Raw genomic sequence first — 116,834 nt, 5'->3', positions numbered from 1 at the left:
GAAGAGCAACAGGTTGGTGGTGCAAGTGTGGCAAAATGTTAACAACTGGTGAATCTGGATAAAGGATATATTGGAGTTCACTTGTAACTTTTTTATGAGTTTGAAGTTGTTTAGAAGTAAGAAAAATAAAAAACAATGCAGGGTAGTAGATCAAAGATCAGAATGAAGGTAGGAAATGAAAACCCTGCTAAAGCCCTGGCTCTGAATTATAGATAGAAATTTGGAATGAAACGATTTTTGTTCAGGTTGGCAAAGGTTATGACTATAGTAATTTTTCACATATTCAACATGTACTGGGAGAAAGAACAGAACTTCAATGAATGTAAGTGACTAAATTAGGTTCCTTGTTGGCGAAGACTAACGTTTAAGAAGTGAAAAATTGAATTTGTTTTTGATATTAATGCAACTAAGGTGCATCCTTAGATAGAATTCAATGGTGCAAATGTATTATTAGAATGCAACCACTTTAGGCAGGCATTTTTGGTATTTGTTTAAACATGATCTGTGCCATATGTCCCAACATACTGTATCTATAGCCAATGCCCAAACACAGCAGCTGATTCCCTTTCTTCTGGACAAATGGAGTAGTTTCCTTAGCCCAGGAAAATACTTACAAACTCAACATTCATTGAATTCTCTTTCCTCAGGACTCCTTCCCCCACCTCCTCACACACTCTTGGTAATCCTGATATCCTTTTACTGTTAGCAGAATCTTATTTCACTTTGGCAATTTGCACATTTGTAAAACTGGACACCTGGGGTTTTAATTTTCAAAGCATTGCTCAACGGGTGTGTCCCAGCTTCTTGGCTTCTTTGAATATGCATGTGCATCTAGTGTGCGCATGCTTATGTGCGTGCGTGGCAGTTTGCTCCTTGATAAACTGGCCCTCTAGTACTCTCTTGGAATTCAAATAGAGTTCTTGATGTATGGGTACAAACGTATCAACTGTTGTCATGTTTCAGAGGCCAAACTCTCAGAAGGAAGCGAGGTGTCATATAGGATTGCTTAATAGGTATTTTGTGATGACCAAGGATTCTTCTGAATACTTTTATGGCCCCAATATCCAATTATACTTCACAAGTATGAGCTAATGATGGCAGAAAACAAATTCTAACAAAGGATAATAAAAGATACTTTATTTTTGTTTACCTTAGAAGTATATGAACTTATCTTAAAATAATAACCATAGAAGCTTACCTTAAATCAGGGACTTCTCTAAGAGTTTGTAAAGCTAAACTTTGGCACAGATGTGTTCATGCTTCATTTTAATCTCTATTTTAAGAGTTGCACATGTCAAATTGAGGAGTAAAGGCACATGATATATTATGATGTATGCAACCTAATCTTAAATATGTATTTGGAAAGAGCAAGCTATTGATGACACAAACGTGGCTGAATGTTAGCAACTGGTGAATCTGGATAAAGGATATTTTGGAGTTATTTCCCCACCAAGAGAATCAAGGCCTCCTTGCAGTCTGATAAGTGGCCATTAATTATTTCAATTTGAACTAAATTTCTCTTGCTGAGATTGAGCACCTATCTGTTCATATATTCTGGTTGCTTATTCTTTTGTGAACAGCTTATTTTTTCATTTTTTTAAATTGAGTTAATCTTTACCTTTTTAATTTGTAAGAATATTTAAATATTAAGGATATTAACTGTACATCTGCTATACATTTTGCAAATATTCTTCTGTTGCTTTTAATATGTTGTTTAGCTTTATTTATAGTGTTTTGCATACACAGCATACTATTGTGTAGTTAAATCAGTTTCTATTCACACTTACAGTTTCTGACTTATTACTGTACTTAAAAGTCCTCCGTGTCCTCAAATTGCATATATATTCTCCAAATGTTCTCTTGAACTTTTTATAGCTGTATTTTACTGTGAAGCTTTTAATTTACAGGTAATTTTAATTAATGCGTGATGTGAAGTAGATAGCAGATATAATCCAAAATTTTGGTGAATTTATTTTTTGTTGAATTAAAATTAACTTAGTTTTGTAAATTTAGAAATATTTCTTGTAACCTTACAATGGAAGGATCAGACTATGTATGCTTAAAATATATTTGTAATTTAAAAAGTTTAAAAATAACATAATTGGAAAACAAAAAATATGCCTTGTTTCTGCTTCGTTCTAATCTACATTGTGGGACAAATGCATGGCCATCTAGGTGAAAGACATTCTATGCATTCTAAGCGTTACTGGGGTGTAAGTGCAATGTTTTCTCCCTAAAGCAGAATTCTCAACCTTGAATGTACTTTGGAATCACCTGTTTTTTAAAACGCTGATGCCAGTCCCCAGAGATTCTGACTTCATTGGTCTGGGCCTACTTATAGGGATTTTAAAATCTCCCCAGGTGATAACACAATGCACAGTTGAGGTTCAGACCACTGCATTAGAGCTTCTTAGTGATTTCTGATATTATTTGCTAAAAGCTTAGCTATCATTCAGAGAAAGTTGTGTCTCTAAATTTTAGTTCTAAAACCCTCCCATCTCTGGGCTCTAATCATAGAGCCCAGAAAACCACCAGGACTTTGGCATTGAGTTGGATATAATCTTTAACCTCCTTCTGGGTGCATTGTGTTGACAATGGATTTAAGAGATTTGAAGAAGTGATGTGTCTGAAAAGTCTTCAGAATAATTTCCTGTGAGAAAACAAATTTACCTTGGCATTTGCCTTAGAAGTATATCAATTTACCTTAAAATAATAACTACAGAGGCTTACCTTAGAAGCATAATGTTATACTATGATTTCTTCAAAGATTGAAAATCAGGGACTTCTATAAGAGCTTTGTAAAGCACAACTTTGGCTCAGATGTGTTCACGTTTCATTTTCCTTTTTACATAAAGTAACATAACCTAAACATTTTGGATTTTAGAGGATTTTTTGTGTGTCAGGAATTTTTTTACAATGAATGGATATTACTTTTATCATCAGAAAACGTTTTTTAAAATAAAATTTATATTTATGTGCTATGATCACAACTCTAAAGAATATGCAGAAAGAAATACATTTTGTATTAGTTGTTGCCTCCAGATAGCTGGGACTATGAGCAATTCATTTTTTCCCTCTTGCTATGTTTTTCTATTTTCCATTTTTCTGGCATAATCATGTATTACCTCTATAAAGGAAAAATATGTATTTAAACTAAAAATTTATAATGGGCTCATTTAAATCACCCAAGAACTCTCAATAACTTTTAGTCTGTAAAACGAACTCAACATTTAAGTAGTATTCTGTTAAAGACGGATTTTATATTTTTTATTTGATTTAAATTCTTCACAATTTAAATTGTTCCATTCACAAGGGGAGAAATTGTTTTTCTTTTTCTTTTAATAAAGATTTTATTTTTTAATTTAATTTAAATTCTTCACAATTTAATTTTCATTCTCAAGTAGAGAAATTTTTTCTTTCTTTTTTTAATAAAGATTTTATTTACTTATTTATTTGAGAGAGAGCATGAATGGTGAAAAGGAGCAGAAGGAGAGGGAGAAGCAGACTCACTACTGAGCAGGGAGACTGATGCAGGGCTGGATCCCAGGATCCCAAGATCATGACCTGATTGGAAGGCAGATGCTTAACTAACTGAGCCACCCAGGTGCCCTGGAATTTTGTTTTTCCATCTCAATATTTTCATGTAAGGAGGTATTACCATGAGCCCTTTTAGTACTTTTTCTCCTTCCCCTTCCCTCCTTCTTCAAGCTTCTTTTTCAAAGGGGGGCGGTTAGGGTGAAAGTCAAGTGTCACCTGGGTCCTAGTCAGAGGCAGCAGCCTCATACACCTGAGCCTGCCCCGTCCTACACTGTCTGCCTCATGGGCATGTCAGGACCAAATGTTTTCCATGGTGTCTGATCTTGTGTGATATGCACACCTAGGCTAGGAAGGAGACAGACCCACTTGCCTACTCTGTGCTTGCCAGGGTGGCTGTCAAGGCAGTTTGAGGTCCTCTATTCTCTTAGTTCTTTGTCCATCTAGCTCTTCATCCCAATGGCTTCCGAGGGAGAAGGGAGGAAGCATGAAACCTCATTTTGGTCTAAGCCCAAACCATATTTGCTAATCCATCTTCACCAAGGTGTCCTGTAGGCTGTGATTTACTGTGCCTCCAGTACTGTCACTGTTATCTTCATGTATGTAGCAATGGTCTGTGTTTATGGGCTATTGGAGCAAAATCTAGAAGGGGAGTAGAAAGGGAATAGAGGAAGAGTAAATTGTTGGTACCCCACTTCTTCATATATTCTCCTAGAAGCATCTCATGGGTGACATCCAGAAAATATTTATGGGGTGTCTGGCATGGGTAAAACACTTTGGAGTGGACAAAGTCCTCTAAGAGTTCACGATCTAAATGTGCATAGTGCCTATGGGGTTGAGCATGTTTGACTCTATGTGTATGTTCAAACCTGTACTCAACTAATTATAGTGCAATGTAGTGAGTGGTAGAAGAAATATTAGCAAAGAGCAATGAGAACAGAGAGAAGGAGGCATTTGACTCCTCCACTTCTCAGTTTATGTCAGACTTCCATTTCCAGTAGGAGATTTGACAAGTGTGCTTGATGGCCTGTTGTATGTGACAACAGATCAAGAGATTTGGGTCTCAGTTTGTTCTGCCACTAACTGAGATACCGTTTGTCTATGGGCCTCATTTTCCCTATTCTGGTTAAAAAGAATGTTGGGAATTGGCTTTCCATGATTCCTTATAAAATACTGTAATTCATTCCTTTCAGGAAATGAACAACGAGCTGTAATTGGCAATTCACGGCCAATCACAGCACTTACTATCTTTGAGTCAAAAGATACCTTAGAAGCCATCTGGTACAGCCCTCTGAATTCAGAGAAGGAAACCAGAACCCAGAAGGATGAGTATTTTGTCCAAAGTCAGAGCCATTCTTGGTCCCCAGGTTTCCTTGTGTTAGTGCAGCTGAATTACTCAGACTAGGAGGGGAACAGAATTCAGTTAAGAGTTGCTGGACTAGGAGGCACCTGGGTGATGCAGTCAGTTGAGCATCCGACTCTTGGTTTCAGTTCAAGTTGTGATCTCAGGGTGGTAAGATCGAGCCCCGCATTAGGCCCTGCCCTTGGTGAGAAGTTTGTTGAGACACTCTCCCCCTCTGCCCATCCACCCTGTGTGCTTTATGTCTCTAAACTAAATAAATAAATCTTAAAAAAAAAAAAAAAAAAGAGTTGTTGGACTGAATGCCTAATAGAATTTGACCGAACATGATCAGTATAAAACAAATGCATACAATCCAAGGGATTTTAGGTGAGATACATTCCCTTGAGCAATCAACTGGACATTCTTGGCAGGAGGTAGTAAATGTGATTGGGGAAATATCTGTGAATACCATTCTTTCTGCTCCAGAAATGTCACCCTTCTCAGGAATGTGATTAACTGGGTGTTTAGAAACATAAAAAATGCATGTGAAATAGAGAGCTAAGATACTGAAAATTTTCCTCTATTCATTATAAAACAAATAGCATGTTTACAGCAGATTAAGTAAAAGGCATACTATTGGGTTTTGGTGAGCTTGGTGTTCTCTCTTGATTTGTTTCTTGATTTTATCAGCAACTTCCAGGTGAATGTGAAGTACAGAGTCAGTAAGTACGAATTGCTCCAAGCAGTGTGTAATGCTGGAAAAAATAAAGGAACAGAGCCATCAAACAAAGTTCTGGTTTAAAACAGATTAAGTCTAGCAAAGATCAATTTATTTAAATATTAAGTGAGTCCAAGCACTAAATTCACTCCTGAGCCCTCCAACTTTGCTCTCAGTTGGCCTCCTTCTTGTGTCCCCATCCAAGAACAGCATGGACAGCTGTGGTAGAAAACAGGGTGTGTCTCTCGCTATGGGGCTCAAATGCCACACACGAGATTCTCTCATCATGGCATTTGAGGTTGAGAGCCACACATTGGCTTTGTTCCCTAGGCAGCTGGGAGGTTGTGTGGGGTCACAGGGCTTCTCACATGGGTGCTTGGGTTCACCTTCCCAGTGGCCTCATTTCCTCCTTGGGTAGAAGTGATGCATTTACATTCCCCTTTAGGATTCCTCAGAATTTTCCAAATGATGAGTTGGGATTTTACCTAGAGTTGATGTCATTTTGGGGGAATGACTTCTGTGGGGGAAAGAACTTTATGTAACTATCCTTCACAGAGGATTTTTCTGTTATTGGGTTTTGGGAAACTATTTGCCTGTGGGTAGATTTTTGAGTCTCCATATTAGCATGTGTGCATGAATACACATACAAATGCACACATGCATACCAAAGATATTTTCCTCTGCTTCTTTTTCACTTTCCACTCGCTAGTCATTCATTTCTTCACTTGACAAAGAGATACTGAGTGTCCTCTCTGTGCCAGGCACTGTCTCTTTATTGATAAGATGTGTGCTTGGTCATGAGACTTAGCAATATGGTAGGAGTATTTCCCTCTAAGATAATTAACTTTAAATAAAAACAAGCCAGTCATCCATATGAAAAGATGTTCCGTTTCACTCACCATCAGAGAAATACACATCAAAACTACAATGAGATACCATCTCAAACCTGTCAGGATGGCTAAAACCAACAACACAAGAAACAGCAGGTGTTGGTGAGGATATGGAGAAAGGGGCAACTTCTTGCACTGTGGTGGGAATGAAAACCGGTGCAGCCACTGTGGAAGACCATGTGGTCCTCAAAAAGTTAAAAACAGATTTACCTTATGATCCAGCCAATTGCACTACAAGGTATTTACCCTAAGAATACAAAAACACTAATTCAAAGGGATACATGCACCCCAGTGTTTATAGCAGCATTACCTACAGTAGCTAAATTGTCTATCAATTGATAAATAGATAAAGATGTGGTATATACACACATGTGTGTGTATATATGTATACATGCATATGAAGATATATGTATATATATTATATATAAAAAATATATATATAATGGAATATTACTCAGCCATAAAGTACTGTATGTGGTAGATAGGTGTATATACACATGTGTATGTATATATATTATATACAACGGAACATTACTCAGCCATAAAAATGAATGAAATCTTGCCATTTGCAATGATGTGGATGGAGCTAGAGAGTATAATGCGAAGTCAAATAAGTCAGAGAAAGGCAGATACCACATGATTTCACTCATGTGGATTTTTTTTTGATTTTATTTCGAGAGAGCGAGAGACAGAGAAAGACAGTGAGTGCACAGGGGAACAGATTCCACACTGGTCACAGAGCCCAAAGTGGGGCTTAATCTCAGGACCCTGAGATCATGACCTTAGCTGAAACCAAGAGTCAGACACTTAACCTAATGAGCCACCTAGGTGCTCCTCCCTCATGTGGAATTTAAGAAACAAAACAAATGAGCACAGGACTAAAAAAAAAAAAAAAAAAAAAGAGAGAGAGAGAGAGAGGTAAATCAAGAAACAGATGCTTAACTACAGAGAACAAATCAATGGTTACCAGAGGGGAGGTGGGTGGTGGTGGGTGAAATAGGTGGTGGGGATTAAGGAGGGCACTTGAGATGAGCACCGGGTATTGTATGGAAGTGAATCACTAAATTATACATCTGAAACTAATATACAACATACACTATATGTTCACTAAGTGGAATTTAAATAAAAATTAAAAAAAAATAAGCCAGTCACCAAAGAATAAAAATTTTAGAGTCCCATAATTTTCCATAAAATGGGAAATTTATAATATCCAGGAATTATACTCAGCATCAGTTTTCTTAGTTATGTGGTCATGAGTTAATTAATGTAGTTGATCTTTTCCTCAGAGTGAAGGAGTTTTTTTGGTTTCAGAAGTAGAACGTGATTCCTGTGGTGCTGCAAGACTGATTCAAACTACACCAATCCTTTCAGATAAATGCCTAACCTATAATAAATATTTTTCAAATCCAGAAGACCTTGTAATTTAATGCACGAATTATCACTGATATATTAAAAAATGGTAAAAAATTATAGTTTCCCCCATAAATGTAAAAGTCTTCAATTTACAGACACAATTTCTACCTTTGTCTTTTAATCCCTGGGCCAATATAATCCAGATCTGACTACCTTCCTGGGGGCTATATTTTCTACTTTAGGCACTGATTTTTTTTTTTTCTCAAAGAATGGTGAATCATGAGACCAAATGTTCTTGTTGAAGACTAGGATGTGGATAAAGATTATTATGTATCTAATATTTGCTACACAGAAAACATTCCACATGGAAATTTGTCTTAAAGCCCTATAGTTGTATTACATTACTAGCTCAACACTTAATTGAGCAGAGAGAAATGTTTAAAACTATTAAGACGACAAGCTTGATAGGAAGTGATGGAAAAGTCTCATCTTGAAGAGACACATTGGTGGGCCAACTCCAAATGTTCTCTAAAGGAATTTTAAAGGAAATGCTTTAGTAAATCTGTATGTATACATAAAAAATGGACTGAAAAGAAACTAATAAAACAATACTAAGTGCATGTTTCCACCCACACAGGCCTAATTTCAAGAATTATGTCAAGTAAATATCTACTTATTGATTTTCAGGGAGATACTATCCTGTCAAGACTTCTGGGGTGCCTGGGTGGCTCAGTGGGTTAAAGCCTCTGCCTTTGGCTCAGGTCATGATCCCAGGGTCTTGGGATCGAGCCCCGCATCGGGCTCTCTGCTCAGCGGGGAGCCTGCTTCCTCCTCTCTCTCTCTCTCTGCCTACTTGTGATCTCTGTCTGTCAAATAAATAAATAAAATTACAAAAAGAAAAAAAAAGAATCTATAAACAGCAGCAGCTGGGGAAGACATTATTCCCGATCTATTTAAAAAAAAAAAAAGACAAAAAAAAAAGACTTCTTATGTTTCTCTTCCTGTACTGGAACATGTAATACGTTGGATAAAAATTAATTTGCTAACAATGGGCAAGACAGAGATCTGAAATATTAAACCAAGCATCCTTTGGAGAATCGTTTTATCTTATGGCCCAGTTTCTGAATAGAATGTGTTGTTTTGGACTCCTGAATGTTCTTGACATGAGCTACTGAGGCTGATACAGAATCCTTACCTATGAGGTCTTGAATCCCAGATGGAATTTTGAGTAAAGTGTGGCTCAGCCAGAGGCAAGGGAACATTCTAAGGGAATTACATTCTAAATGTAATTTTCCTTTTAATAAGCAAGGCTGTCTGAAGGGCAGCACTATTAGAGGCAGCACACCTGAGGGCAGGGTTTTTAAGGTTATAAGAGAACTGAATGTAATGCTCTTCATCTGAAGGTCAGTAGATATCTTACTAAATCTCTTTCAAAAGGACAACTGTAGGCCTTAGAGATTGGGACCGGCTGGGATTGCAGAAGATCAACATGCCTTTGCCTACAGATTTACTACACCAACCTTAGGAAAGGAAAAAAATAAAAACAAAAAGAAATGGCTAGTTCAAAGCCCAGAGTCCTATTTTATGGATGTAAGATGTTCAGGTTGCTACAAGATTCCCACGGTTTTCAGCCAGGCTCAGATGGTGGTTCAACAGTGTTGTGCCAGCCAACAGGAGGAAAGGGCAGACTCACAGAAGGATGTTCATTTAGAATAAAGCAGCACTAATGATCTACACCACCTCTTGAATTTGTGTTATACTGCAGAAAGCCTTATCAGTTCAGTAATTTGATTACTCTACCAAGATAATATAACTACGTTTAATTTTTTAAGGTATACAACAGTGATCTCCTATCTTGGTGTTGGTGTTTCAATAAAGTTTTGGTTATGGGCAAAAAATAAATAAATATAATAAAATTACAACTTTAAGAACCAAATCTTAATTTAAAAATGAGGGGAAACCCATAATCTCACTGCCTATTCAAATAAATTATTATCAATTTTTATGTGTCTCTTATCTGTTTTACAAAAATAATAAATACTATAATTATAGGACAGGTAAGAGTTTGTATATTTTTCTATTAATATTGTGGAAAACACATTCTTTTTAATGAGTATGTCATATTCTCATTATAATTACTTAACTATTTCTATTATTGTAAATGAAAACTCTTTCTAATTTTTGCTACCATGAATAACATCACAATACCTTTTTGTATGATTATAACTTCTTTTTTTAGTAGAGAGATTATTCCTTTAGTGAGAAATTGCCAAGAGTGAGATTATATGGTCAACGCCTATGAATATTTTTATGGCTCTGAAATGTGTTGCCAAATTGCTTGCTAAAAGGGTTGTACCAAATGCAAGTTGGCTTTTAAAGGTCAGACTTATTTTGATACAAGATCAACATATGTGCTATATTAAACTAACCACTCATCAACTAGTGAAAAACAAAACATATCATTTCCTAATTCATAGAATAAGAATATAATCCAGGAATCGTGCCAGAGTCTGCCATATTGTGAATGCGCCAGGCAATCACAAACCTCAGTTCTGTTCACTTTGGTCATAATTCTAAAGTGGATCCCTTCTGAAAGTTACATTTTAGAAAAGCTGTGGCCTGAAGCCCAGAGAAGATAAATTCAATGCTTCTTTTCTGCCTCAGTACACATAGTAGGAGGACCCAGCCTTTACTTTGTAAATATGCATAGTGAGCTCAGTTTCATTTTGTAATCTTCACTTGAGAGGATTAAGAAATGACAATTATACCTAGTGCCCAAACTCCCTGGAAACAAGGTAATTTTCCTTTTAAGAAACCAGGCAGTCAGATTCTGATGCATAGTTTAAAGATACCAGACACAAGCAGTTCTATCTGCACAATGACACAGTTGTATTATTTGTTATTCTTGGTTTAGGAGATACATTTAATGAAAGGGCTAAAATGAACATATGAATGGATCCAGGGAAACCGGAGCCACAGGTGACCTATAAGAGAATGAATCCTTTCCATGGCATAGATTTAATTCAGGTGAATGATCACAGGATCCGAGGTTCGGTGTTTTAACAACTGCCCCAGGATGTCTTGGTCTCAGCGAAAGTGGCTAAATCCCTTCCTCTCTTCTTTCTCTAATATACATAAAGTCTTTGTGTAGGGTTTGGAATAACATCATTTAGTTGTTATTCCATAAATGCCTGCATTCATTCTTCAGGTTGTTTTCTTATATTCTCATTTGACTTCCCTCTCTGGAGTACTGAATTAAACTTCCTTGATAATCAGGATATCTGTTTATTTAATGTAATGGCTGCCTCTTTTTTTTTTTTTTTTTTTTTTAATTATCTCCAGGCACATCTTTATGGATCACTGAAAAAGAAGACTTCGTTTCTCAAACAACACAACCAGCAGCCAGAGGGACCTTATCAGGTGGAATTCTCAATGCAGGGGAGACACCAAGAAGTTGGCAAAAGGGAACAGAAGGATGGATATGGTAACCAAAATTTTCTGTTGGTGCCCTGGTCTTGGGACCTGGCACAGAGAATAGGGGTGATGGGTGCCCATCTTAGCAGCATTAGCAAAATAAAGAAGTCCTAGAGACTAGATGTTTATGCACAAGTTCTAGAGTCAGACAGACTTGGGGTATATGTCTCTCAATCACTTCATAGCATCTCCATTACTCAATAGCTCTGAGACTTTGGGCAGGATCCCGAACTTCTCCAATCACAAATTCACCTTCCATAAAATAGAATTAATGTCTACTTTTCATAGGGCCAGATAGAGGTTTTCTTTTCTAGTCTTTTTCCTGATGGTGGCTACTGACTGACTACAAGCAAAGGTAGCTGATATTTGAGAAAGAAACCATGACTTTTAATTTTACTTTTAATCTGACTTGTGTACCGTGAGTGAAACATTAGGCTTTGGACTCATTGAGGAAACTCCTTATATAATGAATTATTTAGCAAGGTTGTGGGATACAAAGTTGATATATGAAACTCAATTTTATTTCTATAAAAGAGCCACAAACAAGTGGAAAATGAAATTGAAAAATTATTCATTTACAGGAACATTTAAAAACATAAAATACAAATAAATTTTTAACAAAAGATATATAAAGTTCTACACTGAAATGTGAAAAACACTGATGAGAGAAATTTAAGAAGACTTAAATGGAGAAATATATAATGTTCATAGACTGGATGACGTAATATCATTAAAATCTCAGTTCTTCTGAAATCGAACTATATATTCACTGAATATATATGTGGAGAAAAATAAATTTCTACTCCAACCTCACGTAATATACAAAAATTAACAAAGATGAATCACAAATCCCAACATAAATGCTAAAACTCTAAAAGTGTCTAGAAAAAAAATCAGGAGAATATATTGAGCCTGGAATAGGTGATAACTTATTAGAGAGAACACACACAAAAAATGTAAGCATAAAGAAAAAAATGAGTAACTTGGACTTCATCAGAATTAAAATCTTTTGCTCATCAACGAAACCATTAAGAAAATGAATGAACAGGGGCGCCTGGTGGCTCAGTGGGTTAAAGCCTCTGCCTTCGGCTCAGATCATGATCTCAGGGTCCTGGGATCGAGCCCCACATCGGGCGCTCTGCTCAGCAGGCTCCCTGCTTCCTGTCTCTCTCTGCCTCCCTAATAAATAAATAAATAAATAAAATCTTAAAAAAAAAAAAGAAAATGAATGAACAAGCCACAAACTAGGAGAAAATATTGTAATACGCAGATACGAACTTAGATCCAGAAAATATAAAAAGAACTATTAATCAATAAAACAAGTAAACGAAAAAACCAATGAAGTCGGCAAAAGATATGAATACACAGCTCACAAAAGACACATGATCAATTAACATAAGAAAAAATAGTCAACACCATTATTCATCAGGGAAAGGCGTATTAAAATTGTAATGCAATATTAAGTTACGCTTATTATAATATTTAAAATTTCAAAGATGGACAATACCAGATGTAGGCGAGGACATGAGACAACCAGAACTGACATGCACTACTGATGAGAGTATAAAATCAAGCGGCCCCTTCAGAAAAATGTTTGGCAGCTTCTTATGAAGTTAAACATATACTTAACCTATGAACCAGCAATTAGGTATTAACAGAACAGAAATAAAAACACTCACTGTTTTTATTTTTATCACACCTAAAAACAATCCAAATGTCCATCGACAGGAGAATGGATCAACAAATTGCGATATATTCATACTAAAGAATTCTCCCTACAATAAAAAAGAAAGAAGTACCAATACATGCAAGATGGATGAATGTCAAAAACCCACTGAACAAAAGAAGTCAGATACAAAAGCAAAACTACTATATGTCTGCATTCATATCAAGTTCAAGAACAGACAAAACTAACCTATGATAGATGTCAGAACCATGTGTGCCTGTGGATGTGGGTGGGATTGACTGAAGGGCGCACAGAGGACAGTTTGGTGGTTTTGGAAACATTTTTCATCTTGGTCACTGTGTTGGTTTAATGTGTCTATACATTTACCAAAGCTCTTCAGATTTTATACATAAGATCTGTTCTCTATACATAAATTTTATTTTAATAAAAATACAAAATGAATGCATCTCAATTGTGAGTCAAGCTGGAAAACCAAATGAAAGCAACTTAATTTTGTTTCTCTGGTATTTAAAATTTTTAAGACATATCATTTACTCAAGTATCTCCACCATCTACTCTGTATATCCTTCCAATTTTAGGTGGTAAACTATGATTATTTTCCCCCAAGTAGTTTCTGTCCTTGGAGGTAGAAGAAAGGAAAGAACTATTTCAGTTTTATAAATAGTATAAGAACAAAGAAAGAACTGCAAACTATGGTTTCCATTTTCATTAGTTTACAGCAAGTAGTTTTTAAAATTTTTATTTTAGAGAGAGAGGAGAGAGACAGCATGAGCGGGGGCCAGGAAAGGGGAGAGGGAGCGAGAACCTCCAGCTAACTCTGTGCTAAGCTGGGAGCCCACTGCGGGGCTCAATCCCACAACCCTGAGATGCCTGAGATCATGACCTGAGCCAAAACCAAGAGCGAGAGGCTTAACCGACTGAGACATCCAGGCACTCCAAGCAAGTAGTTTTAATTACATGAAGTTTATAGGATCTAAAAAAAAAAAAAAAAGATTTGAGAGAGAGGAGAGCGAGAACAGGAGCGGAGAGGAGGTAGCGAGGGGCTGAGGGAGAGGGGGAAGCCGACTCTTTTTTTTTTTTTAAGATTTTATTTATTTATTTTACAGACAGAGATCACAAGTAGGCAGAGAGAGAGAGAGAGAGAGGAGGAAGCAGGCTCCCTGATGAGCAGAGAGCCCGATGCGGGACTCGATCCCAGGACTCTGGGATCTCGACCTGAGACGAAGGCAGAGGGAAGCTGACTCTTTCCTCATCCCGGAGCCCAGCGTGGGGCTGGATTCCACGACTCTGGGATCAGGACCTGAGCCGAAGGCCAACGCTTAACTGACGGAGCCACACAGGGACTTCTCGTCCATACTTCATGAACTATGCTTCCTATAGATTCAGTGGAACTGAAAGTCGGGGAAAGAGTGAATTACGGATGATTAAAAAAAAAAAAAGCCAGAGTCCTTTCCCTAACCCTTAACATTTTTATAAGTTAAAAATACCTCAGAGAACGGTGAAGAAGTCATACTCGGAGGAGGTAACCCGGATGATTTGAGGCCGGATGATCCGCTAGATGGACCAGGCAGTGGGAGGCTCCTCACCTCCAATCCTGGGCTTGGAAGGTACGTTCCGCTCATTGTTCCTGTAGCCGGAGCCATTTCAAGGATGCAAACTTGAGAGAGCAATGTGTTACGAGGCTCTGAGGGATGTGTGTGATTGAACCCTGTTAAGGCTTCTATATAAACTTTAAAGATTCTGGGCAGTGAGTGCAGAGACCCGCTTGTCTTGCAACCTCCTACGACGAGCCTCCTACGTAAGTCCCCTTGCTTATTAAAACTGCCACCTCCCCAGCTTATCCTAAAATGTGTGTAAAATGCAGGTGCTTTAAGTTAAAATTGTGTAGTGCATGCTCTGTGCGGAATTCAGAGGAAAACCCAGTTTCAGTGATTAACAATCACCAAAAAAAAAAAAAAAAAAGCAAGTAATTAGCCATTGTTCAAGGAAAGCAGTGGTGCTGTTTCTCTTTTGTGGCCGTTTAGACTTTTGTTGCCCCCAAATTCCATTTTATTGGAAACCTACTTTCCACCTGGTCTTTGATTTGTTTGTTTGTTTTTCCTTAGAGGGAGAGAATGGGGGGAGGTGCAGAGGGAGTGGGAGAGAGAATCTTTAAGTAGGTTCCACACCCAGCGCAGAGCACCTCCCCCCCACCCCTCGCCAGGGGTCAAGCCCCCAGTCCTGAGATCAGGACCTGAGCGGTAATGAATCAGCACCCATCCACTGGGTCATTCTTGACCGGGTTTTTGTTAGTTTTGTTTTTCCTATTTTAAACAGTTTCTAAATAAAATTCTGTATTTCAGAAATAAAACAAAACCTAAAAAACTGCCACTTACAAAAACAACAACAACAACAACAGCAACAACAAACCTGCCACTTACCAATCTGGAGCGCCCTGTCCCTTTCTCTGGTCTCTCCCCGCCCTTCCAGTGCAGGGCCAGTTTCAGATTTCACCCAAGAAACTCCTCAGGTTGCAACAAGCAGACAGGCTGAGATTCTGTAAATAAATGCAGTGCAGTCTAAAATGAGCTTTTCTTTTTATTTTAAATTTTGCTGCTACTTCATAGAATTATATATTATGGATTTTTTTTTAAAGATTTTTATTTATTTATTTATTTGACAGACAGAAATTTCAAGTAGGCAGAGAGGCAGGCAGAGAGAGAGGAGGAAGCAGGCTCCCTGCTGAGCAGAGAACCCGATGCGGGGCTTGATCCCAGGACCCTGGGATCATGACCTGAGCTGAAGGCAGAGGCTTTAACCCACTGAGCCACCCAGACGCCCCTATATTATGGATTTTTATGCTCTTTTTTATCTGTCCGGTTTCTGGAGTCTTGTTTCTTCTTCTTGGTCAGAGGAACCTTTCTAGGTGACTGGGGTAGGAATTAGATGAAAAATGGAGCATGGGCAGGATTCCTCTTTTATTCTTGTTTACCAAGAGATTTTTATTTTTTTATTTTTTATTTTTATTTTTTTAAAAGATTTAATTTTTTATTTGACAGACAGAGATCACAAGCAGGCAGAGAGGCAGAGAGAGAGGAGGAAGAATGCCCTCCGCTGAGCAGAGAGCCTGATGTGGGGCTCGATCCCAGGACCCTGGGATCATGACCCAAGCTGAAGGCAGAGGCTTTAACCCACTGAGCCACTCAGGCACCCCTACCAAGAGCTTTTTAAAATCTGACTTCATTTGGTAGAAGCATGGCATTACTTAATCTGTGCATAGCATTGCTTAACTGGATGGTGGATAGTGACTCCCTTCCTTTTCTTAAAAAAATAGACCGTTTTCATTAAAGCAGTTTTAGGCTTACAGAAAAACTGCAGAAAGTTCAGAGAATTCCCATAGTCCCCCCTCTTTCCCCTCTTATTGAATACCTTGCATTGGTGTTCTACATTTCTTACAATTGATGAGCCAGTATTGATGCATATTGTTATTAACTAAAGTCCGTTGTTTACAGTTCACTCTTGTTGTACATTGTATGTGTTTTGATAAATATATAAGTGCATAATGGCATGTATCCACCATTGTTGTATCCTACAGAATAGTTTTAGTGCCCTAAAATCTTTTGTGCTCCCCCAGTTGACCTCTCCTCACCCTAACCCCCGACCACCTGTGATCTTTTTTACTGTCTCCATAGTTTTGCTTTTTCCAGGATGTTATAAAATTCAATTCATGCAGTATGGAGCTTTTAAAATCGGCTTCTTTCACTTAGCAACATGCATTTATGATTCCTTCAGGTCTTTAATGGCTTGACGGTTCAGTTTATTCCTGCGTGATATTCTCTTATATGGATATACCACAGTTTATTTATCCGTTCTTCTCTTGAAGGACATCTTGGTCTCTTCCAATCTTAGGCGATTATGAATAAAGCTGCTATAAATATTTTCTTAACAAAACCGCTGTTAACAAAGAGACAATAATGACTTTAGAGTCCGTACCCTCCATAAATGGGTGTGATACTGGGAAAATTTCTCAGACTTTCTGATCTTTGGTGTCCTCATTTGTGAATGGCGAGGTGGTGGGGAAGATTGGAGGTGATGTGAATAAAGCATGACCTATGCCTGGCTCCTTGGGAACAGTCTGTTGGTGGTGTGGTGATGGTGATGACAACAGCAGCTGGGCATACAGCAAATCTGTAGTCCAGGAGAATTAGGTGCTTTGTGCTTCAATAGGAAAATTTTATCTGCAGAGTAAGAATGGTGACCAGCACGTATAACCATGTCTCCCGATAGCCTCCCTTCTTGCACTGATGTCCACTTACGCTTAAAAACATTCAGAGCTGGGGCACCTGGGTGGCTCTTTGGGTTAAGCCGCTGCCTTCGGCTCAGGTCTTGATCTCAGGGTCCTGGGATCGAGTCCCGCATCGGTCTCTCTGCTCAGCAGCGAGCCTGCTTCTCTCTCTCTCTCTGCCTGCCTCTCTGTCTACTTGTGATCTCTCTCTGTCAAATAAATAAATAAAATTAAAAAAAAAAAAACATTCGGAGCTGTCTCCTTGCCATTAATACCCCGTTCTCTTACTAACCTGCCAGCAGGGTTTCCTCCCATCCATCTCTGTCCCCTCAGGATCTAAGGACCTCATAAATAAGCATTTATTTTTCTTTGTCCATTCCCGTTCCACGGCCTATGGTCAGCCTGGCTTTCCTCCTCTCCACGCTGATCTGAGACTTCCTATTTATCTCCCGAAGCTTCACTGCATGCTCCAGTCCGCAGTTCGCGACAGTTGCCCCTTCTTTCCTGACACCTCCAGAATAATTGGTGACTGGCCTTTCATTAGCTCATACTCACAACTACTTCCTGTTGTTGTTAATCCACCTAAGCAAGCTCTTGAACTTAGGGGGCCATGACTTCTATTTTGTGTACAGGGCTCTATCACACATAGATGTTTAATTAATCAATGAATTAGTTAATTTGACTCAATCCCAGAAACTAAAATGGGTATTTGGCCCATAAAACTGATTTCTGGGCACCTTTAAAACACGGGCAGTGTTCATTTGCCCAGACGAGGTTCAGGTTTATCTAGGAGTAAGAATATGGAGTAATATCTCTGCAAGTCCTTTCTGCATGGGTAGTTCTGGTTTAAGATTTTGCTATCTTGGCAACCCTGGTTTTCTGTGGATGAGCTGAGCTTGATCTTTTACATCAGTCCCCAGTCTTGACTTCCACTGTAGCCATGCTGACTCCATCATCTACGAAGGGGCTTATGCTCAACATTAATGACCCTGTTAGCCCAGGTGACATGTAATTAGGAAAGTGAGCCTTTTTACGACCAAAAAATAAGAAGAGATTCCACATCCAAATAGAATATAGTTTTGGATTACTTCATATCTGTGCTCATATCATTCCTCCTCTCTCCACTAGTTCAGCCCAGTGCTTGACTGTCCTTCTAGTCCTCGTCTCCTGTAACACTGGCAATGCATTCTGCTGTAGGGGAAGCTTAACAAGGTTAGTAACTTAGTGCAGGTTATTGGAGGACATTCATTCTGAGTTTCGAGTCCAAGTGAGTCCAGAAAGCAATGGAATATTCCATATATTCCCCCATGTGACTTCTGCTGCCTGCCAGGGTCTGCTTCTCTTGTGAGAAATCAGAGCTGTCTGGCTGAGGCCGGCTAAAATCAGAGAAATCCTGACTTTAGCCACTTCAGAAAGTGACCCAGTATCAGAGGAATGATGAGGACCTAATTAAATATGAGTGAAAGGCTTGGAGTTCTTCCCGTTCTCTCCCAGAATGGGTGCTCACACATTTGACTGTTGTGACTATCGCTTTATCTACATTTTGACTAGCACTTGGAACACTACCTCTGGGCAACTTAAATGAAAACTTGTTTTCCAGGCTGAAGTAAACGGGAAGAAAATTCCATTGTTCATCAAATCTGGTATAAACGGTTTGCCTGAGCTGCCTATTTCTGGGTGCATTCCTGACAAAACAACTGAGGGGGCAATAATGGGTACTTCAAGCTTTTCTTTTCTACCCCTGATATGTGAAAAGATAGCCTAAGTTGTCTGGGAAGGGACAGCAGTCAACTGTGCTGGATTTCCAGTGCTTCCCAGATTCTGCACTATTAGCTTATTTTTTCCAACGTGGCTCTGTAATAACAACCCACTCCTTTCCCTGCACTCCTGGCCCCTTCTGATGTTTTGTTATGCTCATGCTGAAAGAAAAGGTGTCTGTGCATACGCTATCTCTTCATTTGGCTTCAGGGATTTCCCTTTGATTTGGAAAGAATAATCGTTCAAATTCCGCTATAAAATATACAGGAGAAAGAAAAAAAGATAAAGCTCCAGGAATGTGTGCTGGTGTTGACATTTTGTTCTAATACGGCTCATGTGAATGCTCAATTACTCCAAGTCTTAATTATCCGCACTGTCGTTCACCACTGATTTGTATGGCACGGTTTAGCTTTGTGGCCATCCTTCCAGGTATTAAAACAGCCACTCTCCCACAGGTACCTCCTAGACACCAGGAGCAACTCCGCAGCCCCCTAATTGCTCTCTCCCTGGTTCTGCCCGGAATATTTATGGTGAGTCGCCAGTTATCTCCTCCCTGGCAGCCGTCCCTGCTTTCCTGCAGTGAGCAATTGCCCACACTCACATTTGCAAACAGAGGCTCACTCAAGTGTCACTAAAGGAGACAGGAGGTGGAGCCAAAAGGGCTTTAAAAAGGAAAGGGAGTCATTCTACTTTGCAAAAAGAGAAACTGTGTTTGGGGAGGAATCCTATCACTGTTCTTCTTTTTCAGCCTCAGCAAGGGTCGGTCGGAACTTTCCATCACTTTCCTTTTTCTCCTCTCTCTCTCACCGTGGCCTACACTGCTCTGCCTGTCACAGCGAAGTCAGCGGCCGTGAAACTGTGAAATTTGTCGTACGGGTGTCAGGTATTTTCTTACCGACTTCCCAAGAACTTTGATAAAGAAATCTTTCCCAAGGGTCCCTGACAGGCTGCAGGCCACTGTCTTGAGTTGAAGAAGGAAGAGCTGGAGGACTACAGCAAAGGAGCAGAGCGAAAGATGCCCCAGGGCTGCAGGCCAACCCAGGGGGACACGGTTGGGGTCAGACGTACCCACTCTGCCCGGGCTATGCTCAAGCAAAATCAAGTGATTTTCTGTTGAAAGATCAAGCCCATCAAGATTATGCTGCTCGTCCTAGTCATTCTGTTGCCGGTAGTTTTTAAATGTAGTTTTGCTAGTCTCTCAGTCCTGGAACACTGGAACTGCCCTGAAGCCTCTCCCCCAGGAAAGGGAAATTCTACTTGTGTAGGTAAGTCATCTCATTAAAAGGAATTCACATCCTCCCAGAAACTGCCTTCATATACCTGTCCATTTTTGTATACTTGGGTGTTTTTTTCTGATTTGTCTTTGGGTGGGTATATTTGGGTAATTTTTGTTCTCTCATGCACGTACATTTCCTTCTGGTTGTTAGAGGTAATCTGCTACCAGCTATAAAAATTCATGGCTCTCAAACTGTTCTTGCGTGTTTGAGTGAATATGTTTCATTTGTAAGTAACTGAACATTTCTTTTCATGTAAACTGCTGTATTTATTCTGACATGAGGAATATATACTGACTTGGCTGGTCAGCTTTATATTGGAAGCTGGGAAAACAGATGGATTTTTTTGTGCAAACTGTTTCTATATAAGCCATAAAGTTTAAAAAAATCCTTCTTTCTGATAAATTTGTAGAAGAACTCAGAAGTTGCTAAAACACTCGTGAAAAATGGGAAGGGAATAGGGAACAGATGTGATTCTGTCATTTTGAAAGCCAAGTTTCAAGTTCAACCTCCTCTCCTCTCTCCCCTCTCCTGCTGTTTCTGAGCTCTGAGGGCAACTTCAGTTTTTTACTAACAGGTGCATTGAAACTTTGAGCACTGCTAAGAAATGACCAGTATGCCACACACCCCCTCCTATATTAAATGGGTTTTTCATCAAGGAGAAATGGAACTTTTACCAGACGCAAAGAATCATCATGCTTGAGAACTTTGTCTGAAAAACATCTCTCTCTCTACCCACTCCTGCGTCCCTTTCCCCTTTTTCTCTTCTCTCCCCTTCCCCTCTCCCCTTCTCTCCGCCTTCCTCTTTCTCTCTCTCCTTGTCTTACTGTTGATTTGGTTTATTTATTCCTTGGGTGGGTCTCCAACCTGTTGCTCCAACCAGGCAGCCATTTCCAATCACTAGAGGGCATAAACTCCCCTGCCATACCTTTTCTGTCGCCCTGACCTTCTGAAAAGTGATATGGCTCCCAAAAAGAGGTAGAGGGAAGAAAACACAGTAAAGTTTCCAGAAGAGAAGCCTCTGGAGACAGCACAAATTAATGGGAATAAGAGAACAATTCTGAGTCAAGCTGCTGACTTTGGGCTCCTGCCCTGGCTCTCCCATGAAGGAAGTTGCAAATGAGGAGATCAGGTGTTCTTGCTCTGAATCTTAGGACTCTGTCTCTAGGCAGTGCTCATGCTAACAAGTGAGCAGAATCCTGCTGGAAGGGTATTGGAAGGAAGGACTGAGATCTAGTGATCTAGTGATTTCTGCTTTCATAATATGTTCTCTATAAATTCTTCCCAAATGAATGAGAAGTCTCCCCGAGCTGCTAATCACATCGTCCTACAGAATAGCTATGAAAAGGGTGACAAAAGGCAAAAGGGCCCCCGTGAACCTGTTCCTCAGCTGTTGGAGCAGAAGTAAAAACTATTGGACAGTTATGTCAAGTGGATTGGAAACTCTCTGGGGCAGGAGAATTTTCTGAGACTAGTTGGCCAGTGCCCCGAGACAGGCTCTGCCTTCTGCATGGGATGTGAGGGGAGATGGTAGGAGCCAGTCAAGAAGCAGAATCTGAGAGAGCAAAAAAATTTAGAGAAATGAACTGCTGCACATACCTTTAGAGGCTCAGGGAACAAACGATTGATTCCTGCTTGCAAAGGAGCCTCTGCCTTGAGCTCCTCGCTTCCCCTGCAGGTGTCTCAGAGCTGCCATCACTAAGGCTGGTTGCACCAAGTAAACCTAAAGGCCAGGCTAGAGACAGTGAGTCAAGCGGGGCTGTGTCAGAGTGGAAGGCTTTAGAAGCAAACATACCTCCTTTCAAATCCATTCTACCTATTGAATACTTGAGCAAGACTAAGATTGTTGCTGGGAACTAAGTATACCCCCGTTTCGGGATTGTTACGGGGATGGCGTGAGAAGACACATAAAATGCACCCAGCATGGAGGTTGCAGGTGGTGCTCAATAATGTCCCTTGGCCCTTCCATGCTTGACTAAAGCCCTTTGATCAAGTCATACCAGGAGGTGCCTTATTTGAACAGTCCTATGACATGGCACAGACCCCAGAGAGTGTAGAATGTCTGGATGCCACTTGGTGATTCTGCCTCTGCTCCCTCCTTCCTTGCAAGTCACTGGTTTAAATCCCCCTGCTTTACACTCCATATCTCAATGTTAGCCGATAACTGCCTGGGTCACACCCAGTGCCCCCTGCATTTCAGAGGATAGTATTCCTCCCCTCTAAATAGATACAGTGCTTTCTGTTTTTCTGCCAATTAAATTCTACTGGCCTTTTTACTTGCCTTTGGCATCAAGCCAGACCACCTCTGGCCAGCAGGAAGAACGCTTTGTGGTTTGACAAAGTTCAAGTTACTTTATGCAAGGTTGTCATTCATGTGACTGCTAGCCGGGTAAGCCTCTTGATAACACGGAATTGGGTTTTTTCATTCTCTCTCCACCATCCTTCCTGCCTTTTTTTTTTTTAATTGAATGAGTATTTTATTAGCCTGTATTTGAGCTAGAGTAGGTGAGAAGAGCAATAAAGAAAACTGCGGGCAAGTGGCTTCTGAACTTTCAAGCCTCTTTGCCCTGGAGGAGAAGAATCAGTTGAAAAAAGGAACTTTTCCTGTTTGCCATGTGTACCTGTATTATTTATCTGAGCTTTCTTAGTAAATAAAGGGTGAGGAAGAAGTACAGGCCAACCGTGAGACAGCTGGCTGCAGGAGGGATCCGGGGGTACTAAGTTAGCCAACTGGGAAGATCACTCTTAGCCGCAAACAGTGAGATCCTTGATTTCAGCACTGGCTAAGCCTTGGTTAGTTTCCCAGTCCTGTGCAAAGCAGAGTAATTCCAAGATCAGAATCTTGTTTGTTTTTTCAGCCAAGGTTATGCAAAAGTTTTTTTTTTTTTTTTAATCTAACTGCAAAGAAATTATAGAAATGATCTTCTACACATACCATGTGAGTGAAACCACCCCCTCAAGTACTCAGTGGTTTGGGGCTTTTGAGGGGCCATCAAGCTTAGTGGTAAAAAAGCTTAAGTTTTGGAGACAGATGGGGGTTCAGACCCCAGTTCTTCTGCTTGTGAATGGAGTCTCATTTTCCTTAGTGCAAAGCAGAGATTTTTTCCTTTGTGCAAAACACCCTCAAAATGGTTGTTGTCAGGATTATGCTAATATATTTGTTTTCAATGCCGACCACACATTATAGTCACCAGTGTCTAGGTTACCACCCGGGGCCATCTGGGTCAGAGTCTCTTCTGGGGGTGAAATCCAGGCCCCATTTTCTTTTTTATTCTTCTTTGGCAATTTCAACAGGCATAATGAGCTGCTTCAGTCCAAGACCACTAAATTAATACGTAAGAAGAGCTTGAAAAAAAAAAGTGCATAAAAAAGAGCCTGGCATATAATTAGCTCTCAGTAAGTCTTAACTGCTATCAATATTTTTATCATTGTTAGCATTATTTTTATTGGTGGCAATAGTAGTAATATTTTCTAAATGTGGCTTGGTTTCTTCTACAATAATTGAATTTTCTTTTTTTTTACACACAGGAAAAAAATGATGCATTGAAACACTTGATGATAGTTTTACCACATTAAAAAAGTAGTCACAATAATTTCAACATTTATAACTTGTATTTTTGTAATCAGAAGAAATGTTTATTAAAAATACAAAAACACATCAAACTGACTTTAGTCAGTGTCCATGTGGAACTGCAATTCTAGTGTTTGTCTTTCTGTGATATCAACTGATAAAAATTGCGCTAAGCACCAGTTAAATCTGCTTGCTAGATTTCTTACCAGTAATAATTTTATTGTAATACCAATAACAAAAACAAGCCCCTTGAAGATGATTATTTAAATTTCTTGCATATTTTTTCTTGTATTTAGAACCAGTTTCTTTAAGATTTTTAAAGCTGTTGAGGGCTTATAAAGAAATAATAAAATAATTTTTTAAATGAATTTACATTTTGAACAAGTTGTGGTTGTCCAAATATTTGACATTTCAGTTTAGAAGTTGGAAGGTGGGAATTTTTTGCTTTTGTTCAGAATTGAACAGCTAATTATTTTCCATTAAAAGTAAATGGACTGGGGCGCCTGGGTGGCTCAGTGGGTTAAGCTGCTGCCTTCGGCTCGGGTCATGGTCTCAGGGTCCTGGGATCGAGCCCCGCATCGGGCTCTCTGCTCAGCAGGAAGCCTGCTTCCTCCTTTCTCTCTCTGCCTGCCTCTCTGCCTACTTGTGATCTCTCTCTGTGTGTCAAATAAATGAATGGAATCTTAAAAAAAAAAAAAAAGTAAATGGACTAGTAATTTGGCTCACATAAATTCGGAATCTTCTATGTTTTGGACTAGTTTAAGAAGAATAGATATTAACTCTTTAAATGTTTGGTAGAATTCAGCCATGAAGCTATCTGGTTCTGGACTTTTGTTTGTTGGGAGTTTTTTAATTACTGCTTCAATTTTATTGCTGGTAATCCATCCATTCAAATTTTCCATTTCTTCCTGATTCAATTTTGAGGGTTATGTTTCTAGTAATTTATTGATTTCTTCCAGGTTGCCCAATTTTTTAGCATATAATTTTTCATAATATTCTCTTATAACTCCTCTAATTCTGTGCTGTTGGTTGTTATTTCTCCTCTTTCATTTCTAATTTTATTTGAGTCCCCTCTCTCCCCCTCTCTCTCTCTTTAATGAGTCTGGCTAGAGGCTTATCAATTTTATTGCTCTTTTCAAAGATCTAGCTCCTGGTTTCATTGATCTATTATTTTTTTTAAGTCTGTTTTATTTATTTTTGTTCTAATCTTCATTATTTCCTTCTTTCTGGTTTTGGGTTTTGTTTGCTCTTTTTCTAACTCCTTTAAGTATAAGGTTAGGTTGTTTGTTTGAAATTTTTCTTGCTTCTTGAGGTAGGTCTGTATTGCCATAATCTTCTCTCTTGGAGCAGCTTTTACTGCATTCCAAAGATTTTTTTAAAAGATTTATTTATTTATTTTGAAAGAGAGAGAGAGCATGTATACATGAGAGCACATGAGCAGGGAAGGGGGCAGAGGGAGAGCCAGAGGGAGAGAATCTCAAGCAGACTCCCTACTGAGTACAGAGTGGGATGTGGGCTTGGTCTCACAGCCCTGAGATCATGACCTGAACCTGAATCGAGTCAGACATTTAGCTGACTAAGCCATCCAGGTGCCCCTGGATCCCAAAGATTTTGGACCATTGTGTTTTTATTTTTATTTGTTCCATGTATTTTTTGATTGCTTTCTTTTAGTGTGGGCAGACTGGATCCAAGAACCCAGCAGGGGTCCCACAGGACCAGCCAAGAGGGTCCTTGGGTATATGCAAAGCAAAAATCAAACACAAGCTTTGAGGGAGTGAGAGCAGAGTTATTGAAGATATAGAGAAAGTACAGGTACTGGCAGAGGCTGGGAGACTCAAAAAGGAAAAGAAGAATCTCATATTTTCTTGGGGTCTGGGGTTTTTACTGAGGATTGTGGTCTGGTATACGTTACCTCCCAGACATCCAGGAACTGGTCAGATCAAGGTCAAAGGCCTGGGTGTCCTCCATAAGTCACTTGGAGCTAGCGGGTCTTGGCGCCTAGATGTCTTACCCCAGTGGTCTGGAATATGGACAAGATGGCCTCACCGAGTCATTCTTGCCCAGTCCTTCCTTGGATGTTATCTACTGTGCTGGAAGACTCTAAAGAAATCATTAACTCCTTGCCCCTTACAAAGAAGACATACATTATTGGTACTATGAGGTATGTGTAAAAAAAAATACTATGAGGTCCTAGCAAGAATAGAAGCAGGAAGAGGAGCAAAAAGCAGATTTTTATGGAGCCCTTTAGTTTTCCTCTCTCACTTTGATGCGGGAATTTAGTTAATGTATGAAAACTTCAGTTGTTTCAGCCAAATACTAGGCAGAAACTTGTGCTCTCATCACCCCTTGACCTTCCTCCTAAGCCTGAAGTTTGAATTGGTGTGTGCGTCTGTTTTCACTTTATGACCTTGGTTTTCTGATTCTCCCAGGCCTGGATTAACCATGCTAATGTCTCTCAGTGTCTGGGTTTCCCAAGGATTTCCCAGGATACTTAGTACCCTGGAATTTGTGTGAGTGTGAAGGCATTTGAGAGCCAGCAGACCCCTGTGACAATGACTCGTGGTAATCGTTGATTTATTTGCAAGCCCCTCCCAGTGACAGGAGAGAAAAGTGGGCTCAGAAAAAAGCACTACCTTCTTTCCTCCCTTCGGAACAGCCTATCAGTGTGCCATCGATCAGCTTTGTATATGTAAGTGGATTTCATTCACAGTGTGGTTCTTTCTGTGGATAGTGGTTGCTAGGATACAGGGAGTCCCAACAACATCATGGCAGCTGCCTAGTTCTTCTGCACATGGTGTGACAGTTGAGAAATATTGTATTTTATTTATTTCAATACTTTTCTGCTTAAAATTTCAAAAGCTTGAAGAAGGATCTTTTTTCTCCTGTAGATTCAATCCTGTATAAACAGATCAATGATAAAGGATCAATCAAAGTTGATACTATGTAGCTGCTGACACCAATCCTATGTATTACAGGCCCTTCCCTTATGAGGTTTAAAAACAGGCACAGAGGGGCACCTGGATGGCTCAGTCGTTAAGCGTCTGCCTTCAGCTCGGGTCATGATCCTGGGGTCCTGGGCTCGAGCCCCACATTGGGCTTCCTGCTTGGCGGGAGGCCTGCTTCTCCCTCTCCCACTCCTCCTGCTGTGTTCCCTCTCTTGCTCTGTCTCTCTCTGTCATAAATAAATACAATCTTTAAAAAACAAAACAAAACAAAACAAAAAACCCAAAACAGGCACAGAGGCAAAAGCTTACCAGGAATCTTCTGGTGTTTTTCTCCCTCCCTCTGAAGTATATAGTTATTCTGTTTACTGTAGAATTTGCAACAGAAAGGAATTTAACCTCTCCTTGGTCTGCAGGGAGACTGCAAAGGCTATTGTCTTTAACATTAATTTGTCCAGTATGTGGAAATGTACATCTTTTAGATTCAAGCAACATTGTTGAGATTTTTAAAAGCTCTAAGTGGCTCCAAAAGTTTATTGTATTTTGGAAAGCAAATTTGGAAAAAACTGAAACTTTGATATATCCTGGTTATCCTAATGAATCATGGCAGCAATTTCATCTAAGAAGAAAAAAAAGGTATATGAAGAAAAATTTTCATCTAAAATTTCAATGCATTTTAAAAGCACCCAGTAGGGAACCTGGGTTGCTCAGTGGGTTAAAGCCTCTGGCTTTGGCTCAGGTCATGGTTCCAGGGTCCTGGGATCGAGCCCTGCATCGGGCTCTCTGCTCAGCAGGGAGCCTGCTTCCCTCTCTCTCTCTGCCTGCCTCTCTGCCTACTTGTGATCTCTCTCTGTCAAATAAATAAATTTTAAAAATCTAAAAAAAAAGTTATTTAAAAAGCACCCAATAATGCCCAAGAAAAGATGATATAGGTGACTGTCTTTCTTTTTTTACTTGTTTTTTACTTTTTTATTTTTTGAAAGTTTTATCTATTTATTTGACAGAGACAGAGCGCAAGTAGGGGGAGCTGTAGGCAGAGGGAGAGGGAGAAGCAGGCTCCCCGCTGAGCAGAGAGCCCAACATGGGGCTCTATCCCAGGACCCTGGGATCATGATCTGAGCCAAACACAGATGCTTAACCAACTGAGCCACCTAGTCACCCTCTTTCTCCCTTTCTTCCTCACTTTTTCTTTCTTTATTTTTTTTTCTTTCGTTCATTCTTTCTTTCAGATTTTATTTATTTGAGAAAGGGAGAAAGAATGAGAGAGAGAGAGAGAGCACGCACAAATGGGGGAGGGGCAGAGGGAGAGGGAGAAGCAGGCTCCCCACTGAGCGGGGAGCCTGATGTGGGGCTCAATCCCAGGACCTTGGGATCATGACTGGAGCTGAAGTCACATGCTTAACTGACTGAGCCATCCAAGTACCCATACTGTCTTTCAATATTGTTATATTATCTTCTGGAAAGAAAGCCAAAAAGAAGCACATTGTGCATGAATATCCCTCTTTAACGTAAACCAGGTCGATGCACATGAAATGACCAGATTTTATCACTTCCGACAGAGAAGATGAAATGTCATTTTTGAAACCAAGGACACTTTTTAAGCAGAGTGAATTGTGGTTGGTGCATTACCCAAGTGAATTGATCTTGTCACCAAAAAAGGGGGGCAGTTGCAGACAGGTGATTCTGGTGTCACTTTGCTTGTTGTCTTATTTTGCATGAAAGCCTCCCCTACCCTCTGTCCATGTGCTGTGCCTGGCAGGTTGTGTTAGGTCTCACTCAGCTTTTTAAATGGATAAGGTTCCGTTATGTAGCTGATAATGAGCTGCCAATGCTTACCTCATAGGATTTTATGAAGACTCAGTTAATTAATTCATGTAAGATGCTTACAATCTTGCCTGATTTAGTGAGTTTCCACGAGATACTAGCTGTTACTTTCTTTTTTTTTTTTTAATATTTTTTATTTATTTGACAGAGAGAAATCACAACTAGGCAGAGAGGCAGGCAGAGAGAGAGGAGGAAGCAGGCTCCCTGCAGAGCAGAGAGCCCAGTGCGGGTCTCGATCCCAGGACCCTGCGATCATGACCTGAGCCAAAGGCAGAGGCTTAACCCACTGAGCCACCCAGGCGCCCCTAGCTGTTACTTTCTACCAAAGACCATAAGCTGCGACATTAGGAACACCTTTGCTTTGTGAAAATTTTCTAATACCATTTCTTCAAATTTGTAATGGTGCTTAAAGAAATCTGAAATTAGTGTCTTGGGATGAACAAGCCTCACCATCATCTTACCCACTCTTCTCTGTGATTTGTCATTATCCTTGATGATCAAGTGTGGCACAAAATCCCCAATTCATTATTTTTTCCTAAGTAATTATTCTATTTGTCATATTTGCCTTCAACATTCTGAAGAAATTATATGAAGCATTTTTTTTTTCTCTATTTCTATAGCTATGCATGCAGCTGGGACCTAGGACTAAGTGCTGGCCAGGGTGGAATTAATAAGAACAATGAATTTGGACTCAGGAAACATCTAGAGATCGATACTTCTTAATTTTCTTTTGTTTTTGTCTATTTGTTTAGGGATGCTCAGAACGTAGTATCCATAGGCAATGTTTCGCTTTGCAATTTGGGAAACATTCTTTTAAAGGCAGTTAAAGAAGATAATTGTGTTAGTTATAGATGAGACCCACACCACATTTTGTACCTCTAATAATTTTTTTCCAGATGTAGTCAGTTGATGAATTTTCTAGACTTCCTCCAGAGGGTTGAGCATACGTCACGGCAGGGGTGGGCGTTGTTTGTTTCAGGTTAAGGTTTTATTTCCTTTTGTAGAGCTCATAGTGACACATTATTAACTTGATGTTTCAAGTTGAGAGAAGCAGAAAGAAGAAAACATTTCACAGAAAATAGGAGTTAAGGTGAATAACATCTATTTATGAATTTACCACAAGCTTAGGCTTCTTTACAAATTGTTCCAGACAAGGAAACTGTTGAATTCTGTAAGACCAGCGGGATAGGAATTGAATTGTTAATGTTAGATTAGAAAGACCTAGAAGATCATGTACCCAGAGGCCTCCTGTTACTGCTGAGAAGCTGAGATCCAGAGGGGCGAAGTAATTCACTAGGATTCTGTAATACTTTGAACTCAGGACCCTGGACTCATAAAATTTACCATGTATGTGCCACCTCCCATGACTGATGGTTGAAAGCCCACCAGTGTAATGATTAGTTCTTCCTACCAAAAAGTATTAATAATATTAGGTTGGTTTAGGTTAAGTCTCTTAATATGTCTAGTTGTTTATATTTAAAGCACCTTGAAAGTAGGACTAAGGTTTCCTTTTATATAAATTATACCAATAAGTTAATTCAAATCAATTTAACAAATGTCTATTCAACATCAATTATGTGTTTAGACTGACAGTGTTAATATCACTGATCCAAATGCCCAGAGTCTCCTGAGGGGACAGTGGGGTTCCCAGCTCAGAGAGCCGGATATGGAATGGGCTGCAGTTTACCCATGACTTATGGCCATATTAGTTGGATTTACCAAAACTAACTTGACAAAATCCGACAAGTGGCTTAAAAACCTTCCTGCAAAGGAACTGAAGATTGCAGACAATGCTACTAATTCAAGCTCAAGAGAATAATCAGGGAAGGACAGAAGGACACTTTTCTTTTTCCTAGAATAAGCTCTTTCTTGGTTGCATAAGAGACAAAAACAATGTAAGTCTCTTTAGACTTGACAAAAAATAGGAAAAAAAAATTAATAAGAAGATAGTCTGAAAACTGGATTTATGTTTATTAATATTAGCGATGAACCACACAAGTGTAAAATTTGCCTTGAAATGTTAGCTAATGGTAATATGAAGCCTTCAGGACAAGCAAGATGTTTTAAAATGAGTATCCAGGAATGCAAAATGACTTTTTCTGATTTTTACAGCTGTGTTCAAAGTTTGGATATATAGGACTCTATTTACTAAGCTTAATGACAAAAATTTAGAAGGCGCCCAAGATTTCTGACATTATAGCAAAAATAGAAAAGCCTCTTACTATTAGTGAAATACATATTTCTCCTGCTTCCTGCTGTGGTAGAACACAGCTAAAATAATACATGGAAAACCACATAACAACAGATTAAAATGTGTTCTTTTGTCAGCAAACACTGTTGAAAACTTCACAGAAAGCATTACCAAAATTTTGAAGAGAAAGTATTATAAAAATTATGGAGTTGAGTAAAAGTAAAGGTGTTTCTAATATAGCTTGGCTTATGGCATTTTCCAGAAAGTAATAGTCAACACTTAAATGACTACTCATTATATGTGAGGAAAAATTCTAAGCATCTGGCATGAAATAATTTGTTTAGTTTTCATAATAATTCTGTGAGATAAGTACTATTATCATCTCCATTTAAAGATGACGAAACCAATACGCAGAGAGGTTAAGTAATGAGCTAAACGTCAGACAGCTAATAATTAGTGGTGCTGGGAAACAATCAACAGGGGCTTTCTGTCTCCAGTGCTAGTGATCTTAGCCACTCTTGCATTCGTCTTTGTTTCAACAATGAAATGCACAAAGAACAAATACTTTTCCATTAACCAATAAAGGAAAAATGCATCAGAGAAGAAATTTTCCCCTTAGTCAATGACTTCTTTATCTATTGACAAATGTGTTATGAAAAAAGTAGTAGAAGGGTACCCAGTGCCAATGGAACCATGAATTCACTGGCATATCAGCAAAAAAGATTCTTCGGTAAGATCACAGCGGGCCCTATACCACAGTCCTTGGCAGTCTCCCAGGGCAGCAGTGTTGTCAACAAATTGAAACTAGAACTGCACAAAGTGCGGTGGGATATCACTGATGATTTGACTTCTCTAAAACAAGACTAAACTGGATTCTTTGTGATAGTTTGTATTGGATTGGGGGGGATGGTAACCATGAACCTATTCTTTCCACAGGCTTGCCATAGAGCATCCTCAAGCAAAGCACACAAGAGAGCTAGTGTTATATAATTTTCTTTTCCTTTTTTATTTCTTTGAGATTTTGTTCATTTATTTGACAGACAGCAAGAAGAGTGGAGAGGAAGAAACAGGGTTCCTGCCAAGCAGGGAGCCGGATGTGGGGCTTGATCCCAGGACCCCGGGATCATGACCTGAGCCAAAGGCAGACGCTTAACCAACTGAGCCACCCAGGACCCCATAGTTTTCCTTTTAAAAAAGAATAAGTGTTTCAGTGTGTTTTTATTATTGTTGTTTTACCTTTTCTGGGATGACAAATAGATGTTACTAGTATGCTACTCAAAAAAATAAAATCAGACATTTTTCCCCTTCAAACTGAAGGTGATGTTCTAACAATGAGGAAGTAACTGCTGATTGTAAGAAACTTGTGTATGAAGAGAGCACATGAAAACAGGTGTTTAGAAAAATCTCTATTATTCTGTGATTAGGTTGTTGAACAACCTAATGTCAGTATGCCACCTATTAAAAAGTCTTTTTTTTTTTTAAATATTTTATTTATTTATTTGACAGACAGAGATCACAAGTAGGCAGAGAGGCAGGCAGAGAGAGAGAGGAGGAAGCAGGCTCCCCGCTGAGCAGAGAGCCCGATGTGGGGCTCGATCCCAGGACCCTGAGATCATGACCTGAGTCGAAGGCAGAGGCTTAACCCACTGAGCCACCCAGGCGCCCCCCCCACCTATTAAAAAGTCTTATGTCTGCTTTCTTATAAAACAACAATAGCCTTGTGAACAGTTTTTGGAACTTTAAAAAAACTTCTAAATAATTTTTGTTCTTTTTAATTGGTAAAAATAGAAAATATGAAACATTCTGGTTAGTTTTCATTTACTGGTTGAAATCTAGGAAGATGAGATTTGCTAGCCTAATTCAATAAAATCTGTGAATGATGTATTTTGTGACTTTGTGTATACAGCCAGTGAAGGCAGATCTTCCATTTGACATAAATATAATTGTGAAATATATTTGTCTCTGACAGCTATCAAAGTATCAAAACATTGAACTTTAAGCCAAATTTTTTAATTCTTATGTTACATTCAATCTTTTTAGTAAACATAAACTAATCAGAAGGTATTGCATAATCTCAATTTTTCACATGCACAGGGACTTTTGGGGCTGTGGGATATCACCAGCTGGAAATGTTCAGCAGAGAGTAGGAAATATAGTAGAAAAACACAGAAAACAGATCAAAATAGGCATTTCTGAGTCTTATCATGTGTGCGTTTGTGGGTATGTGTGAACATCTGGAAAAACTTTTCTAATGCTTTAATGTTGGTGAAAGCAGTTTAGTCTGGTAGCAGCAGTCTTTAAATGAAATTGAGCATAATTTATGCCAACAGGATGAGAGATATTTAAACATGCTTATTTGAGACAAGGGATTACCTACAGCACAGGAACCTTATAACAGGATTCACTGTTCCATAAAACTGCATTTTTATGAATTTTTAAAAAGTTATACTGAGCTGTGGTATTAATCAGGAGATAGATGCATAGATCCATAAATTAATGGAATGGACTAGAATGTCCAGAAATGGACTTGAGGTAATATGGTCATTTGATCTTTGACAAAAGTGCAAAAGCAATTCAGTGGAGAAAGGATAGTCTTTTCAACAAATGATGTTGGACCAAGTAGGTACCTATGAGCAAAATACTAAACCTCAACCTGAACCACCTGCCATTGCAAAGATGAACTCAAAATGGATCATAGATCTGAATTTAAGATGTAAATTTTAGATATAAAATTTTTTAAAAATAAAATTTTTAGGAAAAAAAGAAATCTTTGTCTTGGGGTTAACGGTTCTTAGAAATGACACCAAAAGCATGATAAACAGAAGAGAAAAAAAAGTTGATAAATTGTACCTCACCAAAATGAAAACTTTTGCTCCGCTAAAGGCAGTGTCAAGAGGATGAAGAGACATGCCGCCTGCTGGAAGAAAACATTTGCAATTCAGGTATCCGACAAAGCACTTGTATCCAAAGTGTATTTTATAAAAAATCTTTCAAATGAGGGGCACCTGGGTGGCTCAGTGGGTTAAGCCTCTTGCCTTCTGCTCAGGTCATGATCCCAGGGTCCTGGGATCGAGCCCCACATCAGGCGCTCTGCTCAGCGGGGAGTCTGCTTGCTTCCCTTCCTCTCTCTCTGCCTGCTTCTCTGCCTACTTGTGACCTCTGTCTGTCAAATAAATAAATAAAATCTTTTAAAAAAAATCTTTCCAATGAGACAATAAGAAAACAAATAACATAGCTAAAACTAGGCAAAGGATTTAAGCAGTTTCTTCACCAAAGAGAATATAAAAATGCTAATTAAGTCCATGTAAAGATGCTCAACATTATTAATTGTTATAGACTGAATGCAACTTATGTTTATGTTTTAATTTCTGGAACTTGTAAATGTTACCTTATATGGCAAAAGGGACTCTACAAATGTGATCCTGCGATGGAGTGGATATCCTGGACTATTTAGGTGGATCCTAAAGGTAATCATCAGTGTCCTTATAATAGGGAGGCAAGAACATGCAAGGGGGAAGAAGACAGTGTAAGTGGAGAGAGATTTGAAGAGTCTGCACCACTGGCTTTAAAAATGGGGAAGGGGCCCTATAGCTCAGGGATTAGAGCACTGGTCTTGTAAAAATGGGGAAGGAATACATTAGATATGGGGAATACATATATATGGGGTGCAATATATTATAAAATTAGAGATGCAGTTATCCAGATGATGTAATTGTAGGAATTCACTTAAAGGGACCCACTTTAAAAACTCATTATTATTATTATTGTTATTATTATTATTATGTAAGTTTCAGGTGTATAGCTTTATAATATGACATCTGCATATAATGAAGTCATCACCACCAGAAGTCTAGTTACCATCCATCCCAAATGGTTCACCCCCTTCCCCTCTAGTAACCACTAGTCTGTTCTCTGCATTTATGTTTGTTTTATTTTATGCCTCCCTCCTGCCCGCCTTCCTTTTTCTTTCCTCCTTTTCTTTTCTTCTCTTTTGTTTTCTTTCTTTTCTTTTCTTTCTTTTTCCTTCTCTTCTCTTCCCTTCTCTTCTTCCTTTTCTTTCCTTCCTTCCTCATTCCAGGTAGGAGTAGAATTTCTCTGTCTGACTTTTTGCTTACCATAATACCCTCTAGGTCCATCTATGTAAATAGCAAGATTTTACTTTTTGTGGCTGAGTAATATTCCATTCTGTACACCTATGTACCATATCTTTATTCATTCATGTATTGATGGACACTCCATTTGTTTTCTTACAGTGGTGATTGTAAATAATGCTATAGTAAACATAGAAGTGCATATATCTTTTGAACTAACATTTTTGTGTTATTTTGATAAATATCCAGAAATGGAATACCTGGCTCCTATGGTAGTTCTACTCTTAATTTTTTGAGGAATCTGCCTACTGGTTTTTGTAGCGACTGTACCAATTTACAGTCCCACCAGTGTATGAAGTTTCCTTTTTCCTCACATCCTCACCAACATTTGTTACACTTGCTATTCATTGTCTTTTTGATAATAGCTATTCTGACCGGTGTGAGGTGTTATCTCATGGTTTCCATTTGCATTTCCCTAGTATAATTAGTGATGTTGAGTATATTTTCATGTGTCTTTTGGCCATCTTTAGGTCTCCTTTGGAGAAAGGTTGACTCAGATTCTCTCCCTACTTTTAAATAGGGTTGGTTTTTTGTTGTTGAGTTGTAGTTCTCTGTACATTTTGCATATTATCAGATACCTGGTTTGCAAATATCTTCTTCCATTCAGTAGGTCGCCTTATCAGTTGATGGTGCTTTCCTGTGGTGTTCAGAGCTTTTATTTGATGTAGTCCTCTTTGCTTATTTTTGCTTTTGTTACTCTTGCCTTTGGAGTCTGATCCACAAAGATGGCACTTAGACTAACATGAAGAAGCTTAGCTCTTATGTTTTCTTCTAGGAATTTTATGGTTTCAGGTCTTGCATCCAAGTCTTTAATCTATTTGGAATTAATTTTTGTGTATGGTATAAACAGTTGCATAGTTTCATTCTTTTGCACGTGGCTGTACGAGTTTTCCCAGCACCATTTATTAAAGAGACTGTCCTTTCTCACTGTAGGTTCTAGGCTCCTTTATTTAAGGGATCTTTCTAATCAGTTCCTGGAACGTGAATGCAGAGAATCTGGCCTTGGGGTGAACATGCCTAGAGCAGTGTTTCCTAGAATGGGTTTCTTGACACAGTTGAACTATGAGTCAGTGCCCGGTAAGAGTTCCTGTTAAATTCAATTGGAAATAAACAGTACATGATGTTTAAAAGCTAGACTCTGTGACGAGAAAGACATGACTATATTATTTATAAATAATACAAATCTGTTATTTATTAGCCACGTGACTATGGCAAATTAACTGCTCTAAATTTCAGTTTCTTCTTCTATACAGTGAAAATGCTGAGAGCCCCTACTTCCCAGGATTACCCAATTAAATGAAATAATATATCCAAGGAGCTACCCTAGTGATAATACCCAAGATGTCGGCTATTCTTATTCTGGTGATATTCACCACCTACCTTCTTGGAGCATCAGAAAGTGTCATGGCACATTAAAAACTGAGAAGTCCTATTGAAAAGAAACAAAACAATTTTTTAGACCCTTCTAGTCTCAGTATCCTGAGAAGCTGGAAATGGACCTCTTAAGCTTGATGATACGAATCGGGCTGAGGGTTAGGTAGGGGCTGCTTTCTGCTTTAGATGACACCCGTCCGCCACCGCTGTGGGACTAGGTGGCAAACTTCACTCACATATTCCAGGAAGCAAAGTTGAGCCCCAGAGCTTGTCTTATAGAATTAGGATTTAAATTCACCTCTCTGGCTCCCCTTCCCGGATGTATTATTTCTGGGTCGCTTGGTGTCTCTCTCACCTACATTGAATGCTGACAATAATGAATACGCGGAGAAGAAAGCTATGATTTCTCTCCAGTTAAATATGTGCCCTTCCAAGTATGGTAGTTAAAAAAAAAAACAAACGAACAAAGCGCCAAGAGATGGAGATGGACTTTTAGAGTGAAATAAAACTTCCTGCCTTCTTAAAACCCAAGTTACCGCTCAAGTCAGCCCCTTGAGAGGCAGTAATAAATGACTTTTATCAGGAGTTTATGGCAGGAGCAGTGAGAGAAAGTGTGAAGCTTTCTTCCATCAGGTCTATCAGCTTATTTATTTATTTTTTAAGATTTTATTTATTTGACGGAGAGAGCACAAGTTGGGCGAAGAGCAGAGGGAGCAGGAGAAGCAGGGATGGCACTTGATCCCAGGACCCTGGGATTATGACCTCAGCTAAAGGCAGACACTTAAACGACTGAGCCACCCAGGTGCCCCAGGTCTGTCCTTTTAAATCTACATTCTTTTTCCATGGTGGTGTTGAATCCTGAAGGTCCAGAGCTCCCTTTACACGGTCTGTCCTGTGAACTTTCAGTCTGTCTCCGGATTTAGAGCTGGATACCAGAGGTGGGGAGAGTAGGGTACCATGTTGGCTTGAGGGACAACAAGGATTTGCTGTTAATCGGGTTGCAGGATGTTTCTGTGTTATCTAGGTCCTGTGAGTCTTTGCCCCCAGGATGCAGAGGACCTTCGCTTTCTCTTCTCATTGACCAGTTCTGAGCCTCTGATGAGGTGCCTCTTTGAAATACTGTTTCTGCTGCCCACTTCAATCAAAACCTGCTTGTCCTAACTGACCTCTGAACCAGTTCTTGGAGTCACTAATAAGTCATCAGTGTCCTCCAAACATTCTCTCCTCCTTCCTAATTTCTGCAGATCCCTTACGAATCTCCAGGGTTGGGTAGTCAGAGGTTCTGATTGGTTTGCTGTAATCTGTTCACTGTCTTTGGGTTTGTATTCCTTAGAAATGATGTTTGATTTTCTATGCACTTCCCTTTTGCTGAATGGCACCCAAAATAAATGGCACAGATTTTGACATGGGCAAGTTTAGCTGTTCAAACATGCACACCCTGCTGACATTCAAATCCATGGATTGTACCATACACTGCTGTGTACAGAGTCACTGACAGGTCTGAGAAACCATAACAGATTTATCATTTCTAGTGATAGTATAGAATGACTATTCCATCAACCCTGATTCTCAAAGTCTTTCATTTTTTAAAAAACTGTATTACATTTCAGGTCTACAAACACTTACCCAGGCCCTGGGCTGACAAAATGATGCCAACAGTGTAGGAAAATAAATGAACAGTGTTTTGAGGGAAGTGGAATTAAAATCAGTTACATGGGGTGCCTGGGTGGCTCAGTCAGTTAAGCATCTGCCTTTGGCTCTGATCATGATCCTGGGTCCTGGGATCGAGTCCCACATAGGGCTCCCTACTCAGAGGGGAGTCTGCTTCTCTTTCTCCCTCTGTTCCTCCACCCCCTCCCCGCTCCTCTGCTTGTGCTCTCTCACTCACTCTCCATCTCAAATAAATAAACAATTAAATAAAATTAAATAAACTCTTTTAAAAATAAAATTAAATAAAATCTTTTAAAAAATTAAAATAAAATAAAATCAGTTACATAAGTAAAATGAAGATTGTAACTCAGACCAAGGCAGGAGAAAGGGCAATATTCGGCTGCTAATTTCAACTCAACCACCAACCAGTGATGGGTCCTTGGGAAACATCACTGAATTTCCTCATCTGAACTAGATCTATGATTTCCAATTCACCAAGTATAAGAATCATCTGGAGTGTCTATTAAAAACACCGATTGCTAGCCCTCAGCCTAGCCCTACTGAATTGGAATCTCAAGGGAGGGGATCTGCAAAAGACACACACACTCACAGCACCCTGTGTGATTCCTTTGAACAATTTTGGGGAACACTGAATTAGGTAATATTTAGGATCCTTTCAGTTCTGAGAGACTATGATAAACCCTGGATGCCATGATTCACCAGTGAATGGGAAAAATCTGAAGAGAATATTCATTAGTTAATTGATACTTAGTAATTTAATAAATATTTTCTATTTATTTTTTGAAAAGTTACTAAAGTTAATGTTATGGTTTGTGTTTTAGGGATCTAGATATTCTTCAGATTTTTCTCATTTTTTAAAAAAGATGTTGTCTATTTATTTGACAGAGAGAGATCATCACATGTAGGCAGAGAGACAGGCAGAGAGAGTGGGGGAAGCAGGCTCCCCACTGAGCAGGGAGCCTGACACGAGGCTCGATCCCAGGACCCTGAGATCATGACCTGAGCTGAAGGCAGAGGCCTAACCCACTGAGCCACCCATGCACCCCAGATTTTTCTTTTCTTTTTGATTTATTCGTTGTAATATCTGGCCTATCTAGTCCATGGTGTTCTGTTAAGCATAAATGAGATCAGGATGTGAACATTTGTTGCTGTCATTATTATTATTATTACTGCTATTAGAAAATAACTATTGTAGGATTGACTCTGCTTTTATGAATCTGTAGTATCTGCTGGTGTCTTCAGCTTTGTTCTTACGGTTGAAGCCAGACAAATGAGCAAAACACATTTATTTATTTATTAAAAAATTTTGAGTATCGATTATGTACAAAGCATTATGTTACATTCTGTCTAAAATGTTTAGAGTGCCTTTTCTTTCTCTCTCTTTTTTTTTTTAAAGCTGGAAACCTCCCATTTAGTAATACTTTTATTTATTTTTTAAAAAGTTGTATTTAATTCTTTTGTAATTCCTACACCCAAGGTGAGGCTCAAACTCATGACTCCGAGATGAAGAGTCACATGATCTTCTGATGAAGTCAGCCAGGTGTCCCCATTTTGTAATACTTTCATTTTTTAAAAAAGATTTTATTTATTTATTTGACACAGAGAGCGAGAGAGAGACAGGGAGAGAGGGAGTATAAGCAGGGGGAGTGGGAGAGGGCGAAGGGGGCTTCCACTGAGCAGGGAGCCTGATGTGGGGCTCGATCCCAGGACCCTGGATCATGATCTGAGTTGAAGAAAGACGCTTAATGACTAAACCACCCAGGTGCTCCCCCCCATTTAAAAAATATTTTTAATGAATAAAAAGTTTTATTGGTCTTATCAGTGTATCAGTGCACTATAAAATTAATAATATGGGCACATTTATTCAGTTTATAGAGAATGTATGATACACATTTCAAAGAAATGAGTCCTAATGATAAATCTACAGGCTGACAGATCAGTAGCTCTCAGTTTAGGGTGTCTTTTGTATGCCTTCCTCTCCTCTAGGACACATTGCTTTGGGAGAAATGAGTTACACCAACGTTTTCATCCCAGGGTTCAAATCTGAACAGTGGCACAAGACTGTGTAGTGAGACCTCGGTTTTAGGAATCAACAATGGAAATTTATACTTATGTAGTGCTCCACAATTAATAAAATACTTTCTCAACTAAAATTTTATTTCTGGGACCCCTGGGTGGCTCAGTCAGTTAGGCATCTGCCTTTGGTTCAGGTCATGATTCCAGGATCCTGGGATCAAGTCTCACTTTGGGCTCCTTGCTCAGTTCCTCCCCCTCATTCATGCTCTCTCTCTCTCTCAAAATAAATAAATTCTTAAAAAAACACAAAATTTTAGGGGTGCCTGGGTGGCTCAGTGGGTTAAAGCCTCTGCCTTCGGCTCAGATCATGATCCCAGGGTCCTGGGATTGAGCCCCACATGGGGCTCTCTGCTCAGCAGGGAGCCTGCTTCCTCCCTTTCTCTGCCTGCCTCTCTGCCTACTTGTGATCTGTCTTTCAAATAAATAAAATCTTTAAAAAAATAATAGTAAATTTTATTTCTTCCCCAGTAATCCTCTGACGTGGGCAGGGAGGTCTTGTGAGATGTGGAGGGAAGCTGTGGTGCCAGTACTAGAAACAAGGCCTCTCAGCTTTCAGTTCAGTGCCCTTCCCATTTCTTCTATGGTACCTCTGGTTCCACAGCTGGAGTGGCAATAGAAAATGGGCTTCCCTTGGGGTGCCTGGGTGGCTCAGTGGGTTAAGCCTCTGCCTTCAGCTCAGGTCATGATCTCAGGGTCCCGGGATGGAGCCCTGCATCAGGCTCTCTGCTCAGCAGGGAGCCTGCTTCCCTTCCTCTCTCTCTGTCTGCCTCTCTGCTTACTTACTTTTCATCTCTCTCTGTCAAATAAACAAATGAAATCTTTAAAAAAAAGAAAATGGGCTGTCCTCCATATCCACGCAGGGATCTTCTATCACGGGAAAGATACAGGAAGAGTGATGGAGCTAATTCGCTTGGACACTCATGCTGGCATCTGTTTCAAACTCTCAGGATCTTGCACTTCTTCCTTCCTCTGGTATCTATTCCGATATCCTCTAAAGTGGAGTTAATGTCTTCTGACTATAGAACATAATCCCTGAGTAAGAGGAGGTTAATCCATCATTTCATTTAATCCTTAGAACAATGAACACATTTACTATGTCACATTAAGGTATTAAAAGCTAATGTGAAAACAGAATAATGTAAACCTAGTGGGGAAGCTAGACTATGTTAGCATTCATCTCCAGTGCCCCACTCATCCCAGAGGTTCCAGAGTTTTCTAAAGGCACAGTGGAAGGAGCTTTGTCACCCTCAGGCGGAAGAGACCAAGGCAATTAACCGGGCTGCAGGAGACAACGCTCTTCTCTGGCGTTCTCCTGAAGCATCAAAGGCAAGCTCTGTGCAGAGTCAGCTAATCACTGGTGCCTCGGTTTCCAAAGAGAAGTATCGCATTCCCCAGCAGGTGTTGACTGCTCGGGAGTCCAGGTGGGAAGGTGGCCATCGCCTGAACAGGAGACGATAGGGTTAGAGTTCAGGGTTCGGTCCTGCAGGAATCAAAAATCCAGGGAGATCCACCACCCCAATTTAGAAATAAAAATATAGAGCAACTAGTTAAATTTGAATTGCAGGTAAATAGTGAAATAATTGCTTAAGACCTCTTGTTTTCGGGCACCTGGGTGGCTCAGTCAGTTGGATGTCTGACTTCATGATCTCTTTATGATCTCTGGGTCCTGGGATCGAGTCCTTCATTGAGCTCCCTGCTCCCTCTACCCTTCTCTCCTGCTCATGATCTCACTATCTCTCAAATAAATAAAATCCTAAAAAATAAAAAGGCCCCTTGTTTCCCCTATCTTCTCTGTTGTTACCCTGAAGTTCTGTTCATAAGGTAAGAAGAGGAGGTGGGTTCCATTTCCAAAATGATAGTATCTGTAATATTATTTCCATTTTGCATAATTAAAATTTACATTCATCCAGAGCTTATCGAAAACAGAGTTTAGGAGGTGGCTTCTTTTTTCATATAAAATGGCATTTTACAGGTGAGAGTAGAACATGGATTTCTCTTCAAATAGTTCTTTTTCCCTGAACATTTCCTTGACAATGTTCATTTCTTACAATCCATTTTGAAGATGATTTGTGAAATTAATGGTGAACATCCACAGGAACATGTTCTTTATATAATCTTCTTTATTGAAAATACAAAACCAGGAATTAAAAATTAAACCTACTTGTATTGGTTGCCATGGGGAATTATTTAGTCTAAATCAGATGAAATATTGAAAATATACAGTTTGGTTTCTCTCTTCCCACCCAGGTCCTGCACCCTTCTTAATTTTCTCCCATGGAAACAGTATCTTTAGGATTGACCTGGAAGGAACTAATCATGAGCAATTGGTGGCAGATGCTGGTGTATCAGTGATCATGGATTTTCACTACAATAAGGGAAGAATCTATTGGGTAGATCTAGAAAGAAAACTTTTGCAAAGAGTTTTTCTGAATGGGACAAGGCAAGAGGTAAAGTACAACCCTAAAGTATTTAAGGGATTTTTGTATAGGTTGACAAACATGGTATCATTAATTTGTAATGAACAGATGAATGAAAATTACATTTCAATTGAAATATTTCTGACATTTGTAGATATGTGTTTAATTTGTATCTGTAGCGTGTTACTGAACAAACTCATCAATGTGGCACTGATACTCAGAAGACCCCAGAAGGAGTCAGGATGTCAATGGAATTTTGAAACTATATAAATTTATTAAGTCAGGTCACCACTTCATGGTTAAAAGAGATTACTTGCATGATTACTTTTGGCTCCAGTGGTTCTCAGCTCAGGACAATTTTGCTCCTCCAGGTACATTTGGGAAAGTCTGGGAAGATTGTGGGTCATCACACCTGTGCTGGCAAGGAAAGAGAATGTGCTATTAGCTTCTGGTGGGCAGAGCCCAGGGATGCTACTAACTATCCTAAAATATAGAGGATGGCCCCAACAACAAAGAATTATCTGGCCTCAAATGTCAGTTGTGCTGAGTTTGGGAACCTGATTTGTTGAATGTCCTGGGTTTTAGCACTGATATTTAGGAAGAAAACATTTTTGATTCTTTTTTTTTTTTTTTAAGATTTTATATATTCATTATCCATTTGAGAGAGAGCACAAGTGGAGGGGAGAGGCAAAGGGAGAGGGAGAAGCAGACTCCCCTCTGAGCAGGGAGCCCGACTCTGGGCTCAATCCCAGGACTTCCGGATCATGACCTGAACCAAAGGCAGACGCCCAACCATCTGAGCCCCGCAGGCGCTCCACCTTTTTTGATTCTTAAGGTGTTTGCACTCTGGGGGAAAAAATAATGAAGCAGGAGTCAGATATAAAGTATTTTGCTTCAAGTTCATACAAAAGATCTTTGATCTTTCTCTGTGACTGGTGGAACCCTTAGAGTCCCAGGAGGAATGCTCTCTAGATTCCTGAGAGATGGATTACAGAGACGCGTGACTGGAGAAACCTTAAGCATTTATTCCCAGCACAAAGTGCCCACTGTTTTGTTTGTTTTTCTTCAACTCTTTCTCCTTCAGTTATTCTTAAAAGCTTCACTTAAGTGCCAATTTCTTTTATCACATTCTGGGACTTACTAATGTCACCTTTAACAAGGATGGCTATTCATTATTCTCCAGCCATCTGTAGAATAGTTTCAAAACTCTTGAGTCTCAAAATCTGGAGAGTTTCCTGTCACAGACTAGGGAAAAAATTTAAATACTTGTGAATTTGTGTCAAATCATTAGGAGAGGATTGACCTGGTGCCTAAAATCCACCATTGTAGCCCCCTCTTTTGGGTTAAAACACTGTTTACAAAAAAACACCTGTTAAAATACAATTCACCTGGGTGAGCTAATATATTAATATGTTGGCAGCTGGTTCAATGGCTTGGCTAGATAACTTTGCATGAGGTATAGGAATAGTGGAAGCTTGTGAGACTAATCTCTGCAAAATCTGAGTTCAGTGATGTCATGTCAGTGGCTAGAAATCAGCTGTGGTGGGAATATTAACAAACCAAGGAAATCTGCAACCACACAAATCAGGGTTTCTCCCTACCTCCCACCCTGTACCCCCCAAGAAGACTGACCGGTTTACCTGCACATGTTGGAATTAGGAGGTAAAAGAGGTTTTTGTTTGGTCATTTTATCACTACAGAGCAGGAAACTGTACCCAAGGGGCATAAGGAGAAGCTCTGTTCTTTGGGCCATAGGGACACAATGTGAGGGCACGGAAGACTTGTAGAAAAAGTGGGGCCTGATGGAAGAGAAGGGGCCAGGAAAGTGGGGCTCTAATGAGAAACTGATTTATTTTAGAAGTCTGTGCACAAAGGTCAAGGGCATCTTGCCAGATTTTGGCAAAGCTTAGAATTGAGTTCAGCTGAGAATGTGGAAAATTCCATTAGTAAATGGATAAACTGTCTTTAAGATAGCATGGAAATCTCTCTTATAGTTGAATTTGTTAATGCATTATGGTTGATTGCCTAATTTCAATAAGCATAGGATAATTTTCTACTTTAAAACCCAGAAATATTCATGAGGGAGGGTTAAGATTGCTCCATCAAAACAATGGCACCGTATCTGTGACTATTTCATGATTTAAATAGTTTTATGAATGCACAAAAAAATGACTAAGTACTTAAAAGAATAGACTTTTATACATAAAGATAAAACAATGTTGATGTGAATGAGAAAATAGTAATATTTTGAAATTTGATTTTACAGAGAGTATGCAATATAGAGAAAAATGTTTCAGGAATGGCAATAAATTGGATAAATGAAGAACTTATTTGGTCAAATCAACAGGAAGGAATGATTACAATAACAGATATGAAAGGAAACAATTCCCGAGTTCTCTTAAGCGCCTTAAACTATCCTGCAAATGTAGCAATTGATCCAGTAGAAAGGTAACTGCTGTTTTCAGACACTGAAACATATATCAAAATTGGATGATAATTCATAGAATCATAACATTTTGAACTCAGAAGAACCTCTTCCCAGAGAAGGTTGTCTGGATTTGAACCAAGGCAGGCTTCCTTCTACAAGTGGGGCTCTTGACTACCATGATTTCCTACTAGAGAAGCCTAATTCCTTTTTTAACTTGAAATTACATGGAATTTCCATAGCAGGGCAATAAATATTGGTTGAATTGGAATTTCATTCAGAATAGTCCAACTCATCCTGAGTGGCTATCCAGGGACCGCTATAACACTGAGAGTTGGTGATTTAAGTGACCTTACCTTCAATTACATGCCTATATATTGTGTTTGCTCTCAGGGTTATATTTTGGTCTTCAGAGGTGGCTGGCAGCCTTCACAGAGCAGACCTGACTGGCCTGGAAGAGAAGATTCTGTTAGAGACGTCAGGAAGAGTAACAGCTGTGTCCGTGGATGTGCTTGATAAACGGCTTTTTTGGATTCAGTACAACAGAGAGGGAAGCAATTCGTATATTTGTTCCTGTAATTATGACGGAGGTTCTGTCCATTTTAGCAAACACCTTACACGGTAAGTTTGGGTTTTAGTGTAAATTAAAGCAATTGCCACTTAAAGTTTGTCCAGCTGAACTGGTAGAATGGCTTAGCGCCGATTTGGAAGTCCAAAAGGCTTGGTGAGTACAAGTCCTAGATTTATCATTTATTGGACAAGTGACTTTGGGAAGATTACATGATTTTTCCTCAGTTTCCTTTTTTGGTGTGTGTGTGTTTAAAGATTTTATTTATTTATTTGAGAGAGAGAAACCACAAATTGGGGGCCGGAGGGAAGTGGGAGAGGGAGAAGCAGACTTCTTACCGAGCGGGCTGCCTGATGCGGGGCTCAATCCCAGGACCCTAAGATCCTGACCTGAGCTGAAGGCAGACGCTTAACCATCCGAGTCATCCAGGCGCCCCTCCTCAGTTTCCTTTAATATGGGGATAATAGTAGTAACTATTTCTTAGGGTTAATGTGAAAATTAAGTAAAGAAATGCAAATAAAAACAACAGTTTTGGCATCTAATAAGTTCTCACATGTTGGTTATAGGTTATAGTTGATCTTTTTGGAATTACTATGTCCTATATTTGTGAAGCAATTATGTTTCATTTGATATGCTATCTTGCCTGTAACTGACTCACCAGCTTGTGATAAGAGGCAGAAACTAGTGAAGTGTGAAATGGATACAACCAGAATCCACTCTTAGAGTATTTATATTTTCTTCCCTATTTCTACTTTAATCACACTTAAATGCTGATTAGCAAAAGCTGGGTCAATGAATCTGAAGCTAGAAATTATACCCCATTAATTCAGATTATAAATAAATAAAATTTCAGATGTAATATCTGCTTCTAAACCTAAATGGGATATAATTGAAAAGGTAGGTAATTAAAATTCAGCCAATAAATTGAAATGAAGTGAAATGTTAATAAGCCTGGGAGCAAATGTTCTGCCATTCTTTATAGTTTTTCTGTTTTATTTTTTAGGCACAATTTGTTTGCAATGTCCCTTTTTGGTGATCGGATCTTCTATTCAACCTGGAAAAAGAAGACAATTTGGATAGCCAACAAACACACCGGGAAAGATATGGTTAGAATCAACCTCAACCTGTCATTTGTACCACCTGGTAGAATCAAAGTAGTGCATCCACTCTTACAGCCCAAGGCAGAGAGTGATGGTCGGGCACCTGGTGAGTCATCTTTGACCTCAAACGGAGTCTGGTATTTTGTCCCACCCATCTACCTGCTCAAGCCAGACAGTTAGGGGCCATCCTTGGTGTCTTCCACTGCCCCAATTTTCAATCTACTGCCAAATCCTTTCCATTCCACCTTCTAAATACATCTCTAATATCCACTTCTCTCCTCTACAGTCCAACAACCAGCATTTCTTGCCTGGCCTGTTGTAGTAGCCCCTCAACTAATCTTTCTGTTTTTCACTCTAGTTAATCTGATCCATTAACTCCCCTGCTAAATATCCTTCAAAAGCTTTCCTCTATATTTAGATTGAAATGTAACATTTTACCAGGCCTATCAATATCTGATGAAACTGATCTAACACTTCTCCCCTCGCTAGAATCTGACTCAAGTCTTTCCACAGTTGCTCAAATATGCTGTCCCTTTCACGCCTTCAGGCTTTTGCTGTCGCTCCTTTCTCAGCCTAGACTTTGTCTTCAGTTCTAGCTTAAGTATCATGTCCTCAGATTAGCCTTCTCTGGTCATCCAGTCAAGAGGAGATGAAGAGGCCTACCTGTCATCTCTGATTTTTTTTTTTTCAGTACACTCTTCACTGAACTCATCCCAAGATGTAATTACATATTATTTTGCTTTCTTTTTGATTTTATCTCCCACTTGATTATAAATATTGTGCAGGCAGGGACCATGCCTATAATTCATTTGTTTGTTTGTTTATTGTTTAAACCTCCCTGATACATTTATAAATGAAGAATTTTAGATAACATTAGTAAAATGGCTGGTTTGACTGAATCTAGTCCCAGTCCCAAATTTCTACTTCTAAATGTAGTCTCTGAATTCTTTAGCATGCACTTTTTTAAAAGTAGGCTTCTCAATATGGTTTATATACCACACAAATGATGTACTAACATTTTCTATATGTAAAAGCTTAATTTCAAGCAGGCTCTGACATATATTTACTCTTATCCCCAATTAGCTGGGAGAGGGTCTGAGATGGAATTCTTTGTTTTCTATCTGTTGGGTGCCACTAGGGTTTGGCAGTAGTGTGGGAAATGGTAGGGACTGTGGGTCCCTGCTGCAGTTCCTAGATGAATGTGTCTTTTCCCGCCCTAGACACATGTCCTGAAGAGAGCTGTGGAGACTGAACAGAAGGACAGGCACGAGATTGCTGAAGGGAGGCTGGAATCTAGGGGAACTGACATTACTATTTCTTATACCCTCAAAGAGCTAACTAATAGTATGAGGACTTTTTTTTTTTTTTAAGATTTTATTTATTTATTTGGCAGATGGAGATCACAAGTAGGCAGAGAGGCAGGCAGAGAAAGAGAGGGGAGGAAGCAGGCTCCTCTTGGAGCAGAGAGCCTGATGCGGGGCTCGATCCCAGGACTCTGGGATCATGACCCGAGCTGAAGGCAGAGGCTTTAACCCACTGAGCCACCCAGGCGCCTCCTGTGAGGACATTTTAACTGATTTCTTTAAAAACTTAGGTAGAAACCATAATTTAATTTGGGTAACAACTCTGCTTTCAATGCAAGTGATGAGGAACTTCCAAGGATGAAATAAATTCCAAGAGATGAAGTGTTTATTTAGATAAATTATTTTTTTTAAAAACTGATTTACTTGAATTTACAAAGCGGAAGTTGTGGGAAACAATTCAGCTGTGGGTTGGAGCATAACATAACATAAGTAACTACATAGTGACAATGTTATAAATGAGATGGTTGACCGTATTCTACGCAGTAAGGTGGCGAATCTGATATTCTGCCAGATACCTTCCATGGGAAATTTTGACTCAAGCTTTCTTCACGTATGATTCATTGTCCAACTGGTGGTGACTCACCACCAAATTAGAACCAACAGTACTGTGAATAAGTAATTATTGATCCTCACTTGTAATAGTTATAGATACGTCCATCCCTGTCTCTTACATTTCTGTATAAGTGCATGCTTTCCAAAGTGTTTTCATGACCATTATCTTATTGGCTTGCCATGGTAACATTGTGACACAGAAAGGTTGGCAACTTTCGTACTCATTTCATAATTGAGAAATCTGAAACCTAGAGAAGTAGAGTGTGTTATCCAAGATTACACAGCTTGTTAATGAGGGTTTTGGGAGAGAAAACAATCCTGGTGATGAGTCTGTCAGTTTATTCTTTCTCCCATAAACACTTGAGCTCTTCAGAATCCTCTGCTATCACTCAGCTTTTTGGATAGGGAGGTCACATATGATCATTAAAAGCATAAAGTTTAGTAGAAAATCTACAGTGATTCATTAAAGAACAGCTTCAACCCATCTGGCAAAACATGGACTTTGGTTGGGAGGCCACGGCCAGCTGCAGAGCTGCCGGCAAACCTGAAATGCAGAAGGCAGGTGGCATTGGAGATATTGGCTCCAGTTGGTGACCAAAGAACCCGCTTCACGTATATGCCAATGACAAAGGACTTTGATTTCCAAAAGCACTGTTACATTAGCCATCATTAAATAGGTTTAAATTATGTTAGTGCCTGGTAGAGCAGAATTCTTCACGTGGGATTTAGGGTCTGTGAATCTCGTGATTGTGTGGGTGAAGATGAAAATATGCAATAGTCACTCCCTACACAGGTGATGTAAAGCTGCTCTCAGCTTCTCCAAGTGCCTTCGCATTTAAAGACATGCTTCTTCTAGAGGCTGGCTAGTTCCTCCTGGATAGTGGGCTTATGACTTCAGCTCCTCTGGAGAGGTGGATGGTGGTTGTACTTTAGTTTGCAAGGCATTTAGTAGTGAGATTACTTCAATGGGCAGATGACTGAGAAAAATCATGTAGCCTATTTGGCATTATTTTTTACATAAAATTTAAGTATATGCATGTGAGTATCAATAGATTTCCTTCATTCAAATGCCTAAACTATCATTTTTCAAAGCATGTTCTACAAAACACTGGCTCTCTGGGATTTAATGGGGTCATTTGGGGGCAAAAAAGTTTCAGGGTCAAATGATTTAGACAAACCAGGTTAAATAAAATTCAACAGGGAGTCTTTTCCTCAAGTGACTTCTCAGAACCATTCATATGGTCAAGTGCATTGTTAGTCTCTAAAGGCCATATGACCTATAGCATTTTCCTATTTTATTTTCTATGCAGCAGCCTACTTGACTCCTGCATCTAATTGTTTCTAGCCCAGACCTTTTTCTTGAGATCTAGACCAATTAAAAAAAGAGAGACTGAGGCACAATAAGAGTTGAGCTGCAGAGAAAATTGATTTAAAACATTGGGGATTTATTCATAGCATACGAACATGAGCAGCCCCAATGAACACTGTCCACCCAAGGGCAAGGGTGAGGTTTACAAATGAGCAAAGCCATAAAACTTTGCAAGGAAGACTACAGTAATTTGTTGGCTTAAGTAATCCTTGGCTTGCCCATTTGGTTGGGCTGGTTACAGAGGAACTGGCTGCCATGGGAGGCTGAGCCCCAAGTCCACACAGCAGAGCCACTGTTTCACCATCAGGGTGGTTTCCTGATGTGGTCACTCAGGTCCCTCATCTGGGCCACACCTGCTTGCTGTCTGCACCCTGCGGACTTAGGGTCCTACAGTGGCACTTGGAAAATTTCCTTATCAAGGCCTGTATATTTATCTGCCTTCTGAGCCTTTCTGCTTGAATTTTTTGCAAATGCTTTAGGCACAAAGAAAATAATTGACCTACTAACTTTCACACCTTATCTTCCCAGCTCCCGTGTCCCCATCTCAGTGAGTGGCGACTCACCTCCATCTCCCAAGACAGAAATCTGGGCGTGAGCCTTTCCTCTCTCTTTCCCCACTCCCTCGCCATGAAATTAACCTCCAGCCTCCAACAATTCCCCCCGCCTGCAATCTAACCACTAGTGCCCTATTTGGCAGCAATCGGTCCCTACATTCTACTTAATCCGTATCCCTGCCTCCCTTCTCCATGCTGCAGGCAGCATAACCCTTCAGAAATGAGAGCCCAATCATGCCATTCCTTGGTTAAAACCAATCAACAATTCTGTTGTCCGTAATGAAAATCCAGTCTCTTTATTTACCCGGTCCACAGCGGTCTGCAGAAGGATCTCCACTGCATCTCTCACCGTTGTCTGCATTACATTCCCTGCGGCTACCCTACTCAAAGATTTAATTTCCTCCCACAAAACATGCTCGCTCTTTCCCCCAGGCATTTTTGGCAGGTTCAGAAACCTGTTTTCTCCTTCTCTGCACAGGCTCTCTCTCTTTTCGTCCTCTGAGAAGTAGCTCAAATGTTACATCTTTCAGAAACCCTTACCCTACCCCATTCATGGTGAGTCTCGGTTAGCATTTCTTAGAATAACATATTTCCCTCACTTGGTACTTCCTGTTAGTCTTCCTTACTCCTAGGAGAACACCTCTTCATTGTACTCCCGGTGCCTAGAGGACATTTTACAAATAATAGTTTTTTAAAAAATTGCAAGAAACTCAGAGATTTGGTCCAAGCGTTTTGTATAGCCTCTTCCATAACAGAAAAATAAAAGATTTGTTCTATTGTATAGAACAAATAAAAAAACAAACAATAGTTGAAAAAAGAAAAATGGATAAATACCCTTTGTCACTCTCTCCTCTAAATAATGTCCTGATGAACAAATTTTAAAGAGGTATCATGGCTTAGTGCATGTTGTCTTCCTGCCTTCCCTTGGTCTGACAGACAGTCTGCTCCCTTTGGTATATTATGACTCAATCCCCAATGTTTTAAATCCGTTTTCTTGCTTAACTCTCAGTGTGCCTCAGTATATTTTTCTTTTTTCCTTGAATAGGTCTGGATCTCAAGAAAGAGGTCTGAGCCTAAAATACTAGATTTGGGAGCCACATGGGTTGCTGCATAGGAAATAAAATAGGAAAATGCCACAGACTGTATCATCCTTAGAAATAATAGAAATCATCATAATTATTGAGTGTGTAAGGAATTTTCTGTGCTGGCGTTACCCATATCATCTCATTTAATTTTCACAACAATCCTATGAACTAGGTGTGATGATTACCACTGTTTGATTAAAAAGCTGAGTTGCAGAAGTGCCATAATAGCGCATTCAAGGTCAACTGTGGAGGAATTGGGATTTGAACCTAGGCAGAGTGACACCATACTTCTTCCCCAACTGCAGTAAAGAAATACAGCAATATTTTATATAATGGCAATGATATTACTATTCTCTCTCATTTCATATCTTAGATCTTGCCTTATTTGTTTGCGGGAAACCTTTAATTTGGCTTATTCTTATCTATCCATGGCCTCCTGGTGGTTAAATATTTTGGTGTGCACAGATCATGGGGCCAAAATCTCTCTTTCTCACACACAGACACATACACACACACACCCTCTCTCCTGGCTGTCACAGAATCGATCTCCTATTATTTCAAGCTCAACTTCCAGGGATTTTTGCAACTACTTTTACTGCTCATATATACTGCTATAGAAGGTCGATATATTTTTGCTTTCTTCTCTACTCTTGAGATGTAGATTCCAGTTTTATGTTCATAAGAGATTTTTCTTATGAGAAACGGTGTTTACCATCAGCACTGTGCAAAATACTTTAGATTCATTTCATGAACAAGAATATTACTGAATTTCTTTGGTTCTAGATTTCATGAAGGAGAATTGCTTCCACCTGGAGATCTACCTGCTTATGGAAGTGATTAGTAGAGTTAAAACTGCTCAGGTGGGACTCCGATTCATTTTGATTATGTCATTGCTAGAATGTCTACTGTAAAACCTTGGTTATTTGGAAACCTCTAGAAAAGAATCGTGCTAGAAATTTGAGTATTTTTTTCTTACAATTGTTTTCCAAACTTTTTCATGGTGGTTAACTACACATACCATAAAGTTTACCATCCTAAGTATTTTTAAGCACACATGGAACATCTGGGTGGCTCAGTCTGTTGGGCATCTGCTTCAGCTTAAATCATGATCTCAGGATTCTGGGATCGAGTCCCGCATCAGTCTCCCTGCTCAGTGGGGAGTCTGCTACTCCCTCTCCCTCTGCCTCTCCCCCTTGCTCGCTCTCTCTCATTCTCTCTCTACAAACAAGTAAATAAAACCTTTAAAGAGAAAGTATTTTGCAGTGTACAGTTCAGTACTGGTAAGTCATCCATACTGTCGTGCAATATCATACTATCCATAACTCTTCTCATCTTATAAAATCAAAATTCCATATACTTTCACTGTACCATCTCCCAGCCTTTGACAATCACCATTCTACTTTCTGTCTTTATGATTTTGACAGCTCTCACTGCCTCCTAGAAGTAGAATCGTACAGTTGTCTTTTTGTGACTGGCTTATTTCACTTAGCATAATGTTCTCGTTTCATCCATGTTGTAACATGGGTCAGAACTTTCTTCCTTTCAAAGGCTGAATAATATTCCTTTGGGTGTGTATATTACCACATTTTGTTTATCCATTCATCTGTCGATGGCTATGTGGGTTACTTCCATGTGTTAGCTATTGTGAATAATGCTGCAATGAACATGGGCATACGAGTATATGAGTCTCTTCAAAACTCTGTTTTCAATTCTTTTGGATATATACCCAGAAGTGAATTGCTAGATCATATAGTATCCCCTTTTTAATTTTCTGAGGACCCACCATACTACGTTCCAGACAGTGGCTATGCCATTTTACATTTCCACCAACACTTATTTTCTGTTTTCAAATGATTTTAAATGATCAGTTCAAACATCCAAATCTCTGTTATTTCTCATGGAAATCTTGGTAAAATATGGATGGCTATATCTTCCTAAGATTATTTTTAGATAGTTATTGACATTTTGTTAATGACTAGGGTCATACAAAGATACATGCCGCTGGCGATATCATCAGAGTGGTTTGAGGCAAAGCTGGATTTTATTTTTATTTTATTTTTAAGGATTTTAAGGATTTTTATTTTTAAGAGAGAGGAACAGTTAGAGAGAGAACACAAACAGGGGGAGAGGGAGAAGAAGACTCCCCGCTGAGCAGGGACCAACTCAGGCTAATGACCCGAGTGGAAGGCAGACGCTTAATGACTGAGCCACCCAGGCACCCCCAAAGCTGGGTTTTAAATGCGAATTTGCTCTGATATGAAATTGCTGCCCCTTGAAATGCCTTTTAAAAACTTGGAATGGTTCTCTATCACTTTTCTGTCTTCTTTCTTGCCCTCCACTCTCACTTTTTGCTGGTTCCACATGCCTGACTGTGGACTCTGTTTATTTTCTAATCTGAGGCATTTCTTTGCCATTTATTTGTTGAGGAAACCTGTAGAACTTTCCACATTTTGGATTTTGCAGAGTATAACCCTATGGTGTCATTTAACATGCTTCCGTATTTCTTACACATGGCTAGTTTGGGCCTTGAAGCCTGATCAGATTCAACTGTTTGTTAGGGAACTTAGAAGGTGGCACTGAGGACAGTACTGTACGCTTCCTGCTGATCAATCACACCAGGGCTGTATGATGCCTCCTTGTGGCTCTTATCGTGATGTTTATTTATCAGCGGTTTAGGTCTTGCAAAGTGGTCCATCCATTGTAAAGTTTCCCATCAGCCTTTCACATAATAGCTTTAGAAACTGTTGATTATCATTGCCTAGGCCCTTTTGTCATTAGAGTTTCAAAGAGATGACATTGTATCACAGCTTATGCATTTGTTAGCTGACGAGCCTTTCTACATCAGCTATAATTTCCCTGGGGATGATCTTTTATAGGAAAAGTAAATTAAATGTTTGATTCTTTCCTTTATCCGTTTTCAGAATAAAGGTTTTTTTAAAAAGCATCTTGATAAACTCAGAGATTTAAAAAAAAATATTTGACATGTTTCTATTCATTGCTGTTAATATCATTTTGACACTCATATTGTACCATCTTTCTCCAGGAGGAGCCCCAAACTGAGGCTTCTAGCCTTTGTGGGAGAGAGGACCAAGAGGGACCTCAGCTGCCCTCTCCTAGAAACTGGCCCTGGCAGTCTGGAAAGCTGAGCTGAGGCTCTGTCTGGGCTCACTGGAATCATGCAGTCCTTTCTGGGGAGTGCAGTGGGAGTGGGGTGGTGACATGGGAGAGGCAGGGATACCTTGCATTTCCATCTTTATGCTAGGGGCTGGCCATGGTCACACTTGTCAGAAGTGGGTACAAAAGAAGAAATGACTGAGAGGTTCCAAGGGGCTCATCTGGAGTAAAAAGTCTATATTTTTAAAAACTCTTCAGAGGCTATTGATTCTCAGAGGGGTTTAGATGAATGAGGATACCAAGTAGATGAATTCTGGCTAAGTGGTCTTTGTTTTTACTGTAGTTAAGAATTCCAAGAGACTATTCTTGTATTTTCTTCCTTGTTATTTTCTATTAACAAAGAAGAATAAACCTATATTATACAGTCTGGGAAGGTTTTTGAGGAAATTGAAGAAGTCATTTATTCAGGAAACTCATTACTGAGGAAGACAATAAATAAATGAAACAAAACATAACTAGGTTCTGGGGCACATGGGTGGCTCAAAGTGACTGCCTTTGGCTTAGGTCCTGATCCTGGAGTTCCAGGATCGAGTCCCACATTGGTTTTCCTGCTCAGTGGGGAGTCTGCTTCTCCCTCTGACCCTCCACCCTCACATGCTTTCTCTCTCTCTCATTCTCTCTCTCTCAAATAAATGAATAAAATCTTAAAAAAAGGAAAAACTATAATATTGTAAATGTAATATATATTTATTCTATAAAAACCCATAGTTATATATATGCACATACATATAAGTATACACATAAACATACACACAAGTGGTGGGTATCTATCTACCTATCTTTCAGTCAAGAGATGGGTCTACGGCCAGAAGGCTTGAGCTTGCATCCCAGGTTTACCCCTTATTGATCCTTAAGACACGGTTTCCTAATCTGTAACGTGAAAGATATATGTGCGCTGCATAGCTCAAGAGCTTGTTATGAAAATTAAATGAGATAATGTAAATGCTTTATAAAATGTTCTTTGAATTTTTTATTGTATGTGCTAAATACTAGGGGTGCTGATATTGAGGTATAAGAATGGTTAAAGGGAATGGGTTCAAATTGAAGATACTTGAAAGACTTTCTTGATGAGGCGAGTCTTACACTGAAATTTGAGGTGGAGAAAAGTTGATGGGGGAGATCCCACCTACATTGTTTCAGAATTGGGCCAGGGTGAAATCTACAGATTAACCCAGTGGTAGAAGAGCTCAGAGAGCCTGTGTGTTAGGCAGGCAGGTATCCAAGGCGCAATTGGTGGTGGACATTAATGCCATGATTAGGAGCTTTAATTTGATCTCAGAGGTAATTAAGCTGCCCTGCTGAGCTGTGGGAAGGGGTGTTATCTGAGGTCAGCAGCAGTGGGATGAGTGCTAGCTCTGGCCTAATTTGAAGCTAAAGAACAGCAGAAGATTAAGAAGATTAAACAAAAATATAGCCCTCAATCCTCTGTTTTGCCACTTCCTAAAATGACCTTTTAAAGTGTTTAGCGCCTTGGGGTGCCTGGGTGGCTCAGTGGGTTAAAGCCTCTGCCTTCGGCTCAGGTCATGATCCCAGGGTCCTGGGATCGAGCCCTGCTCTGCTCAGCAGGGAAACTGCTTCCCCCTCTCTCTCTCTGCCTGCCTCTCTGCCTGCTTGTGATGCCTGTCAAATAAATAAATATATACATACATACATACATAAATACGTAAATAAAAAATAAAGTGTTTAGCACCTGAATTCAGGTGGCATCCTCAGCCTAACCATTTAGAGGAGAATGGTGATGCTGTCCTGGCTATCTTCATCGTTGAAGAGTGATATATATATGCTTATGAGTACCATGCAAACCATGAGCACCATGGTAGCTTGGAGTACTGGGCAAGCAGACGCTGACTGTCTGAGTTCTAATGCTAAGGCTCAAGGGAAATTCCAGGAGAAATGAAATAAAGGAGTTAAGTTGCAGGTGACATGATCACAAGGTTTTTTGGTGTATGAAGCCTATGTCTGTAGTATACCCGTGTTGTGAAAGGCACCATGCTGGGTGCTGTTTGGGCTATAAAATGTGAATGGGATTCGCCCCTTAGCCTCAAGAAGCTTATTGGTTAATGGAAAAAAGAAGCATATACATCATTGTCATGACCACGGAATGAGTGCGATGATGGTAAGAGCACAAGTACGTGCAGGCGAGAGGTAGGAGAAAAGTACAAAAAAGTGATAAATAATAGTGGCTCTAGATGAAGAATGGAGAATTTCCTGGATGCTAATTGTTTTTCTTCGTTAAGCAGTTTGAATCCTTATTAACACATTATAAACAGTAATTAAGGTTTGAGACTCCGTAGAGGTACAAACTTAGAGAAATTTACCACAAACATCTGATTCTGTATAGAACCATAAATTTTTTTTTCCATTTTATCCATTTTATTTATTAGAATCATAAAATTTTTTTTAAACATAAGGGATCTCAGGAACTATTCCAAACTTTTATTTCATGTATTAGGAAACCAAGATGAAAGAGATCATGATGCGATGTACAGGCAGAACCAGAAAACTTGGTTTTCCTTGTTCTTAATCCCGTACTCACCTGTCATGCTGGGTTTGGTAAGATTTTTTATAAGGGATATTTCTAGGAAGCATAATTCCTTTTTTTTTTTTTTTTTTTGGTTACATCAAGAAAGTAGTAGCACTTTGGTGCCTTGAAAAGGCTGAGTCAGAGGACTGTTTCTACACCTGGTGGATAGGGTGCTGTTGGATTCATGAATCATTTAATAAAGGCTGTTAGATCTTCAAATTAAAAAAAGAAATGTCAACTTGGACATTTCTATATTTTAATTGTTGTTATTCCCTTGCAAATTCATAAAAATTAAAGTTTTAAAATTTTAAAGATTAAAATAAAAAAATACGTGTCTTTTTTTTTTTCCCCCAGAAATTCAGAGTGGTACATTTTGTCTCCTAATCTTAGTCATTTACTTTTAAAATTTGGGTGATTTTATTTTTTCATTTTGCTTAGTTAAAATTTTAATATATGCAGCATGCAGGAACCTGAAAGCAATGTAACTATCTATACATGTGTGATTGTCTGGAAACCATATATAAGAAATAAAATGTTTAGAATCAATATCTAAGAAACTATTCAGTGTAAATCTGAACTGATTCAGTTGGTAATATTGCAACAGTATCGAATACTCAGCAAGATTGATTTTGTATTTAATTCCATCATGAGCTCTGAATAAACAAGTTTAAAATAACTAAGTTCACAACAGAGACTTGCTAAAGGAGGTATTAATAACTGAGGGGAGGCTGGGATGTTTCATCAGTGCATTATGCCATTTCTCAAAGTGTGGTTTAAAGACTCCGCAACAGATTCACTCTGATTCAGCTGAAAATTCAGAGTCCTTAAGGGGTTTTATTCTTGGATTCCAAAAAAGAAAAAAAAAAGAAAAAGAAAATGCAGAGTCTGAGCCTTTCTCTTGGTGGACCAAGTCAGAATCTCTAAAGGGCCAGTAGTCTCAATGCACACTGGGAACATTTTCAAGAGGGCAAGAATAGGGGTGCCTGGGTGGCTCAGTGGGTTAAGCCTCTGCCTTCGGCTCAGGTCATGATCTCAGGGTCCTGGGATTGAGCCCTGCATTGGGCTCTCTGCTCAGCAGGGAGCCTGCTTCCCCTCTCTCTCTGCCTATTTGTGATCTCTTTCTTGTCAAATAAATAAATTTTAAAAAATCTTTTTTAAAAAAAGAGGGCAAGAATATGTTTTTACTGTGTCATGGTGTTATTGGTCAAGAAGAATGTTTAGGGACTTGAAATAGAAGGAAATTGGTAGAGTCAGAGTGAGGAGACATCTTTATAAGTAGATAAACAGAGACTAGAGGAACAACATTACATGGAGAATGGTTTCAGCTTCTGGCACTACTGAGCAAAGGCTCTTACTGGTTTGTTGCCTGTGCCGTTCACAGCATGTTTTTAGCAGTCCTTTCGTTGGACGGTTGGCTCTTCTCATTTTTCAGAGGCTCTCACTGATCTCAACCCTGCCACGACCCCAGCTTTCCCTGCTGTCTGTCACCTCTTGCCAGAGTTCTGACCTCTATATCTACTTGGGTCATGAAATCTGCCTTCAGACTCAGGATTAACTGTATTTCCCAGAGCATTTTACAAAGTTCCCATCATTGTTACAATGGGCAAAAAGTAGGAAGGAACAAAATTTGAACAGGGATATATGCATTACTAGTTTGTCTCTTGACTCTGGCTCTGAAAATCAAGGGGTGTCCATTGTCCATTTGTTGTTCCATATATTTGGCTAATCCAGTCCAAGCACCTACCTCACTAAGCAGATTTGACTATCTACTCTGGGTTGTTTTGTAAAACATGGAATACCGGCAGCAATGGACTCAGAAATTTGGGGATAAGACATAAGGCTGTGGTGTATTTTAAGTCTGAAAGATGTTGTTCTTTAAATAAGGATCCTAAAAAGAGCTAAATATACATATAGATCGGACCTATAACTATTATACTTAAAAAAAGATGTTCTTAAGATTAAAGCTTTTTTTGTTTCTTAAACAGATCTTTCATTTTCAGAATTTTTGTTTATGTGCTTTATCATTTTTAATAAAAATAAACCAGAATGAATGAAATAAAGGGGATTAAGAATACAGTTCTCTTGATGAGCACTGAGAAATGTATACAATTGTATTTGTATAAAGATAAATATATATAAAATAAGTAAGCACAGGGGTACCTGGGTGGTGTAGTTTTTTAATTGCCTGATTTTTTGTTTCGGCTTGGGTGGTAGGCTCAGGTCATGATCTCAGGGTGCTGGGAACCAGCTGGGCATCAGGCTCATGTTCAGCCCAGAGTGTGCTTAAGACTCTCTCTCCCTCTACCCCTCCCCACTGCTCTCTCTCTCTCTCAAAAAAATAAATCTTAAAAAAAAAAATAAAGCAGAATGAAACACTAAGTTGCATTTAGTGTTTATAGCTCAAGGAATGAAACCACCAGCTAATTAGGATGTCCAATCCTGAGCACTTTGGTAGGAATAATAAATTAGAGAAGTGGGCTGCCTCTCTGAATGCTTCAGAATCCAGGCTAATACTGCTTGGCTCCAGAGCAGAGCCAATCCGGGAAAGACAGCACCCTACTCTTGTCACGGGAGGTATTGGACTTCCAAGAACCACAAAGGGATCAAGCAGCTTCCCTGTCAAAATACACCTCTACTCCAAATAAACCATCTTCTCTTTTAGAACAGAAACTCTGTAAATGGAGGAAAGGCAGCTGCAGAGGCAGCATGTGTGGTCAAGGCTCTAAGTCCCAGTCATGCACGTGTGCGGAGGGATATACTTTAAGCCAAGATGGAAAGTACTGTGAAGGTAACGTGTGTGTGTGTGGGGGGGGGGGGGGGTAACTACCTAAAGCAAGCACAGCCCACCTGAGCTAGTAGCTGGTCTTCAGTGGGTCATCCAGAGCTTTGAAGTAAAACCAACTTGAGCTTTCTTCCCCTTTTGCCCCAGAAAAATAATTTTCTTTCTCTTCTTTTGTTAAAACTTTCATAATAACGTTCAGATCTTCTCTATGTGTTGTGTTCCTAGATCCAGTATTCTTAGAAGCTACTCGAGCTTGATATGAGGCAGGGATTCTCTGAGTGGACTCCAGGGACCTCTGAGGGTTTCACAGTGGCAAAATGTTAGCATTTTCAAATTTTTAAAGGGAGCACAGTTCCATAGCTCTCATTAGATCCTCAAAGAGTAGGTGAGTCCCACACCACATCTTATAAAAGTCTGTTAGGAATCTTGAGAAGCTATGTAACCAAGACTGTTTATCTGGGGCTTCACCTATTTTGAGAATTCAGGCCCAATTCAGTGAACTGGGGAGAAATACTATATTCTCTGTCCTGGGAGGTCAGTCCAGTGAGTTACTAATGAAAATCATTCAATGGCTATATCACACATTCAGTAGAATTAGTTGGGGTGTGATGTCAGGTAAACCTGACATTGAAGTGTAAGTTACTATATCCTGCTCACCTGGGACCAGTGGGAGAGAGCCATAATATAGCAGCCTGGAAGCTGGGTTTCAACCACAGTGAAGCTGCTGGGGAATGTTCTACATTCAGGTGAAGAGCTCCTGTCAGCTCTGAGAAGGCTGAAGAGCAGAGCAGGGAATGTCATATCCCTATCTCTAACTTTCAAGAGTCCCCACCTTCAAAGGCTACATCTTTTCATGGGAAATTGTGTTACTTTTTCCTGAAGGCAGTTCTGGTATGAAAATACAGATGTATTTGAAAGTATAAACTGAGACAGTAAAAATGGCTTTCATGACCGTTGTGAAAGAATGACTTCTTTCATTCTTTGTGAGGGTAGCAAAAACATGGTCCGTTACAGCACATCCAAGTGTGTGATATTCTACTTTGTGCTGACTTATTAGCAATATTATAATTTATTTAAGAAAATAACCATCTATGTTTAATTGTTGTCATTGCATAGATGTCAATGAATGTGCCTTTTGGAATCACGGCTGTACTCTTGGGTGTGAAAACATCCCTGGATCTTATTATTGCACATGCCCTGTTGGATTTATTCTGCTTCCTGATGGGAAACGGTGTCATCGTAAGTATTTATTGCACTATTTTCTTTCATTTTCAGTGATGTTTCTCAGGTGGCTATGATCTGGGTTGGTGAGCCTTGATCGGTAGTAAGCATCAGAATTACCTTGATGTTTTATTATGTACATGAATGACACGACCGCAGACCTATTACATCAAAACCCCTAAGGTTGGGGAAATAAGTATATAAATCTCTCTATACATACATTTCTTGTTTATTTATCCATATTTTCTTGCATATTTCTGAAAGATAAGCATGTAAGAACATAATCATGATACATTATTATATCTGAAACACAAGCTCTAATTCCCTGCTATCATCTATTATCTGGTCACAGGACCATTGTCACACCTGAAAAAATTGGCAATAATTCCCTAATAACACCAAATGTCTAGACAGTGCTCAACTTACCTTAAAAAGTTTTTTTAAACAGTTGGTTTGTGTGAATAACCACCCAGACAAGAGCTATGTGTTGTATTAGCTTAATACTTCTCTTTTGTTCTACAGATTCCCTCACCTCTGTTTTTCTCCTTGCAAGTATTTGTTGAAGAAATTGTTTTTCCCTGTGGTTTCTCACATTTTGGATTTTCCTGATCACACTTCTGTGATGTCCCTGTCTTTCTGCAAACTTGTGGTTAGATACAAGGCTTGAGCAGATTCAGCTTTGACATTTTTGTCAGGAATGCTTCCTAGGTGTGTTTATACTTCCATCAGAAGACACATAATATCTGGTCATTTCTCTTTCTGTCATCCATTATAAAGTTCCTTAATAGTCTTTTTTTCCCTCTTTTTTCAACAAGTTCTGGCCAAATTTTTTTAAAAGATTGTATTTATTTATTTGAGAGATCGAGCATGAGCATGGGTAGAGGGAGAGGAAAAAGCAGGGTCCCCGGTGAGCAGGGAGCCCGATGTGGGACTCAATCCTAGAACCCTGAGAACATGACCTGAGCTGAAAGCAGACACTTAACCAACTGAGCCACCCAGGCACCCCTCGCCAGTTTTAATAAAGAAAAATTTTACATGATTTACTTTTCACCAGTCTGTTCTGACATATTTCTTTCTTTTTAAAAAATATGCATTTTATTTTATTTTTATTCTTTTAAAAAATTTCTGGTGTAATTAACATACAGTTTTATATTAGTTTCTGTACAATATAGTGATTCAACAATTCTATACATTACTCAGCGTTCATCAAGATAAGCGTACACTTAATCCCCTTTACCTGTTTGCTCCATGCTTCCACCAATCTCCCCTCTGGTAACCATCAGTTTGTTCACTATAGTTAAGAGTCTGTTTCTTGGTTTCTCTTTTTCTTTTTTCATTTCTTTTGTTTCCTAAATATTACATATGATAAAGTCATATGATATTTGTCTTTCTCTGAGTGACTTATTTCACTTAGCATTATACCATCTAGATCCATTCATGTTGTGCTCGCTTCGGCAGCACATATACTAGATCCATTCATGTTGTTGCAAATGGCAAGATTTCATTCTTTTGTATGGCTGAGTTATATTCTATCAAGTTTGTACACCACTTTTTTATCCATTCATCTGTTGATGGACACTTGAGTTGCTTCCATAATTTGGCTATTGCAAATAATGTTGCAATAAACATAGGCGTGCATATATCTTTTTGAACTAGTGTTTTGTATTCTTTGGGTAAATACCCACTAGTGGAATCACTGGACCATATAGTAATTCTGTTTTTAATTGTTTGAGGAACCTCCATACTGTTTTCCACAGTGGCTGCACCAGTTTGCATCCAAACCAGCAGTGCACAAGGGTTTGTTTTTCTCTACAGTCTTGCCAGGACTTGTTGTTTCTTATATTTTTGGTTTTAGCCATTCTGACAGGTGTGAGGTGATACCTCCTTGTGGTTTTGATTTACATTTCCCTGGTGATGAGTGATGTTGAACATCTTTTCACGTTTCTGTTGGCCATCTGTAGGTCTTCTTTGGAAAACTACCTGTTCAGGTCTTCTGTTGAATTTTAAATTGAATTATTTGTTTTTTGGGCATTGAGTTGTACCAGTTGTATTTGTGTTTTAGATACTAACCCCTTATCAGATGTCATTTACAAATCTCTTCTTCCGTTCAGTAGATTTTTTGTTTTGTTAATTATTTCCTTTGTTGTGCAAAAGCTTTTCTTTTGATGTAGTCCAGTAGTTTATTTTTGCTTTTGGTTCAGATGCCTTAGGTGAGGTATCCTGAAAAAATTTTCTGTGTAACAGAAATTACTGCCTGTTCTCTTTTCCAGTGTTTTTATGGTTTTAGGTCTCATGTTTAGATCTTTAATCCATTTTGAGTTATATTTGTGTATGGCAAACGAGAGTGGTCCAGTTTCATTCTCATTCAGTTATATTGACATATAACTGTCAAGTTTTCCCAATTTTCACCAATTTTTTGACATATAATTTTTCATAACATTCTCTTATAACTCCTTTATTTCTGTGGCATTGGTTTTTATTTCTCCTCTTTTCATTTCTGAGTTTGTTTGTTTGAGTCCTCTCTCTCTTTCTCTTTATGAGGATGGGTAGAGGCTAATCAAAAAGTTCCCTTTTAAAACAGCTTTTCTCGAATCCCAAAGATTTTGAACTGTGTGTTTTCCTTTTCATTTGTTTCTATGTATTTTTATTGCCTTTTTGATTTCTTGGTTTACCCATCCATGGTTTAATAGCATATTATTTAACCTTTATGTATTTGTGTTTTTTCCAGATTTTTTCTTGTGGTTGATTTCTAGTTTCATAGTGTTGTGGTCAGAAAAGATGTATGGTAAGACTTCAGACTTTTTGAATTTGTTGAGACTTGTTTTGTGTCCTCACATGTGGTCTCTTCTGAGAATCATCCATGTATACTTGAAAGGAATGTGTATTCTGCTGTTTTAGGATGGAACCTTCTGCACATATCTGTCAGATCCATGTGATCTGATGTGTTAACAATGCCACTGCTTCCTTATTGATTTTCTGTTTGGATGATCTAGCCATTGACATAAATGGGTTGTTAAAATTCCCCACTATTACTGTATTACAATTGAGTACTTCCCTTATGTTTGTTATTAGCTGCTTTATGTATTTGTTGGGTGCATAAATATTTACAATTATTCATCTTTTTGTTGGATTATTCCCTTAATGATTATGTAGAGTTCTTTTTTGTCTCTTTTTATAGTCTTTCAGCAGTTTGAATATATTATGCAACTTTTTTCTGTCCTGCAGAGTTTCTGCTAAAAAATCAGCTGATAGCTTTATGGAGTTTCCCCTGTATGTAACTGGTTTGTTTGTTTGTTTTTTTTTTTTCCTCTAAAATTCTCTCTTTATCAGTACTTTTTGTCATTTTAATTATTACTGGTTTTTGTTTGGACTTCCTTAGGTTGATGTTGCTAGGGGCCTTCTGTGCCTCTTGAATATGGATACCTGTTTACTTCCCTAGATTTGGGAAGTTTATAGCAATTATTTCTTCAGATAAATTTTTTGCCCCCTTTCTCTCTCTTCTCCTTCTGAGATTCCCATAATGTAAATGTTATTAGGCTTGATGGTACCACTGAGTTCCCTTAACCTGTTCTTATTTTTTATTATTCTTTTTTCTTTCTCCTTTACAGGTTTACTGCTTTCCATTATCTTGTCCTCCAGCTCACTGATCCATTTTTTTTTTTACTTCCTCTAGTCTACTATTTATTCCCTGTAGTGTACTGTTATTTCAGTTATTGAGTTCTTCACCTCTGATTGATTCTTTTTTATATTTTCTTTATCTTTGTTGAGGATCTCACTGAGATAATCCACTCTTTTCTTAAGTCCAGTGAGTATCTTTATGACCACTATATTTAATGCTTTATTAGACATATTGCTTATCTCTATTTTTGTTTATTTCTCTTGCTGTGATTTTGTCATTTTTTTTTCAGTTGAGATATATTCCTCCATCTCCTCACTTTGTCTAGCTCTCTGTATCTATTTCTTTTTTTCCTTTTTTTAAAAATTAAGCTTTTTATTTATTTAGTTTGGAAAGGGAGAGAGCATGAGTGGGAGAGACAGAGGGAGAAAACATTGAAGCAGACTGCATACTGAGCATGGAGCTCTATGTGGAACTTGATCCCACAACCCTGAGATCATGACCTGAGCCAAAACTAAGAGCTGGATGCTCAACCAACTGCAACACACAGACACTCCATTTCTATTTCTGTGTGTTAGGAAAGCCATCTATGTCTCCTGCTCTTGAAAGTAGGGGCATTATGAAGAAGAGGTCCTATAGTGCTCTGCAGTGCAATGTCCCTTGTTCACCAGAAATTGGCACTTTGGAGGTGTCTTCTATGTGTTTTGGGTGTGCTCTGTTGTTGTGACTGAGCCTTGTTTACCTTTAGTTCAATTATCAGCAATGGCTCTTTTCACCTCTTTACCTGTTGTGGAAAGGATTTTGTTCCTGTGGTTTTTGTTGGTCATGGTAAGTGTACTCTTTAATCCCTATCACCTATTTGACCCATCTCTCCACCCAACTCCCCTCTGGTAACCATCAATTTGTTCTCTATAGTTAATAGTCTGTTTCTTGGTTTGTCTTTCTCTCTCTCTTTTTTCCTTTGTTCATTTGTTTTGTTTCTTACATTCTACATAAGAGTGAAATCATATGGTGTTCATCTTTCTCTGATCTATTTTGCTTAGCATTGTTCTCTCTAGCTCCATCCATGTCATTGCAAATGGCAAGATGGCATTCTTTTTTATGGCTGAGTAATATTACATTTTACACACACACACACACACACACACACACAGAGTTCTTTATCCATTTACCTATTGATGGGTACCTAGGCTGCTTCCATAATTTGGCTATTGTAACTAATGCTGCAATAAACATAGGGATACATGTATCCCTTTAAATTAGTGTTTTTGTATTTTTTGAGTAAATATCCTGTAGTGCTATTCTGACAGGTATGAGGTGATATCTCATTGTTTTTATTTGTATTTCCCTGCTGATGAGTGATGTTCAGCATCTTTTCATGTGTCTGTTGGCCATCTGTGTGTCTTCTTTGGAGAATTACCTGCTTATGTCTTATGCCTGTTTTTATTTTTTTATTTTATTTTATTTTATTTTTAAGATTTTATTTATTTATTTGACAGCGAGAGAGAGAGATCACAAGTAGGCAGAGAAGCAGGCAGAGAGAGAGAGAGAGAAGCAGGCTCCCTGTCGGGCAGAGAGCCCGATGTGGGACTCGATCCCAGGACCCTGAGATCATGACCTGAGCCGAAGGCAGGGGCTTAACCCACTGAGCCACCCAGGTGCCCCTTATGCCTGTTTTTAAACTGGATTATTTCGTTTTTGGGTATTGAGTTATATCAGTTCTTTATATATTTTAGATACTAACCCATTATTAGATATGTCACTTACAAATATATTTCCCATTCAGTTGTTTTTTTGTTTTATTGATTGTTTCCTTTGCTGTGCAGAAACTTTTTCTTTAGTATAGTACCAATAGCTTATTTTTGCTTTTGTTTTCCTTGCCCTAGGAGACATATCTATAAAAAAAATCACTGTGGCCAATGTCAGAAAAATTACTGCCTCTGCTCTCTTTAAGGATTTTTATGGCTTCAGGTCTCACGTTTAGGTCTTTAGTCCATTTGAGTTTATTTTTGTAGATAGTGGAAGAGAGTGGTCCAATTTCATTATTTTACATACAGCTGTCCAACACCATGGTGTCCCAACACCATTTGTTGAAAAGACTGTCTTTTTTCCCATTGCATATTCCTGACTCCTTTGTTGAAGATTGTTGACCATATAGTTGTGGGTTTATTTCTGGGTTCTCTATTCTGTTCTATAGATCTATGTGTCTATATGTATGCCAGCACCACACTATTCTGATCACTACAGTATTTTAGTATATCTCGAAATCTGGGATTGTGACCTCCAGTTTTGTTTTTTGTCTTCAAGTTTGCTTTGGCTATTCAATCTTCTCGTGTTCCACACAAATGTCAGATTATTGGTTTTAGTTTCATTCTGTGAAAAATGCTATTGATATTTTGATAGGGGTTACATTAAATCTGTGGATTGTTTTTGGTAGTATAATCATTTTAACAATAGTCATTCTTCCAATCCATGAGCATGGAATGTCTTTCTGTTTCTTTGTGTCATCTTGAATTTGTTTTTATCCGTGTTTTATAGTTTTTAGAGTATAGGTTTCTCACCTCTTTGTTTAAATTTATTCCTAGATATTTTACTGGTTTGGGTGCAATTGTAAATGTGATTTGTTTTTCTTAATTTCACTTTCTGTCGCTTCATTATTAGTATGTAGGAATGCAGGAGATTTCTGTACATTGATTTTGTGTCCTGTGACTTGACTGAATTCATTTATCAGTTTGAATAGTTTTTTGATGGAGTCTTTGGGGTTTTCCCCATATAGTATCATGTCATCTACAAGTGGTGAGAGTTTTTTATCTTCCCTACCAATTTGTTGTCTAATTGCTGTGGCTAGGATTTCCAGTATTGAATAAATATAATCATGACTGTGTACATCCTTGACCCTTGTGTTATTAATGGGCCAGTCTGGGGCCACTTTGTGGTTGAGTTGGGTCACAACAGATGTTTGCCAGAGCTGTGGCTGCACCACACTGCAGGGCACTCTCCCTGTGTTGTCTCCTGAGAGGCTTTCAGTGGTGGCTGGTGCTTGCAGTCAGACTTGATGTCTGTCTCCACCCTCCTGCTGGAGTTGCAGTCAAACTGGTGTGTGTGGTTATCTTCCCTTCTCCTCAGGACGGGAGTCACTTTGGAGTGGGGCTGACCCCTGACTGGGCTGCTTGCATAAAGCCAATGTTGTGGAGCCACTTGGAACGCTTGCCTAGGGCAGGTTAGATGCAGTAGGGGTCCACAGGAGAGTGTGGGGGCAAGGTGTGTTGTTAGTAAGCTAGGTGGAGAGTGTTTGCACTACTGGCTCACACAGGTGTCTGTGTATCTGGACCAGGGGGTAGGGGAGAGGAATAGCACTAGCCAGCTCTTTTATTCTTGGAGAAGTCACCTGAAGATCCTTGCCCCTCCTGTGAACATTCTGAGATTAGTAAATAAATCTCCTTCTTGTATACTACAGGTGTTTTTCTCACTGCTGCTTCTATGCTGTATCTCCCTGAGGCTCTTTGTCATGTTATCTCTTTAAAGGTAGGGATTCAGTTTCCTCTTGCCCTCCAGCTCTCCCAGAGCTGAGCCCACTGGTATTGAAAGGTCCTGGTGTTGAGCCAAGCCCCTCTGGTTTTCATAGCTAATTGTTATGGGGCTTCATCTTCCCAGGGTGGGTTCCCCTGTGCCTGGGGTGACTGCGATGGGGTCTGCTCTTCCCCATTCTTCATGCTTGGAGTGGCACTCCCTCCCAGGGAATGTCTTGCCATGTCTTGCCATGTTCCCAGCCATGTCTCTACAACTAGTTGTGAAGAGGTTGTCTCCCACAGTCTTCAGGTTGCTTTCTGGATTATTTACCCTGATATGGGTGTTATCTAGGTGTATTCATAGGATGAGGTGAGTAAGGCATCTTACTCTGATGCCTTCCATGAAAGCTATTTGGACATAATTCTGAAGATATCAAAATCACCTGGGTCATCAACAGCTAGTGTGTTAATGACCTCTCTGATATTTTCCACATGCTGTGCCTAATTTAATGTTATTGTCACTGTAGTGATGGATACTAGTTTTGGCCAACATGGCACAGTACTCTATTTTAGATTTCTGCAAGGCTGGGCAACAGTTGTTGGTGCGGATGACCAGTTTTATTTGCCTTGTCTAATCATTTTCAGAGTTTTCTTGTACTGCAGTATGCACTTTCCACTCTTCATAATGGGTTAGAGCCTAGAATTGATCTATTCCAGCAACTTTTTCTTATTCTATGAGGACACCATCTTCCTGCCTTAGGTACAGGACAGTTTTCAAACAAGAGAAGACACTAAGATGGTTGGGAGTGACCAGAGTCCAATGGTCTTTCAATGAATGGTTGTGGTGGCCTTTAAAAATAATATATAGGTCCGTGACTTCACCAAGGGTTTCAAATGGTGAGATCTAGTTGTATTATTTAGTCTTAGTTGTGCTTCATAAAGAGCACTTTCTCTCATTAACTTTTTTGTTACCTCAAGATAGAATTCTTACATTAAAGTCAGGATAAATGTTGAATTTTTTTTCTTCCTTTATTTATATAAGTAAATGATATGGTTCCTTAGCATTTTCTAAAGATGAATGGTGAGTGTTTTTTAAAAATTAATTATTATGAAGTCATGGGTGTTTAACATTTTTAATATGGTTCAACCTATCACAATTGTTGTCCTTACCAATGAGCAAATTGTCTTCTCCTTGGCCAGTGGGAGCCTCTTCAAAGACCCCAGTAGTCTTCAAAAGTTGCCTTGTTATCTCATAGTACATACTTTCCAGGCATATCTTGTATATTCTCTGTTCTAGACGTGGCATTTACAATTTCTTAAAGAGCAGTGCTCCTTTTTAATGAGAAAATTATATTTAGAGAACATAACCTGCTATTAAGTTAGTCATTGTGTCTATTCTTTTGGGGCATCAGAGCTAGGAATACACTTTTTAAAAAGAGAAATATGGGGACACCTGGATGGTGCTCGGTCAGTTAAGCGGCTGCCTTCAGCTCAGGTCATGATCCCAGGATTCTGGGATCGAGCCCCACATTGGGCTCCCTGCTTCAGCAAGGAGCCTACTTCTCCCTCTTCCTCTGCTTGCTGCTCCTCCTACTTGTGCTCTCTCTTTGTCAAAAAAAAAAAAAAATCTTAAAAAATAAAAAAATAAAAAGAGAAATATGCTATGAATGTATACAGACACATCCACTTTCAATTTAGGATCACATTCTCAGGCCCTTCCTATAGATTTCTTATTGAATCTACTAACATACTTAAGTAGAAATTAATGTTTAAAACTATGTATATTGTCTAGTCCTGTTCCAGAGATGATAGTGAATAGGTCAGTCTGAGTGTCAAAGTGCTTATGGCATTTGAGGCTTTTAAAATAGACAGATGATAATGAGCTTTTTGGAAATCACCCACTACATTTGTGCTTGTCTGTGGAATTTGCCCTTCTTCTCATACCATGTGATTTACCTGTTGCAAATATACATAAGTGCATGATGTTAATCTATTATGGAATCCACTGCGTGCCAAGCATGACAATGCATAATCTCACTTGATTGTCAAAACTTCTAAGAACCTCTATGGTACACATATTTTATATTTTAATCTTTGATTTACTTGGAATTTATTTTGATGTATGGTGTAAGGTAGGGATTTAACTTTTGCCTCAGATCATTTCTTGGTTATTCTGTGCCATATTGGATGATCTTTCATGATTTAAAATAACATTAGTACAGGGGCACCTAGGTGGCTCAATTGGTTAAGCATCTGGACTCTTGGTTTTGGCTCATGATCTCATGGGTTCTGGGATTGCGTGAGGCTCTGTGCTCAGTGGGGTCTACCTAAAGATTCTGTTCCCCTCCCACTCCTGCAACTCACGCATGCATGCACTCATGCTCTCTCTCTCTCTCTCAAATAAATAAATCTTTAAAAAAACCTCTATCACATACTACATTCTTATACATACTTGAGTCTTTTCTAAATTGAGTTTTCTATCTGGTTCTGTTATCCTCTCTGTCTAATCCTGCACTCATTTAGTTAATGCTCCTTTATGATACATTTTGATGTTTGTTCAGAGCCTTTCATTCTCTTCCTACACCTAACCACGCCCATATAATGTTCTTAAATTTTTTTTTTTTTACATATACAATTAGTTTTCTAGATGAACTTGCAAACCATTTAACTAAGTTCTATTTAAAATAAATAGTTCAGTGGTTCAAAGCCTCTGCCTTCGGCTGGGGTCATGATCCCAGGGTCCTGGGATCAAGCCCTGCATCGGGATCTCTGCTCAGTAGGGAGCCTGCTTTCTCTTCTCTCTCTGTCTGCCCCTCTGCCTACTTGTGCTCTCTGTCAAATAAATAAATAAAATCTTTCAAAAAAATAATTTGATGACTAGTAACTTTGAAAATATTTGACAAAAAGAAACTCAGAGGAAGCTAGAAGCACTTTCCAAAATAAGGTCTTTCTTTAATTTTTTTAGATTTGAGATCCTTTTTTATTTTTACATCTCTCTTATCATAGCATTTCATAAATATCTGATCCTTGATTTAACTTACTCTTTTTAGCATAGCATTTTTATTAGCAGTTGATTTTGCTAAATCTGATTTAACACTAATCTTGACTTTATGCTTCATTAATTAGAATTAATTTCCTGTCCAAGCAATACGTCCAAGTGTAGCTATGACTGTGTTCTGACATCAGATGGTCCCGTATGTTTCTGTCCTGAAGGCTCAGTGCTTGAGACCGATGGAAAAACATGTAGTGGTAAGTTTATTGACTTTTGGTTTGTTTGCAAACATTAATTTTCTGAGTGACACCTAAAGATTGATCTTATTTATAAAGGAGAAGAGACTTTCCAACATTACACATTAAAAGATATTTGTGCAACAGAGTAACATATACATTTATATCAGGTTTTTGTTGACATATTTTCTGTTTTAGACAGCATGGTATCGTAGTTAAGGGCAAGGGCTTTGAAATCAGACAGCTCTGAGGTAGTACTACCTGTTAGTAGCAGTGTTATTTTGGACTAGTTACTTGCCCTTCCTTAGTCTCATTTTTTTCATCTGTAGAAGTTAGTCAGCCCTGCTTCCTGGATTTATGGCCAGCATCAAACAAGATGATGGGTGCAGAGTTTTTAGCCTATTCCTTGCAACTAATAAATACATCTCTACTTCATCTTCTTAGAGACTTAAGCATATAGTGGGCTAGATGTAACTTAAAATTAGCATAAGAGATATATGTGGCTTTTTTTAAAAACAAAGAAAGCAAAAAAAAAATCACGAGTTCAAAAATATATGTGAGAAAAAAAATATATTACTCACTAGGAAGAGTTGGACCAGTTGTCAAACTCTTCAAAATATATTCCTTATTCCAGCCGCTGTCAGCGCACTGGTCTTCAAACTCAGTGGTAGAACGGAGGACAGGGGCTGTTGCCATGTGAAGGGTTAACATTCAAGCTATAAGGTTATAGGAAAATAGAATATGGTGACAAATTTCCTCCTAGTCTCTGAAAAACAAACTTGATTTCAGCAGTATAAAAGATTGTGGAAATGGTTTTAAAAACCCTCACGTATTGGGCTCACTCAATGTTTTGATGAAAAATTGTTACATTTTTGAGTGACATGGTGTCATGAGCAAGTGCTTGTTTTTGTAGGCTGTTCATCACCTGATAATGGTGGGTGTAGCCAGCTCTGCCTCCCTCTCAGCCCAGTCTCCTGGGAATGTGGTTGCTTTCCTGGGTATGACTTACAACTGGACAAAAAAAGCTGTTTGGCGTCAGGTTAGTGCTATGGATGTTTGAAAGCATGTCTCTGCAAAAAAGATTATATGAAAACATTTTATTAGAAAGATGGGGAATTAAATTGTGTTTGGCTTCTGAGTGGAATGTCTGATTTTTTATTTTTCTGGAAATAGAAAATGAATCATGTTGTCAATATGAATAAGAATCACATAAATAATCATGTTTGTGAGGAATGTTTCTAGTTTATCAGCACTCAGCAAAGAGTTGCCATTATATCAAGTATGGCATTCCAGTATATGTGAAAATCATGACCAGAACTGTTTTAAAAGACTTCATAGCTTAGAGACGTTTAATAAATATTTGTTGATTGATTTGATTTCCATCTCTTCAGAGAATGTAACCGTCATAATACTTTGACAAATTCTGTCGCTTTTATGTCAAGATTTAATATGCAGTTGAATGCTTGAATAATTTTTTCATCTGCTGACATTCTATCTCTTGTGTCCTTCAACAGCCTTGGATTCCTAGATTTATATCAAATTGATCTCTCCTGAGGTTCATTATGCTTATAATCTGGGGTAACATAATGAAGAGCCTGCAGAGTTTGCCTTAGACCCCAATACTCTTAACTTCTCAGGGCCTTCGTGAATATAGTGTAATCTGAGAGTGAAAATTATCAGGGGTCTTGTTATTAACTCAAACAATAATGCCCCCCTTTCAGAAGTGCCCAGGTCAGAGAAGTGAATTTATCCCGACATGAATTAATATTATCTGCTAACATTAATATGTTTCCATATGTGTGAGCCAAGGAGATTATGGCACTAAGACTTGCCTCATCTAGCTATGGTGCTGGCTATTTAATGCTGGCTCTTTTTATAAGTAATTTGCATTTTAAAAGCAGGTACCTAGACAGAGGGGAATCCAGTAAAATAGAACTCTGGTAAAATGTCACTTCATAGGAGAAATCTTCTTCCCTGTCTTAACCTACACCACACTGGTGGGAAATTAAGAAGATAAGGACTGCAGAAAGAGGGCACGATGAAAAGAAGTCAGAAGTGCTCATTGGGTTCCAAGGCATATTTTAAATGGAGGCATACTTGAATTTGGTTAACAGGACCGCAGCCATTTTTACTGTTTGCCAATTCTCAAGACATTCGACGCTTGCATTTTGATGGAACGGAGTATGGAACCCTGCTCAGCCAGCAGATGGGAACGGTTTTTGCCCTTGATCACGACCCCGTGGAAAATAAGGTATGGCTTTGTCGTTGAACAGAGGTGGCTATGCCTTAAGGACAGAGTAGAGGATTTTATCTCAGCAGATGACCTGAACTACTTGAAAATCCTCTGCTAAGTTCAGAATGATGAGGCGCAGAGAAATGTAGATGCAGACACTGGAGTGTAATTTGGGAAATGTTAAGGGCTCTCCCATTCTCATAACACTACCCTGGCCCTTACTGTGACTCAGCTATTTTATTGGAAATGATTGAGCAGACTCTTAAATGTAGTCTCCTCTTTGGAGATGAGGTTTGGAGGCTAGCACAGTGCTGTACCCACAGGAGGACTATCATAAATAAGTTTTTCGTTATTTGCCAATAGTGGAAGTGGTGGGAGGCTGGGGTGGGTTATATTTGTGCTAGGTTAGAATGTGCTTGAAATGATATGGTGCCTTCTAGAGTTTAATCTTACGGTAGTTATACATTTACATAGCTATTAATTAATTATTTAGTTTTGACTAGATAGTGCATTCATTCCTAGAGTTTTAAACTTTGTATTTTTGTGTCTTCCTGATTTGAAACAGTCTGGTAAATGGTCGAAGGAGACAGTGAAGCAGATTGATTGTGTTTAATTGTTATGGTTTGATAGCCAAATATAACTCTTTTTGCAAAGAGAAGCTTTATACTTAAACACGAACAACAACAACAAAATCCTTCTTTCTTTTCCTTGAACTGAATCTATATGACTTCCTGGAAGAATTATATTAATAGAAAGAAAATAACTAATAGGAACAAAATCAGTTCAAGATTCATTTGTTACCAAACTAGTTTTTTTTGCCGACATAGTCAGCATTTATAAGGTGACTAAAGAGACCTAGAACTTGCAGTCATGTGGCTGCTTTTCATTTCCCTCGTCAGGTTCTCCTGTTCTTGCTCTTCAAACTGGGGTCCTTGGACCGGTGGCACTGTTATCACCTGGGGCTTGTTAGTACCGCGGACTCCCAGGCTTCACCTCTGACCTCTGAAGCAGAGTCTGAATTTTAACAAGATTTCCAGGTGATTCAGGTGTACACTTGAGTTTGAGAAGAGCTCTAGCTTAGTGTTTTTTTTTTTAATATTTTATTTGTTTATTTGACAGAGATCACAAGTAGGCAGAGAAGCGGGCAGAGAGAAGGGGGAAACAGGCTCTCCGCTGAGCAGAGAGCCCGATGCGGGTCTCAATCCCAGGACACTGAGATCATGACCTGAGCTGAAGGCAGAGGCTTTAACCCACTGAGCCACCCAGGCGCCCCGAGCTTAGTGTTTTTTAATAGGAGAAGTACCCATTTTTGTCTTATGGAATAGAACCTTTTCTGTTTCATCTATAGCGAAAGATGATAACCCATTGGTTAATGAATTACCACTTCATGAACATTCTCATCATTGATTATAAGTTTATGTACATATGTCTACTCAGCTAAAGTCCACAAATGCTATCATTAAACTGTCAGCTGACCCACAGCAGTTTTTAACACTCTCACAACATTCTTGTACCCGCTGGCTAGTCTGCATAGGAGAGTGAAAAAGAGCTTTGCAGTTGCAAGTTAATGTTCTGTTGGAGATGGATTAATTAAAATGTAATTAAATATGGTTAGAGATAAAAGAGATGTTAGCAAATATCTAGTTTAACTTTGTCATTTTTCCAGTTGAGAAGATTGAGTTTAATGACTTGGCCAACTCAATTAAAACAAAGAAGGGCCTGAACTAGGAGACCTGTGTCTCCAGACTTGTAGGGACGTGTAGGGCTGTGGGTTGAGCAGTGGAAGACACAGCCCAGCTTGTAGCCCCCACTAAACTGTTCATCATTGCTCCCTTTCAGGCTGTAGAAGCCATTAGAGTTCAAGTACAGTGGCTTGGTTATTGACCAATTATCAAAGATTAACAAATTACCCAGTAGTAATAGAAATATGTGCCAGGCATAGGGATAGATCTGTATCTATATGTATATAAATGTACACAGATATAGGTATATCTCCTTTTTGGATTCATATTATTATCCCCATTTAACCAATGAGGACACTGAGGATCTGAGATCTGGAGGAAGCTACTTATGTTTACACACATCTGGGAAGCAGCAGAGGCGAAATGCGGAATTCCATTGCAGGTGTGTCTATCTCCAAAGCCAAGTTCTTAGTGGTTGCACTATATGATCTTAAGATTTACTAACCATGTCTGTGTACATATTCCACATTAATTTTTAAAAACAAATCAGAAATGCCTGTGTTCTTTTTCGTAGATATACTTCGCCCATACAGCCCTGAAGTGGATAGAGAGAGCTAATATGGATGGTTCCCAGCGAGAAAGGCTTATTGAGGAAGCTATAGATGTGCCAGAAGGTCTTGCCATAGATTGGATTGAGCGTAAATTCTACTGGACAGACAGAGGGTATGCTTCCTCCTTCACTTGTAAGCCACATGGGATGGGAGTGAGGCGTAGGTGATAACGCTGGCCTCAGCCTCCACTTTGAACCCAAGAAAATATTGCTGGACACTTGGGTGGGACTGGAGGAAGGATGCCCCTGATGCTGTCCACATTCCCTCCACTCCCCCCACTCTACCAGGCAGGGCGGTCCTCGTCTCATCAAGACTGGATCTGTATCCAAGGGAGGATTGTGAGGACCAAGGAAGTAACCTAGGCTTTTGATCTTCAGGCTGTGGTCAGAGAAAGGCAAAGCCTGTCTGAATACAATCACTGAGCATCCTCTGAGCATCTGCTCTGGATACCCCCATACCCTCGGTAACGTGGGCAAATGCTTGTTCCACGTATCAGCGTAAGAGATGTAGAAAGAAGGCGATACGTAAATAATTGCCAAATGAAAGGTGTGCATACCTGGAGGGGCTTGGAAGAAGCTCCAGGAATCAGCTAGCCCCACCCCCTCAGTGTACAAACCAGAAGGCACATGTTGTCTCCTCGTGAATAAGCATGAGAGGAGGGAGCAAGGCTGAATGTGGGAGTTATGAGCCAAGTCTTCACGAGAGTGGAGAGATGGTCTACTTGCCCTGATGCTGGCTTTCCCAGAACTAGAGAGAAGCTAGGCTGTTTCTGTCCTCTGGGCATACTGCTCCCCTGGCTGTAGAGGGGCAGTTGTGCTTAGTGTGTGTGTGGCTTGTGTGAACCCCAGGAATGGCGGAGGTGGGAGGAGGGTAGGGAAAGGAAGTGACTGCGTCTTTTCTGTGTGCTATTGAGGACCACTCCTTGCTTCTGAGAGAGGCCGCTAACCGCAGAGAACAGGCAGCTGTCAGAAGACGGGATGAGAAATTCTCTTTGTTCTAGGATGTTTGATCAGAGCTCTTAAAGCCACAGAGTGTAATGGTAGTCAACCTATGCAACTGTGTTAAAGTGAAAGAAGGTAGAATTAATTAGGATTTCACCTTAGGAAGTCAGTGGTCCCAATCCAGAAGGAGAAGTCCTAGGGAACAGGTTTGTAGACGTGGGGGTAGTTTTCCTATGTCCCAGAAAATTTTTTTGGTCTGGATAATCCATGGGAGACAAATGGTGTTTTAAAAATGAGCCAGATGTGTGGTATGGTGTACAGTTATCAATAACATGGTACCTTTATATTCACAGTAGTCCATTTTCATTCATTCATTGATGTTTGTTTACTTAGCATACCTTTATTCCTTTATTCTTTGGATATTTATTTATTGAATATCTGAAATGCATCAGACGTTATGCTAAGAGCTTTATAGTCATGACACTGTGAATCCCAAAAAGATAAGTTTTCTTATCCCCAATTTAAAGATGAAAAAAACTGGGAATTAAAGAGGTAAGGTAGCTTCCCCAATGGCAAGCAGCCAGCAAGAAGTAGATCTGGAGTTTTAGTTGTAGTAATGATAAAAATCATAATAACAGCCTCCTCTGTGTGGAACGTACTTAAAAGGATGTTTTAAAATGTCATTTGTGTGTAATAACAGAGTTTGTCTGCGGCTGTTCCCAGAAAGGTAAACGTTGATCCAGACAGCAGATGTCAGCCGCTCTTGGCCTCTCCAAGGATGCCAGGTCTTCTCATATTTCCTGCATTTGCATGGCACCTTTAATTTTCAGTGTTTGATTAATGGCCCCATGGTACCTATTGCAAGGCAATGCCTTCAGGAGATAGTCAGGCACCGCTGTGGGCTGGAGAATCAGACCTCAACTTCCCTAGTTCACGGACTTCGGTAATAACAAGCCCTTCTAAGTCCTCTTCCCTCTAATGGCAGCTGTTAAAAGGAAACCTTTAATTTATCTGGAAATGAGAGGTTTATAGCTTGAAAACCTCAATATTAGCTAGAAATTGGATTTAAATAATTGAGATGCCAAGCTCATGATATTAGATTATATGGTAACTCAGCCAATTGAAAGAACCAGAGTGGATGCTTACCGTTTATATTGGCTGAGGAAAAGACATTCACATCAACATCTCACTGTAAGAAGGAAGCTAATTGATCATTCCACTGGCAATGCTATTATTTAGCATTAAGGAATCCTGATTTTTAAAGTCAAATGCCCAGCAAAAATGAATTAGGAGGGCAAAAATATATGTTTGCTCATGATTTATACCTCCTGGGAGGTATAAATCACTCTTCCAGGGCTCTGGGTGGACAAGTCCTGGCCTGGAAAAGGGTGGGTTTTGGGGCATCCTAGAGGCATCGAGACCAATTAGATCATGAAAAAAAAGAGAAAGACACTGCATTAGATCAACAGTCGTGCTTGGAACTCGTGTGCACCCAGATGTCCATGCTTGTCTTTGTTTTCTCATCACCTACACTGGAGTTAGAGATTTGCTTTCTGGCCGAATGAAATAGAAATGTATTACTGGGTGAGCCCCTGGGGAGCTGTGAAAGTAAATTCCAGAAATCCTGCCTAAGACAGCTCCAGCATCAGGAGCTTACATCCGTCTTGATTCTCATCAGTTCACTCCTCCTCAAAACAGTAAGAATTTAGAGATGATGTAGCCGTGAGATCAGAACCAACAGTTTTCTCTCCCCTGGTCACAAGCAAGTGAACTCAGAATTCCTTCCCTCCCACTCAGGGAAAGGCTAGGTGACAGTTGACACATCGAGTTCAAAAATACCTTCCAGCCGGCAGTACCTTGGCGACAGATCACTTCATCTGGAAATAGAATTATCTTCTAAGAGTGGCTCTGTTGTGCAAATGGCTTCCAGTTATCCAGTGCCCTGAGTTGGTGGTTTGTACCGTGTACTTGACCAGCACAGGCTCTGAGCCATTTTTGCCTTTGGCTCCCTCCCTCACAGAAACTATGAGGAGGACTATATGAAACCCCTTCCCCACTGAGTGGCTAAAGTACACTTACATAAATCACGCAGAGACCTCCTTAGTGTTTAGTAGAACAGGGAGGAGAGAATAGTTCTGCCCTGTGTTTCTGGTCAGGCCTGTTTTATGTGGACATTGCCCACAAGAGCAAAGGATAGGCCTTTCCGGATGTTGGTTGAATGAATTAAAGATAATTATACTTTCCAGTGTACAGTAGGGAAACAGGCTGAGCAGATGACACGGGGTGGGAGGGGAGGTTCTTACCCTCTCAGCCTGTGGTCCTGCCCGCTCCTGGTTGCTGCTTGGAAGCCCAGGTTAGTAAACAGGGTGAGGCATGCTAGAATAAGGCATCTGTCTGAGTCTTCCACTTGCATTCTTTATGTTCCCTAGACTATAATTCCCTCAACCTCTCCTGCAGGACTCAGCTTTGTAAGGACAGAGGCAGGGTTTTGTTTACTGTTGTCTCTAATGCTTCAGCAAATCTTTGACACATAGTAGGTGCTCAGTAAATACTTACTTGTAATAAAGGTAAGTTTAACAACTAGAAATATCAGGAAATGAGGATTTTCTTCTCTGTCAGATTCCAGAGGGTTGTTTTTTTTTTTTAATTTTAAAAATTTATTTATTTGTCAGGGGGCACCGCACAAGCAGGGGGAGCAACAGGCAGAGGGAGAAGGAGGCTCCCCGCTGAGCAAGGAGCCCATGGCAGGACTTGATCCCAGGACCCTGGGAGGGTGACCTGAGCTTAAGGCAGACACTTAACCAACTGAACCACCGAGGCACCCCTATTTTTTATTTTTAGTGTAAAGATTAGCAATAATATTTCAGTACTCCCATTTGTCTTAGAATCATATGAAAGAAAACAAAGTCAACAGAAATTTCGCCTCTGCTGTCCTTGTGCTAGCTGCCTCTGTCACCCTTCGAAGCCTACTCTCTCTCCTCCCTGTGATCTGTGACCATGAAGAAGAGAGCTGCTCCCCTCTGGCTTTCAGTGGGTTCAGCAGGAGCTGGGAGGTTGTGAAGAAAAGGGATCAGTGGTATTTACACCCCTGATTTTGTCCCTGCCAGGCCCCTGACACAGTCCCCTCTTACCTTATCCTTGCACTGTGTGTTTTAGTTGTGTGGGATAAATAGTGGGATGCTGATTAAAAGGCTATTTAAAAAAAATAGAATTCATGGGTGTATGTCCTGACATGTGTATATGTATGTGTGATGACCTTGACTTGTGTTGAGAGTATGTGGGTATGTGTGTGCACACATGTGATGGAGGTAGTTTGGAATGCCTATCTTTGCATTTCAGTAAGTAACAGGGAGAAGGAGTATGTTCGTTTAAAAAGTAAAGTTGATGTAACAAGCTCCTTTTTATTACATGCATCTTAGGAAATCTCTCATTGAAGGGAGTGATTTAAATGGAAAACATCGTGAAATAGTCATCAAGGAGGACCTCTCTCAGCCACGAGGAATTGCTGTTCATCCAATGGCCAAGTAAGGATTTGTGAAAATAAGGCACTTTCCCGTAGAGGTCATGAGAATTCATGTTTGATGTACTCGTGTCCAAAATTTATCTTAAGACCTCAGGTGCTCAGGGGATTCAGAAATCAAGAAAATCCATGAGATTGGTTCAAACTTTCAGAAATGATATAGCTAGCATGACTTCCTCGTCCTTTTATGTCTTTTGACTTTCTATTCTTACATAATAGTTTTGTTATTCCCATAAGCTTCCTTTTAAGTCACTTTAATTTTTTTTGAAAGAAGGAGAGGGCTGTAATTCATTAACCAATTAGATGCAAGCCCATGAAACTACTTTCTTTAAAAATCTACATTATTGCTCTCCTGAACAAAGGATGGTATTTGGATTTCGTGGCTTATGAATTCTATTTAGAGAAGACATAAGATGAGTTTGAATGATAGGTCATTCCTAGATTTCGATAACTGGAAATAGAAACCATGAAAGATGAGAGGACTATGTTGGTAATTGTGAATTTGACATATTGACCAAAAATATTGGTTTAGGTTTAGAGAATTAAGGAAAATAATGGATTCCTTCCTAGTTGTTAAAAAAAACCAAGGATTAAAAACTAGCCATGTTTTATTTCTAATGGGAATTTTATGATGGTCTATAGGAAATAATATACTGGCAGTAATCAGTAATTGATCTGGAGCCAGCCAAGTGATTTAAAAAGTGAGAGTGTAACCATCTCTAAACAAACCAGTATAAAAGATAATGAACCATATTGACCTCAAAAAATGTGCCTCAGCATCCAATTCATGTAACTTAAAATTGACCAAGTTAACTGAGTATACTGTATAAAACTAGATAACAAATAAATATGCTGTTTCCTTTATGTTGCAATTTTACATGTATAGTGAGTTTTATAAATGCATAGCAAAGGGACAGGCTAACAAGATTGTATTGCCTTTTGCAGCATGAAATGCTAATTTAAGAATATGTTCTTGAACACACTTTCAATTAGGAATATAGTTCAATTTTTCAAACTAATTTATTTCTTTATTTCTTCTTTATCCAATGATCTGAGACTTAATTCAGCATTTCCTATCCAAGATGCTCTACATAGACAAGATCATTTTTGCTATTGAGAACACTATATGTCCGGAGTACACTGCTATACTTTCTATATTCCTTGTTGTACCACTTCAGTTTATTCTGAAGTGATTTACATTGACGTTTTCAGTGATGAAAGAATGGAGGAATTTTTTTTCATGCAAATTTTATTTGTTGTATGCTTTCTTGATTAAAGGAAATTATTCTGGACTGATATGGGGATTAAGCCACGAATTGAAAGTTCTTCCCTTCAAGGCATTGGCCGACTGGTTATAGCTAGTTCTGATCTGGTCTGGCCCAGTGGAATAACAATTGATTACTTAACTGAAAAATTGTATTGGTGTGATGCCAAGCTGTCTGTGATCGAAATGGCCAATCTGGATGGTTCAAAACGCCAAAGACTTGCCCAGAACGATGTAGGTGAGGCTTTGGGATGGGTGATTTCTTCCTTTTGTCCTGAGTGTTGACAATTGTTAGATACAAAATGTGTTTACACATACACACAGATGCACACACACACACTCACCCCCCAGACATACTCTTCCCTCAGCCATATATGGTGAGAAAAGTATGGAGACAAACACACTGACAGATTTCTCTGGGGACTTCTGAACTACAAAGATTACCTTCACATTGGAATACTGGATAAAAACATGATGATTTATAAGCATTTCTTTTTGCCAAGATTTCCCAAAATCAGAAGGAAAATATTAAAAATTTTAAGACCTCTTTAGGGATAAGAACTTTATTCAGTTGTCATTTGTTAAGTTTTAGACAATGTCATTTGTACAACAAGTATCACCTTTAGGTAGTAATGAATATACATTCATAAGCAAAGATTAATATAGTTTTCTTTCCTATTATATTTTCAGATTTTTCATGGGGTGACATGTATGTTCATAAACATATTTAAAATGCTGTAGTCTATGCTGAATGTTAAAAAAGAAATACTGGGGATGTCTGAGGCTCAGTCGGTTAAGCGTGAAACTCTTGGTTTCAGCTCTGGTCATGATCCACAGGTAAAGAGATTGAGCCCTGGGTTGGGCTCCCTGCTCAGTGGGAAGTCTGCTTCCCCTCTGTCTTTACCCTCACTCCTGAGCCTGAACTCTCTCTCTTTCTCATAAATAAATAAATCTTAAAGAAAGAGAGAGAAATACTGAGTATACCAGGAGCCCATTTTCTTGAGCAGGAAATAACATATGATAAGACTGGCACCTCCCTGTAAGCACTTAGGTAGCAGTATTAGGGTTGGATTGAAATCTGGAGAGAAGGAAATTAGTCAGGAGGCTACAACTGTTGTCTACTCAACAGTCGATATAGGCCTGAGATAGAACATTGCCATTTCAAAGTAAAATGGAGGATTAGAGTATTAAAAAAAAAGTCACTGTGAATGAAAAACTTCAAGAATTTCGTAATAGACTCAATATCAAAATGAGAGTCAGGGAGATGCTGAGTTGCTTCAAAGATTCAGAAGCTGGTTGGTTGAGTAGATGCCAAAAATGTGGTCTATCTCTTTTATGAAGAAGCTGATTAATAATCTCCATATTTATTTTGTCCATTCTTTTTGGGTTATAAGAGATGAATTTCTAGATATATATATTATACACTAAATTGATCATGATAAGTATAATTAAAAATTTTATATACTTCCAAGATTTCTTAAAAATTAAGGATATAAGGATATATAAGGATATAAGGATATAAGGATTAATTTCAAAAAATTAAGCCTGGGTGGCTCAGTGGGTTAAGGCTCTCCTTTGGCTCAGGTCATGATCTCAGGGTCCTGGGATCGAGCCCCACAATCGGGCTCTCTGCTCAGCAGGGAGCCTGCTTCCCCCTCTCTCTCTGCCTGCCTCTCTGCCTACTTGGGATCTCTCTCTGTCAAAATAAAAAAAAATAAAATAAAAATTAAAGGTATACTTTATAATAAATCATAAGCTTATGTAAGATCATAGACTTTACTCATCCAGGCACTTAACAGATATTTATGGAATCATTTTGGGAAGTGGAGATACAGTAGAGAGTAAAACAAAAATGTCTCCTGTGAGGTCATGGGAGGAGGCATATATCATTTAAAAAATATATCACCCAAATTAATGGGAAATTATAGCTTTGATACATGAAGGCATAAAAGGATTTGAAAATTCCTAACCAGAATGTGAAGATACCATATGCTAACCCAAAAAGCATACCAAGATACTTTGTGAATAATTTCTATGCTGTTGTAATCCGTGACTAATACAATTTCCTGTTAAACGCCATTATCAGTGGATTTGGGGGAGGGTATATGTTGTAATGAGCACTGGATATTCTATAAGACTCATGAATCACAGACCTGTACCCAGGAAACAAATAATACATTATATGTTAATTGAATTTAAATTTTAAAAAAGCCATTATCAGATATTTGCTATGAAAAGATCGAAGTGACCATTTCCATCATTACAGTGCCATCTACTGGCATATAAGTAAGTGGTGGCTTCTCTGCTACTCACTCAGGATTTTTAATGTAAAGATTGAAGGATTCATTCATTCATTCATTCATTCATTCATTCTTTTTTTTTTTTTTAAATGAGAGAGAACATGCATGGTAGGGACTGGGGAGGGGCAGAGGGCAGAGGAAGAGAGAGAATCTTAAGCAGGCTTCAGGCTCAGTGTGGAGCCTGACACAGGGCTCCATCTCACAACTCTGAGATCATGGCCTGAGCCAAAATTGAGAGTTGGATGCATAACTGACTGAGCCACCCAGGTGCCCCCAAAGAAATTCATTCTTCACTTAACATTCAACCATGGCTCTTCTATTTAAAAAACTAATGAAGATTGTTTCTAGTGTGAGGTATTTGTTGAAAAACTATAGCTAATTCTCATCAACGATACTTCAGTATTAAAAATAAGAAAAATAAAAGTTTTTAAAAAGATTTTTTTAAAAAAAATAGCTAATTCTGACACATGCTACAAAATGGGTGAACCCTGGGGACATTATGATGAGTGAAATAAGCCAGGCACAAAAGACAAATACCATATGATTCTATCTACTTGACGTATCTAGAATAGTCACATTCATAGAAAAAGTAGAATGGTGTTTGCCAGTGACTGAAGGGGTGGGAAATGGGAAGGTGTGGTTTAATGGATATTAGAGTTTCAGTTTTGCAAGATAAAAAAGTTCTGGAAGTTGGCTCCATAACAAAGTGAATGTACTTAACACTACTAAAATGTATGCCTAGGTTAAGATGATATATCTTATGTTAGAGGTATTTTGCCATAACCAAAAAAGCCTCATAGCTATATAAAAAATGTCTGTGCCACATTTATGGCTTTAATTGGGAACAAAAGGCTAGAGACTACTAAGATGCTCATAATGGCTCTGGTCAGTAATGATGGATGGAGACTCATTGTCACCAGGACAAGTCATTTGAGCTTGCTGCCAGAAGAGGGAGACAGTCATTCTAATCCACCAAACCCACTGCTCATTTGCAAAAAAACTGGCTGGGAAATGTGACTGAACATGATTAAAGTTTCCAAATTTGGGGCTCCCTAGCTTTAGCCTCTAACCACTTGAGACAGTGTATTACAGCATTTCCCTGCTTAGTATAAATACTTGAATATCTTATCAGGGCAGTTCCAGGGGCATGGAGAGGTGAGTTAGTTGAGGTGGGGTCAGAAGAGCCCACTTAGGGGTTGATAGGAGCCGTGAAAATGGAGGCAGTAGATAATAAATGACTTTTAATCAACTTGGCCAAGATGGGAAGGAGAAAGACAAAAGGAAGCTAGAGGGGTCAGGGAGATGAGGATGTTAATGAGCTAAGGGAAGGCAGCTAGTAGAAGGAAGGGAGTGAAGATGTAAAAGAAAGGGATAATTAACAGAACAAGGTGTGAGAGAAGGCAGGAAGAATGAGACCAGGAGCACAGGCCAATGCACTAAAACTAGATAACAGGAGAGACAGGAAAGGAGGTGGGGGTCCTAGGCAGGGAAATGTGTTGCTGGAGATGGGAATTTAGAGAGACTGTTACTGAGTACTTCAAATTGTTAAAGGTCCTTACAACAACTTGCAAGTTTAGCCTACTACTTATTGTTGCCACTTAAATTCCAAGGAACCTAGTGCAAAAAGAGGTAAAATAACTCACTGAAGTTTAGTCTATAGTGACAGAATCACCAAACACAACATTGCTGCCCTAGCCTCTTCCTTCTTGATATTCTGTCAATCAGCCCACATTCTCCCATGCCCCAAATGCTGTGTGACAATGTGAGGACCTCATACCGCTGGGCTCCCCTTCTAGGACAAGGTTCCCTCACCATATGGGTTTTCCCTGGTGCAGGCATAGGTAGTGGTGTGTGTCTTGCTTAGCAGCTCTGTTAAAGGAATATTTTAGTGTGGGAATTGCATGAGCATGTTGTAAGCCTTGTTCTTCTAAAAATATTCATGGCAAAGACAAGATGTACTTGTCTTGGATTCAAACTTGGATTTAAACTGCTTTCAGGGCACCCATTTGCTGTGGCCGTGTTTGAGGACCATGTGTGGCTCTCAGATTGGACTATGCCATCGGTAATGAGGGTGAACAAGAGGACGGGCAAAAACCGGGTACGTCTCCGAGGCAGCATGCTGAAGCCTTCATCACTGGTTGTAGTTCATCCATTGGCAAAACCAGGTACACTGGCCATGTCACACAGTGTTTCTTTGGCTGGCATCTGTAACTATTTTAATTGATAGGAGAGGATGGGGGGTATGGCAATTCTCACTAATTTGGGTAGATGTTAAGATTTCCTGAGATTTAGATTGGGTTTAAACTGAGACAATCTGGTAGTAAATTTGGGCTTTATCTTTCCATTCTCATGTTTGCTTCTCCTGACCAGCTTCTACTTAAGTTGGTCCTTTCCAAGGAGTCTTGGGTTAAAGGCACTGACGGTGGGGATGAGGGGGGGGGGCGGGGAATTTAGACTCCTGCAGTAGAAGCTTCTATCTCTACTAGGGCCTTTTCCTACCCCCCTGAGAGTGCCAGGGACTGAACAACATCAGTGTGCTGTACTAACTTCCTTCTGGATTGCCCCTTGTCAGTTTAACTAGATTATGAGTCAGCAAATAGGGATCATATCTGCCTAAAGAGCTTCTTGAACAAAAGTACTGATATACTGAGGTGCCTGGGTGGCTCAGTGGGTTAAGCCTCTGCCTTCAACTCGGGTCATGATCTCAAGGTCCTGGGATCAAGTCCCACATCGGAGGAGGCTGCTTCCCCCTCTCTCTCTGCTTGTCTCTCTGCCTGCTTGTGATCTCTCTCTCTCTCTCAAGTAAATAAATAAAAATCTTTAAAAAAAACAAGTACTGACTATACTCAATAAATATGCACACGGTAATAACATTTTGAGCTGATCTTAGAACTGGTTCCGCTAGGAACTCTTCTGAAATAGATCTTGATATAGGCTCCATTTAGATACACTGAGTTTTTCCCCCCAAAAGCTGTACTCTGTGATCTGTATCAATGGCACTTTTTTTGATCTCCAAGCCCGTCTGTGAATGTACCTCTTTTCCCCACAAGGAGCACAGCCCTGCTTACATCAAAATGGAGGCTGTGAACATATTTGCAAAGAGAGGTTTGGAACTGCTCAGTGTCTGTGTCGTGAAGGTTTTGTGAAAGCCCCAGATGGCAAAATGTGTCTGGCTCTGAATGGCCATCAGATACCGGCAGGTAAGATGATAAATTGTATGGTTAAATCATCTTATTTTGGCTCAGGGATATAGTTCTACATAATCCTCATACTTCTGCTGATGTTTAATATTTTGTTATTAAAAGCTTCCCTGCTTCGGGGTGTTTGGGTAGCTCAGTCAGTTAAGTGTCTGACTCTTGGTTTCAGCTCAGGTCACGATCACAGGGTGCTGAGATCGAGCCCTGCATTGGGTTCCATGCTGGACGTGGAGCCTGCTTAAAGATTCTCTCTCTCTCCCTCTGTGCCCCCCACCCCACCCCCCAAAATGCATTCCTGCTTTTAGGGATGCCGAGTCTTTTTGTTTTGCTTTTCTTCTCTTGTGAGTTTGGGCTTCTTATTAAAGACTAAATTCAGTCGACCTCTTCTAGTTGTAAAACTAACAAACAAAAGACACTATCCAAAACATTGAGTGCCAGACTCCACCCCTCCCTGGCATTTGCAGTGGAGTGGCCCAAACTTGGGGGCAAAAATATGCCAGCATTTTACCACCTCAGATAATGTTCAGATACATTTTGTTTAGCCATTTTTATGGCCTCAATTTTAGAGGTAGTTATATACAATCCTACCACATAACTGGTCTTAATATGAAAAACAAAGCCCTTTATAGTAAATAACCTTAGGATAGTAAATAAGTGAAGGGAATGTAGCCTGAGAAGGTTTGGATCCATGTTTAAAAAACTAAGTATGACTTTGAGGCAGAGGAAGGAAGAAGATATCAAATGTGATGTACAGCGAGTAGTGCTGGTCTGCTTCCCTTGAATGGGGATATAAGCAGTACTAAAGATTTTTTAAAAATTGGTTTATCTAGGGGCGCCTGGGTGGCTCAGTGGATTAAGCCGCTGCCTTCGGCTCAGGTCATGATCTCAGGGTCCTGGGATCGAGCCCCGCATCGGGCTCTCTGCTCCGCAGGGAGCCTGCTTCCTCCTCTCTCTCTCTGCCTGCCTCTCTGCCTACTTGTGATCTCTCTCTCTGTCAAATAAATAAATAAAATCTTAAAAAAAAAATTGGTTTATCTAGTAGGCATGGTATAAGCTTGGTGATAGATAAGCAGCAAACACAAGGATTGATTATCCATGGACCAGAATTGGAGATTTTGGATTTTCAGAATTTTCCATGGACTGTTGCTTTAGAAAAAACAGTTGTCAATATTTTTTGTTTTAGGACCCCTTTACACTCTTTTTAAAAAAAGATTGATTTATTTTTTATAAAGATAAAGATTTGTAAATCTTTATCTTTAGATAAAGATTTTATAAGATAAAGATTTATCTTAGAGAGAGAATGCACAGCGCTCTAGTGTGTGTGTGAGGGGCAAGGGGCAGAGGGCGCCTCCTCAAGCAGACTTTCCACTGAGCAGGGAGCCTGAAACTGGGGCTCGGGGCCACCACCCTGAGATCATGACTTGAGCCAAGATCAAGAGTCGGACACCAGGTGTCACCCCAGGACCCTTTTTCACTCCTAAACATGACTGAAAACCCCAAAGAGCTTTGTTAATGTGGGTTATATCTATCAATATGTATAACATTAGAAATTAGGACTAAAAGTTTTAAAATATATATCTATTATGCTTATAATAATATTCCAATATGTATGAGCATCACATATTTTTAGGGAAATAAATGAAATAACTATTTTCTAAAACAAAAATATACAGTGAGCATAATGGCACTGTTTTGCATTGATATCCTAATGTCTGGCTTAATATAGGGCAGATGGATTCTCATATCTGCTTCTATGTGAAATCTGTTGCTTTGTTGTTTTGCTTGAAGCCTATGAAGAAAATCTGACCTCACACATGGATTTGGAAAAGAGAGGATTGATCATTTAATAGCTTTTTCAGATGACTTTTTTGTGTATCTTCTTTCGATACTATGGCAGAACTGGATAGGTCGTAGTTTCTGAAACCATAGTTGCAGTATGAATCTGAAGCCACACCAATAAACTTTTTGTCACCAGCTATGTTAAAATCTAGTGGTCTATTTTGTACTTGGAGTGCTCTTTTACCAATGCATGATTTTGTGGCATCATGTTGGTTGTATGAAAATGCGGATTGCCTGAGTTGTGCTTATCTTCCAAGTGTCACACACACATATAAATCACGTTCATTAACTATTACCATCAAACTCATTAGACAGGTCTTTGAATTTTGGTATTTTCAGTCAAGCTCAGGGTAGAGAAGAAAAGTTTTCAAAATTCTACTTTTCACTTGGAAGCTGATATTTTATCATTAGCAATAAGTACTGTCAGTTGTTTTTCTTGAAATGACAGATTCACCTCATTTTTGGGAAAATGCTTGCCAAATTTCTAAGTGTTCATAACAAACTCTGTCAGTCAGCCTTCCAAGTGAAAATTATGTTCAATGTAAAAAGAGGCTAGTTTCAGCTCGCAGCTCAAAGAGTACCTGGTGCTTTTCCTCCAGATGACCAGGCAACCATCGTCACTTCATAATGTACCCAGAATGTTTTATATATACTTTCTATTTTGTTATATAGAATTTTAAAGAGCCAAGTGTTCCATGGTTGAGATTTTAAAAAATGAATAATGCTTAACTGCTTCATCATGGCTCTTCTTAAGTGAGACAGGATTTGTTTGTGTATGTGTGTGTGTGAATGTGTACAGTGAAGAACATGACCTTTATTTGAGTTTGGTGCCATAGACTTAATTCATGTTAGGATGCCAGCAGTCTTACCTAATGTCCAATGTCACATGTATTTGCATTTTGTGAAAATAATTTTGAACTTATGGACTCTGTGCATGCAATGGGAACCTGGGGTCCAAGGACCCCACTTTGAGAACTTAGTGTTTTAGGAGATCCATTTTTCCTATGTACTACGGAATTGCATAGGTCCCATACTTATGTTAAATTAGACTTGTTTATACCCTTACACATTTCTAAATACAAGTAAAATAAGTATTGAAAGCAGCCTAAAGGAGGAGTATACATGGAAGCCAGGTTGGGGAGATCATCTTATTAATTTGTCCTTAGTGATGGTGGGTTGTGATTGTGAGTTGATAATGTCCATTAGGATTTTAGTATTCTACTCTTATTGTATTTGCCGGTACCTAAAAGAGTCCTGTCTTTTTGCTCTCTGGCTCCCCCAACCCTCAACCATCAAGTGCTCTGGGAGAAACTGGGAGGGTATGGTATAGCAGGCAAGATTTTCTAAGTCACCAAGACACTACTAGTTTCCCTGAATACTCTTACTGTACAAGTAAGTCTAAACTTAAACAGCCAGCACACAGCCATAGATATAAATGAAGTCAAAGTTTCTTGATCATAAAAGGTAAATTAACTGTATCTTTTGATCTTCACTAGGTAGTGTAGCAGATCAAGGGATGCCATTGGATGTCTCATCCAGGAATAAAGGATCTGAAGATAGCATTACAGAATCTCAGAGTTTGCTAGTGGCTGAGATCATGGTATCAGGTATGAATGAGGAATTCTCCAACATAGCTTTGGTTCCAACAATTTCCAGCCTACTAGTTAGAATCCTGAATTAGCTCTCTAACTTTGGCTAAGTGTAGACAAACAAGTCAAGCCAAACTTTGGACTCAGACTTTGATCCTTTTTTCCTGAACCGTGTGCCTGAGGAAGATGGCACCATGTTAGACTGGACATGAATTTACTCATTGAGAGTCTTTGAGCTGAAACTTCTTTGAAGAAATCTAACTTGGAAACAAAGGTGAAAAATAAGATGGAACAGACTCAAGTGTGTCCCCATCCATACCTAGTAATTTTGATATTTAACCCATCTAGCTAGACTTCCCTTAGTGTGAAAAGTAGATGTAACTGATAAGCAAATATGGGTTGGTTGCTTCAGCTGCTCCAGAGTTTACAAAGAGCAAATATTAGAATTGTGTTCTTTATTGCACATTTATCACCAGAATGCTAAATAATTTGTTCAGTCTGTAACAACTTCAGGGAGCCTAATTCTTTTATACTCTATATTTACTCATGAGGTCAGTGGTTTTCAAACTGGGCTTCACTCAGCCCTAGAACCTCTGCAAGCCTCACCCCTTCTTCACAGCTCTCTACCTGTAATCAGCACAGATCTCCTTTGAAACACTGTACTTATTTATATTTCTAAGATTTTATCTTAACAAAGTATCTATGGCTAAAAATAAATTTGAAAGCTCCACGTTAAGACCTTAGATACACTTAAAGTGCTCATTCAACTTTTGTGGTCTACAGACTACTTTGCCTGTGTAGGAGACCTGGAGACCTCTTCCCTTTCTCTATTATAAGAACTTATCAGTACAGGGGCACCTGTGTGGCTCAGTCAGTTAAGTGTCCAACTGTTGATTTCAGCTCAGGTCATGATCTCAGGGTTCTGAGATCGAGCCCTGCATCAGGCTTCCCACTGGGTGTGGAGGCTGCTTAAGATTCTCTCTCTCTCTCTCTCTCTCTCGGTCCCTCTACCTTCTATCTCAAAAAACAAAAACAAAAATAAAAACAAAAACAAACAAACAAAAAAACCCCAACTTATCAGTAAAATACACAGATAAAATACACAGATACACGGAGGTGGATATTTTTGGTAATTACAATTTGTATGGAGCTTTAGAGTTTACTAAGTACTTTCCCTCTAAATTGATTAAAAAAAAAAAGATTTCTATATATTTGAGAGGGGGTTGGGGAGTGGCAGAGGGAGAGGGAGAGGAGAGAGAATCTCAAGCAGACTCCCTGCTGAGCACCGAGCCCGATCTCACAACCCCAAGATTATGACCTGAGCCAAAATCAAGAGTTGGAAGCTTAACTGACTGAACCACACAGGCACCCCTCTAATTTGATTCTGACCACAACCCATCACTTTACAGATTTGAAAACCGAGACTAAGATATATTAAGGTAATGACTTTACCAAAGATTTTTGAAATTTTGAAATTTTGAAATTTCAAATTCAAAGATTTTGAAATTTATGACCAGATAATTCATATCAAGAAAAGCCTAGAAAACACTAGCACATTAGGAATATTACTCATTTAGTGATTATTTATTTGCTACATGCTGTGCTAAGCACTAGGGATATGATGATGAGCTAAATACAGACCTGTTCTCCAAGGTCATAGTCTGAAGTCGAGAAAAAGAAATGATGGGATAAAACAATATGAATAAATATTAGCAGTATTGAGAACCATTTCAAAGTTGCTAAGAATCCCTAAATGTTCACAGAGCATGTTTTGAAAGACTAATGTTTGGGAGACTCAAAGACCAAGGTAATGAGAGATAGTAAATTAGGCACATGGGTGGGATAGGGGAGTGATGAGATGCCCAAATATTTGGAAAACACATATTGTATTAAGGCTATATTTGGCTTCATACCTGAGACTATACTCTACCTTGTGCAAAATAGATGAAAATGACTGTCTTTGTGAGAACTGCCTCCCCTTTCCATATCTGAGTTGTGTTCTATTTTGTCTTAGTCTATAAAGTTTTAGTTCTACTGGTGGTAGGCTAAGGGGTCATATTTGTATTTTGTAGTGAGATTTCATTTAAACAAAGTATCTATGCTAAAAAGGAATTTGAAAACTCTAGAATAGATTTTAGGTTAGGATCAATATATTCTTATTCCCTAAAGACATACAGACTGCTATGCAGCAAGTAGATCTGTCTACAACAAGGCAAAGAAATCCAATCATAAAAAGGTTTCCTTGTCAAGTTTACTAAAATAATGAGTTTTTCTATGTTCATGAATAAAATGTAAAATTCTGAACATGGCCTGTTGGGTGCTAACTGAACTAGTCCTTACACATTTCACCAGCCTCTGTGTGGGCCTTTTTGTCCTCGACTTTCTCTGGCCGGCTTCAGTCGCACGGGCCTTGCCTATAACAGACAGATGCTGTGTTCCTAGCCCATAGCACTCTTTCTACACCCATCCAAGTCCTATGTATCCTTCAGATCTCAGCTTCAGATCCCACTTAGAAAGCTTTTCCTAGTCTCCTAAGTGGGTGAGATGAGAGTTATTTCATCTCCCTTAGAACCTGGTGTTGTTTCTTGATAGAGTGTATCACACCTGTACTTCAATAACTAATTGTACAAGACAGCAGAGGCCCTGTCTGTATTCTCTATCACTGTATTTTTGGCTCATATTAGGATCTGGCGTGTGATAGGTACTTTTTAAAAAATTAATTTTAGTAGTTTAACTAATAGGCCCTGGATTCTTTTTCTCATGTCATAAGGCTAATTCTAATTCAGACTGTCACAATACTCTTCTTCTTTATCATCCTTATTTACATATGTATAAAATTTATTACTCTCAGTTGTTTTTTTTAATCATTTTTTTCCTCAGTCCTTACAATTATCATTTGAAGTAGACTGGACAAAAATTGTCACCCGTAAAAAAAAAAAAATTGTCACCCGTATTTTGCAGAAGAGGGATGTGAAGCCCAGGCACTTATTCCTTCCAGGGCCAGCTTTTGTCAGAAAGAACTTTGGCTCTAGCCCAACCCCCTAACCCCCAACAGCATATGCAGTGCTTTTCATTATGCAAAAGCTGCCTTGGGGTTTGCAAGTTACCAAATAAATCCTGAATTATATTCTAATTTAAGGCAATTCTGCAAGTGATTTAAAATGTCTTGGGTAATTGGATCTTGTCCACCATACACTGAGCAGCTTAGTGACTTGAGAGCTAGTCTTCCAAATAAATGCCAAATCAAATGGATAATTGATTTAGTCTGAACTTATCCATCTTGAAGAGTCATGAGTGACAGGAGATGACCAAGCAAGAATCAAGGGCATGTGTTCCCGCATGAGAAATCTTACTCAAATAGCCAAGCAAATCAAATGCAATGACCTAATGTCTGCATTTACATGGGACCTGAATCCCCCTGTGATCATTTAACTTTCTTTAATTTATGGGCAAGTTTAGAGGACTTCTTTTACCATTTCTGTATTCAGGTAGGCAAACTTACCAGTGAATGGAGAGATGATAGTTTCTATCCTGCTGTGGTAGGTCAGATCCCCCCAACTCCAACTGTGACATTTGGAGAATGATTATATACATAAGTAGTCAAAAGAAAAAAGAAACATCTTGTTCATGTTTATGGCTCAACATGCAGCTCTGTCCCCCGGGGCATTTGCATTTCAATGGAGTATGAAATGAAACGATTCATTTACAGCGTTTAGTTTATATGGTTCATGACTTTGTAAAAGTGCCTTGAGGTGGCAAGTCACTGCATAAATCTTGACAATAACCATACATTGTGTCATACATATTCTCATATATGAGACATAATTTTAGTAAATTGACAATAAATCTTTTTATTGCATCTTGTATGATTGTAATAAATTCTTATTTATTGTATCTCTGCAATGTTGGTACCCAGATCTACTTGTTAAATATTAGTCTGTGTCTTCTGGGGGCATAAGAATATATTGACCACTATTGTATGTCCTAATGGTTGAGAATTCTCAAATAAACAATAAAACTTTTGATATTTGAGCCCATTTACTCCTGGAAATTTTATAGTTCGAGTTTGCAAATGCTTTTTAAAAAATTATAAACAAGGGGCACCTGGGTGGCTCAATGGGTTAAGCCTCTGCCTTCGGCTCAGGTCATGATCTCAGGGTCCTGGGATCGAGCCCCGCATCGGGCTCCCTGCTCAGCAGGGAACCTGCTTCCCCCTCCCCCTCTGCCTGCCTCTCTGCCTACTTGTGATCTCTCCCTCTGTCAAATAAATAAATAAATCTTTTAAAAAAAAAATTATAAACAAGTCCACACAAGGCTCTTTGAATACCAATAGTTCTTTAAGACTAAAGATTTACTGAAAGCATATAAATGGGAGCATATAGCTTATGGACCCTTTAATATAGATATAACTTAGAGGTCAACTAATTGTTTCTCTTTGGAGGTTAACCTGTCCCAGAACTCAGGAAGGAAGTGCTAGAATGTTCTGTAGAACCCAAAACATTCAAGCCCATGTTTCCTCTAAGGTCTGCAAATAATCTGATGAGGTTCTCACTCTTTGCAGATGCTGATGACTGTGGTCCTGTGGGATGCAGTTCACAGGCTCAGTGTGTTTCCGAGGGAAAAAATGCTACATGTCAATGCTTGACAGGATTTACTGGGGACGGAAAAGTATGTTTTGGTAAGAGCAAATACCAATACATATATCTGGAAAATGGGGAACCAGAAACATTCTTTCAGATAATACTGATTCAAAATCTCCAGAGGATTTACATAATCAGCAGGATAGAATAAATTAGTTGATATTAGCTAAAATGATAATGAACGGCATATCTAGAAAATATGAAACATATAGTATGTTGTTGTATTAGAATTACATGATATATGCAGTTGATATTAAGGAGAAAATTTTATAATTAGTTTTAGAAGCATGAATTTGAGCTTGAGTCAAATTTATAAATTCACCAGTTATAATAAGAACACAAATCCCCCCCCCTCAAAAGCTGAGGTCTTAAGTTTAAGTTGAATAAATTGGTTGTGCTAAATAGGTTTCCATATTATATTAAGCGCCTTGAAATTTTAAGTAAGTGATTACTGTAAGAATCTCACTTTTTATCATCTGCAACCCTGGCCCAGTGTGATTTATTTACATATACTTAGCTAAGCAGACACCTAAACAATCTGTAAAAATTGGTTTGGACGTGAACTTTAAGACCACGCTACAGAGTTTGCATTACGTTTGTAAACAGTATCTGAAAGCGGTTGAATGATTGGTTGTATGAATGCGTATACTTCTGTTTTTACCATGATTCTCATTTAATGCCAGGATTGTCTACATATTTCACTAGTTAATCATTTTTCCCGCAGATATAGATGAATGTGAGACGGGCATCACTGTTTGCCCTCCCACCTCCTCTCAGTGCGTCAATACTGAAGGTGGCTATGTCTGCCGGTGCTCAGAAGGCTACCAAGGCGATGGGATTCACTGTCTTGGTAAGAGAGCATGTGTGCCAAGGGAGGAGGCCAGAGGAAGGCCTCAGAGGATGGGGACATGCTGTGGGTGTGGTGGGTTGAGAAAAGACAGGGTATAATATAAGTGTTACCCATGTTAACGCTCAAAGAGAAGTTACGTGAGCTGTTCAAACTGACATAGGTCGATTCTGGATGAACAGTCAAGTTTGTGCCCTTGTGCTAGAATGGGACTAGTCAGCTTGAAGATGCTGCAGAGGTTGTGGGTCCCCCTGCTTTTCTCATTCTTTCTCTGGAGTTGAGTGACGCCAGTGCCCATTAATACTCCACACCTTGGGCACCTGGGTGGCTCAGTGGGTTAAGCCACTGCCTTCAGCTCAGGTCTGATCTCAGGGTCCTGGGATCCAGTCCCACATTAGGCTCTCTGCTCAGCAGGGAGTCTGCTTCCCTCTCTCTCTCTCTCTCTGCCTGCCTCTCTGCCTACTTGTGATCTCTGTCAAATAAATAAATAAAATCTTAAAAAAAAATACTCCACACCTCGAGCCATCATGGCGGGGAGTCGTGCAGCATTCTCATTATCCCTGGATTTTGCAGGTGAGCCGCAGTGAACTGCAGAGCTGAGGGAGATTTGTTGGAAGTCCCTGCTCTGGGCATAAAGGAAAGTGGGGAGTGATTCTGTGGAAGGGCTCACGGGACAGCTCTGGATGAGTGTCAGTAGACGGGAGATGCAAGCCACTGACATTCTGATACAAGGAAGGAGTGATTAAGATGTCTTTCATAATCACCGTCCTCTGCCAAGGTCTGGGTGTGGCTTCTGGGTTGGGAGCTCACTTAATGGCTGTCTCATACCATGCCAGATGTCAGGAACATAGCAGCGCCTCACAGGTAGGGACCTGCCTGAAGCCATCCTAACCCCGTGAAGTGCTTACCTGGAGTTTAACAGGGCTTTCACATGTCTCTAACAGTATTTTCTTTGCCTTCTGAAAACACGCAGATCTTTTCACGGTGAGGGGCAGATGACCTGATAAGAAACTGAAATGATACTGCTTTCTCCCACATGCTGAGGTTAAATATGAACCATCAGTCACGACTACCAAGTTTTTTTGGAGCTGGCTGGTTTAAATCAGACCTTTATCAGATTAGTTTTGTGGAGTCCACAGTCATTTGTAAATAGTCTTTTAAGCACATAGTTGGCCGTCAGTCAAGAAAATGTCACTGCTCTAATTAATCGGGCTCATAGATAATTTAGACAGAAGAAAGAAGGGATGCCTTTTGGATGTTTAAACTTATTAAAATCCAGATTCTGTATTACTAACCTATTTCCTTCCAGCAGTGAACACGCAACAGGGTATCATGGGGGCAGCCTGCCTGGGGGCAAGGAGTCCTCAGGCCACAGGGAAGAATGGGCTGATTCCTCTTTTCTCTCTTTCTCTGTCTTTCTCCCTCTCTGTGTTCCTTCCCCTCTTCCTCTCCTGCTATCTCTGCCTCACTCTCCCTCCCTCCTTCTTTCCTTCCTCCTTCCAGATATATGTAGATATAGTGCTTTACATTGTGCTTGGAACATAATAAATGCCACATAAAAATAATAAGTTATTCTTATTCTTAGGAGTGGTTGTGTTTCTTGACCAAGAGTATACCTTTGTTCTTAGTTCTTGGAAAAGCTCTGTCTCTTAAGGTTCACAGAGATTATAGAAATTATAGAGAAAGAGAGATTACAGAGATAAAGAGATTATAGAGATTTCATAGAAATTATAGTAGGAAGTAAGTAAAAAAAAAGACTCAATTTGAGTCATTTGGGATAGCAGTCCAATGTGACAAATATTTATTTGGCAACTCTCAGTGCAAAGACATAGTGCTTGGAAGTGTGAGGAAGAGCAGAATGATGAAGGTAGTGCTTGCTTGCAAGGAGAGTAGGACCTGAGACACAGGGAGCTGTGATAAGTCGTGAAGGGGGGTATGCATTATGAGAGAAGTAAAAACCACAGTGAAAGTTCCCAACCAGAAGAATATCTGTTTGAGGTATTAAGAAAACTTCGTGAAGGAAGGATCACTGTGGATGGACGCTGGAGCATGAGGAAATTTTCATTAGGCAGAAATGAGAAGGAATGGGGAGCATTCCAGGTACGAACATAAGACAGGTCTATTTGGGGCGTGGAGAATAGCCTACATGAGCACTAAGTATAGTGTATGTGAACTAGACGGCCTTTCTCCTGTGGTTTGGGGATGGGGGACCTGGTGTCTCTTCCTTTCCTTATAAGAACTTCAATCCTATTGGATTAGGGCCTCACTCTTATGACCTCCTTTAACTTTAATTACTTCCTTGAAGGCCCCATCTCTAAATAGAGTCACGCTGGGGCTTAGAGCTTCAACCTAAGAGATTTGGGGGGAGATACAATTCAGTTCGTAACAGGTGGGTTGGATTACATATGTAGAAGACTAGAAATTGAGGGTCATTAGGGTTTTATTTCTCTAGACCAACCCTATCTAATAGAACTATAATATATACTACCTATATAATTTTAAATTTTCAAATAACTCCATTACAAAAAGTACAAAGAAATAGGTGAAATTAATTTTTATTTTATTAAGCCCAACATATCCAAGAGATTAACATTTTAATATGTAATCAATATAAAAATCATTGAGATATTTTTTTAATTTTACTTTTTTTCTGTGATCCAAAAATTCACTTTTTTTGCACTGTACCATATTTTAGATTCTTTCTTATTTTAGTACTAACTCTTCAAAATCTGCTAAGTGTTTTACACTTACAACATATGTCATTGTAAACCAATCACAGATCAGGTGCTCACACACCCACATATATGCACATACAGACGGTGATGGCTACCATATTGGGCAGCTCAGCTCTGAGTCAAGGGGAGCAGTGATGGGAGCTGTGCTTTAGGATGTTAATCTGGCGCCCGTGTTTAGGAGTAGAGTGGGGGAGAAATGGCATGCAGGGAATGTGGGGAGGCTGTCTTACAGTAATGTAAAATTGAGGAGAAGAAGGATTTAAATGTTAGGCTGGTGGTTAATTGAGAAAGAAAATAGTAGCAGTTGGGAAAGAAAGGGTTGACTTAATTTATGTTTATGCAGAAAAAAAGCAGAAATGTCTTATATGCTCTAAATGTATGTCAATGACTGGATGTCTATTGGCAAAAGTTAAGAACGAATCTTCAGGATCTGATTTTCTAAATGTTTGCCTAGAGCTGGTTTACCAATCTCCAGCCTTCCCACTGAACTGCATGTTGGGATGTCTCCTTTCTTCCCAAGCACTGAGAAAACATTGAGCCTTATTTCCGGAGTTTAGAACACCTGAATGGGCAGGCAGCAGAGGGACCCACTTCATCCTTGTGTCCAGCATTCATAATATAATTTTTTAATAAAAAAATACAGAGGGTCTGAGAGTGTGCAGCATGGGAGAGTTTGAAGCTGCTCCCTTCCCAGAATGTTGGCTTTTCCAATAATATAACCCTTTGTCCTCCTCTGCACCTCACTTTTCTCTTCCCTACTCCCTTGTTTCTGGCAGATATTAACGAATGCCAATTGGGCAGGCACACCTGTGGGGAAAATGCCACCTGTACAAATACGGAGGGAAACTACACCTGCATGTGTGCCGGCAGCCTGTCTGAACCTGGGCGGATATGCACTGGTAGGTTGGTGGGTGGTCTAGGGCCAAGGAAGGGACTTAACTCTGGAAAATTCTATACCCCCATGTATTTGCTCTGAAGAGTCTAGAAATTATTCGATTCAACTGGGCTGGTGAGTTTACGTTCCTGATTAGGTGGATGCTGAGCTTGGGAATGTGAAGTAGTCCAAGTTTTCTTAATTTAATAACATCTGGAAGAAATTCCTTTCTTATTACTTACGATTCAAAAGGTGGGAATGCAGGTGGTTCTCTTTAACTATGAGACTAATGTCTTAATTTGTGATATTGATTTCTGGGGCTGCTGGAAAAACTTTGCAGGTCAAGTCAGGTCAGGAAAGATGTCTGGACCCTTAGCATTTTGAGTCACTTTTAAAGCTTTTCAAATATTACCTTAAAACATTAGTATTTCTTGATCTGAATTAGAACTTCAGTTTTTTTTTAATGTTAATGGTCAACTTCTGCTTTCTTGAGGCTCTCCCCAAATGGCAGTATCTTCTCACAGCCTGTACCCTAGAAGGGGAGCTGGCTTCACCTCAACCCTGGAAACCAGAATCTGGGTCTCTTTCACCACCACTCCCAGCAATTTACCTGTCTCTGCTCTGCAAGCACGAAACATCTTAAGAAAGGAAATTTCAGGACTTACTTGGGTCTCTCTTTTTTTTTTAACACATTATTTTTCTCAGATATAATTTGCTCTTCTTAAAGGTATTGAGAGACTGCTAATATTTATATAGTAAGCTATACACCCTAATGATTTCCTTTTAAAGAGCAGACAACCACTCAATAAAAGGGACTTTGCCATTTTGACATTCCCTCTGTTACGGTAAAGTTTCTATTCTGTCAGATGTACCAGTCTGGTCTTTGAGGGCTCCTCTGATATTTACATCATTTTTAGAAGAAAGCATTGTGTGGGAGAAGTTTTTGAGGCTTCAAAACTTCAGTCACCAGTGACTGGTCACTGGTGAAAGACCAGTGACTCGGGATTCATGCAGTCATTTAGAATTGACCGTTTCCTTGCTTGCCTCCAGTATGCTTTCTGTCAGATAATACTGAAGCTGAAGAAAGAATGACTGGCTTCATGGTGAATGACGTGAAGTCTGGTTAGGAAAATGAAAACTGGAGTTGCTTCTGAGTTCTTGTCACTGAAAGACACTAGATCACAAATTGTTCACAGAGACTAGTTCTGGATATTGATCCCTGGAAGACCTAATCACTTCAGAAAGTGAAAGTAATGTCTTTGATTCTTGTAGACTCTACTCCCCCTTCTCATCTCATGGAGGACGGCCACCGTTCTGTGAGAAATGGTTTCCGGGAATGCCCCCCATCCTATGACGGCTACTGCCTCCATAATGGTGTGTGTATGTACATTGAAGCAGTTGACAGATACGCATGCAAGTAAGTCAAGCTGTCTTTGTGACGGCACAGAGATGTGGGACTGAAGTCCATAACTTTTAGGTAATTCATAAAAGAGATTTTTTTCTATAATTGGGTTTTTGCTAGGGAAAACAATATAAACCACACGTATATAAATTGTGTGTGTGTGTGTATGTGTGTCTGTGTCCATACTGCACCCTCCTTGTGTATACAAATATACATTTAAAGAATTGGCGATTTTCCCTCTTACTTATCTTGGTGTTGCTACTGGTATAGTCTGGGGCTGAAACCTCTCGTTCTGGCTGAAAACTTAGGTTTGTGAAAGAATTCCTTGAAACTTGGATTTATTTTCTGCCGCATGTGTGGACAACATCCACAGTATGTTTCTGAATTTACAAAAAGGTTATATATACACACTGGACTTCTTACCCTCAACTTTCAAAACTGGAAAAAAATTCTTTTTCTTCAGTTTCTAATAGTTGGTGTTTACACTTCTGTTGCTTAGTAACAATTGCTGGAAGGGGCCCCTGCTTCTGTTTGTTCCTTTTTTGTCCCCATGACAGTTTCGCAGTGGGCACCGTCAACTGAAAAGTAGGTTTGAGGGTGATCTGAAATTGTAGGTTCTCCCACCATGCTTCCTCAGAAAACACTTCCTTGGCAGCAATATCTAGTTCTGCATCAAATTTTACTTTTAGTGGATTTCGTATTTTCAAGTCAATCAGAGGGAACTGGTAGGTCCTGAAGAATAAATGGGTCCCCTGTGGCGAGACTACTGACTCACTGGTAATTTTCTCTGTGCCTGAGGAAGAAATGATAAAATATTCTGATCCTCGTGAATAGAAGCTATAAGCTTAAAGGCTTTTATTATTTTAGGAATAATAATCAGCAGAAACATAGTCTAAATTGTTAGAAGAACAAGTTGTATCCTGTGACAAAGTGAACGGCCTTGCGTTATAAATCGCGTCAGGCAGACAAAAGTGGTGAAGAATGCTCGTGACTGTTAGTGAAACTGACTTAAATGTCATTGCATACTACCCTCATGTTCATATTTGCATGCTGTAATTTCCCACCCTAAGATAAATCCAATCTTCACAATAGTTGTCCTTGATTTTGAGAATAAGAATCAATTTTTTTTCATGCTCGTGGTTCCTTATTATCCAAAATAATGAAATTATGAAGATAAATGTTCTACTTTATTAGATTGTGGTTTGTTTTTCTCTATGATGCTTAAACTTTAGATTATAAGAGACATTACAATAGTGTAAAGGGTACTTCACAATTATGAATTGCATTTAGTAGATTATTTTCACTTGACCTGGTAACATCGATTCATTAAATGATTTATGAACTCTTTAGTACACTGCTTTTCTTTCTGTCATTAAATCCTGATGAAAATATCTTATTTCCTGATAATGTTTTAAACATGAGTTGCTACAAAATGACAATTAAACTAGAGATAACACTCACATTTAAGGACCTTTAATCAAAAGCAATATTTAAAATATCACCAGAGGTCTCATTAGTCCAGGTCGTAACTTTGTTTTTGAATTTTACATTTAATAAAAATGTGGTTTAATCAGACATCCAATGCTTTCCTCCTTTTGCCTCGATGACTTCACCTTGTATTTTTAAAATTCTATCGTGACACATCTCTAGGAATGCTCACCAACTCTAACTTTTATTAGAAACACTTGATCGGCATCATTCTGCAGAGTGTTTCTCAATACCATGAGAAGGTTTATAAAGGGCTGCTCTTCTTTCCTTGCTTGAAGACATCGGAAGCTCCCCACCCCCCCATATACAGAGATCCCCTGGATGTCTGGGGTGCAGAGAATGTGAGAACTGAAGCCCCCATGCCCCACATCTTCCTCAAAGGTTCCCTGGTCCTGACATTCTCAGAAGGCCAAACCTCCTGAGTTAACAGGAGATCCTTATTCATTCTGGTTTGGCTTTGAACCAGGCCACACACTTCTGGCCAGGTCTTCTTGAGACCAAGCGGCCCCAACACCAGTGCTGTGAAATGTTGCATGAAAAAAGAGTTGTGTGGCCAAGTCAGTCTGAGAAATGTTATGTACTCTAGCCCTCAGTTCTTGATCACAGTACACCACAATGTGAAGTCTTGTTGACCTTCCTTCAGAATTTCTTGAAATTATTTGACCAACTAAACTCAGATTTGAATAATTTATCTGAATAAATAAACCCAGAAATCTTTTGCTTGGTTTAACCGAAGTAATTGATAACCCAAAAACTAGTAGGGAAGACCCATCTATGTGAAATGCTGGCCGACTGGTTTGGGCCATGTATGGCTCCGAGAGGCCCTGATATTACAGCTTGCTTTTGCTCCCCAGGACCCTTGCACATGTGACTGACATATTCCTTGAGACCCGAAAGTCTCTGAGATTAATATCCAACAGGTTACAATGCTAGGCATTGATAATAAATGACTATAACCAAAGATAGCTAGAATTAAAACAGTATCCAGGAAAGCCTGGAATAACTTGATAGTCCTTTTATACTTCCTACATTCAGATCCTGTCATCTCTTTCATGATGTGTTCTAGAAGAATAGCTTTTCAGAGGTGCATAGAGCTTAAAACCTTTTTTGGAAGTAGCCCGATGTAGTAGAAAGAACACAGGCTTTGAAATCAGAAAAACATTTGGATCAAACCTGCCATTCACTGGCTAAGAGCAAAAAGACAAAAAATAACAAGTATTGGAAAGGATGTGGAGAAAAAGGAGCCCTCATACACTGTTGGTGGAAATATAATTAGTATAGCCACCATGGGAAACTGTATGGAATTTCCTCAAAAGGTTAAAAATAAAAATACCATATGATCCAGTAATTCTATTGAGTATTTACTCAAAGAAAAGGAAAAGACTAATTCAAAAAGATATGTACACCCCAGTGTTTATTGCAGAATTATTTACAATAGCCTCAGTATAGAAATAACTGAAGTGTCCGTTGATATGTGAATTGATAAGAAAGATGTGTGTGTGTGTGTGTGTGTGTGTGTGTGTGTGTGTGTGATGGAATATTGTGCAGCTACAAAAAAAGGATGAGATGTGCCGTTTGAGACAACATGGGTGGACCTAGAAGGTATTATGCTAAGTGAAATAAGTCAGACCGAGACAGACAAATACCATACAATTTCACTCCTATATGGAATCTTAAAAATGAATAAACAAAAAAGAGGCAGAATCAGACCTGTAAATACAGAGAACAAACTGATGGGTGCCGGGGGAGGGGATAGAATGGGTGAATGGGAGTAGGAGATACAGTCTTCTAGTTATGGAATGAATAAGTCACAGGAATAAAAGGCATAGCATAAGGGGTAGCGTAAGTGATACTGTAATAGTGATATGTGGGGACAGATGGCAGCTACACTTGTTGTGAGCAGAGCAGAATGCATAAACTTGTCACACCATTATATCGTACTCCTGAAACTGATATAACATCGTGTGTCAGCTATATTCAACCAACCAACCAACCAACCAAATCCCTGCCATTCATCGGCTGTATGACCTGGTACAAATTACTTAACTCCTTTGAGCCTTGCTTTTCTCATCTGTAAAATGGGAATCTGCTATTGAAAAGAAAATGGGTAAAAGTGCCTAACACAGAGTCGGATACAAAGAGTGCTTAACAAATGCTAGTTTCTTTTTCTCTCCTAAAGTGACTTTCCAGTGCTCTTATGACCAACTCAAGGTAGAACTGGGACTAGGACTGAGATCTTCTGCAGCTTTATCTCATGCTTTTTCCCTTGCTATCTCTTCCCACTGTGGGGACCTGTATCCATTCCCTGGGCATTCATTCCTCTGGGTCCTTTTACAATGAGGTGCGGATAGAGAGTCGAGCCAGGGCTGAGCTGGGAGAAAATTCCTAACAACTGAGCAGCTCAAAATACTTAAGAGGGTATTTTTGAAGTTTATGCTCCTGTGAAGAGTAATAGAATACAATTGTACCTGAGCTCCCATAAGTTCTGGAAGTATATGTTCCCAGTAGATGGCAGCATTGTTTCATTTACTTTTATCTACGCGGTCATAGTGCGTGGTGGTGGCTGGTGATGCTAGTTACGGTTTCACTCATGAAACACCATGAAAGCCCCTTTTCTTCCATTTAGTTTTTTCTCCTTTGGAGAAAGTATTCAAACATTCGTGGGTTGCCACTGAGACTTTTTCCCTTGGGCCAGTGATTTTTTTTTTTTTTTTTTTTAAAAAGGATTTCCTTGGCTGACGTAGCTGTCCTTCCTGTTCAGAGACTGCATATTCTTTTACAAGCCGGTCTCAAGTGAGGGACTCTGCCTTCAAATTCTTCCTTCCTTTGACCTCTACTCTCTGCAATCTGGCCAAACATTTGTTCAAAAATTCTCTTGGCTCTTAGGGCAGAGTTGCTTTGTGTTCGTCTTAAAGGTAGCTCCTCAGGATTTTAACCTAACAGAAGCTGATCTTTACTCAATGTTCTGCAATGCCTTATAAAGGCGGGATGCAAATAATTCCTCATCAATCCCAGGGCAAACAGACCAAAGGGGGAAGTCCATGTTGCATTAACTTGTAAATCAGAGTACTTTCAGCTGACCCCTGATGGATTTTCCATATGCTTCCAAAGAGCTGAATCTGGAAATGCAGAGGTTGAAAGGCAGCAGGATATGGAATCTGAAAATACGTAAGCGTTTTGGCCAGGGCTTAGCGCTGACCTCTGTTTGTGTGTTGTTACAGCTGTGTCTTCGGCTATGTCGGGGAGCGCTGTCAGCACCGAGACTTGAGATGGGAACTGCGCCACGCTGGCCAGGGGAGGCAGCGGCAAGTCACCGTGGTGTCCATCTGCGTGGTGGGGCTCGTCCTGCTGCTGCTGCTGGGGCTCTGGGGGGCTCACTGCTACAGGTGACTTTGTCTTTCCCTTGGCATTTTCAACCTCTCTCTACCACCTCCCAAGGGAACGCCTGCCTCCTTGAGATGAACTTCTACACACTTGCTACATTTGTTTAAAGGGGGGGAATAACAGTGAAGGAAAACAAGCAATGGCTTGTTCACTGCTCTGAAGCCTCAGGGTTTTGCTTTTCCTTGTTCGGTTCCGGTCTTTGTCAGTATATCTACATCGTTTATTTTATTTATTTATTTTTAAGCGATTTTATTTTTTTGACAGAGAGAGAGGGAACACAAGCAGGGGGTGGGAGAGGGAGAAGCAGGCTTCCTCCTGAGCAGGGAGCCGGATACAGGGCTCCATCCCAGGGCCCAGGGATCATGACCGGAGTGGAAGGCAGACACTTAACTGACTGAGCCACTCAGGCACCCCTACAGGGTTGTTACTAAGCATAATGCATTTTTATTTTCTACCTTTTTTTCTTGTATGCATCACCTGCTTCCCCCCATAGGCTGTGTAAGTAATTTTGCGTGGCTGCCTTCCACTCAGTCGATTTACCACAAAGTATTAACTCCTGTTCAAAGAATCAGTACTTTCTCTCACTTGGAGTTTGTGTTTTCAGTAATTTCAAGGTAAAAGTTAAAAACTGTGGAACAAAAATATTTATACATTTAATTAAAAGATAATACTACATTAAGGTGAAGGGATCATTTTCCATTTTCTTGCAAAGGACTTTATCTTCATCTTTTCCTATCATTGTATGTGCTGTTAGAGTTTGTGCTGTACAAAATTATTGAGTCATAACACATTTGGGCAGAAGGAAACTTTGTAGAATTACCTAATTCAGTCTCATCATTTTAATCTTGAAGAACCTATGACCCACTTAACCTATGGCACTAATTCTCTGGAATTGTAGGGAAGACCTACACCACCATCTGCAGATGAAAATCAACCACATTTGCCAGGGGTACCCAACCACTCAGGTGGCAAATGGCATGTATTATGGAGAATTTCAGCGTTTGATCCAAGATGTGGTTGTCTGAAATCCTGCTGTATCCTAGCATTGTGGTTAAGAGCATGAGCTCTAGAATCAGACCACACAGAGACAAGTCCCAGTCATGCTTAAGTAACACCAGGAGTGTTATTTAACATTTGTATTCATTAATTTCCTTTGCTATGAAACAGGAACAAAAAACTGTACTTACCTTGACTTATTGTAAAACTAATTGAGTTAATTTAAGTAACGAGTTCAGCATAGAACTGGCAAATGGGACTTAAGGAATACTGTGTTATCATGATGATGACTTTCCAAGAGCAGTCATGTTCCCCTCCAAGACTGACATGTTCTGAACCATTTTACACCTTGAGAGACAAGGTTCTCAAGCACAAACTTGAGATTTTTAATTCAGAGGTCCATTGCACTTTTTAGCCTGGTATTGGATTTGTAGGAAGAATATTAAGTAACCAAGATTTATCCCATTGAACAAAATGCCAAAAGAAAAATAGGTACTTGGCAAATAGTGTAGAAAAAAATGGAAGCAAGAAAGTCAAGTTCATGTATGCCATAATTATTAAGTACTTTTTCTTATTCTGTGGGTTATTACATAGTAAATAAGTTTTATGTTCTGTTGCTGTTCTTCAGAGCTCTGGATTGAAAGCTCTTGTCAGTTTGCTGTGTTTTTGGACTTGGAATTCAAAGACCAGCTGAGTGGGTTAGTGTAGACTTTATATACAAATCAGAACAAGTTTAGCTTCTGACCCTTGTATGTCTAAAATCCAAAGTGATAAGAACTATTTCTTCAAAAAAACTCATTAGCACTCTTTCCAGCTTAACCCCTGCAAATTTTCAGCTATGTGTTTGATGGCATTCAAGCACTTTTATGTGTTGATTCTGAGAAGATCAAATTTAAAATAGCTAGTTTAAATATTGCCATGTCACTAAAGTATACTAATAAATATAGCTCTGGCCTTGAGTTTTGTTAGGTGTGTTGAACGATTTTCTTTAAAAAGTTCAAATCAGTTATTTCTTCCCTTTGTAGCACTCCTTGCCTGTCTTGGCCAGACTGAGCATTTGACACTCTTTTTCTTGTGTATCTTTCAAGATTGTGGAATGAAGTAATTTTTAAAATGTTATATAATATTATAACTTCTAAGAGCTGGATTTCTTAGAAGGACCCACTTGTACGAAAACCCACAGAAAGTGTTCTGTCACAAACTATAACTTTGTTATTTTGCAATTTGGAACTGTTTCTTTTAGCCACTTGATTGAATATTTTCCCCGATGCCTTTGATTAAGAACAGTAACAACACATACTCTCTCAGCATCCATTGCAAAGAAATCACAATTCCTTCGAATGGTTTTCATAGCAGCGCTTACCTTCCTTACTACGTTGGTCGGATGTCCTGGCAGGCCTATTTGTCAGAGGGTCACATTCCCTTAGCTGCCACCTGCCCAACATAGCAGCACTGACTTAGCTGCCACCTGCCCAACATAGCCACACTGTTTTAGGAATCTTGAGGCTGGCTAGTGATCTTCACCACCATATTTACTTCATTGCCTTCCGTTAATTGGCTGCTCAATACATTATGTACCCGCCTCTCCCTCTAGAGACTACAGCTCTGTGGACAGGGATCCCGGCTTCATATTACATCTCCCTCCCTTTACTCCCCTTTCCCTCAATGCATGACACCATGACCTCTATAGACGTTGTGCTTCGTGTTTGTCAAACAAATAAGTATTTATAAAGCTAGATTTGGAGGCAAGAGACCTATTCTACTTCCTAACTTGGCAACATGAGATAGTATTCTCTTGGGTCCTCCTCTCTGTGTGTTCTTGTGTCTGATGCCTTTGAGTAGGAGAGGGCACCAAACTAGTGGGAGGAGCCCAGGCATCTCACAGAACCTTGGAAAAAGTGAAGTCTCTGGAAAGTTCTGCAGAAAAGAATGCTTAGGAAACGCAGAGTTGTGCTCCTCGTTTTCTTGCTATTTCTCTCTCAGGCATTTTAAGTACCTACATTTCAGGAGCAAAAGCAGTTGTTCTTGACCGTCACTGAGTGGGCTACTGGTTGTGTTTTGTTTTGAAATTGTCTCACATTTCGGCTTTATTGCAGGACTAAGAAGCTGCCATCAAAAAATTTAAAGAATCCTTATGAAGAGTCGAACAGAGAAGGTAGCAGTAGCAGGCCTACAGACAGCCAGGCTAGGATGGCCTCCTCTCCCCAGCCTTGGGTAATGTGACCAAAGTACATGAAGCAAAAAATTGACTTCATATGGACCCCAGTTCATTTTTTCTCATTATTTTTTTTCTATCCTGTAGCTTCTTCTTATAATTTCCATTTTTATGGGATATGTGAAAAGTCTTTCCCAATTTTTAGGTAGTCTCTTTCAAATGGATGACTTAAAAGCCCAAGATTATGCTCTACTTTTCTTTCCTTTTTTTTCCCCTTGTGATTTCTCCTATAGCTGTTTGTTTGTTCATTAATTTATTTTATTGAAATACGGTAGATGCTCTAATTTTCTTAAGATTTCTTTTCTTCACATACATTTTAAATGTCTAAATTTCAGCAGCAAATAGTTGCCAGATGTAGCAAATAAAAATACAGGATGCCTCGTTAAATTCATACTTCCAGTGAAGGCTGAAATTTAAATTCAAATTTAACTGGGTGTCTTGTATTTTATCTGGCAAACCTATACGTTTGCCAAAAAGCACAGTGATTGGGAAGTTCAAAATGCTTCATAAATTACCCACTTCAGTAACTGATCTTGAAACCGAATAGGGCTAGCTCGAGCTAGGCTAAGCTCCCTTGAAACTGTTGAGATTTCCATTTCCAGACACCTGTCAGGGACAACTCGAGTGGTTCAGTGCATGCCGCTGGTATTATGCATGGCATGTACTGCCCAAGAGGCTGGAATATATGGCAGATCCATGGGGATTGAAACCTGTGGGCTAATAGGGAAAAGGTTCTTAGGGAGCTGTTTTGGAGGGACGGAGGCAGTGTTTGTCTCCTTCCCACACCACTTCCCCTCCCCCACCCCCGCCTGCACTCCCTGTGCTTTCCCAGAGAGTAGCTGCCCCAGGGCCATGCTTCCGCCTAGCAGCCTAGCAGGTGATCGCTGATCCCGCCTCTTATAGGCATCAGCATATACTTGTTTTCTGGCTGAAACTTAAACTACAAAAACTTAAAATACAAAAATAAAATAAGAAAAGTGAAGTCTAGCCTGACCCTCCTCTTAACTGGCCGTCTTAATCTTCAGCAAGTCACTGAAATCCCATTTCTTCTTCAGGACAGCGAGGGGTTTGGATTACAGGACCTCTGAGACCCCGTCTGTATCTTTGGATTCCCTCAGTGTGTGCTCCTGGATGGACTTACCTAAAGAATGTCCTCAGTTCTTTGAGCCCTCATGACTGTGGACTTCTAAATGACCTATACTGCGCCTATCGGCCTATAGGGTGTTTCCTTCAGGTTTTGAGTAGCAAGTTTAATTCATGGTATTGAAATCATGGAAAGGAGGGAGAAACCATCTGTAGCTAGTTTTTAAAAAACCAAAAACAGTTGCCACTGTCATTAGCAGCTTGTTGGCTCAGAGCTGTGGCAGAAGGCCTCGGGCTGCTGAGCTCAGTCCCCCGAGCCATCATAACGGTCCGCCGTAACCGTCATCCACACCAGCTGCTGCTGCAGATACCAGTGGGAGTGGGAGAGAGCCAAGCATCTGAACCAGCAGGAGAAGCAGCAGAACCGAATCTGGTTCCATTCGCTGCCTTCCCCGTCTCAGCCTAGGAGTCTAGGACCTCGGTTCTTCTGGCAGAAAAACATGTGGCTGGAAAATTTGCAGTGCAGAGAGCTGGATTTTGACTTTAGTCAGAAATAATGGGTATGTGCCCTGAAACAGTGGGTTGTGTATTGATTTGGCAATATGTTGCTGCAGGGAGACCATTAAGGGAGAGAAAGCAGTGAAGGATAATTAGCATTGTGGAAAATAAGAAAATGAAAACACATGTTCATGGGATTCGCCAACATTTCTCTTCCTAATTGACTCCAGTCGTTGTTCTTCCTATACTTTTCTCAAAGAGAAATCTGAGCAGGGAGGTTTTTTTTTCCTTTTTCTTTTCCTATTCCATTTTTCTTATTGTACTTCTGAGTTATGGGCTCCTCCTGGGGAGGGCCCATATCTGAACCAACAGAAAGCGTGATCAGCTAAAACCTTGGGGCAGTCCCTCTGCTGGGTTACTGATTGGTGAGGAAGGACTTTGCAAATTGCACTCTTTGTCCAAGGGTATGAGTTAACTTATAGCATTGATCTATTTTTTTTTCATTGGTCTATTTTAATATCAAATCTATCTAGTGTGAGTAAGAGCCAGTGAACTCTGGTCAGCCTGCATTGCAAATGCCCAGTCAATCGCAGGTAATACAATAAGGACAAAAATAATTAATTTTTTGACCGAAGAGAAATGCTGAATCTTTCTGGGCCTGCCTTTGAGAATTCTTGTTTCCAAGGTGTTCGACTATGAAAAAGCAGATCCCTGCAAAATAGTAGTTTTACTATTAGTTATTATTACCCATCAAGAACCCCAAATTACCGAGAACTTGGTAGTATGTTTAAATGAATTTCATTAACTAAACACACACACATATTTGAAAAGTTGGAGCACATACATATATGAGATCTTATTTGTCTGGCCGTGGGGCAATGCTTAGAATTAAGGATTCTAAGGGATTCTTGGATTGCTTAAAGTAAAATGGTGAGATCGTTGGGATCCATGACCCAAAAGTTGGGGTTCTAGAATTAGAATAGATTCTCCAGTTAAGTATTGATAGTGCCCATTTGCCTTTATTGACATATGGCTCCTAGTTGAAAGCAGAATCTTTCATTAGCAAGAGAGAGAAATTTGACAGGGCCTTCCTTTCAGCTTTCACCTTCCATACAATGAACATAATGAAGTCATAAACTTTGGTTCCATGTATGTTGAGATCATTGATGAATTATAACAATGTCCTCTCTCTCCTTCCCTCCCTTGTGTTCTCTGCAGTTTTTGGTGATAAAGGAACACCAAAATCTCAGGAATGGAAGTCAACCTGTGACCCTCAAGGACGGTGAGGCAGCAGATGTTAGCCAGTTCTCCTCTCTGGAGCCAGGTGAGTGGCTGTCTTTATCTGGATCCTGAATGTTTTTCCAAGTCTCATGGAAGTGCAGACACAATAGTTCAACTATGTATGAGCTATGCGAGTGGCTGGGCTGTATTGAAATTCCTCAGAGCCTTACAGAGATGCGTTTGGATTGGATTCTTATTGTGCACGAAGTGACCATGTTTCCTCAAAACTCTGGTTGCACAGCAGTCTGCTAGATCACTTTGGGCAAGCACACAATGAGTGACTCGTTCTTTTGAATTCGGTGGGCTTTTGTGGTCAGTCTTTGGGATCTATATTGGTAGCTGTAGGTATAGTTCTGGTGAAATTGTAAATGGCTCTAAGAAAATGTGTTCCATGTTCTAGTAGGAAGATTCCTGTGAATTTAAGTTGATCTGGGGGTCCTCCTGGGGATTTGGGAGTGTTCACATCTTATCAGGGGCCAGCCCTCAGCCAGATGCCTGAGTCATCTGTGAAGTCCATGCAGGCTACTGGGAGACGGTCCATAAAATCAACCCGGTTCTCAGGCTGCTCTGGGACTCAATCTGCCTCAGGTGGAATTGGAATTAGATACTTTTCAACATAATACTTTTGCCAAGAGTTGCATGATGATAATAAACATCTTGGGCATGGGGCTCAGATGTCAGTTTTATTTCATAACTCAGAGGACAAAGTTGAACACGTTTTGAATTATAAGCTCTTAGAAAGTTTTGGAGAAACATTGAACCCACAGAACACAGTTCTCGGGATGCCTGGCTGGCTCTGTCGATTAAGCATCTGCCTTTGGCTCAGGTCATGGTCCCAGGGTCCTGGGATCGAGTCCTGCATTGGGCTCCTGGCTGAGCAAGGAACCTGCCTCTCCCCCTGCTTATGTTCCCTCTCTCTCTCTCTCTCTGACAATAAATAAAGTCTTAAAAACAAAACAAAGCAAAACAAAATACCAGTTTCTCTGCTGAGGGGGCTTAAGCTCTGCTTATATTTTCTGATGTTTGACCTTTATGAATATGTTTGTTACTGGGGCACCTGGGTGACTCAGACTGTTAAGCATCTGCCTTCGACTCAGGTTATGATCCCGGGGTCCTGGGACTGAGCCCCACATTGGGCTCCCAGCTCTGCAGGAAGCCTGCTTCTCCCTCTTCCACTCCCCCTGCTTGTGTTCCCTGTCTCGCTATGTCTCTGTCAAATAAATAAATAAAACCTTTAAAAAAATATATACATGTTACCCTACTCTCCTCTTCAGATTTCCCTACAGGGACAATGTAGGATTCTAGTTTTGAAAAACTCATTCACATATGTCTCCTGTGTGTATTGCCATGTAACCCAAATTCAGTAGAACTTTTTTTTCCTTGATGAAGGCCTTGGATATTAGGGTACACTTAAGAATTGATACAATTTTATATGTAAACTGTTACCAGTGTTGTTACCTGCATAACAAAAACATGTGGCATTTTCAAAAGTTGCTTGGGTTTTGTTGTTAATACTAACATTATTAGAAAATAATAGAATGAATATCTTATAGTTAAATATTTTTCTTGAAGAGCTAAAAGCACATAATTCTTTGTTACAAAAGTAATTCAGTATAGAGGTACGTATAATTTTTCCAGTTAACCAGCAGCACAAGGTGTGGACCAAGGTGTGGTTAAACTCAGAAAATAACTAAGGACTTGGTTAGCTGAGTACACAGGAAAAGATTAGAATATCTCCCTCTTTGCTCACTCTACTACATTTTGACTCACTCTCTGTGAGCCATTCATAAAACTGTCTCCCAATTTGAGTGATCACAGCCCAGTCATGGCCAGCTGTCTCATAAAATGCATGAGGTGAGAGATCCGAAGTAGGGAAGGAGAAAGGAAAATGAGATAAAAGATCAAGATTGGCTCTGAGCCGAGTCCTTCCCTGCTCCTGAAAAACCCATTAAAACACAGTCTGTGCTAGCAGTGGATCCATGGAACCATATTCATTGACTTCAGCCAACATGAGCTGGTGCAGGTTAAGTTAGCATCCTGTTGTGGGCAGCATACCACGCTAGGGACTAGGCAGGCAAATGCATGGGAAACCTGAGCTCTGTTCCCAAGGCTCCCAGAAGGGGAGAGAAGTACACAGAGAAAGTCAAAGAGGAATGTCAGGTAGCATAGCCTTTGAATCATCTCATGCAACCAAGACGAATTTTTTAGAAATTGGGTCCACATAGTCTGAGAATGGGTTGATTCTGTGTCTCTCTTGTCTTTTGGGCCTACCCTCCAGTCACTGGTATTTGGGCGTCTCTTGCCGGACGTTGTGAATGATGTGAATCCTCGGGTTTCTTTTTTCCTTTCGTATAGGCTCAGTGCAACGGACATCACGGAGAAATGAACCCCAGATGTATGTGGGCACAGAGCAAGGCTGCCGCACTCCTCCGTCCAGTGATAGAGGCTCTGGTCCCCAGACAATGGAGCAGAGCTTTCCTCTCCCCTCCTGTGGGTCACAGCCCATTGCTTCGGGGATGGAGAAGCCACGTTCTCTCCTATCGGCTAACCCATATGACAACAAAGGGCCCCAGATCCACAACCCCAAAAGAAGCTGACTCAGTGAAAGCTAGAATTAAAAGGAAGATCAAAAAGGATTAACTGTGTTGATAGGTGGTAATACTTCATCTCAAAAGGTAGAGGGAAAATATGGATTTTGGTGACACAATCTCTACCACTCATCACCCACTCAGGGTCCTGGAGACAAACAGGTAGTCATGCTTTTGTTCCTTCCTTCAAGCAGTTCCGTTGCAGATTTTTCAAGTAAGAGTAACGGGGAGAATCACTAGGGAACTCACTGGAAACCAAAGCACGGTGTTACTTTGTAAACTGTTGTCTTTAATAGTCAAGACAGCTAGGTACTTTTTTCTCTGCAGCCCTACAAGAAATTGGGCTAAAAACAGGCAACCACACTGGTTTGGTCAGTTATAAGATAATTCCTTTTATCTGAACAGAACATTTAGCTAAGTCTCATAAAATGGTTAGAATATTAAAATTGCTGGTCTGATACATTGTGGGCATTTAACCTATCACTGGTTTGATCTATGCTGCTGATTTCACAGAATGAATTTTGATAAATTAATTAAAAACTGTATTAACTTAAACCTGATTTCCTCAGAATTAGTTGGCTGATTTTTTCTATCTTAAAATCTTTGAACAAAAACATTTTATTTTGAAAAATTATCTGGAGACATCACGTTTCTCAAGCATTACTATCCTTTACCCACAAAATATTTTTTTTAAATGAAAATGTAAATTTTCCTTTCATGTGTTGGCACAGAATTTGTACTTATTTTCAAATATGAGATTGCAAGCAAATTTCTGGATTTATTTTCATTTTGAACAATCGATCTCTTCTAATTATTTCAATAAAATCACCATGAAACAAACATTTTCTTGGATTCCTGGTTAAATAATAAATTATAGTTTAGGGGATATTCGAGTTGAACCAAAGTGATTTGCCAGAGTGATTGTTGAAGCTTCCTATTGCTATACTTTTAAAAATAATTTTGAAATCTATTGGAACTTTATAAAGTAAAACTTCCTAAGGTCTTCTTTTTCTTATTTTTTTTTTAAAGATTATTTATTTATTTATTTGACAGAGATCACATGTAGGCAGAGAGGCAGGCAGAGAGAGAGGAAGAAGCAGGCTCCCTGCCGAGCAGAGAGCCTGACTCAGGGCTCAATCCCAGGACCCTGGGATCATGACCTGAGCTGAAGGTAGAGGCTTTAACCCACTAAGCCACCCAGGTGCCCCCTTCCTAAGGTCTTCTAATTAAACCTTGTTCTTCTAGCTAAGATATTATTATTATACTTTATACTACCTAATACAGTAAGTGTAGACTGTTTGGGCCTTTGGATTTTTCAGCTTAAGCATCAGCTAGTCCCTTTGCTTACTTTTTCTTGCATTTTTCTTCAACACCTTAGACCGTGGTCAGACCAGAAGTCAGCATAAAAAGGAGTTGAAACACATCTCTTCAAGTAGAAACTTAGGAACTTTGGAAAAGATTTAGTGGTGAGGAGGATAACTTAGATAATTATTCAGTATGACCCCTTCCCCAGATTTATATAAATACGGATTTTTCTGTATTCTGTATAAAGTTTTGCTTTGACAGTTGATACCCTCAAGGATCAGAAGACCTATTTTTTTTTTTTTTCTAATGAGTGAAATGACCTCAGAAAGCAATACTCAGAATATTCCCAGCTATGGGGAAATTATATTCCAAAGTGTGAATCTTTTTTCTCCTTCCAAATTGAGCATTTCTGAAGCTTTCTGGGTATAGATCTTACAATTTAAAAAATTTTTACTACCTCTTTCTTTTAGAATTTCAATGATAACCGAAGAGATGACATGAGACCACAGTAGCTCACAGCATAACATTATCTTTGAACCAGATACTCCATTTCCTTCAAGACTTTCAATGAATCTGATACCTCATAAATTGGGACCATGTTAAATTCCAAACCAGGCTGAAACACTGGCTCCCCCATCGAAATAAACAGAAAACGTACTTCGCATTTTGCAATCAACAAATCGCCATGAAGAGATGGCTTCCTTTCTTGTGGTTCCACGTTTCTACAAGAAATATCCTCC

At 39.5% G+C, this 116,834-nt stretch overlaps 1 protein-coding gene and 1 pseudogene across 1 annotated transcript; both read left to right on the top strand.

Moving 5' to 3' along the window:
• The first annotated feature begins 9,326 nt into the window (after positions 1–9,326).
• LOC123937250 lies at positions 9,327–9,564 on the top strand (annotated as a pseudogene).
• A 10,140-nt stretch (positions 9,565–19,704) lies between these two features.
• Positions 19,705–115,039, top strand: EGF (epidermal growth factor). The gene is made up of 24 exons (XM_045998355.1): positions 19,705–20,285; positions 42,342–42,541; positions 44,778–44,959; positions 45,330–45,557; positions 46,508–46,710; positions 59,889–60,014; positions 61,125–61,247; positions 71,481–71,603; positions 72,496–72,621; positions 73,697–73,833; positions 76,072–76,220; positions 80,469–80,573; positions 81,848–82,071; positions 86,131–86,298; positions 87,184–87,333; positions 90,666–90,776; positions 95,320–95,436; positions 96,123–96,248; positions 99,757–99,879; positions 101,127–101,271; positions 105,966–106,130; positions 109,221–109,338; positions 112,139–112,244; positions 114,557–115,039. The coding sequence occupies exons 1-24, from the start codon at positions 20,159–20,161 to the stop codon at positions 114,796–114,798; spliced, it is 3,624 nt and encodes a 1,207-aa protein (XP_045854311.1). The 5' UTR covers positions 19,705–20,158; the 3' UTR covers positions 114,799–115,039.
• The last annotated feature ends 1,795 nt before the right edge of the window (positions 115,040–116,834 follow it).

Source organism: Meles meles, chromosome 2 (genome assembly GCF_922984935.1).
Source record: "Meles meles chromosome 2, mMelMel3.1 paternal haplotype, whole genome shotgun sequence".
Lineage (NCBI taxonomy): Eukaryota > Metazoa > Chordata > Mammalia > Carnivora > Mustelidae > Meles > Meles meles.
This window is presented reverse-complemented; position numbering and strand designations above follow the sequence as displayed.

Excerpts from the sequence above, each read along its gene's own strand:
- EGF (XM_045998355.1), top strand. The coding sequence starts at position 20,159 with ATGCTGCTCGTCCTAGTCATTCTGTTGCCGGTAGTTTTTAAATGTAGT. Across the intron at positions 60,015-61,124 it reads AGATGGAAAGTACTGTGAAG|ATGTCAATGAATGTGCCTTT; the intron begins GTAACGTGTGTG and ends GTCATTGCATAG. Across the intron at positions 76,221-80,468 it reads TTCTACTGGACAGACAGAGG|GAAATCTCTCATTGAAGGGA; the intron begins GTATGCTTCCTC and ends CATGCATCTTAG.